Genomic DNA, 144,179 nt, shown 5'->3' with positions numbered 1-144,179 from the left:
GATGGGGACATAATATATTGTATATAATAATATAAAGATATCTCCTGTATGATGGGGACATAATATATTGTATATAATATAATAATATAAAGATATCTCCTGTATGATGGGGACATAATATATTGTATATAATATAATAATATAAAGATATCTCCTGTATGATGGGGACATAATATATTGTATATAATATAATAATATAAAGATATCTCCTGTATGATGGGGACATAATATATTGTATATAATAATATAAAGATATCTCCTGTATGATGGGGACATAATATATTGTATATAATATAATAATATAAAGATATCTCCTGTATGATGGTGACATAATATATTGTATATAATAATATAAAGATATCTCCTGTATGATGGGGACATAATATATTGTATATAATAATATAAAGATATCTTCTGTATGATGGTGACATAATATATTGTACATAATATAATAATATAAAGATATCTCCTGTATGATGGTGACATAATATATTGTATATAATAATATAAAGATATCTCCTGTATGATGGGGACATAATATATTGTATATAATAATATAAAGATATCTCCTGTATGATGGGGACATAATATATTGTATATAATAATATAAAGATATCTCCTGTATGATGGGGACATAATATATCGTATATAATATAAAGATATCTCCTGTATGATGGTGACATAATATATTGTATATAATAATATAAAGATATCTCCTGTATGATGGGGACATAATATATTGTATATAATAATATAAAGATATCTCCTGTATGATGGGGACATAATATATCGTATATAATATAATAATATAAAGATATCTCCTGTATGATGGGGACATAATATATTGTATATAATATAATAATATAAAGATATTTCCTGTATGATGGGGACATAATATATTGTATATAATATAATAATATAAAGATATCTCCTGTATGATGGTGACATAATATATTGTATATAATAATATAATGATATCTCCTGTATGATGGTGACATAATATATTGTATATAATAATATAAAGATATCTCCTGTATGATGGGGACATAATATATTGTATATAATAATATAAAGATATCTCCTGTATGATGGGGACATAATATATCGTATATAATATAATAATATAAAGATATCTCCTGTATGATGGGGACATAATATATTGTATATAATATAATAATATAAAGATATTTCCTGTATGATGGGGACATAATATATTGTATATAATAATATAAAGATATCTCCTGTATGATGGGGACATAATATATTGTATATAATAATATAACGATATCTCCTGTATGATGGTGACATAATATATTGTATATAATAATATAAAGATATCTCCTGTATGATGGGGACATAATATATCGTATATAATATAATAATATAAAGATATCTCCTGTATGATGGGGACATAATATATTGTATATAATAATAATATAGAGATATCTCCTGTATGATGGGGACATAATATATTGTATATAATAATATAAAGATGTCTCCTGTATGATGGTGACATAATATATTGTATATAATAATATAAAGATATCTCCTGTATGATGGTGACATAATATATTGTATATAATAATATAAAGATATCTCCTGTATGATGGTGACATAATATATTGTATATAATAATATAAAGATATCTCCTGTATGATGGGGACATAATATATTGTATATAATATAGAGATATCTCCTGTATGATGGGGACATAATATATTGTATATAATAATATAAAGATATCTCCTGTATGATGGGGACATAATATATTGTATATAATAATATAAAGATATCTCCTGTATGATGGGGACATAATATATTGTATATAATATAATAATATAAAGATATCTCCTGTATGATGGGGACATAATATATTGTATATAATATAGAGATATCTCCTGTATGATGGGGACATAATATATTGTATATAATAATATAAAGATATCTCCTGTATGATGGGGACATAATATATTGTATATAATAACATAAAGATATCTCCTGTATGATGGTGACATAATATATTGTATATAATATAATAATATAAAGATATCTCCTGTATGATGGTGACATAATATATTGTATATAATAATATAGAGATATCTCCTGTATGATGGGGACATAATATATTGTATATAATAATATAAAGATATCTCCTGTATGATGGGGACATAATATATTGTATATAATAATATAAAGATATCTCCTGTATGATGGGGACATAATATATTGTATATAATATAATAATATAAAGATATATCCTGTATGATGGTGACATAATATATTGTATATAATAATATATAGATATCTCCTGTATGATGATGGTGACATAATATATTGTATATAATAATATATAGATATCTCCTGTATGATGATGGTGACATAATATATTGTATATAATATAATATAACGATATCTCCTGTATGATGGGGACATAATATATTGTATATAATAATATATAGATATCTCCTGTATGATGGTGACATAATATATTGTATATAATAATATAAAGATATCTCCTGTATGATGGGGACATAATATATTGTATATAATAATATATAGATATCTCCTGTATGATGGTGACATAATATATTGTATATAATAATATAAAGATATCTCCTGTATGATGGGGACATAATATATTGTATATAATAATATAAAGATATCTCCTGTATGATGGGGACATAATATATTGTATATAATAATATAAAGATATCTCCTGTATGATGGGGACATAATATATTGTATATAATAATATATAGATATCTCCTGTATGATGGGGACATAATATATTGTATATAATATAAAGATATCTCCTGTATGATGGTGACATAATATATTGTATATAATAATATAAAGATATCTCCTGTATGATGGTGACATAATATATTGTATATAATAATATAAAGATATCTCCTGTATGATGGGGACATAATATATTGTATATAATAATATAAAGATATCTCCTGTATGATGGGGACATAATATATTGTATATAATAATATATAGATATCTCCTGTATGATGGGGACATAATATATTGTATATAATATAAAGATATCTCCTGTATGATGGTGACATAATATATTGTATATAATAATATATAGATATCTCCTGTATGATGGTGACATAATATATTGTATATAATAATATAAAGATATCTCCTGTATGATGGGGACATAATATATTGTATATAATAATATAAAGATATCTCCTGTATGATGGTGACATAATATATTGTATATAATAATATAAAGATATCTCCTGTATGATGGTTACATAATATATTGTATATAATAATATAAAGATATCTCCTGTATGATGGGGACATAATATATTGTATATAATAATATAAAGATGTCTCCTGTATGATGGTGACATAATATATTGTATATAATAATATAAAGATATCTCCTGTATGATGGTTACATAATATATTGTATATAATAATATAAAGATATCTCCTGTATGATGGGGACATAATATATTGTATATAATAATATAAAGATGTCTCCTGTATGATGGTGACATAATATATTGTATATAATAATATAAAGATGTCTCCTGTATGATGGGGACATAATATATTGTATATAATAATATAAAGATATCTCCTGTATGATGGGGACATAATATATTGTATATAATAATATAAAGATGTCTCCTGTATGATGGTGACATAATATATTGTATATAATAATATAAAGATATCTCCTGTATGATGGTGACATAATATATTGTATATAATAATATAAAGATATCTCCTGTATGATGGTGACATAATATATTGTATATAATAATATAAAGATATCTCCTGTATGATGGGGACATAATATATTGTATATAATAATATAAAGATATCTCCTGTATGATGGTGACATAATATATTGCATATAATATAATAATATAAAGATATCTCCTGTATGATGGTTACATAATATATTGTATATAATAATATAAAGATATCTCCTGTATGATGGTGACATAATATATTGTATATAATAATATATAGATATCTCCTGTATGATGGTGACATAATATATTGCATATAATATAATAATATAAAGATATCTCCTGTATGATGGTTACATAATATATTGTATATAATAATATAAAGATATCTCCTGTATGATGGTGACATAATATAATGTATATAATAATATAAAGATATCTCCTGTATGATGGGGACATAATATATTGAATATAATAATATATAGATATCTCCTGTATGATGGTGACATAATATATTGTATATAATAATATAAAGATATCTCCTGTATGATGGTGACATAATATAATGTATATAATAATATAAAGATATCTCCTGTATGATGGGGACATAATATATTGAATATAATAATATATAGATATCTCCTGTATGATGGTGACATAATATATTGTATATAATAATATAAAGATATCTCCTGTATGATGGGGACATAATATATTGTATATAATAATATAAAGATATCTCCTGTATGATGGGGACATAATATATTGTATATAATAATATAAAGATATCTCCTGTATGATGGGGACATAATATATTGTATATAATATAATAATATAAAGATATCTCCTGTATGATGGTGACATAATATATTGTATATAATAATATAAAGATATCTCCTGTATGATGGGGACATAATATATTGTATATAATATAATAATATAAAGATATCTCCTGTATGATGGGGACATAATATATTGTATATAATATAAAGATATCTCCTGTATGATGGGGACATAATATATTGTATATAATAATATAAAGATATCTCCTGTATGATGGTGACATAATATATTGTATATAATAATATAAAGATATCTCCTGTATGATGGTGACATAATATATTGTATATAATAATATAATGATATCTCCTGTATGATGGTGACATAATATATTGTATATAATAATATAACGATATCTCCTGTATGATGGTGACATAATATATTGTATATAATAATATAGAGATATCTCCTGTATGATGGGGACATAATATATTGTATATAATAATATAAAGATATCTCCTGTATGATGGGGACATAATATATCGTATATAATATAATAATATAAAGATATCTCCTGTATGATGGGGACATAATATATTGTATATAATATAATAATATAAAGATATCTCCTGTATGATGGTGACATAATATATTGTATATAATAATATAAAGATATCTCCTGTATGATGGTGACATAATATATTGTATATAATAATATAAAGATATCTCCTGTATGATGGTGACATAATATATTGTATATAATATAATAATATAAAGATGTCTCCTGTATGATGGTGACATAATATATTGTATATAATAATATAAAGATATCTCCTGTATGATGGTGACATAATATATTATATATAATAATATAAAGATATCTCCTGTATGATGGTGACATAATATATTGTATATAATATAAAGATATCTCCTGTATGATGGGGACATAATATATTGTATATAATAATATTAAGATATCTCCTGTATGATGGGGACATAATATATTGTATATAATAATATAAAGATATCTCCTGTATGATGGTGACATAATATATTGTATATAATATAATAATATAAAGATATCTCCTGTATGATGGGGACATAATATATTGTATATAATAATATAAAGATATCTCCTGTATGATGGGGACATAATATATTGTATATAATAATATAAAGATATCTCCTCTATGATGGGGACATAATATATTGTATATAATAATATAAAGATATCTCCTGTATGATGGGGACATAATATATTGTATATAATAATATAAAGATATCTCCTGTATGATGGGGACATAATATATTGTATATAATATAGAGATATCTCCTGTATGATGGTGACATAATATATTGTATATAATAATATAAAGATATCTCCTGTATGATGGTGACATAATATATTGTATATAATAATATAAAGATATCTCCTGTATGATGGTGACATAATATATTGTATATAATAATATAAAGATATCTCCTGTATGATGGTGACATAATATATTGTATATAATAATATAAAGATATCTCCTGTATGATGGGGACATAATATATTGTATATAATATAATAATATAAAGATATCTCCTGTATGATGGTGACATAATATATTGTATATAATAATATAGAGATATCTCCTGTATGATGGTGACATAATATATTGTATATAATAATATAAAGATATCTCCTGTATGATGGTGACATAATATATTGTATATAATAATATAATGATATCTCCTGTATGATGGTGACATAATATATTGTATATAATAATATAAAGATATCTCCTGTATGATGGGGACATAATATATTGTATATAATAATATAAAGATATCTCCTGTATGATGGGGACATAATATATTGTATATAATAATATAAAGATATCTCCTGTATGATGGGGATATAAAGTAGATATATTGTATATGTGAATCAATATGGAATTAATTTGACATGACCCTTTTCCTTATAAGCAGAGAGCTTCAAAATGATAAAATTTTCAAATTTTTCCTGGAATATCGCCGAAAATTTACCACTAACATAAAGTAGAATATGTCACTAAAATACAATCTCGGAATCCAAGAAAAAGCATCAGAGTTATTAACGCTTAAAGTGACAGAGGTCAGATGTGAAAATAATGCGCCCGTCCTTAGGGTCATAATGGGCTCCGTCACAAGGGGTTAATAAGTTCTAATGGCATCAGAAGTGAGACCCGGTGCGGTCAATCCCTCAGCCCCTGTACTACAACCCCCATCATGGAGCAGAGTCTTTTCCATGATGGGGGTTGTAGTACAAACACTTATGTAGCCTCCTCAGCCACCGGCAGACTCCTGCAGCCGGGTAATATGATAGAAGTCTGTTCCATGATGGGAGTAGTAGTTCCCGGGAGTCTGTAGGCCGAGGTGTTAAAACGGCCATAAAATAACGGTACATGAAAGATGTTATAACGGGTCTTAACGGATGAATATGCTCCTTATTTTGACGACGTAATTTCATCCGTTATTTTGACGACGTTATTTCATCCGTTATTTTGACGACATTATTTCATCCGTTATTTTGACGACGTTATTTCATCCGTTATTTTGACGACGTTATTTCATCCGTTATTTTGATGACGTTATTTCATCCGTTATTTTTACGACGTTATTTCATCCGTTGTTTCATCCGTTATTTTGACGACGTTATTTCATCCGTTATTTTGACGACGTTATTTCATCCGTTATTTTGACGACGTTATTTCATCCGTTATTTTGACGACGTTATTTCATCCGTTATTTTGACGACGTTATTTCGTCCGTTATTTTGGACGACGTTATTTCGTCCGTTATTTTGACGAAGTTATTTCGTCCGTTATTTTGACGACGTTATTTCGTCCGTTATTTTGACGACGTTATTTTATCCGTTATTTTGACGATGTTATTTCATCCGTTATTTTGACGACGTTATTTCATCCGTTGTTTCATCCGTAATTTTGACGACGTTATTTCATCCGTTATTTTGACGACGTTACTTCATCCGTTATTTCATCCGTAATTTTGACGACGTTATTTCATCCGTTATTTTGACGACGTTACTTCATCCGTTATTTCATCCGTTATTTTGACGACGTTATTTCATCCGTTGTTTCATCCGTTATTTTGACGACGTTATTTCATCCGTTATTTTGACGACGTTATTTCATCCGTTCTTATACATAGGTTTTTACACAGAAAACGGATGAATAATCATAGTGTGAAAGGAGCCTTAAACTGTGTCCCTCCAGATGTTGCCAAACTCCCAGCATGCCCAGACAGCCAATGACTGTCCAGACATACTAGGAGTTATAGTTCTGCAATATACTCTATACTTTACAGTAGTGTTCTTCAAACTGTAGACATCCAGCTGTTACAACACTACAACTCCCAGCATGCCTGCACAGCCAAATACCTGTCTGCCTCTTCCAGAAGATCCACACTGACCCTGAAAGGTACATCAAGGCTTCACTTTTGCAAAACTACAACTCCCAGCATGCCCGGACAACCTTAGGCCAGTGTTTCCCAACCAGTGTGCCTCCAGGAGTTGCAAAACTACAACTCCCAGCATGCCCGGGCAGTCATTGGCTGTCCAGGCATGTTGGGAGTTGAAGTTTTGCAGCATCTGGAGGGGCACAGTTTAAAAACACTGATACAAACCCTCAGCTGTGTGAGCAGGACTAGATTAGGGCAGGTTTCCATTCACTGTCAGTAAGCAGAGATCTTGACAATGTTCAGCGCTGTCCATACGAGGATTGGACGCGGCCTGTTATGGCGCCTTCATCCAGAGCACCCCTATGTATGACTGATCAGGAGTCAGGGAAAGCTGGGTGAGGAACCCTGAGAGGCTGTAGATGTGTGGCCCCTGACGGTTCTCTCTGTTTTGTCCCTCGCAGGCTCCCGTACGCTGGATATTTCGGAGGAGTCTCGGGTCTGACTAAGGGGCAGTTCCTGAAGATCAATGGTTTCCCCAACGAGTACTGGGGGTGGGGAGGAGAGGACGACGACATCTACAACAGGTGACGCGCCCGCCTTACCGCCATCCGTGTCCTGGTGTCACATGACCCCGCACTCACCGCCTCTGTCCTATCCGTGTCCTGGTGTCATGTGACCCTGCACTCACCGCCTCCTTCCCATCCGTGTTCTGGTGTCACATGACCCCGCACTCACCGCCTCCTTCCCATCCGTGTTCTGGTGTCACATGACCCCGCACTCACCGCCTCTGTCCTATCCGTGTTCTGGTGTCACGTGACCCCGCACTCACCGCCTCTGTCCTATCCGTGTTCTGGTGTCACGTGACCCCGCACTCACCGCCTCTGTCCCATCCGTGTCCTGGTGTCACATGACCCTGCACTAACAGCCTCTGTCCCATCCGTGTCCTGGTGTCACATGACCCCGCACTCACCGCCTCTGTCCTATCCGTGTCCTGGTGTCACATGACCCCGCACTAACAGCCTCTGTCCCATCCGTGTCCTGGTGTCACATGACCCCGCACTCACCGCCTCCTTCCCATCCGTGTCCTGGTGTCACATGACCCCGCACTAACAGCCTCTGTCCCATCCGTGTCCTGGTGTCACATGACCCCGCACTCACCGCCTCCTTCCCATCCGTGTCCTGGTTTCACATGACCCCGCACTCACCACCTCTGCCCCATCCGTGTTCTGGTGTCACATGACCCCGCACTCACCACCTCTGCCCCATCCGTGTCCTGGTGTCACATGACCCCGCACTCACCGCCTCTGTCCCATCTGTGTTCTGGTGTCACATGACCCCGCACTAACAGCCTCTGCCCCATCCGTGTTCTGGTGTCACATGACCCCGCACTCACCACCTCCTTCCCATCCGTGTCCTGGTGTCACATGACCCCGCACTCACCGCCTCTGTCCCATCCGTGTCCTGGTGTCACATGACCCCGCACTCACCGCCTCTGTCCCATCCGTGTCCTGGTGTCACATGACCCCGCACTCACCGCCTCTGTCCCATCCGTGTCCTGGTGTCATGTGACCCTGCACTCACCGCCTCTGTCCCATCCGTGTTCTGGTGTCACATGACCCTGCACTCACCGCCTCTGTCCCATCCGTGTCCTGGCGTCATGTGACCCTGCACTCACCGCCTCTGTCCCATCCGTGTCCTGGTGTCACATGACCCCGCACTCACCGCCTCTGTCCCATCCGTGTCCTGGTGTCATGTGACCCTGCACTCACCGCCTCTGTCCCATCCGTGTTCTGGTGTCACATGACCCCGCACTCACCGCCTCTGTCCCATCCATGTCCTGGTGTCACATGACCCCGCACTCACCGCCTCCTTCCCATTCGTGTCCTGGTGTCACATGACCCCGCACTCACCGCCTCCTTCCCATCCGTGTCCTGGTGTCACATGACCCCGCACTCACCGCCTCTGTCCCATCCGTGTTCTGGTGTCACATGACCCTGCACTCACCGCCTCTGTCCCATCCGTGTCCTGGTGTCACATGACCCTGCACTCACCGCCTCTGTCCCATCCGTGTCCTGGTGTCACATGACCCCGCACTCACCACCTCTGCCCCATCAGTGTCCTGGTGTCACATGACCCCGCACTCACCGCCTCTGTCCCATTCGTGTTATGGTGTCATGTGACCTCGCACTCACCGCCTCCTTCCCATCCGTGTCTATGTGTCATGTGACCCCGCACTCACCGCCTCTGCCCCATCTGTGTCCTGGTGTCACATGACCCCGCACTCACCGCCTCCTTCCCATCCGTGTTCTGGTGTCACGTGACCCCGCACTCACCGCCTCTGCCCCATCCGTGTTCTGGTGTCACATGACCCCGCACTCACCGCCTCTGTCCCATCCGTGTCCTGGTGTCATGTGACCCCGCACTCACCGCCTCCTTCCCATCCGTGTTCTGGTGTCACATGACCCCGCACTCACCGCCTCTGTCCCATCCGTGTTATGGTGTCACATGACCCCGCACTCACCGCCTCCTTCCCATCCGTGTTCTGGTGTCACATGACCCCGCACTCACCACCTCTGCCCCATCCGTGTCCTGGTGTCACATGACCCCGCACTCACCGCCTCTGCCCCATCCGTGTTCTGGTGTCACATGACCCCGCACTCACCGCCTCCTTCCCATCCGTGTTCTGGTGTCACATGACCCCGCACTCACCGCCTCCTTCCCATCCGTGTTCTGGTGTCACATGACCCTGCACTCACCGCCTCTGTCCCATCCGTGTTCTGGTGTCACATGACCCCGCACTCACCGCCTCTGTCCCATCCGTGTTCTGGTGTCATGTGACCCCGCACTCACCGCCTCCTTCCCATCCGTGTTCTGGTGTCACATGACCCCGCACTCACCGCCTCTGTCCTATCCGTGTCCTGGTGTCATGTGACCCTGCACTCACCGCCTCTGTCCCATCCGTGTCCTGGTGTCACATGACCCCGCACTCACCGCCTCCTTCCCATCCGTGTCCTGGTGTCACATGACCCCGCACTCACCGCCTCCTTCCCATCCGTGTCCTGGTGTCACATGACCCCGCACTCACCGCCTCCTTCCCATCCGTGTTCTGGTGTCACATGACCCCGCCTCTATCCCATCCGTGTCCTGGTGTCACATGACCCCGCACTCACCGCCTCTGCTCTCATTCGCAGGATCACACTGAACGGGATGAAGGTTTCCAGACCCGACATTCGCATCGGACGCTACCGGATGATCAAACACGAGCGCGACAAGCACAACGAGCCCAACCCCCAGCGGTGAGACCAGGGTCCAGGGGGCGGATACAGGGGTCTGAGCCCCGCCTCCCCTAGATGTGGCGGATAATAAGTGCAAAAAATACCCGAGACCCAAAAGTTATGATGAGATCTCACATTAGATCAGATTAAATGCCCATCATATGTAACAGCAGAATAGTGAGTGCAGCTCTGGAGGATAAGACATGATGTAACAGCAGAATAGTGAGTGCAGCTCTGGAGGATAAGACATGGTGTAACTGCAGAATAGTGAGTGCAGCTCTGGAGGATAAGACATGGTGTAACTGCAGAATAGTGAGTGCAGCTCTGGAGGATAAGACATGATGTAACTGCAGAATAGTGAGTGCAGCTCTGGAGGATAAGACATGATGTAACAGCAGAATAGTGAGTGCAGCTCTGGGGAATAAGACATGATGTAACGGCAGAATAGTGAGCGCAGCTCTGGAGGATAAGACATGATGTAACAGCAGAATAGTGAGCACAGCTCTGGGGGATAAGACATGATGTAACAGCAGAATAGTGAGCGCAGCTCTGGAGGATAAGACATGATGTAACGGCAGAATAGTGAGTGCAGCTCTGGAGGATAAGACATGATGTAACAGCAGAATAGTGAGTGCAGCTCTGGGGGATAAGACATGATGTAACGGCAGAATAGTGAGCGCAGCTCTGAGGGATAAGACATGATGTAACGGCAGAATAGTGAGCGCATCTCTGGAGGATAAGATGTGATGTATCAGCAGAATAGTGAGTGCAGCTCTGGGGAATAAGACATGATGTAACGGCAGAATAGTGAAGGCAGCTCTGGGGGATAAGACATGATGTAACGGCAGAATAGTGAGCGCAGCTCTGGGGATAAGACATGATGTAACAGCAGAATAGTGAGCGCAGCTCTGGGGGATAAGACATGATGTAACGGCAGAATAGTGAGCGCAGCTCTGGGGGATAAGACATGATGTAACAGCAGAATAGTGAGTGCAGCTCTGCAGGATAAGACATGATGTAACGGCAGAATAGTGAGTGCAGCTCTGGGGGATAAGACATGATGTAACGGCAGAATAGTGAGTGCAGCTCTGGAGGATAAGACATGATGTAACAGCAGAATAGTGAGCGCAGCTCTGGAGGATAAGACATGATGTAACAGCAGAATAGTGAGTACAGCTCTGGAGGATAAGACATGATGTAACAGCAGAATAGTGAGTGCAGCTCTGGGGGATAAGACATGATGTAACAGCAGAATAGAGAGTGCAGCTCTGGAGGATAAGACCTGATGTAACAGCAGAATAGTGAGTGCAGCTCTGGAGGATAAGACCTGATGTAACAGCAGAATAGTGAGTGCAGCTCTGGAGGATAAGACCTGATGTAACAGCAGAATAGTGAGTGCAGCTCTGGAGGATATTAGTCATCAGATTGCGGCATTTTTTGCCTCTTCTGGCGCATTTCGCGCTCTTCGCACGTTGATTTCGCTCTAATATTTTTTTTTTTGTTGCAGTTTCACGAAGATCCAGAACACGAAGGTGACGATGAAGAAGGACGGGATCCACTCGCTGCGCTATCAGGTGATCCACTTCGCCAAATACCCCATGTACACGAACATCACCGTGGATATAGGGAAACCGCCTCCGCGGCCGGCCCGGGGATAGCGCCAAACTCGAGCGCCGACGGTTCTGAGGTCAGGACGAGATCCAGGCAGCCGAGAGGGATGATGGGATCTGCTGGGATCTGCGGCTCCTCACTGCTGACTTTCCTGCACAATGTGTCAGATTTCCTTCTTCTTTTCTCGGACCCTTACATGGGATTCTGGAATCATTTTTACTTTGTGGATCCTGTCAGAGGGGGCGTGGTCCATAACTGCAGTCACACCCGGAGCTGCACTCACAATTCTGCTGGTTTACTATGTCAGAGGGGACGTGGTCCATAACTGCAGTCACACCCGGAGCTGCACTCACAATTCTGCTGGTTTACTATGTCAGAGGGGACGTGGTCCATAACTGCAGTCACACCCGGAGCTGCACTCACAATTCTGCTGGTTTACTATGTCAGAGGGGACGTGGTCCATAACTGCAGTCACACCCGGAGCTGCACTCACAATTCTGCTGGTTTACTATGTCAGAGGGGACGTGGTCCATAACTGCAGTCACATCCGGAGCTGCACTCACAATTCTGCTGGTTTACTATGTCAGAGGGGACGTGGTCCATAACTGCAGTCACATCCGGAGCTGCACTCACAATTCTGCTGGTTTACTATGTCAGAGGGGACGTGGTCCATAACTGCAGTCACATCCGGAGCTGCACTCACAATTCTGCTGGTTTACTATGTCAGAGGGGACGTGGTCCATAACTGCAGTCACACCCGGAGCTGCACTCACAATTCTGCTGGTTTACTATGTCAGAGGGGACGTGGTCCATAACTGCAGTCACATCCGGAGCTGCACTCACAATTCTGCTGGTTTAGTATGCTGGAGCCCAGTGATCCCACAGTGGGGTCTTCTGAGTGTGAGATGTGTGCAGCGCCCCCCGGAGGGTTGTCTGGCACCAATGAAGTAACTGAGGCTCCTCCCACCAATATGGCTGTCAGCGCTGTGTGAGTGGATCCGATGCTGGAATGTAATGTTATCACCGCGGTGCCGGGGGAGGGGAACGTCCTGGGGCCACAATGTGCGCAGCGTCCATCGTCTTCCGGTCAGTAGTGGGACCCCCGTTAGATCTGATCAATGGGGAGCACAACATGGAGGGGGCGGGCACAGGATGGATGCTGACTCCGCCTCCTGCACTTTCTTCTGTATGCTTTGCTCCTCCCCCGATCTTCACTATTTTTCACGATTTTTTTACGATCTGCGTTTGGTTTTCTGTATTTGGACGTTATATGTGAGAAGTGCATGAGATTCGTCAGAGACCGCGCCGTCCGTGCATGTGATTCCCCGCGTATACACCGGCGCCTTATCTCACAACACGGACTGTGCCCGGGACCGCAGGGGCAGGGCCGGGGGCTCCAGGTCGCTGTAGTTCAGGGGACACGGTCGCTTTTGTACTTTTTTTGAAGAACCAATTCTAGGACTGTAATGTATCCGGCTCCTGGGAAAACACTTCTGATTGGTTGCATGAAGTCAGGTGACCTCTGTGCGTGGCTACTAGAAAGTTATGGTGAAGAAGTTCAGATAAGGGACAATTAAGGTTCAACTCCGCCCCCGAGCAGTGACATCATATACTGATCCTGAGTTGTATCAGGTTTAATACCTGTCACCTACAGAGCTGCGCTCACTATTCTGCTGTTACATCATGTCTTATCCTCCAGAGCTGCACTCACTATTCTGCTGTTACATCATGTCTTATCCTCCAGAGCTGCACTCACTATTCTGCTGTTACATCATGTCTTATCCTCCAGAGCTGCACTCACTATTCTGCTGTTACATCATGTCTTATCCTCCAGAGCTGCACTCACTATTCTGCTGTTACATCATGTCTTATCCTCCAGAGCTGCACTCACTATTCTGCTGTTACATCATGTCTTATCCTCCAGAGCTGCACTCACTATTCTGCTGTATATCATGTCTTATCCTCCAGAGCTGCACTCACTATTCTGCTGTTACATCATGTCTTATCCTCCAGAGCTGCGCTCACTATTCTGCTGTTACATCATGTCTTATCCTCCAGAGCTGCGCTCACTATTCTGCTGTTACATCATGTCTTATCCTCCAGAGCTGCACTCACTATTCTGCTGTTACATCATGTCTTATCCTGCAGGGCTGCACTCACTATTCTGCTGTTACATCATGTCTTATCCTACAGAGCTGCACTTACTATTCTGCTGTTTCATCATGTCTTATCCTCCAGAGCTGCGCTCACTATTCTGCTGTTACACCATGTCTTATTCTCCAGAGCTGCACTCACTATTCTGCTGGTACACCATGTCTTATCCTCCAGAGCTGCACTTACTATTCTGCTCTTATATCCTGTAAAACATGATATAACAGCAGAATAGTGAGTGCAGCTGTAATGTGGGATCATTATAGATGATTACAGGGTTTCCAGGGCTCCTCATCTTTACTTGGAGATTTAACCTGTTGCATGCTGCACTGTAACAACTCGCATCCATTATAATGGACATGATAAGCAGCACGTAACCTTCCTGAGCCCCTATACCTGGGATGTGAGCAGAGCTAGAACCTCATGGGCGGAGTTATAGAGCACAGGGGAGGTGCACATTTATACCTTGTGTATCTTATACAGGATATTTTGTAACAATTGTCTGTGAAGAAGATTTGATAGAAAGTTCATTAATGTGCAGCCTGTGGCCAAGTGTATGCTGGGAGTTGTAGTGTGTAAACAGTCCGAGGGCCCCAGGTTGCAGACTGCAGAACCCCTGAACGTGAATCAGCACTGTGAGGGGCCAGGCCTATAAAGGAGGCCTCCGTCTGAAGTGCCCTCAGCCGAGTCCTAGAATTGGTGCCTGCAGTCAGTGATATGGAACTGTTATGTGGGGACTCTGCCCCCGTCAGTGATATGGAGCTGTTATGGGGGGACTCTGCCCCCGTCAGTGATATGGAGCTGTTATGTGGGGACTCTGCCCCCGTCAGTGATATGGAGCTGTTATGGGGGGACTCTGCCCCCGTCAGTGATATGGAGCTGTTATGTGGGGACTCTGCCCCCGTCAGTGATATGGAGCTGTTATGTGGGGACTCTGCCCCCGTCAGTGATATGGAGCTGTTATGGGGGGACTCTGCCCCCGTCAGTGATATGGAGCTGTTATGGGGGGACTCTGCCCCCGTCAGTGATATGGAGCTGTTATGTGGGGACTCTGCCCCCGTCAGTGATATGGAGCTGTTATGGGGGGACTCTGCCCCCGTCAGTGATATGGAGCTGTTATGTGGGGACTCTGCCCCCGTCAGTGATATGGAGCTGTTATGGGGGGACTCTGCCCCCGTCAGTGATATGGAGCTGTTATGTGGGGACTCTGCCCCCGTCAGTGATATGGAGCTGTTATGGGGGGACTCTGCCCCCGTCAGTGATATGGAGCTGTTATGGGGGGGGGGCTCTGCCCCCGTCAGTGATATGGAGCTGTTATGGGGGGGGGGACTCTGCCCCCGTCAGTGATATGGAGCTGTTATGGGGGGACTCTGCCCCCATCAGTGATATGGAGCTGTTATGGGGGGGGGGGGGGGCTCTGCCCCCGTCAGTGATATGGAGCTGTTATGGGGGGACTCTGCCCCCGTCAGTGATATGGAGCTGTTATGTGGGGACTCTGCCCCCGTCAGTGATATGGAGCTGTTATGGGGGGACTCTGCCCCCGTCAGTGATATGGAGCTGTTATGGGGGGACTCTGCCCCCGTCAGTGATATGGAGCTGTTATGGGGGGACTCTGCCCCCGTCAGTGATATGGAGCTGTTATGTGGGGACTCTGCCCCCGTCAGTGATATGGAGCTGTTATGGGGGGACTCTGCCCCCATCAGTGATATGGAGCTGTTATGGGGGGGGGGGGGGCTCTGCCCCCGTCAGTGATATGGAGCTGTTATGGGGGGGGGGGGACTCTGCCCCCGTCAGTGATATGGAGCTGTTATGGGGGGACTCTGCCCCCGTCAGTGATATGGAGCTGTTATGGGGGGGGGACTCTGCCCCCGTCAGTGATATGGAGCTGTTATGGGGGGACTCTGCCCCCGTCAGTGATATAGAGCTGTTATGGAGGGACTCTGCCCCCGTCTATGATTGTGTGGTGGGGGGGTCTGTCCACTTTGGATGCTTCTTGTAATTCTTTTTCTATGACCTGTGTCGGGTTTGGAGACAATAATATTGTATCCTCCGTCTTTACAGTTTTCATAAAATAATTGGTAAAATTCAGTGGTCTGGTCTTTATTCCCAGCGCGTGACGTCAGTGTGAACGGCGCCAAATGAGAAGACAGAGGCAACGGAAGAAACGTTTAATGTCATCCTGACGTGTTCTGCTTCCAGCGCCATCGCCTGCGCTGTCAGAACACGAGGTCAATGTTAGTCTAATCATAACACAAGGCGTCATGTCCTCCATTAGTAAAGGGGGCTTCCACCAAGACCTGGGGGAGGTATCTACAGTCTGCTCTCAGAATCCCAATATATACCAAACAGGGGAGCCGATATATATATATCCAGGGCCGAGATCCTACGGAACCAATCACAGATGTCCTGGCATCGTCAGTCAGGCCTATCCTACATTATAACATTGTATTTAATGGTAACATAGTTTCTACTGTTCCCCACCCCTGAACAGGCCACCACCCATTAAAAGCCCATAGCCCTGCCCCTGATCTAAAGAGGTCACCACCCATAAGAAGTCTATAGCTCTGTCCTTGCTCTGAGCAGGTTATCACCCAAAAAGCATTAGTCCCACCCCTGCCCTATACAGGTCACCACCCATAAGGAGTCTATAACTGCCCTATACAGGTCACCACCCATAAGGAGTCTATAACTGCCCTATACAGGTCACCACCCATAAGGAGTCTATAACTGCCCTATACAGGTCACCACCCATAAGGAGTCTATAACTGCCCTATACAGGTCACCACCCAAAAAGTGTCAGCCCCACCCCCCACAGATTATAGCTGCTGACACCTTGACTCCACATTTGGGGGGGGGGGGGGGGTATAAAGTGTTTGGCCGCAGTTCTACACATCACCAAATCTGTAAAGTAAGTACAAACCACCATGTTTATACAGTGCTACACTCAAATGTTAGTATAACTAATCAGGGGAGGGGCAGTCTGGGCAGGGTCTGTACTGAGTGCTCCACCCTCTAGGAGTTCTGCCCCACCCTCTAAGAGTTCTGCCCCTCCTCTGTGCTGCAGTTTTGCATCTTCTCACAATTGGCCAGCCGGTTTCCTTCCCAGTAGCCGACATCCTGCCCATCATGACAGCGACACTTGGTACAAGAGTCCACCCACACGTACTGACCAGCGGGAATTACGCGGCTCCGGGAGGCGTCAGCATAGCAGTTGGGACCTGGAGTGGGTGACAATTATAACTGTTATTATAGACAGCGTACACATTATGGTATACAGCACAATGTCTCACCGCTCCACCTGCTCCAGAAAGGGGCGCTCTGGAGTTAGAGGCAGTAAACCAGCCCATACCCAGCTCGGGTTTATTGGATCAGTCTAGATAATCCTCTGGATTTGCCGGTATTACTAAGCTAGAAATGGCCAGATTTGCGCAATGGGGGTGAGACCCAGCATCCATCCAGTCTGCTCCTATATGCCCGCCCACCTCATGAATATTCATGGACCCTCACCCATGTGACCACGAAGTGGAGAGGCATAAAGGAGCAGAGGGGATGCTGGGTCTCACCCCCATTGCGCAAATCCGGCCATTAGATTAGCAGGACCGGACGGTGGATCCAGGATATTCTCCATCACCCCCTGTACTTGAGTCCTCTGTCAGTTTCCCTTTAAGCCGAATTTATTCAACCACATGACATCCCCCTCTACACTGGACCACACAATGTAGGTCTATGGAGGTCAAGAATCTACTGATCTCCACTTACAGAGAACCCGAGGGGTAGGTGCTCTGTGATTCAGCAGTGATCTGTAGGGGACGCTATAACCTCAAATCTGGGGGCCCCGGCTGAGAAAGAAACAGGGAAGGAGACCCACAAAATAAGGAGGTGGAATGAGGCGGAAGAGGAGGTGGAAGGAGGCAGAAGAGGAGGCGGTGGAAGGAGGCAGAAGAGGAGGCGGTGGAAGGAGGCAGAAGAGGAGGTGGAATGAGGCGGCAGAGGAGGAGGTGGAAGGAGGCAGAAGAGGAGGTGGAAGGAGGAAGAGGCAGAGGTGGAAGGAGGCAGAGGTGGAAGGAGGCAGAAGAGGAGGTGGAAGGAGGCAGAAGAGGAGGTGGAAGGAGGCAGAAGAGGAGGTGGAAGGAGGCAGAGGAGGGGGTGGAAGGAGGCAGAGGAGGGGGTGGAAGGAGGCAGAGGAGGGGGTGGAAGGAGGCAGAGGAGGGGGTGGAAGGAGGCAGAGGAGGGGGTGGAAGGAGGCAGAAGAGGAGGTGGAAGGAGGAAGAGGCAGAAGGAGGAAGAGGCAGAGGTGGAAGGAGGAAGAGGCAGAGGTGGAAGGAGGAAGAAGCAGAGGTGGAAGGAGGAAGAGGCAGAGGTGGAAGGAGGAAGAAGCAGAGGTGGAAGGAGGAAGAGGCAGAGGTGGAAGGAGGCAGAAGAGGTGGAAGGAGGTGGAAGGAGGCAGAGGTGGAAGGAGGCAGAGGAGGGGGTGGAAGGAGGCAGAGGAGGGGGTGGAAGGAGGCAGAGGAGGGGGAAGGAGGCAGAGGGGGGTGGAAGGAGGCAGAGGGGGTGGAAGGTGGCAGATGAGGAGGGGGTGGAAGGAGGCAGAGGAGGGGGTGGAAGGAGGCAGAGGAGGGGGTGGAAGGAGGCAGAGGAGGGGGTGGAAGGAGGCAGAGGAGGGGGTGGAAGGAGGCAGAGGAGGGGGTGGAAGGAGGCAGAGGAGGGGGTGGAAGGAGGCAGAGGAGGGGGTGGAAGGAGGCAGAGGAGGGGGTGGAAGGAGGCAGAGGAAGGGGTGGAAGGAGGCAGAGGAAGGGGTGGAAGGAGGCAGAAGAGGAGGTGGAAGGAGGCAGATGAGGAGGTGGAAGGAGGCAGATGAGGAGGTGGAAGGAGGCAGATGAGGAGGTGGAAGGAGGCAGATGAGGAGGTGGAAGGAGGCAGAGAAGGATGTGGAAGGAGGCAGAGGGTGTGGAAGAAGGCAGAGGAGGGGGTGGAAGGAGGAAGAGGCAGAGGTGGAAGGAGGCAAAGAAAGAGATGGAAGGAGGAAGAAGGTGAAAAGAGGCAGAAGAGGAGGTGGAAGGAGGCAGAGGAGGTGCAAGGAGGTAGAATGAGGCGGCAGAGGAGGAGGTGGAAGGAGGCAGAAGAGGAGGTGGAAGGAGGCAGAAGAGGAGGTGGAAGGAGTCAGAGGAGGAGGTGGAAGGAGGAAGAGGCAGAGGAGGAAGAGGCAGAGGTGGAAGGAGGCAGAAGAGGAGGTGGAAGGAGGCAGAAGAGGAGGTGGAAGGAGGCAGAAGAGGAGGTGGAAGGAGGCAGAAGAGGAGGTGGAAGGAGGCAGAAGAGGGGGTGGAAGGAGGCAGAGGAGGGGGTGGAAGGAGGCAGATAAGGAGGTGGAAGGAGGCAGATGAGGAGGAGGAAGGAGGCAGATGAGGAGGTGGAAGGAGGCAGATGAGGAGGTGGAAGGAGGCAGATGAGGGGGTGGAAGGAGGCAGAGGAGGGGGTGGAAGGAGGCAGAGGAGGAGGTGGAAGGAGGCAGAGGAGGGGGTGGAAGGAGGCAGAGGAGGGGGTGGAAGGAGGCAGAGGAGGGGGTGGAAGGAGGCAGAGGAGGGGGTGGAAGGAGGCAGAGGAGGAGGTGGAAGGAGGCAGAGGAGGGGGTGGAAGGAGGCAGAGGAGGGGGTGGAAGGAGGCAGAGGAGGAGGTGGATGAGGTGGAAGGAGGCGGAGGAGGTGCAAGGAGGTGGAAGGAGACAGAGAAGGTGCAAGGAGGTAGAGGACGTGTAAGGAGGCAGATGAGGAGGTGTAAGGACGCAGATGAGGAGGTGGACGGAGGCTGAGGAGGCAGAAGAGGAGGTGGAAGGAGGAAGAGGCAGAGGTGGAAGGAGGAAGAGACAGAGGTGGAAGGAGGCAGATGAGGAGGTAGAGGTGGAAGGAGGCAGAAGAGGAGGTGGAAGGAGGCAGAGGAGGAGGTGCAAGGAGGCAGAGGAGGAGGTGCAAGGAGGCAGAGGAGGAGGTGCAAGGAGGCAGAGGCGGTGGAAGGAGGCAGAGAAGGATGAAGGTGGCAGAGGGGGTTGAGGGAGGCAGAGGAGGGGGCGGAAGGAGTCAGAGGAGGGGGCGGAAGGAGGCAGAGGAGGGGGTGGAAGGAGGCAGAGGAGGGGGTGGAAGGAGGCAGAGGAGGGGGTGGAAGGAGGCAGAGGAGGAGGTGGAAGGAGGCAGAGGAGGAGGTGGAAGGAGGCAGAGGAGGTGCAAGGAGGCAGATGAGGAGGAGGTGGAAGGAGGCAGAGGAGGAGGTGGAAGGAAGCAGAGGAGGTGGAAGGAAGCAGAGGAGGTGGAAGGAAGCAGAGGAGGAAGGAGGCTGAGGAAGTGGAAGGAGGCAGAGGAGGTGGAAGGAGGGAAATGGAAGGAGGTAGAGGGAGTGGAAGGAGGCAGAGGAAGTGGACTGAGGCAGAGGAGGTTGAAGGAGGCAGAAGAGGAGCAAGGAGGGAAGTGGAAGGAGGCAGAGGAAGGAGGCAGAGGAAGTGGAAGTAACTGGAGGATGGAGGCCGAGGAGGTGGAAGGAGGGAAGTGGAAGGAGGCAGAGGAAGTGGAAGGAACCGGAGGATGGAGGCAGAGGAGGTGGAAGGAGGGAAGTGGAAGGAGGCCGATGAAGTGGAAGGAGACAGAGGAAGTCGAAGGAACCAGAGGATGGAGGCAGAGGAGGTGGAAGGAGGCAGAGGAGGTGGAAGGAGGCAGAGGAAGTGGAAGGAAGCAGAGGAAGTGGAAGGAGGCAGAAGAGGAGGAAGGAGGCAGAGGAGGTGGAAGGAAGCAGAGGAGGTGGAAGGCATAGGAGGAAGAGGAGGAGGAAGAGAAGGTGGAAGGAGGCAGAGGAAGTGGAAGGAGACAGAGGAAGTGGAAGGAAGCAGAGGAAATGGAAGGAAGCAGAGGAAGTGGAAGGAGACAGAGGAGGTGGAAGGAAGCAGAGTATGGAGGCAGAGGAGGTGGAAGGAGGTGGAAGGAGGCAGAGGAAGTGGAAGGAAGCAGAGGAGGTGGAAGGAGACAGAAGAGGTGGAAGGAGACAGAGGAGGTGGAAGGAGGCAGAGGGTGCAAAGAAGCTGAGATCATGCTCATTGCACTGTTTTCTGGCCACGTACATGAACCCCATGAGTCACATGATACCAATAGCCCCCACATCATCTCATACTGACCATCTTTACATTGGGGGCAGCACTGTCCCTTCTCATACACTGGGTTCACACAAGATGGGGGAGCACAGTCAGCGACCAGGCAGCGGGCGATGCCATCTGTTTCACAAGTGCATTGTTCACAAGCTGAAGGCTAAAAGACATAAAATATCAACTATAGAGGAAGATATCAGGATGTATACAGAAGACTATAGAGGAGATATCAGGATGTATACAGGAGACTATAGAGGAGAGATATCAGGATGTATACAGGAGACTATAGAGGAGATATCAGGATGTATACAGGAGACTATAGAGGAGATATCAGGATGTATACAGGAGACTATAGAGGAGATATCAGGATGTATACAGGAGACTATAGAGGAGATATCAGGATGTATACAGGAGACTATAGAGGAGATATCAGGATGTATACAGGAGACTATAGAGGAAGATATCAGGATGTATACAGGAGGCTATAGAGGAGATATCAGGATGTATACAGGAGACTATAGAGGAGATATCAGGATGTATACAGGAGACTATAGAGGAGATATCAGGATGTATACAGGAGACTATAGAGGAGATATCAGGATGTATACAGGAGACTATAGAGGAGATATCAGGATGTATACAGGAGACTATAGAGGAGATATCAGGATGTATACAGGAGACTATAGAGGAGATATCAGGATGTATACAGGAGACTATAGAGGAAGATATCAGGATGTATACAGGAGGCTATAGAGGAGATATCAGGATGTATACAGGAGACTATAGAGGAGATATCAGGATGTATACAGGAGACTATAGAGGAGAGATATCAGGATGTATACAGGAGGCTATAGAGGAGATATCAGGATGTATACAGGAGACTATAGAGGAGATATCAGGATGTATACAGGAGACTATAGAGGAGATATCAGGATGTATACAGGAGACTATAGAGGAGATATCAGGATGTATACAGGAGACTATAGAGGAGATATCAGGATGTATACAGGAGACTATAGAGGAAGATATCAGGATGTATACAGGAGGCTATAGAGGAGATATCAGGATGTATACAGGAGACTATAGAGGAGATATCAGGATGTATACAGGAGACTATAGAGGAGATATCAGGATGTATACAGGAGACTATAGAGGAGATATCAGGATGTATACAGGAGACTATAGAGGAAGATATCAGGATGTATACAGAAGACTATAGAGGAGATATCAGGATGTATACAGGAGACTATAGAGGAAGATATCAGGATGTATACAGGAGGCTATAGAGGAGATATCAGGATGTATACAGGAGACTATAGAGGAGATATCAGGATGTATACAGGAGACTATAGAGGAGATATCAGGATGTATACAGGAGACTATAGAGGAGATATCAGGATGTATACAGGAGACTATAGAGGAGATATCAGGATGTATACAGGAGACTATAGAGGAGATATCAGGATGTATACAGGAGACTATAGAGGAGATATCAGCATGTATACAGGAGACTATAGAGGAGATATCAGGATGTATACAGGAGACTATAGAGGAGATATATCAGGATGTATACAGGAGACTATAGAGGAGATATCAGGATGTATACAGGAGACTATAGAGGAAGATATCAGGATGTATACAGGAGACTATAGAGGAGATATCAGGATGTATACAGGAGACTATAGAGGAAGATATCAGGATGTATACAGGAGACTATAGAGGAGATATCAGGATGTATACAGGAGACTATAGAGGAGATATCAGGATGTATACAGGAGACTATAGAGGAGATATCAGGATGTATACAGGAGACTATAGAGGAGATATCAGGATGTATACAGGAGACTATAGAGGAGATATCAGGATGTATACAGGAGACTATAGAGGAAGATATCAGGATGTATACAGGAGACTATAGAGGAAGATATCAGGATGTATACAGGAGACTATAGAGGAGATATCAGGATGTATACAGGAGACTATAGAGGAGATATCAGGATGTATACAGGAGACTATAGAGGAGATATCAGGATGTATACAGGAGACTATAGAGGAGATATCAGGATGTATACAGGAGACTATAGAGGAGATATCAGGATGTATAGAGGAGACTATAGAGGAGATATCAGGATGTATACAGGAGACTATAGAGGAAGATATCAGGATGTATACAGGAGACTATAGAGGAGATATCAGGATGTATACAGGAGACTATAGAGGAGATATCAGGATGTATACAGGAGACTATAGAGGAGATATCAGGATGTATACAGGAGACTATAGAGGAGATATCAGGATGTATACAGGAGACTATAGAGGAGATATCAGGATGTATACAGGAGGCTATAGAGGAGATATCAGGATGTATACAGGAGGCTATAGAGGAGATATCAGGATGTATACAGGAGACTATAGAGGAGATATCAGGATGTATACAGGAGACTATAGAGGAAGATATCAGGATGTATACAGGAGACTATAGAGGAGATATCAGGATGTATACAGGAGACTATAGAGGAGATATCAGGATGTATACAGGAGACTATAGAGGAGATATCAGGATGTATACAGGAGACTATAGAGGAGATATCAGGATGTATACAGGAGACTATAGAGGAGATATCAGGATGTATACAGGAGACTATAGAGGAGATATCAGGATGTATACAGGAGACTATAGAGGAAGATATCAGGATGTATACAGGAGACTATAGAGGAGATATCAGGATGTATACAGGAGACTATAGAGGAAGATATCAGGATGTATACAGGAGACTATAGAGGAAGATATCAGGATGTATACAGGAGACTATAGAGGAGATATCAGGATGTATACAGGAGACTATAGAGGAGATATCAGGATGTATACAGGAGACTATAGAGGAGATATCAGGATGTATACAGGAGACTATAGAGGAGATATCAGGATGTATACAGGAGACTATAGAGGAGATATCAGGATGTATACAGGAGACTATAGAGGAGATATCAGGATGTATACAGGAGACTATAGAGGAGATATCAGGATGTATACAGGAGACTATAGAGGAGATATCAGGATGTATACAGGAGACTATAGAGGAGATATCAGGATGTATACAGGAGACTATAGAGGAGATATCAGGATGTATACAGGAGACTATAGAGGAGATATCAGGATGTATACAGGAGACTATAGAGGAGATATCAGGATGTATACAGGAGACTATAGAGGAGATATCAGGATGTATACAGGAGACTATAGAGGAGATATCAGGATGTATACAGGAGACTATAGAGGAGATATCAGGATGTATACAGGAGACTATAGAGGAGATATCAGGATGTATACAGGAGACTATAGAGGAGATATCAGGATGTATACAGGAGACTATAGAGGAGATATCAGGATGTATACAGGAGACTATAGAGGAGATATCAGGATGTATACAGGAGACTATAGAGGAGATATCAGGATGTATACAGGAGACTATAGAGGAGATATCAGGATGTATACAGGAGACTATAGAGGAGATATCAGGATGTATACAGGAGACTATAGAGGAGATATCAGGATGTATACAGGAGACTATAGAGGAGATATCAGGATGTATACAGGAGACTATAGAGGAGATATCAGGATGTATACAGGAGACTATAGAGGAGATATCAGGATGTATACAGGAGACTATAGAGGAGATATCAGGATGTATACAGGAGACTATAGAGGAGATATCAGGATGTATACAGGAGACTATAGAGGAGATATCAGGATGTATACAGGAGACTATAGAGGAGATATCAGGATGTATACAGGAGACTATAGAGGAGATATCAGGATGTATACAGGAGACTATAGAGGAGATATCAGGATGTATACAGGAGACTATAGAGGAGATATCAGGATGTATACAGGAGACTATAGAGGAGATATATCAGGATGTATACAGGAGACTATAGAGGAGATATCAGGATGTATACAGGAGACTATAGAGGAGATATATCAGGATGTATACAGGAGACTATAGAGGAGATATATCAGGATGTATACAGGAGACTATAGAGGAGATATCAGGATGTATACAGGAGACTATAGAGGAGATATCAGGATGTATACAGGAGACTATAGAGGAGATATCAGGATGTATACAGGAGACTATAGAGGAAGATATCAGGATGTATACAGGAGACTATAGAGGAAGATATCAGGATGTATACAGGAGACTATAGAGGAGATATCAGGATGTATACAGGAGACTATAGAGGAGATATCAGGATGTATAGAGGAGACTATAGAGGAGATATCAGGATGTATACAGGAGACTATAGAGGAGATATCAGGATGTATACAGGAGACTATAGAGGAGATATCAGGATGTATACAGGAGACTATAGAGGAGATATCAGGATGTATACAGGAGACTAGAGGAGATATCAGGATGTATACAGGAGACTATAGAGGAGATATCAGGATGTATACAGGAGACTATAGAGGAGATATCAGGATGTATACAGGAGACTATAGAGGAAGATATCAGGATGTATACAGGAGACTATAGAGGAAGATATCAGGATGTATACAGGAGACTATAGAGGAGATATCAGGATGTATACAGGAGACTATAGAGGAAGATATCAGGATGTATACAGGAGACTATAGAGGAGATATCAGGATGTATACAGGAGACTATAGAGGAGATATCAGGATGTATACAGGAGACTATAGAGGAGATATATCAGGATGTATACAGGAGACTATAGAGGAGATATCAGGATGTATACAGGAGACTATAGAGGAAGATATATCAGGATGTATACAGGAGACTATAGAGGAGATATCAGGATGTATACAGGAGACTATAGAGGAGATATCAGGATGTATACAGGAGACTATAGAGGAGATATATCAGGATGTATACAGGAGACTATAGAGGAGATATCAGGATGTATACAGGAGACTATAGAGGAGATATCAGGATGTATACAGGAGACTATAGAGGAAGATATCAGGATGTATACAGGAGACTATAGAGGAGATATCAGGATGTATACAGGAGACTATAGAGGAGATATCAGGATGTATACAGGAGACTATAGAGGAAGATATCAGGATGTATACAGGAGACTATAGAGGAGATATATCAGGATGTATACAGGAGACTATAGAGGAGATATCAGGATGTATACAGGAGACTATAGAGGAAGATATCAGGATGTATACAGGAGGACTATAGAGGAGATATCAGGATGTATACAGGAGACTATAGAGGAGATATCAGGATGTATACAGGAGACTATAGAGGAGATATCAGGATGTATACAGGAGACTATAGAGGAGATATATCAGGATGTATACAGGAGACTATAGAGGAAGATATCAGGATGTATACAGGAGACTATAGAGGAGATATATCAGGATGTATACAGGAGACTATAGAGGAGATATCAGGATGTATACAGGAGACTATAGAGGAGATATCAGGATGTATACAGGAGACTATAGAGGAGATATATCAGGATGTATACAGGAGACTATAGAGGAAGATATCAGGATGTATACAGGAGACTATAGAGGAGATATCAGGATGTATACAGGAGACTATAGAGGAGATATCAGGATGTATAGAGGAGACTATAGAGGAGATATCAGGATGTATACAGGAGACTATAGAGGAGATATCAGGATGTATACAGGAGACTATAGAGGAAGATATCAGGATGTATACAGGAGACTATAGAGGAGATTTCAGGATGTATACAGGAGACTATAGAGGAAGATATCAGGATGTATACAGGAGACTATAGAGGAAGATATCAGGATGTATACAGGAGACTATAGAGGAGATATCAGGATGTATACAGGAGACTATAGAGGAAGATATCAGGATGTATACAGGAGACTATAGAGGAGATATCAGGATGTATACAGGAGACTATAGAGGAGATATCAGGATGTATACAGGAGACTATAGAGGAGATATCAGGATGTATACAGGAGACTATAGAGGAGATATCAGGATGTATACAGGAGACTATAGAGGAGATATCAGGATGTATACAGGAGACTATAGAGGAGATATCAGGATGTATACAGGAGACTATAGAGGAGATATCAGGATGTATACAGGAGACTATAGAGGAGATATCAGGATGTATACAGGAGACTATAGAGGAGATATCAGGATGTATACAGGAGACTATAGAGGAGATATCAGGATGTATACAGGAGACTATAGAGGAGAGATATCAGGATGTATACAGGAGACTATAGAGGAGATATCAGGATGTATACAGGAGACTATAGAGGAGATATCAGGATGTATACAGGAGACTATAGAGGAAGATATCAGGATGTATACAGGAGACTATAGAGGAAGATATCAGGATGTATACAGGAGACTATAGAGGAAGATATCAGGATGTATACAGGAGACTATAGAGGAGATATCAGGATGTATAGAGGAGACTATAGAGGAGATATCAGGATGTATACAGGAGACTATAGAGGAGATATCAGGATGTATACAGGAGACTATAGAGGAAGATATCAGGATGTATACAGGAGACTATAGAGGAGATATCAGGATGTATACAGGAGGCTATAGAGGAGAGATATCAGGATGTATACAGGAGACTATAGAGGAGAGATATCAGGATGTATACAGGAGGCTATAGAGGAGATATCAGGATGTATACAGGAGACTATAGAGGAGAGATATCAGGATGTATACAGGAGGCTATAGAGGAGATATCAGGATGTATACAGGAGACTATAGAGGAGATATCAGGATGTATACAGGAGACTATAGAGGAAGATATCAGGATGTATACAGGAGACTATAGAGGAGATATCAGGATGTATACAGGAGACTATAGAGGAGATATCAGGATGTATACAGGAGACTATAGAGGGAGATATCAGGATGTATACAGGAGACTATAGAGGAGATATATCAGGATGTATACAGGAGACTATAGAGGAGATATCAGGATGTATACAGGAGACTATAGAGGAGATATCAGGATGTATACAGGAGACTATAGAGGGAGATATCAGGATGTATACAGGAGACTATAGAGGAGATATATCAGGATGTATACAGGAGACTATAGAGGAGATATCAGGATGTATACAGGAGACTATAGAGGAGATATCAGGATGTATACAGGAGACTATAGAGGAGATATCAGGATGTATACAGGAGACTATAGAGGAGATATATCAGGATGTATACAGGAGACTATAGAGGAGATATCAGGATGTATACAGGAGACTATAGAGGAGATATCAGGATGTATACAGGAGACTATAGAGGAGAGATATCAGGATGTATACAGGAGACTATAGAGGAAGATATCAGGATGTATACAGGAGACTATAGAGGAAGATATCAGGATGTATACAGGAGACTATAGAGGAGATATCAGGATGTATACAGGAGACTATAGAGGAAGATATATCAGGATGTATACAGGAGACTATAGAGGAGATATCAGGATGTATACAGGAGACTATAGAGGAGATATCAGGATGTATACAGGAGACTATAGAGGAGATATCAGGATGTATACAGGAGACTATAGAGGAGAGATATCAGGATGTATACAGGAGACTATAGAGGAGATATCAGGATGTATACAGGAGACTATAGAGGAGAGATAGTGTCAGTGTATGATGTAGAGGAGGATAGTCCTCAGTGTATGATGTAGAGGAGGATAGTCCTCAGTGTATGATGTAGAGGAGGATAGTCCTCAGTGTATGATGTAGAGGAGGATAGTGTCAGTGTGTGATGTAGAGGAGGATAGTCCTCAGTGTATGATGTAGAGGAGGATAGTCCTCAGTGTATGATGTAGAGGAGGATAGTCCTCAGTGTATGATGTAGAGGAGGATAGTGCTCAGTGTATGATGTAGAGGAGGATAGTCCTCAGTGTATGATGTAGAGGAGGATAGTCCTCAGTGTATGATGTAGAGGAGGATAGTCCTCAGTGTATGATGTAGAGGAGGATAGTCCTCAGTGTATGATGTAGAGGAGGATAGTCCTCAGTGTATGATGTAGAGGAGGATAGTCCTCAGTGTATGATGTAGAGGAGGATAGTCCTCAGTGTATGAAATAGAGGAGGATAGTCCTCAGTGTATGATGTAGAGGAGGATAGTGCTCAGTGTATGATGTAGAGGAGGATAGTCCTCAGTGTATGATGTAGAGGAGGATAGTCCTCAGTGTATGATGTAGAGGAGGACAGTGCTCAGTGTATGATGTAGAGGAGGATAGTCGTCAGTGTAGGATGTAGAGGAGGATAGTCCTCAGTGTATGATGTAGAGGAGGATAGTCCTCAGTGTATGATGTAGAGGAGGATAGTCCTCAGTGTATGATGTAGAGAAGGATAGTCCTCAGTGTATGATGTAGAGGAGGATAGTGCTCAGTGTATGATGTAGAGGAGGATAGTGCTCAGTGTATGATGTAGAGGAGGATAGTCCTCAGTGTATGATGTAGAGGAGGATAGTCCTCAGTGTATGATGTAGAGGAGGATAGTCCTCAGTGTATGATGTAGAGGAGGATAGTGCTCAGTGTATGATGTAGAGGAGGATAGTGCTCAGTGTATGATGTAGAGGAGGATAGTCCTCAGTGTATGATGTAGAGGAGGATAGTGCTCAGTGTATGATGTAGAGGAGGATAGTGCTCAGTGTATGATGTAGAGGAGGATAGTCCTCAGTGTATGATGTAGAGGAGGATAGTCCTCAGTGTATGATGTAGAGGAGGATAGTCCTCAGTGTATGATGTAGAGGAGGATAGTCCTCAGTGTATGATGTAGAGAAGGATAGTCCTCAGTGTATGATGTAGAGGAGGATAGTGCTCAGTGTATGATGTAGAGGAGGATAGTGCTCAGTGTATGATGTAGAGGAGGATAGTCCTCAGTGTATGATGTAGAGGAGGATAGTCCTCAGTGTATTATGTAGAGGAGGATAGTGCTCAGTGTATGATGTAGAGGAGGATAGTGCTCAGTGTATGATGTAGAGGAGGATAGTGCTCAGTGTATGATGTAGAGGAGGATAGTGCTCAGTGTATGATGTAGAGGAGGATAGTCCTCAGTGTATGATGTAGAGGAGGATAGTCCTCAGTGTATGATGTAGAGGAGGATAGTCCTCAGTGTATGATGTAGAGGAGGATAGTCCTCAGTGTATGATGTAGAGGAGGATAGTCCTCAGTGTATGATGTAGAGGAGGATAGTCCTCAGTGTATGATGTAGAGGAGGATAGTCCTCAGTGTATGATGTAGAGGAGGATAGTCCTCAGTGTATGATGTAGAGGAGGATAGTGCTCAGTGTATGATGTAGAGGAGGATAGTCCTCAGTGTATGATGTAGAGGATAGTCCTCAGTGTGTAATGTAGAGGAGGATAGTCCTCAGTGTATGATGTAGAGGAGGATAGTCCTCAGTGTATGATGTAGAGGAGGACAGTGCTCAGTGTATGATGTAGAGGAGGATATTGCTCAGTGTATGATGTAGAGGAGGATAGTGCTCAGTGTATGATGTAGAGGAGGATAGTCCTCAGTGTATGATGTAGAGGAGGATAGTGCTCAGTGTATGATGTAGAGGAGGATAGTCCTCAGTGTATGATGTAGAGGAGGATAGTCCTCAGTGTATGATGTAGAGGAGGATAGTCCTCAGTGTATGATGTAGAGAAGGATAGTCCTCAGTGTATGATGTAGAGGAGGATAGTCAGTGTGTGATGTAGAGGAGGATAGTCCTCAGTGTATGATGTAGAGGAGGACAGTGCTCAGTGTATGATGTAGAGGAGGACAGTGCTCAGTGTATGATGTAGAGGAGGATAGTCCTCAGTGTAGGATGTAGAGGAGGATAGTCCTCAGTGTATGATGTAGAGGAGGATAGTCCTCAGTGTATGATGTAGAGGAGGATAGTCCTCAGTGTATGATGTAGAGAAGGATAGTCCTCAGTGTATGATGTAGAGGAGGATAGTCCTCAGTGTATGATGTAGAGAAGGATAGTGCTCAGTGTATGATGTAGAGGAGGATAGTGCTCAGTGTATGATGTAGAGGATAGTCCTCAGTGTATGATGTAGAGGAGGATAGTGCTCAGTGTATGATGTAGAGGATAGTCCTCAGTGTGTGATGTAGAGGAGGATAGTCCTCAGTGTATGATGTAGAGAAGGATAGTGCTCAGTGTATGATGTAGAGGAGGATAGTGCTCAGTGTATGATGTAGAGTAGGATAGTGCTCAGTGTATGATGTAGAGGAGGATAGTGCTCAGTGTATGATGTAGAGGAGGATAGTCCTCAGTGTATGATGTAGAGGAGGATAGTCCTCAGTGTATGATGTAGAGGAGGATAGTCCTCAGTGTGCGATGTATAGACCCCTTACTATAATCTTATACCCTCATATACCCAATCAGGGGGCAGTAAACATACCCAGGGGGCACATATAACCACTTACCTTGAAGTTCTCCCCCAGTTCATACGTCTCTCCTCTGTATTCGCAGCCGATCTTCTCACAGCGGGGGCAGCAGTCGGTGGGGTAGTTGCTGATGTGGATGCAGGCGGGTGGCAGAGCAGTGCACTCGGTCTTGGCACAGGCCGGGCCCTCGGGGGTGCACTCACACTGGGTGCAGTGATCCGAGTCCAGGAAGTACCATTCTCCAACATAGTAGACGCTGCCATTGGCCTCACAGGTGCTGACCGGGGAAGTCAGGGATCGGCCCATGAGGGTAAGGAGCAGCAGGGACAGTGCCCAGGTGCCCAGCATGGTGCCCACAGTGGAAGCTGCCACTAGACAAGTGCACAAAAATCTGATGATCAGGTGGTTGTATTTCCTGGGGTGTATGCCCAGTCAGGCAGTGGTATCTGCCAGGTGGGGGTATCCCAGGTGCGGTGTTTGCCCAGTCAGGCAGTGGTATCTGTAAGGTGGGGGTATTCCAGGTGCGGTGTATGCCCAGTCAGGCAGTGGTATCTGTAAGGTGGGGGTATCCCAGGTGCGGTGTTTGCCCAGTCAGGCAGTGGTTTCTGTCAGGTGGGGGTATTCCAGGTGCGGTGTTTGCCCAGTCAGGCAGTGGTATCTGTCAGGTGGGGGTATCCCAGGTGCGGTGTTTGCCCAGTCAGGCAGTGGTTTCTGTCAGGTGGGGGTATTCCAGGTGCGGTGTTTGCCCAGTCAGGCGGTGGTATCCCGGGTGCGGTGTTTGCCCAGTCAGGTGGTGGTATCCCAGGTGCGGTGTATGCCCAGTTAGGCGGTGGTATCTGTCAGACGGTGGTATCCCAGGTGCGGTGTATGCCCAGTCAGGCGGTGGTATCACAGGTGCGGTGTATGCCCAGTCAGACGGTGGTATCCCAGGTGCGGTGTATGCCCAGTCAGGCGGTGGTATCCCAGGTGTGGTGTATGCCCAGTTAGGCGGTGGTATCTGTCCGACGGTGGTATCCCAGGTGTGGTGTATGCCCAGTTAGGCGGTGGTATCTGTCCGACGGTGGTATCCCAGGTGCGGTGTATGCCCAGTCAGGCGGTGGTATCAGTCAGGCGGTGGTATCAGTCAGGCGGTGGTATCCCAGGTGCGGTGTTTGCCCAGTCAGGCGGTGGTATCCCAGGTGCGGTGTATGCCCAGTCAGGCGGTGGTATCAGTCAGGCGGTGGTATCAGAATCGTCTGCTCGCCGCTCTGTAGAAGATCCCACAGATGACCATGCGTTTCCCCCTCTGCCCACCGCACCCCCCGGTCTGGACACGACTATTCCTGGTGTTCAGACTGTGCAGGGAGCGGAGGAGTTTGCAGTGTGGTGAGGCTGGGGGTCTGGCTGTGCCCCCCGCCCGCAGCCCTTTATGAGGAGGGAGGGCTCGGCTCCCATTACAGCTTATTCTTCTGCTGTCTCCTGGGCCGGCCTCCAGCATGTGATCCGATACCCCCTACCCCTCCCCCCAGAGGAGGGGGGCAAATCAACCACAGGACAGAGCACCTGGGCGTCATGGAGTTAACTTAAAGGCCAGGTGCCCTCTTGGCGGAGCCGCAGGTCATCTGATGTCTGTCGTGGAGCCTCCAGAAGTTTTAACTTTTGTGCGGTTGAGTTTGAATCATGTGGCCCTGATGTGAAATGTGTAACACATGATCAGTGGTCACATGACATCTGGCGGTCAGGATGATCGGGCTCAATATCAGCAATAATCGCATGAACATCAGATCGCCAGTGACATCATCAATATGGCGGAGGCGTGGGGGCAACCATGTATGAGGAGACATGACTGATCACAGGCGTACACGTGTATGAGGAGACATGACTGATCACAGGCGTACACATGTATGAGGAGACATGACTGATCACAGCCGTACACATGTATGAGGAGACATGACTGATCACAGCCGACTACACGTATGAGGAGACATGACTGATCACAGCCGACTACACGTATGAGGAGACATGACTGATCACAGCCGTACACACGTATGAGGAGACATGACTGATCACAGCCGTACACATGTATGAGGAGACATGACTGATCACAGCCGTACACATGTATGAGGAGACATGACTGATCAGAGCCGTACACATGACTGATCACAGCCGTACACATGTATGAGGAGACATGACTGATCACAGCCGTACACATGACTGATCACAGCCGTACACATGTATGAGGAGACATGACTGATCACAGCCGTACACATGTATGAGGAGACATGACTGATCACAGCCGTACACATGACTGATCACAGCCGTACACATGTATGAGGAGACATGACTGATCACAGCCGTACACATGTATGAGGAGACATGACTGATCACAGCCGACTACACGTATGAGGAGACATGACTGATCACAGCCGTACACACGTGTGAGGAGACATGACTGATCACAGCCGTACACACGTATGAGGAGACATGACTGATCACAGCCGTACACATGTATGAGGAGACATGACTGATCACAGCCGTACACATGTATGAGGAGACATGACTGATCACAGCCGACTACACGTATGAGGAGACATGACTGATCACAGCCGTACACACGTATGAGGAGACATGACTGATCACAGCCGTACACACGTATGAGGAGACATGACTGATCACAGCCGTACACATGTATGAGGAGACATGACTGATCACAGCCGTACACATGTATGAGGAGACATGACTGATCACAGCCGTACACATGACTGATCACAGCCGACCACACGTATGAGGAGACATGACTGATCACAGCCGTACACACGTATGAGGAGACATGACTGATCACAGCCGTACACATGTATGAGGAGACATGACTGATCACAGCCGTACACATGTATGAGGAGACATGACTGATCACAGCCGTACACATGACTGATCACAGCCGACCACACGTATGAGGAGACATGACTGATCACAGCCGTACACGTATGAGGAGACATGACTGATCACAGGCGTACACACGTATGAGGAGACATGACTGATCACAGCTGTACACATGACTGATCACAGCCGTACACATGACTGATCACAGCCGACCACACGTATGAGGAGACATGACTGATCACAGCCGACCACACGTATGAGGAGACATGACTGATCACAGCCGTACACGTATGAGGAGACATGACTGATCACAGCCGACTACACGTATGAGGAGACATGACTGATCACAGCCGTACACATGTATGAGGAGACATGACTGATCACAGCCGTACACATGTATGAGGAGACATGACTGATCACAGCCGTACACATGTATGAGGAGACATGACTGATCACAGCCGTACACATGACTGATCACAGCCGACCACACGTATGAGGAGACATGACTGATCACAGCCGTACACATGTATGAGGAGACATGACTGATCACAGCCGACTACACGTATGAGGAGACATGACTGATCACAGCCGTACACATGTATGAGGAGACATGACTGATCACAGCCGTACACACGTATGAGGAGACATGACTGATCACAGCCGTACACATGTATGAGGAGACATGACTGATCACAGCCGTACACACGTATGAGGAGACATGACTGATCACAGCCGTACACATGTATGAGGAGACATGACTGATCACAGCCGTACACACGTATGAGGAGACATGACTGATCACAGCCGTACATGTGTATGAGGAGACATGACTGATCACAGCCGTACACATGACTGATCACAGCCGTACACACGTATGAGGAGACATGACTGATCACAGCCGTACACATGTATGAGGAGACATGACTGATCACAGCCGTACACATGACTGATCACAGCCGTACACATGTATGAGGAGACATGACTGATCACAGCCGACCACACGTATGAGGAGACATGACTGATCACAGCCGTACACATGACTGATCACAGCCGTACACATGTATGAGGAGACATGACTGATCACAGCCGACTACACGTATGAGGAGACATGACTGATCACAGCCGTACACATGTATGAGGAGACATGACTGATCACAGCCGTACATGTGTATGAGGAGACATGACTGATCACAGCCGTACACATGACTGATCACAGCCGTACACATGTATGAGGAGACATGACTGATCACAGCCGTACACATGACTGATCACAGCCGTACACATGTATGAGGAGACATGACTGATCACAGCCGTACACATGTATGAGGAGACATGACTGATCACAGCCGTACACATGACTGATCACAGCCGACTACACGTATGAGGAGACATGACTGATCACAGCCGTACACATGTATGAGGAGACATGACTGATCACAGCCGTACACATGACTGATCACAGCCGACCACACGTATGAGGAGACATGACTGATCACAGCCGTACACATGTATGAGGAGACATGACTGATCACAGCCGACTACACGTATGAGGAGACATGACTGATCACAGCCGTACACATGACTGATCACAGCCGTAAACACGTATGAGGAGACATGACTGATCACAGCCGTACACATGTATGAGGAGACATGACTGATCACAGCCGTACACACGTATGAGGAGACATGACTGATCACAGCCGTACACATGACTGATCACAGCCGTAAACACGTATGAGGAGACATGACTGATCACAGCCGTACACATGACTGATCACAGCCGTAAACACGTATGAGGAGACATGACTGATCACAGCCGTACACACGTATGAGGAGACATGACTGATCACAGCCGTACACATGACTGATCACAGCCGTACACATGTATGAGGAGACATGACTGATCACAGCCGACTACACGTATGAGGAGACATGACTGATCACAGCCGTACAAATGTATGAGGAGACATGACTGATCACAGCCGTACACATGACTGATCACAGCCGTACACATGTATGAGGAGATATGACTGATCACAGCCGTACAGATGACTGATCACAGCCGTACACATGTATGAAGATGAGGGCTCAGCACTTCCGGCTGTCATGGCTTTTGTGGCGGTCACTTCCGGGCCCTGGAGTTTTCGGGGCCCTTCTGCACAAGTATTATGAATAGCACGACAGGTGAGGGGCCCAGAAGAGATTGGGGCCCATGAGCTTCATGTTACTCCTCCCTACAGAGACCTGTACAGAGAAATCAGCCACCATTTCTGTAGCGCCCCCATGTGGTGAGGTGAGCCCTGGACAGTCTCTCTATGGCCCCATTCACATTACTGTTATGGTTCTGCAAAAACTCCCGTCTGAAAGTCCATCCGACATATCACCCGTTACCTGTTTTCACCCGTTATCTGTTATCACCCGTTACCTGTCATCACCCGTTACCTGTCATCACCCGTTACCTGTCATCACCCGTTACCTGTCATCACCCGTTACCTGTCATCACCCGTTATCTGTCATCACCCGTTACCTGTCATCACCCGTTACCTGTCATCACCCGTTACCTGTCATCACCCGTTACCTGTCATCACCCGTTACCTGTCATCACCCGTTACCTGTCATCACCCGTTACCTGTCATCACCCGTTACCTGTCATCACCCGTTACCTGTCATCACCCGTTACCTGTCATCCCCCGTTACCTGTTATCACCCGTTATCTGTTATCCCCCGTTATCCGTTATCCCCCGTTATCCGTCATCACCCGTTACCCGTCATCACCCGTTACCTGTCATCACCCGTTACCTGTCATCACCCGTTATCTGTTATCACCCGTTACCTGTCATCACCCGTTACCTGTCATCCCCCGTTACCTGTTATCCCCCGTTATCTGTTATCCCCCGTTATCTGTCATCACCCGTTACCTGTCATCACCCGTTACCTGTCATCACCCGTTACCTGTCATCACCCGTTACCTGTCATCACCCGTTACCTGTCATCACCCGTTACCTGTCATCACCCGTTACCTGTCATCACCCGTTACCTGTCATCCCCCGTTACCTGTCATCACCTGTTATCTGTTATCCCCCGTTATCTGTTATCCCCCGTTATCTGTTATCACCCGTTACCTGTTATCACCCGTTATCTGTCATCACCCGTTATCCCCCGTTATCTGTTATCACCCGTTATCTGTTATCCCCCGTTATCTGTTATCCCCCGTTATCTGTTATCACCCGTTACCTGTTATCACCCGTTATCTGTTATCACCCGTTACCTGTTATCACCCGTTATCTGTTATCACCCGTTATCCCCCGTTATCTGTTATCCCCCGTTATCTGTTATCCCCCGTTACCTGTTATCACCCGTTACCTGTTATCACCCGTTACCTGTTATCACCCGTTATCTGTTATCCCCCGTTATCTGTTATCCCCCGTTATCTGTTATCACCCGTTACCTGTCATCCCCCGTTATCTGTTATCCCCCGTTATCTGTTATCCCCCGTTATCTGTTATCACCCGTTACCTGTTATCACCCGTTATCCCCCGTTATCTGTTATCACCCGTTACCTGTCATCCCCCGTTATCTGTTATCCCCCGTTATCTGTTATCCCCCGTTATCTGTTATCACCCGTTACCTGTTATCCCCCGTTATCTGTTATCACCCGTTATCTGTTATCCCCCGTTATCTGTTATCCCCAGTTATCTGTTATCACCCGTTACCTGTTATCACCCGTTATCTGTTATCCCCCGTTATCTGTTATCACCCGTTACCTGTTATCACCCGTTATCTGTTATCCCCCGTTATCTGTTATCCCCCGTTACCTGTTATCACCCGTTATCTGTTATCACCCGTTACCTGTTATCACCCGTTATCTGTTATCACCCGTTATCTGTTATCCCCAGTTATCTGTTATCACCCGTTACCTGTTATCACCCGTTATCTGTTATCCCCCGTTATCTGTTATCCCCCGTTACCTGTTATCACCCGTTATCTGTTATCACCCGTTACCTGTTATCACCCGTTACCTGTTATCACCCGTTACCTGTTATCACCCGTTACCTGTTATCACCCGTTACCTGTTATCACCCGTTATCTGTTATCACCCGTTATCTGTTATCACCCGTTACCTGTTATCACCCGTTATCTGTTATCACCCGTTACCTGTTATCCCCCGTTACCTGTTATCACCCGTTATCTGTTATCCCCCGTTATCTGTTATCCCCCGTTATCTGTTATCACCCGTTATCTGTTATCACCCGTTACCTGTTATCACCCGTTACCTGTTATCACCCGTTATCTGTTATCACCCGTTATCCCCCGTTATCTGTTATCCCCCGTTATCTGTTATCCCCCGTTATCTGTTATCCCCCGTTACCTGTTATCACCCGTTACCTGTTATCACCCGTTATCTGTTATCACCCGTTATCCCCCGTTATCTGTTATCCCCCGTTATCTGTTATCCCCCGTTATCTGTTATCCCCCGTTACCTGTTATCACCCGTTACCTGTTATCACCCGTTATCTGTTATCACCCGTTATCCCCCGTTATCTGTTATCACCCGTTATCTGTTATCCCCCGTTATCTGTTATCCCCCGTTATCTGTTATCCCCCGTTACCTGTTATCACCCGTTATCTGTCATCACCCGTTATCCCCCGTTATCTGTTATCACCCGTTATCTGTTATCACCCGTTACCTGTTATCACCCGTTATCTGTTATCACCCGTTATCCCCCGTTATCTGTTATCCCCCGTTATCTGTTATCCCCCGTTACCTGTTATCACCCGTTATCTGTTATCCTCCGTTACCTGTTATCACCCGTTATCTGTTATCCCCCGTTATCTGTTATCCCCCGTTATCTGTTATCCCCCGTTATCTGTTATCCCCCGTTACCTGTCATCCCCCGTTATCTGTTATCCCCCGTTACCTGTTATCCCCCGTTATCTGTTATCCCCCGTTATCTGTTATCCCCCGTTATCTGTTATCACCCGTTATCTGTTATCCCCCGTTATCTGTTATCACCCGTTACCTGTTATCCCCCGTTATCTGTTATCCCCCGTTATCTGTTATCCCCCGTTATCTGTTATCACCCGTTATCTGTTATCCCCCGTTATCTGTTATCACCCGTTACCTGTTATCCCCCGTTATCTGTTATCCCCCGTTACCTGTTATCCCCCGTTATCTGTTATCCCCCGTTATCTGTTATCCCCCGTTATCTGTTATCACCCGTTATCTGTTATCACCCGTTACCTGTTATCACCCGTTATCCCCCGTTATCTGTTATCCCCCGTTACCTGTTATCACCCGTTATCTGTTATCCCCCGTTATCTGTTATCACCCGTTATCTGTTATCACCCGTTACCTGTTATCCCCCGTTATCTGTTATCACCCGTTATCTGTTATCACCCGTTACCTGTTATCACCCGTTATCTGTTATCCCCCGTTATCTGTTATCACCCGTTACCTGTTATCCCCCGTTATCTGTTATCACCCGTTATCTGTTATCACCCGTTATCTGTTATCCCCCGTTATCTGTTATCCCCCGTTATCTGTTATCACCCGTTATCTGTTATCACCCGTTACCTGTTATCACCCGTTACCTGTTATCCCCCGTTATCTGTTATCCCCCGTTATCTGTTATCACCCGTTACCTGTTATCACCCGTTATCTGTTATCCCCCGTTATCTGTTATCCCCCGTTATCTGTTATCACCCGTTACCTGTTATCACCCGTTATCTGTTATCACCCGTTACCTGTTATCACCCGTTATCCCCCGTTATCTGTTATCACCCGTTATCTGTTATCCCCCGTTATCTGTTATCACCCATTATCTGTTATCCCCGTTATCTGTTATCCCCCGTTACCTGTTATCCCCCGTTATCTGTTATCCCCCGTTATCTGTTATCACCCGTTATCTGTTATCACCCGTTATCTGTTATCACCCGTTATCTGTTATCACCCATTATCTGTTATCCCCGTTATCTGTTATCCCCCGTTACCTGTTATCCCCCGTTATCTGTTATCCCCCGTTATCTGTTATCACCCGTTATCTGTTATCACCCGTTATCTGTTATCCCCCGTTATCTGTTATCACCCGTTATCTGTTATCACCCGTTATCTGTCATCACCCGTTATCTGTTATCCCCCGTTATCTGTTATCACCCGTTATCTGTTATCCCCCGTTATCTGTTATCCCCCGTTATCTGTTATCACCCGTTATCTGTTATCCCCCGTTATCTGTTATCCCCCGTTACCTGTTATCACCCGTTATCTGTTATCACCCGTTATCCCCCGTTATCTGTTATCACCCGTTACCTGTTATCACCCGTTATCTGTTATCACCCGTTATCTGTTATCACCCGTTACCTGTTATCACCCGTTATCTGTTATCCCCCGTTATCTGTTATCCCCCGTTACCTGTTATCACCCGTTACCTGTTATCACCCGTTATCTGTTATCACCCGTTATCTGTTATCCCCCGTTACCTGTTATCACCCGTTATCTGTTATCCCCCGTTACCTGTCATCCCCCGTTATCTGTTATCACCCGTTATCTGTTATCACCCGTTACCTGTCATCACCCGTTATCTGTCATCCCCCGTTACCTGTTATCACCCGTTATCTGTTATCACCCGTTACCTGTTATCACCCGTTACCTGTTATCACCCGTTACCTGTTATCACCCGTTATCTGTTATCACCCGTTATCCCCCGTTATCTGTTATCACCCGTTATCTGTTATCACCCGTTACCTGTCATCACCCGTTATCTGTTATCACCCGTTATCTGTTATCCCCCGTTATCTGTTATCACCCGTTATCTGTTATCCCCCGTTATCTGTTATCCCCCGTTATCTGTTATCACCCGTTATCTGTTATCACCCGTTATCTGTTATCACCCGTTATCTGTTATCACCCGTTACCTGTTATCACCCGTTACCTGTTATCACCCGTTATCTGTTATCACCCGTTACCTGTTATCACCCGTTATCTGTTATCACCCGTTACCTGTCATCACCCGTTATCTGTTATCACCCGTTATCTGTTATCCCCCGTTATCTGTTATCCCCCGTTATCTGTTATCCCCCGTTATCTGTTATCCCCCGTTATCTGTTATCACCCGTTATCTGTTATCCCCCGTTACCTGTTATCCCCCGTTATCTGTTATCCCCCGTTATCTGTTATCCCCCGTTATCTGTTATCACCCGTTATCTGTTATCCCCCGTTATCTGTTATCACCCGTTATCTGTTATCACCCGTTATCTGTTATCACCCGTTATCTGTTATCACCCGTTACCTGTTATCACCCGTTACCTGTTATCACCCGTTATCTGTTATCCCCCGTTACCTGTTATCACCCGTTATCTGTTATCACCCGTTATCCCCCGTTATCTGTTATCACCCGTTATCCCCCGTTATCTGTTATCCCCCGTTATCTGTTATCACCCGTTATCTGTTATCACCCGTTATCTGTTATCCCCCGTTATCTGTTATCACCCGTTATCTGTTATCACCCGTTATCTGTTATCACCCGTTATCTGTTATCACCCGTTATCTGTTATCCCCCGTTATCTGTTATCACCCGTTATCCCCCGTTATCTGTTATCACCCGTTATCCCCCGTTATCTGTTATCCCCCGTTATCTGTTATCACCCGTTATCTGTTATCACCCGTTATCTGTTATCCCCCGTTATCTGTTATCACCCGTTATCTGTTATCACCCGTTATCCCCCGTTACCTGTTATCCCCCGTTACCTGTTATCCCCCGTTATCTGTTATCCCCCGTTATCTGTTATCCCCCGTTACCTGTTATCCCCCGTTATCTGTTATCCCCCGTTACCTGTTATCCCCCGTTACCTGTTATCCCCCGTTACCTGTTATCCCCCGTTATCTGTTATCACCCGTTATCTGTTATCCCCCGTTATCTGTTATCCCCCGTTACCTGTTATCACCCGTTATCTGTTATCCCCCGTTACCTGTTATCCCCCGTTACCTGTTATCCCCCGTTATCTGTTATCACCCGTTATCTGTTATCCCCCGTTACCTGTTATCACCCGTTATCTGTTATCCCCCGTTACCTGTTATCCCCCGTTACCTGTTATCCCCCGTTATCTGTTATCCCCCGTTACCTGTTATCCCCCGTTACCTGTTATCCCCCGTTACCTGTTATCCCCCGTTATCTGTTATCACCCGTTATCTGTTATCCCCCGTTATCTGTTATCCCCCGTTACCTGTTATCACCCGTTATCTGTTATCCCCCGTTACCTGTTATCCCCCGTTACCTGTTATCCCCCGTTACCTGTTATCCCCCGTTATCTGTTATCACCCGTTATCTGTTATCCCCCGTTATCTGTTATCCCCCGTTATCTGTTATCCCCCGTTATCTGTTATCCCCCGTTACCTGTTATCCCCCGTTACCTGTTATCCCCCGTTATCTGTTATCACCCGTTATCTGTTATCCCCCGTTATCTGTTATCCCCCGTTATCTGTTATCCCCCGTTATCTGTTATCACCCGTTATCTGTTATCCCCCGTTATCTGTTATCCCCCGTTATCTGTTATCCCCCGTTATCTGTTATCCCCCGTTACCTGTTATCCCCCGTTACCTGTTATCCCCCGTTATCTGTTATCCCCCGTTATCTGTTATCCCCCGTTACCTGTTATCCCCCGTTACCTGTTATCCCCCGTTACCTGTTATCCCCCGTTATCTGTTATCCCCCGTTATCTGTTATCACCCGTTATCTGTTATCACCCGTTATCCCCCGTTATCTGTTATCACCCGTTATCCCCCGTTATCTGTTATCCCCCGTTATCTGTTATCACCCGTTATCTGTTATCACCCGTTATCTGTTATCCCCCGTTATCTGTTATCACCCGTTATCTGTTATCACCCGTTATCCCCCGTTATCTGTTATCACCCGTTATCCCCCGTTATCTGTTATCCCCCGTTATCTGTTATCACCCGTTATCTGTTATCACCCGTTATCTGTTATCCCCCGTTATCTGTTATCACCCGTTATCTGTTATCACCCGTTATCCCCCGTTACCTGTTATCCCCCGTTACCTGTTATCCCCCGTTATCTGTTATCCCCCGTTATCTGTTATCACCCGTTACCTGTTATCCCCCGTTATCTGTTATCCCCCGTTACCTGTTATCCCCCGTTATCTGTTATCACCCGTTACCTGTCATCACCCGTTATCTGTCATCCCCCGTTATCTGTTATCACCCGTTATCTGTTATCACCCGTTATCTGTTATCACCCGTTATCTGTTATCCCCCGTTATCTGTCATCACCCGTTATCTGTCATCCCCCGTTATCTGTTATCACCCGTTATCTGTTATCACCCGTTATCTGTTATCACCCGTTACCTGTTATCACCCGTTACCTGTTATCACCCGTTATCTGTTATCCCCCGTTATCTGTTATCACCCGTTATCTGTTATCACCCGTTATCTGTTATCACCCGTTATCACCCATTATCACCCGTCGTCACCCGTTGTCACCCATTATCACCCATTGTCACCCGTCGTCACCCATTATCACCCGTCGTCACCCGTTGTCACCCATTATCACCCGTTGTCACCCATTATCACCCGTCGTCACCCATTATCACCCGTCGTCACCCATTATCACCCGTCGTCACCCATTATCACCCATTATCACCCGTCGTCACCCGTTGTCACCCATTATCACCCATTGTCACCCATTGTCACCCGTCGTCACCCGTCGTCACCCGTTGTCACCCATTATCACCCGTTGTCACCCATTATCACCCGTTGTCACCCATTATCACCTGTTGTCACCCATTATCACCCGTCGTCACCCATTATCACCCGTCGTCACCCGTCGTCACCCATTATCACCCGTCATCACCCATTATCACCCGTTATCACTCGTCGTCACCCATTATCACCCGTTATCACCCATTATCACCCGTTGTCACCCATTATCACCCATTATCACCCGTTGTCACCCATTATCACCCGTCGTCACCCATTATCACCCGTCGTCACCCATTATCACCCGTCGTCACCCATTATCACCCGTCGTCACCCATTATCACCCGTCGTCACCCATTATCACCCGTCGTCACCCGTTGTCACCCATTATCACCCGTCGTCACCCATTATCACCCGTCGTCACCCATTATCACCCGTCGTCACCCGTCGTCACCCATTATCACCCGTCGTCACCCGTTGTCACCCATTATCACCCGTTGTCACCTGTTGTCACCCATTGTCACCCATTGTCACCCATTATCACCCGTCGTCACCCATTATCACCCGTCGTCACCCATTATCACCCGTCGTCACCCATTATCACCCGTCGTCACCCATTATCACCCGTCGTCACCCGTTGTCACCCATTATCACCCGTCGTCACCCATTATCACCCGTCGTCACCCGTTGTCACCCATTATCACCCGTCGTCACCCATTATCACCCGTCGTCACCCGTTGTCACCCATTATCACCCGTCGTCACCCATTATCACCCGTCGTCACCCATTATCACCCGTTGTCACCCATTGTCACCCATTGTCACCCGTCGTCAGGCCCCTTTCACACTACAAAATGACTCAGTTTTAAAGATCCGTACGAAATTTTGTCTGAAAATCTGCTGAAAACGGCGATAACAAAATCCTATTACAATCTATGGGATTTTTCTAATAGCTGTTTTAACCCGTTATCGCCCGTTATTAATTAACGTCCGTTATTTTGTGACGGACGATAACGGGAGAAATAGTTCATGCGCCATTTATTTATCTTGCGTCACAAAATAACGGCCGTATAGGATTTTGTTTTCAGCTGATTTTCTGACTGAACTTCGTTCGGATCATTTTGTAGAGTGACTAAATCCATACATTGTGACAGACCCTCAGCTGTGCAGGGCCACATCAAGAAGTCAGGAGAATGTTTCCATTCACTGACAGCTAGCAGAGAAAATGTAGCATAAAGCTGCAGCACTGTGAAGGAGGAATAATTCACATACACCGGCCCTTTAAGTCCCAGCAGAGAAGGGGCGGCAGATGGCGCAGCGCGGGGCCTATAGGGCGCACATTCCACGCCGCGCCCGCCGGATCCGTCTGCACATTCCGGAAACACTGCACCCCCCAGACATAACGTGATTATCTGAGACAGGGCGGGAAGTGGTACTGTGCAATGTATATACATAGAGAAGTGGTACTGTGCAATGTATATACATAGAGAAGTGGTACTGTGCAATGTATATACATAGAGAAGTGGTACTGTGCAATGCCCATACATAGAGAAGTGGTACTGTGCAATGTATATACATAGAGAAGTGGTACTGTGCAATGCCCATACATAGAGAAGTGGTACTGTGCAATGCCCATACATAGAGAAGTGGTACTGTGCAACGTCCATACATACAGAAGTGGTACTGTGCAATGTATATACATACAGAAGTGGTACTGTGCAATGTATATACATACAGAAGTGGTACTGTGCAATGTATATACATAGAGAAGTGGTACTGTGCAATGTATATACATAGAGAAGTGGTACTGTGCAATGCCCATACATAGAGAAGTGGTACTGTGCAATGCCCATACATAGAGAAGTGGTACTGTGCAATGCCCATACATAGAGAAGTGGTACTGTGCAATGCCCATACATAGAGAAGTGGTACTGTGCAATGCCCATACATAGAGAAGTGGTACTGTGCAATGTATATACATAGAGAAGTGGTACTGTGCAATGTATATACATAGAGAAGTGGTACTGTGCAATGTATATACATAGAGAAGTGGTACTGTGCAATGTATATACATAGAGAAGTGGTACTGTGCAATGTATATACATAGAGAAGTGGTACTGTGCAATGTATATACATAGAGAAGTGGTACTGTGCAATGCCCATACATAGAGAAGTGGTACTGTGCAATGCCCATACATAGAGAAGTGGTACTGTGCAATGTATATACATAGAGAAGTGGTACTGTGCAATGTATATACATACAGAAGTGGTACTGTGCAATGCCCATACATAGAGAAGTGGTACTGTGCAATGTATATACATAGAGAAGTGGTACTGTGCAATGTCCATAGAGAAGTGGTACTGTGCAATGTATATACATAGAGAAGTGGTACTGTGCAATGCCCATACATAGAGAAGTGGTACTGTGCAATGTATATACATAGAGAAGTGGTACTGTGCAATGCCCATACATAGAGAAGTGGTACTGTGCAATGTATATACATAGAGAAGTGGTACTGTGCAATGTCCATACATAGAGAAGTGGTACTGTGCAATGTCCATACATAGAGAAGTGGTACTGTGCAATGTATATACATAGAGAAGTGGTACTGTGCAATGTATATACATAGAGAAGTGGTACTGTGCAATGTCCATACATAGAGAAGTGGTACTGTGCAATGTCCATACATAGAGAAGTGGTACTGTGCAATGTATATACATAGAGAAGTGGTACTGTTCAACGTATATACATAGAGAAGTGGTACTGTGCAACGTCCATACATAGAGAAGTGGTACTGTGCAATGTCCATACATAGAGAAGTGGTACTGTGCAATGTCATACATACAGAAGTGGTACTGTGCAATGTCCATAGAGAAGTGGTACTGTGCAGTGTCTATACATATAGGAGAGAAGTGGTACTGTGCAATGTCCATACATAGAGAAGTGGTACTGTGCAATGTCGATACATAGAAAAGTGGTACTGTGCAATGTCGATACATAGAAAAGTGGTACTGTGCAATGTCCATACATAGAGAAGTGGTACTGTGCAATGTATATACATAGAGAAGTGGTACTGTGCAATGTATATACATAGAGAAGTGGTACTGTGCAACGTATATACATAGAGAAGTGGTACTGTGCAACGTATATACATAGAGAAGTGGTACTGTGCAACGTATATACATAGAGAAGTGGTATTATGCAATGTCCATACATAGAGAAGTGGTACTGTGCAATGTCTATAGAGAAGTGGTACTGTGCAGTGTCTATACATATAGGAGAGAAGTGGTACTGTGCAATGTCCACACATAGAGAAGTGGTACTGTGCAATGTCCATACATAGAAAAGTGGTACTGTGCAATGTCCATACATAGAAAAGTGGTACTGTGCAATGTCCATACATAGAAAAGTGGTACTGTGCAATGTCCATACATAGAAAAGTGGTACTGTGCAATGTCCATACATAGAGAAGTAGTACTGTGCAATGTCCATAGAGAAGTGGTACTGTGCAATGTCTATACATATAGGAGAGAAGTGGTACTGTGCAATGTCCATACATAGAGAAGTGGTACTGTGCACTCCTCATACGTACATTACAGAAGTAGTACTGTGCAGTCCTTATACAGACATTATAGAAGTAGTACTGTGCACTCCCCATACATACATACATACATACATACCAGGAGAAGTAGTACTGTGCACTCCCCATACATACATACCAGGAGAAGTAGTACTGTGCGCTCCCCATACATACATTACAGGAGAAATAGTACTGTGCACTCCCCATACATACATACCAGGAGAAGTAGTACTGTGCGCTCCCCATACATTCATACATACATACCAGGAGAAGTAGTACTGTGCGCTCCCCATACATTCATACATACATACCAGGATAAGTAGTACTGTGCGCTCCCCATACATACATACATTACAGGAGAAGTAGTACTGTGCGCTCCCCATACATACATACATTACAGGAGAAATAGTACTGTGCACTCCCCATACATACATACCAGGAGAAGTAGTACTGTGCGCTCCCCATACATTCATACATACATACCAGGATAAGTAGTACTGTGCGCTCCCCATACATATATACCAGGATAAGTAGTACTGTGCGCTCCCCATACATACATACATTACAGGAGAAGTAGTACTGTGCGCTCCCCATACATACATACATTACAGGAGAAATAGTACTGTGCACTCCCCATACATACATACCAGGAGAAGTAGTACTGTGCGCTCCCCATACATTCATACATACATACCAGGATAAGTAGTACTGTGCGCTCCCCATACATACATACCAGGATAAGTAGTACTGTGCGCTCCCCATACATACATACATTACAGGAGAAGTAGTACTGTGCGCTCCCCATACATACATACCAGGAGAAGTAGTACTGTGCGCTCCCCATACATACATACATACCAGGAGAAGTAGTACTGTGCGCTCCCCATACATACATACCAGGAGAAGTAGTACTGTGCGCTCCCCATACATACATACATTACAGGAGAAGTAGTACTGTGCGCTCCCCATACATACATACATTACAGGAGAAGTAGTACTGTGCGCTCCCCATACATACATTACAGGAGAAGTAGTACTGTGCGCTCCCCATACATACATTACAGGAGAAGTAGTACTGTGCGCTCCCCATACATACATACCAGGAGAAGTAGTACTGTGCGCTCCCCATACATACATACCAGGAGAAGTAGTACTGTGCGCTCCCCATACATACATTACAGGAGAAGTAGTACTGTGCGCTCCCCATACATACATTACAGGAGAAGTAGTACTGTGCGCTCCCCATACATGCATACATACCAGGAGAAGTAGTACTGTGCGCTCCCCATACATACATTACAGGAGAAGTAGTACTGTGCGCTCCCCATACATACATACCAGGAGAAGTAGTACTGTGCGCTCCCCATACATACATTACAGGAGAAATAGTACTGTGCGCTCCCCATACATACATACCAGGAGAAGTAGTACTGTGCGCTCCCCATACATACATTACAGGAGAAGTAGTACTGTGCGCTCCCCATACATATATACCAGGAGAAGTAGTACTGTGCGCTCCCCATACATACATTACAGGAGAAGTAGTACTGTGCGCTCCCCATACATACATTACAGGAGAAGTAGTACTGTGCGCTCCCCATACATACATTACAGGAGAAGTAGTACTGTGCGCTCCCCATACATACATTACAGGAGAAGTAGTACTGTGCGCTCCCCATACATACATTACAGGAGAAGTAGTACTGTGCACGAGGATCAGTTTCTTCCCTGCTCTTTGTCCTGTCGTTGCCGCTTTAATTAAGGGGCGTGGATTTAGCGGTGTCTAGGGGCGTGTCTGAATCTCCATAGTAACTGCTGTGTTTACCTGGATTCGGGACCCGGAAGCAGCAGAAAGGTAATGGGCCCCTGTTATAGGGGATGTGGTCCTGAGGGGCCCCTGTTATAGGGGATGTGATCCTGAGGGGCCCCTGTTGTAGGGGATGTGATCCTGAGGGGCCCCTGTTGTAGGGGATGTGATCCTGAGGGGCCCCTGTTGTAGGGGATGTGATCCTGAGGGGCCCCTGTTATAGGGGATGTGATCCTGAGGGGCCCCTGTTATAGGAAATGTGATCCTGAGGGGCCCCTGTTATAAGGGATGTGATCCTGAGGGGCCCCTGTTATAGGGGATGTGATCCTGAGGGGCCCCTGTTATAGGGGATGTGATCCAGAGGGGCCCCAGTTGTAGGGGATGTGATCCTGAGGGGCCCCTGTTATAGGGGATGTGATCCTGAGGGGCCCCAGTTATAGGGGATGTGATCCTGAGGGGCCCCTGTTGTAGGGGATGCGATCCTGAGGGGCCCCTGTTGTAGGGGATGCGATCCTGAGGGGCCCCTGTTGTAGGGGATGCGATCCTGAGGGGCCCCTGTTGTAGGGGATGCGATCCTGAGGGGCCCCTGTTGTAGGGGATGCGATCCTGAGGGGCCCCTGTTGTAGGGGATGCGATCCTGAGGGGCCCCTGTTGTAGGGGATGCGATCCTGAGGGGCCCCTGTTGTAGGGGATGTGATTCTGAGGGGCCCCTGTTGTAGGGGATGTGATCCTGAGGGGGCCCCTGTTGTAGGGGATGTGATCCTGAGGGGCCCCTGTTGTAGGGGATGTGATCCTGAGGGGCCCCTGTTATAGGGGATGTGATCCTGAGGGGCCCCTGTTATAGGGGATGTGATCCTGAGGGGCCCCGGTTATAGGGGATGTGATCCTGAGGGGCCCCTGTTATTGGGGATGTGATCCTGAGGGGCCCCGGTTATAGGGGATGTGATCCTGAGGGGCCCCTGTTATAGGGGATGTGATCCTGAGGGGCCCCGGTTATAGGGGATGTGATCCTGAGGGGCCCCTGTTATTGGGGATGTGATCCTGAGGGGCCCCTGTTATAGGGGATGTGATCCTGAGGGGCCCCGGTTATAGGGGATGTGATCCTGAGGGGCCCCGGTTATAGGGGATGTGATCCTGAGGGGCCCTGTTGTAGGGGATGTCATCCTGAGGAGGGGCTGTGGTCACCTCCATCCTCTGTACAGCACAGTCTCCTCCATACCCTCCTCCGTACAGCACAGTCTCCTCCATTCCCTCCTCTGTACAGTACAGTCTCCTCCATTCCCTCCTCTGTACAGTACAGTCTCCTCTATACCCTCCTCTGTACAGCAGTCTCCTCTATACCCTCCTCTGTACAGCACAGTCTCTTCCATACGCTCCTCTGTACAGTACAGTCTCTTCCATACGCTCCTCTGTACAGTACAGTCTCCTCTATACCCTCCTCTGTACAGCACAGTCTCTTCCATACGCTCCTCTGTACAGCACAGTCTCCTCCATACCCTCCTCCATACAGCACAGTCTCCTCCATACCCTCCTCCGTACAGCACAGTCTCTTCCATACACTCCTCTGTACAGTACAGTTTCCTCTATACCCTCCTCTGTACATTACAGTATCCTCTATACCCTCCTCTGTACAGCACAGTCTCCTCCATACCCTCCTCTGTACAGCACAGTCTCCTCCATACCCTTCTCTGGACAGTTCGGTCTCCTCCATACCCTCCTCTGTACAGTATAGTCTCCTCTATACCCTCCTCTCTACAGTACAGTCTCCTCCATACCCTCCTCTGTACAGTACAGTCTCCTATATACCCTCCTCTGTACAGTACAGTCTCCTCTATACCCTCCTCTGTACAGTACAGTCTCCTCTATACCCTCCTCTGTACAGTACAGTCTCCTCTATACCCTCCTCTGTACAGTACAGTCTCCTCTATACCCTCCTCTGTACAGTACAGTCTCCTCTATACCCTCCTCTGTACAGTACAGTCTCCTCCATACCCTCCTCTGTACAGCACAGTCTCCTCTATACCCTCCTCTCTACAGTACAGTCTCCTCTATACCCTCCTCTCTACAGTACAGTCTCCTCCATACACTCCTCCGTACAGTACAGTCTCCTCTATACCCTCCTCTCTACAGTACAGTCTCCTCCATACACTCCTCCGTACAGCACAGTCTCCTCTATACCCTCTCTACAGTACAGTCTCCTCTATACCCTCCTCTGTACAGCACAGTCTCCTCCATACCCTTCACTGTACAGTCCAGTCTCCTCCATACCCTTCTCTGTACAGTTCAGTCTCCTCCATACACTCCCCTGTACAGTACAGTCTCCTCCATACCCTCCTCTGTACAGCACAGTCTCCTCCATACCCTCCCTGTACAGCAGTCTCCTCTATACCCTCCTCCGTACAGCACAGTCTCCTCTATACCCTCCTCTGTACAGCACAGTCTCCTCTATACCCTCCTCTGTACAGCACAGTCTCCTCTATACCCTCCTCTGTACAGTACAGTCTCCTCTATACCCTCCTCTGTACAGCACAGTCTCCTCCATACCCTCCTCTGTACAGCACAGTCTCCTCCATACCCTCCTCTGTACAGCACGGTCTCCTCCATACCCTTCTCTGGACAGTGCGGTCTCCTCCATACCCTCCTCTGTACAGTACAGTCTCCTCTATACCCTCCTCTCTACAGTACAGTCTCCTCTATACCCTCCTCTCTACAGTACAGTCTCCTCTATACCCTCCTCTGTACAGTACAGTCTCCTCTATACCCTCCTCTGTACAGTACAGTCTCCTCTATACCCTCATCTGTACAGCACAGTATCCTCCATACCCTCTGTACAGCACAGTCTCCTCCATATACTCCTCTGTACTGCACAGTCTCCTCCATACACTCCTCTGTACAGTACAGTCTCCTCCATATACTCCTCTGTACAGCACAGTCTCCTCCATACACTCCTCTGTACAGCACAGTCACCTCCATCCTCTGTACAGTTCAGTCTCCTCCATACACTCCTCTGTACAGTACAGTCTCCTCCATACCCTCCTCTGTACAGTGCAGTCTCCTCCATACCCTCCTCTGTACAGTACAGTCTCCTCTGTACAGTACAGTCTCCTCCATACCCTCCTCTATACACCACAATCTCCTCCATACCCTCCTCTGTACAGTACAGTCTCCTCCATACCCTCCTCTGTACAGCACAGTCTCCTCCATACCCTCCTCTGTACAGCACAGTCTCCTACATACCCTCCTCTGTACAGTACAGTCTCCTCCATTCCCTCCTCTGTACAGTCTCATCTATACCCTCCTCTGTACAGTACAATCTCCTCCATACCCTCCTCTGTACAGTACAGGCTCCTCTATACCCTCCTCTGTACAGTACAGGCTCCTCTATACCCTCCTCTGTACAGTACAGGCTCCTCTATACCCCCCTCTGTACAGTACAGTCTCCTCCATACCCTCCTCTCTACAGCACAGTGTCCTCCATACCCTCCTCTGTACAGTACAGTCTCCTCCATACCCTCCTCTGTACAGCACAGTTTTCTCCATACCCTCCTCTGTACAGTACAGTCTCCTCTATACCCTCCTCTGTACAGTACAGTCTCCTCCATACCCTCCTCTGTACAGTACAGTCTCCTTCATACCCTCCTCTGTACAGAACAGTCTCCTCCATACCCTCCTCTGTACAGCACAGTCTCCTCCATACCCTCCTCTGTACAGCACAGTCTCCATACACTCCTCTGTACAGCACAGTCTCCTCCATACCCTCCTCGGTACAGTACAGTCTCCTCCATACCCTCCTCTGTACAGTACAGTCTCCTCTGTACAGTACAGTCTCCTCCATACCCTCCTCTGTACAACACAGTCTCCTCCATACACTCCTCTGTAAAGCACAGTCTCCTCCATACCCTCCTCTATACAGCACCGTCTCCTCCATACACTCCTCTGAACAGCACGGTCTCCTCCATACACTCCTCTGTACAGCAGTCTCCTCCATACACTCCTCTGTACAGCACAGTCTCCTCTATACCCTCCTCTGTACAGCACAGTCTCCATACACTCCTCTGTACAGCACAGTCTCCTCCATACCCTCCTCTGTACAGTACAGTCTCCTCCATACCCTCCTCTGTAAAGCACAGTCTCCTCCATACCCTCCTCTATACAGCACCGTCTCCTCCATACCCTCCTCTGTACAGCACAGTCTCCTCCATACACTCCTCTGTACAGTCTCCTCCATACCCTCCTCTGTACAGCACAGTCTCCTCCATACACACCTCTGTACAGTACAGTCTCCTCCATTCCCTCCTCTGTACAGTCTCCTCTATACCCTCCTCTGTACAGCACAGTCTCCTCTATACCCTCCTCTGTACAGTACAGGCTCCTCTATACCCTTCTCTGTACAGTACAGTCTCCTCTATACCCTCCTCTGTACAGTACAGTCTCCTCCATACCCTCCTCTCTACAGCACAGTGTCCTCCATACCCTCCTCTGTACAGTACAGTCTCCTCCATACCCTCCTCTGTACAGCACAGTTTTCTCCATACCCTCCTCTGTACAGTACAGTCTCCTCTATACCCTCCTCTGTACAGTACAGTCTCCTTCATACCCTCCTCTGTACAGAACAGTCTCCTCCATACACTTCTCTGTAAAGCACAGTCTCCTCCATACACTCCTCTGTACAGTACAGTCTCCTCCATACCCTCCTCTGTACAGTACAGTCTCCTCTGTACAGTACAGTCTCCTCCATACCCTCCTCTGTACAACACAGTCTCCTCCATACACTCCTCTGTAAAGCACAGTCTCCTCCATACCCTCCTCTATACAGCACCGTCTCCTCCATACACTCCTCTGTACAGCACAGTCTCCTCCATACCCTCCTCTGTACAGCACAGTCTCCATACACTCCTCTGTACAGCACAGTCTCCTCCATACCCTCCTCTGTACAGTACAGTCTCCTCCATACCCTCCTCTGTACAGTACAGTCTCCTCCATACCCTCCTCTGTACAGTACAGTCTCCTCTGTACAGTACAGTCTCCTCCATACCCTCCTCTGTACAACACAGTCTCCTCCATACACTCCTCTGTAACGCACAGTCTCCCCCATACCCTCCTCTATACAGCACCGTCTCCTCCATACCCTCCTCTGTACAGCACAGTCTCCTCCATACACTCCTCTGTACAGCAGTCTCCTCCATACACTCCTCTGTACAGTCTCCTCCATTCCCTCCTCTGTACAACACAGTCTCCTCCATAACCTCCTCTGTACAGCACAGTCTCCTCCATACACACCTCTGTACAGTACAGTCTCCTCTATACCCTCCTCTGTACAGTCTCCTCTATACCCTCCTCTGTACAGCACAGTCTCCTCCATACACACCTCTGTACAGTACAGTCTCCTCCATTCCCTCCTCTGTACAGTCTCCTCTATACCCTCCTCTGTACAGCACAGTCTCCTCTATACCCTCCTCTGTACAGTACAGGCTCCTCTATACCCTTCTCTGTACAGTACAGTCTCCTCTATACCCTCCTCTGTACAGTACAGTCTCCTCCATACCCTCCTCTCTACAGCACAGTGTCCTCCATACCCTCCTCTGTACAGTACAGTCTCCTCCATACCCTCCTCTGTACAGCACAGTTTTCTCCATACCCTCCTCTGTACAGTACAGTCTCCTCTATACCCTCCTCTGTACAGTACAGTCTCCTCCATACCCTCCTCTGTACAGTACAGTCTCCTTCATACCCTCCTCTGTACAGAACAGTCTCCTCCATACACTCCTCTGTACAGCACAGTCTCCTCCATACCCTCCTCTGTACAGCACAGTCTCCATACACTCCTCTGTACAGCACAGTCTCCTCCATACACTCCTCTGTACAGCACAGTCTCCTCCATACCCTCCTCTGTACAGTACAGTCTCCTCCATGCCATCCTCTGTACAGCACAGTCTCTATACACTCCTCTGTACAGCACAGTCTCCTCCATACCATCCTCTGTACACCACAGTCTCTTCCATAAACTCCTCTGTACAGCACAGTCTCCTCCATACACTCCTCTGTATAGCACAGTCTCCCTTATACACTCCTCTGTACAGCACAGTCTCCTCCATACCCTCCTCTGTACAGCACAGTCTCCTCCATACCCTCCTTTGTACAGTACAGTCTCCTCCATACCCTCCTCTGTACAGTACAGTCTCCTTCATACCCCCCTCTGTACAGTACAGTCTCCTCCATACACTCCTCTGTACAGCACAGTCTCCTCCATACCCTCCTCTGTACAGTACAGTCTCCTCCATACCCTCCTCTGTACAGCACAGTCTCCTCTATACCCTCCTCTGTACAGCACAGTTTCCTCCATACCCTCCTCTGTACAGTACAGTCTCCTCCATACCCTCCTCTGTACAGCACAGTCTCCTCTATACCCTCCTCTGTACAGCACAGTCTCCTCCATACCCTCCTCTGTACAGCACAGTCTCCTCCATACCCTCTTCTGTACAGCACAGTCTCCTCTATACCCTCTTCTGTACAGCACAGTCTCCTCCATACCCTCCTCTGTACAGTACAGTCTCCTTCATACACTCATCGGTACAGTACAGTCTCCTCCATACCCTCCTCTGTACAGTACAGTCTCCTTCATACACTCCTCTGTACAGTACAGTCTCCTTCATACACTCCTCTGTACAGTACAGTCTCCTTCATACACTCCTCTGTACAGTACAGTCTCCTTCATACACTCCTCTGTACAGCACAGTCTCCTCCATACCCTCCTCTGTACAGTACAGTCTCCTCCATACACTCCTCTGTACAGCACAGTCTCCTCCATACCCTCCTCTGTACAGTACAGTCTCCTTCATACACTCCTCTGTACAGCACAGTCTCCTCCATACCCTCCTCTGTACAGTACAGTCTCCTTCATACACTCCTCTGTACAGCACAGTCTCCTCCATACCCTCCTCTGTACAGTACAGTCTCCTTCATACACTCCTCTGTACAGCACAGTCTCCTCCATACCCTCCTCTGTACAGTACAGTCTCCTTCATACACTCCTCTGTACAGCACAGTCTCCTCCATACCCTCCTCTGTACAGTACAGTCTCCTTCATACACTCCTCTGTACAGTACAGTCTCCTTCATACACTCCTCTGTACAGTACAGTCTCCTTCATACACTCCTCTGTACAGTACAGTCTCCTCCATACCCTCCTCTGTACAGTACAGTCTCCTTCATACACTCCTCTGTACAGCACAGTCTCCTCCATACCCTCCTCCTTACAGAAAATACATTAAGCTGTGTGTCACTAGAGGGGAGATAATGTTTTGCTATGTTGCTGTTTTCCGCAGAGCGCCCCCTCCTGGAGTCTGCCATGCTGCAGCCAACCAGTGATCAGGATAGCGGTTATGGGGAACTTCTGGAGCCTCCTCCATCGCTGTGGAAATTGGTGGAGGATCAGGTGCCCTGTAGTGAGCGAGATGAGATCAAGAGGATTCTGGGAGAAGGAGCTGTCGACCTCAGCCTGGATTTACATGCAGAGGTGAGTGTGCACAGAGGGAGGTCATCCAAAGCTCCGCCTACTGAGCGCTCTACAGTGTTATATAGGATACCGCCATACACTCTATACCGCACACAACCTCATACACTCCACCATACAAACCATATAAGCGTACACTTCCCGTATCGCACTCACCCCACCGCACTCACCGTTATACATTCCCTGTACCGTACTCCCCCCCCCCACTGCACTCACCGTTAAATACTCCCCGCACCACACTGACCCCCACTGCACTCACCGTTATACACTCCCCGTACCACACTGACCCCCACTCCACTCACCGTTAAATACTCCCCATACCACACTGACCCCCACTGCACTCACCGTTAAATACTCCCCATACCACACTCACCCCCACTGCACTCAACCGCACTCACCCTCATACACTCCTTGTACCACACTCAACCCCACTGCACTCAAACCCACCGCACTCGCCATCATACATTCCCCGTACCGCACTGACCCCCACCGCACTCATCGTCATAAACTCGTCATACCACACTCACCCCCTTTTGCACTCAACCGCACTCACCATCATACACTCCTCTTTCCGCACTCACCCCCACTGCACTCACGCTCATACACTCGTCATACCACACTCAACCCCACTGCACTGAACCCCACTACACTCGCCATCATACATTCCCCATACCGCACTGACACTCACCGTCATAAACTCGTCATAGCACACTCACCCCCACTGCACTCAACCCCATCGCGCTCACCGTCATAAACTCCTCGTACCACACTAAACCCCACCATACTCACCGTCATACACTCCACATACCACACTCAACCCCACCGCGCTCACCGTCATACACTTCTCGTACCACACTCAACCCTACCGTACTCACCGTCATACACTCCTCATACCACACTCAGCCCCACCGTACTCACCGTCATACACTCCTCATACCACACTCAGCCCCACCGCACTCACCGTCATACACTCCTCATACCACACTCAGCCCCACCGTACTCACCGTCATACACTCCTCGTACCACACTCAACCCCACCGCACTCACCGTTATACACGCCCCATACCACACTCACCCAAACTGCACCCAACCCCACCACACTCGCCATTATACATTCCCCGTACCGCACTGACCCCCACCGCATTCACTGTCATACACTCTCCCTACCACACTTACCCTCACCGCAGGGGTTCTCAACCTTTTTTGGCGACTGTACCCCCAAAGGCTGAAAGCATGTCCGCTGGTACCCCCTCGCAGGAGTGGTATCCGCGGACAAAAGGCGTGTTCTTACCTTTATACTATTGCGATACTTAATCCCTTTGTGCCATTATCCCCCCTCCAGATTAATCCCCTTGTGCCATTATCCCCCTCCTTCTGATTCCCTTGTGCCATAATCCCCCCCTTCCTCTGATTCCCTTGTGCCATAATCCCCCCCTTCCTCTGATTCCCTTGTGTCATTATCCCCCCCTTCCTCTGATTCCCTTGTGCCATTATCCCCCTCCATATTAATCCCCTTGTGCCATTATCCCCCCCAACTCCCTCTGATCCCCTTGTGCCATTATCCCCCCCTTCCTCTGATCCCCTTGTGCCATTATCCCCCCCCCTTCCTCTGATTCCCCTGTGCCATTACCCCCCCCCTCCCTCTGATTCCCTTGTGCCATTATCCCCCCCCTCCCTCTGATTCCCTTGTGCCATTACCCCCCCCCCTCCCTCTGATTCCCTTGTGCCATTATCCCCCCTCCCTCTGATTCCCTTGTGCCATTATCCCCCCTTCCTCTGATCCCCTTGTGCCATTATCCCTCTTCCTCTGATCCCCTTGTGCCATTATCCCCCCTTCCTTTGATTCCCTTGTGCCATTATCCCCCCTCCCTCTGATTCCCTTGTGCCATTATCCCCCCTCCATATTAATCCCCTTGTGCCATTATCCCCCCTCCATATTAATCCCCTTGTGCCATTATCCCCCCCTCCCTCTGATCCCCTTGTGCCATTACCCCCCCTTCCTCTGATTCTCTTGTGCCATTATCCCCCCTCCTTCTGATCCCCTTGTGCCATTATCCCCCCCTTCCTCTGATTCCCTTGTGCCATTATCTCCCCTTCCTCTGATCCCCTTGTGCCATTATCCCCCCCCTTCCTCTGATTCCCTTGTGCCATTATCCCCCCCCTTCCTCTGATTCCCTTTTGCCATTATCCCCCCTCCCTCTGATCCCCTTGTGCCATTATCCCCCCTTCCTCTTATCCCCTTGTGCCATTATCCCCCCTTCCTCTGATTCCCTTGTGCCATTATCCCACCCTCCCTCTGATCCCCTTGTGCCATTATCCCCCCTTCCTTTGATTCCCTTGTGCCATTATCCCCCCTTCCTCTGATTCCCTTGTGCCAATATCCCCCCTCCATAATAATCCCCTTGTGCCATTATCCCCCCTCCCTCTGATCCCCTTGTGCCATTACCCCCATTAAGGCTATCCTCCATATAAGATAGGGATAGGTATAAGGCTATCCTTCATATAAGATAGGGATAGGTATAAGGCTATCCTTCATATAAGATAGGGATAGGTATAAGGCTATCCTTCATAGAAGATAGAGATAGGTATAAGGCTATCCTTCACATAAGATAGGGATAGGTATAAGGCTATCCTTCACATAAGATAGGTATAAGGCTATCCTTCATATAAGATAGAGATAGGTATAAGGCTATCCTTCATATAAGATAGGGATAGGTATAAGGCTATCCTTCACACAAGATAGGTATAAGGCTATCCTTCATATAAGATAGAGATAGGTATAAGGCTATCCTTCATATAAGATAGAGATAGGTATAAGGCTATCCTTCATATAAGATAGAGATAGGTATAAGGCTATCCTTCATATAAGATAGGGATAGGTATAAGGCTATCCTTCACATAAGATAGGGATAGGTATAAGGCTATCCTTCATATAAGATAGGGATAGGTATAAGGCTATCCTTCACATAAGATAGGGATAGGTATAAGGCTATCCTTCATATAAGATAAAGATAGGTATAAGGCTATCCTCCATATAAGATAGAGATAGGTATAAGGCTATCCTTCATATAAGATAGAGATAGGTATAAGGCTATCCTTCATATAAGATAGAGATAGGTATAAGGCTATCCTTCATATAAGATAGAGATAGGTATAAGGCTATCCTTCATATAAGATAGAGATAGGTATAAGGCTCCTTCATATAAGATAGAGATAGGTATAAGGCTATCCTCCATATAAGATAGGGATAGGTATAAGGCTATCCTTCATATAAGATAGAGATAGGTATAAGGCTATCCTTCATATAAGATAGAGATAGGTATAAGGCTATCCTTCATATAAGATAGAGATAGGTATAAGGCTATCCTCCATATAAGATAGGGATAGGTATAAGGCTATCCTTCATATAAGATAGGGATAGGTATAAGGCTATCCTTCACATAAGATAGGGCCTGAGATTATGCATAGTATTCAGAATATTGCACCCCCTACCATTGCCCCTCTGGGTTTTCCTTGTTACCCCCCCCCCCCCACTGCTTCTCTTCGCTGTAGATGTGAATATTCTTCATTCTGGGTGTAGGAGACCCCGGTGCAGCCACTGAGGGGTTAATCTGCCAGTCACCAGGATTTACTCATCTTATTTTTTGGAAGAATAATTTGAGTCTTTGTAGAAATTAGATAAAATCTGAGGCCGGGAACCAGAGGAGCCGCACATTGTGTATATAGGGTCTGCTCCTATACAGGGAATGATGGTATATAGGGTCTGCTCCTATACAGGGACTGATGGTATATAGGGTCTGCTCCTATACAGGGACTGATGGTATATAGGGTCTGCTCCTATACAGGAGCTGATGGTATATAGGGTCTGCTCCTATACAGGGAATGATGGTATATGGGGTCTGCTCCTATACAGGGACTGATGGTATATAGGGTCTGCTCCTATACAGGAGCTGATGGTATATAGGGTCTGCTCCTATACAGGGACTGATGGTATATAGGGTCTGCTCCTATACAGGGAATGATGGTATATAGGGTCTGCTCCTATACAGGGAATGATGGTATATAGGGTCTGCTCCTATACAGGAACTGATGGTATATAGGGTCTGCTCCTATACAGGAACTGATGGTATATAGGGTCTGCTCCTATACAGGGAATGATGGTATATAGGGTCTGCTCCTATACAGGAACTGATGGTATATAGGGTCTGCTCCTATACAGGGACTGATGGTATATAGGGTCTGCTCCTATACAGGGGCTGATGGTATATAGGGTCTGCTCCTATACAGGGGCTGATGGTATATAGGGTCTGCTCCTATACAGGGACTGATGGTATATAGGGTCTGCTCCTATACAGGGACTGATGGTATATAGGGTCTGCTCCTATACAGGGACTGATGGTATATAGGGTTTGCTCCTATACAGGGACTGATGGTATATGGGGTCTGCTCCTATACAGGGAATGATGGTATATAGGGTCTGCTCCTATACAGGGACTGATGGTATATAGGGTCTGCTCCTATACAGGGAATGATGGTATATGGGGTCTGCTCCTATACAGGGACTGATGGTATATAGGGTCTGCTCCTATACAGGGAATGATGGTATATGGGGTCTGCTCCTATACAGGGACTGATGGTATATGGAGTCTGCTCCTATACAGGGAATGATGGTATATAGGGTCTGCTCCTATACAGGGACTGATGGTATATAGGGTCTGCTCCTATACAGGGAATGATGGTATATGGGGTCTGCTCCTATACAGGGAATGATGGTATATAGGGTCTGCTCCTATACAGGGAATGATGGTATATAGGGTCTGCTCCTATACAGGGAATGATGGTATATAGGGTCTGCTCCTATACAGGGACTGATGGTATATAGGGTCTGCTCCTATACAGGGACTGATGGTATATAGGGTCTGCTCCTATACAGGGACTGATGGTATATAGGGTTTGCTCCTATACAGGGACTGATGGTATATAGGGTCTGCTCCTATACAGGGAATGATGGTATATGGGGTCTGCTCCTATACAGGGAATGATGGTATATAGGGTCTGCTCCTATACAGGGACTGATGGTATATAGGGTCTGCTCCTATACAGGGACTGATGGTATATAGGGTCTGCTCCTATACAGGGACTGATGGTATATAGGGTCTGCTCCTATACAGGGACTGATGGTATATAGGGTTTGCTCCTATACAGGGACTGATGGTATATAGGGTCTGCTCCTATACAGGGACTGATGGTATATAGGGTCTGCTCCTATACAGGGACTGATGGTATATAGGGTCTGCTCCTATACAGGGACTGATGGTATATAGGGTCTGCTCCTATACAGGGACTGATGGTATATAGGGTCTGCTCCTATACAGGGACTGATGGTATATAGGGTCTGCTTCTATACAGGGACTGATGGTATATAGGGTCTGCTCCTATACAGGAACTGATGGTATATAGGGTCTGCTCCTATACAGGAACTGATGGTATATAGGGTCTGCTCCTATACAGGGACTGATGGTATATAGGGTCTGCTCCTATACAGGAATTGATGGTATATAGGGTCTGCTCCTATACAGGGACTGATGGTATATAGGGTCTGCTCCTATACAGAGACTTATGGTATATAGGGTCTGCTCCTATACAGGGACTGATGGTATATGGGGTCTGCTCCTATACAGAGACTGATGGTATATAGGGTCTGCTTCTATACAGGGAATGATGGTATATGGGGTCTGCTCCTATACAGGGACTGATGGTATATAGGGTCTGCTCCTATACAGGGACTGATGGTATATAGGGTCTGCTCCTATACAGAGACTGATGGTATATAGGGTCTGCTCCTATACAGGGACTGATGGTATATAGGGTCTGCTCCTATACAGGGACTGATGGTATATAGGGTTTGCTCCTATACAGGGACTGATGGTATATAGGGTCTGCTCCTATACTGGGACTGATGGTATATAGGGTCTGCTCCTATACAGGGACTGATGGTATATAGGGTCTGCTCCTATACAGGGACTGATGGTATATAGGGTCTGCTCCTATGCTGGGACTGATGGTATATAGGGTCTGCTCCTATACTGGGACTAATGGTATATAGGGTCTGCTCCTATACAGGGACTGATGGTATATAGGGTCTGCTCCTATACAGGGGCTGATGGTATATAGGGTCTGCTCCTATACAGGGGCTGATGGTATATAGGGTCTGCTCCTATACAGGGGCTGATGGTATATAGGGTCTGCTCCTATACAGAGACTTATGGTATATAGGGTCTGCTCCTATACAGGGACTGATGGTATATGGGGTCTGCTCCTATACAGAGACTGATGGTATATAGGGTCTGCTTCTATACAGGGAATGATGGTATATGGGGTCTGCTCCTATACAGGGACTGATGGTATATAGGGTCTGCTCCTATACAGGGACTGATGGTATATAGGGTCTGCTCCTATACAGGAACTGATGGTATATAGGGTCTGCTCCTATACAGGGACTGATGGTATATAGAGTCTGCTCCTATACAGAGACTGATGGTATATAGGGTCTGCTCCTATACAGGGACTGATGGTATATAGGGTCTGCTCCTATACAGAGACTGATGGTATATAGGGTCTGCTCCTATACAGGGGCTGATGGTATATAGGGTCTGCTCCTATACAGGGACTGATGGTATATAGGGTCTGCTCCTATACAGGGACTGATGGTATATAGGGTATGCTCCTATACAGGGACTGATGGTATATAGGGTCTGCTCCTATACAGGGACTGATGGTATATAGGGTCTGCTCCTATACTGGGACTGATGGTATATAGGGTCTGCTCCTATACAGGGACTGATGGTATATAGGGTCTGCTCCTATACAGGGACTGATGGTATATAGGGTCTGCTCCTATACAGGGACTGATGGTATATAGGGTCTGCTCCTATACAGGGACTGATGGTATATAGGGTCTGCTCCTATACAGGGACTGATGGTATATAGGGTCTGCTCCTATACAGGGACTGATGGTATATAGGGTCTGCTCCTATACAGGGACTGATGGTATATAGGGTCTGCTCCTATACAGGGACTGATGGTATATGGGGTCTGCTCCTATACAGGGACTGATGGTATATAGGGTCTGCTCCTATACTGGGACTGATGGTATATAGGGTCTGCTCCTATACAGGGACTGATGGTATATAGGGTCTGCTCCTATACAGGGACTGATGGTATATAGGGTCTGCTCCTATGCTGGGACTGATGGTATATAGGGTCTGCTCCTATACTGGGACTAATGGTATATAGGGTCTGCTCCTATACAGGGACTAATGGTATGTAGGGTCTGCTCCTATACAGGGACTGATGGTATATAGGGTCTGCTCCTATACAGGGACTGATGGTATATAGGGTCTGCTCCTATACAGGGACTGAAGGTATATAGGGTCTGCTCCTATTCAGGGACTGAAGGTATATAGGGTCTGCTCCTATACAGGGACTGAAGGTATGGAGGGTCTGCTCCTATACAGGGACTGATGGTATGTAGGGTCTGCTCCTATACAGGGACTGATGGTATGTAGGGTCGGCTCCTATACAGGGACTGATGGTATATAGGGTCTGCGCCTATACAGGGACTGATGTTATATAGGGTCTGCTCCTATACAGGGACTGATGGTATATAGGGTCTGCTCCTATACAAGGACTGATGGTATATAGGGTCTGCTCCTATACAGGGACTGATGGTATATAGGGTCTGCTCCTATACAGGGACTGAAGGTAAGTAGGGTCTGCTCCTATACAGGGACTGAATGTATGTAGGGTCTGCTCCTATACAGGGACTGATGGTATATAGGATCGGCTCCTGTACAGGGACTGATGGTATATAGGGTCGGCTCCTATACAGGGACTGATGGTATATAGGGCCGGCTCCTATACAGGGACTGATGGTATATAGGGTCTGCTCCTCTGCTCCTCTACAGGGACTGATGGTATATAGGGTCTGCTCCTCTGCTCCTCTACAGGGACTGATGGTATATAGGGTCTGCTCCTATACAGGGACTGATGGTATATAGGGTCTGCTCCTATACAGGGAATGATGGTATATAGGGTCTGCTCCTATACAGGGAATGATGGTGTCTGGCCCAAGGCCTGATTATTAAAATCCTATATGTGTATTATAAATTATAACTCTGTGTGATGGATCATCCAAGACATGGGTGAGAGGTCATTCAGATTGTGTTTTGTGTATTGCATTTTATTGGGGGTCTGGCTGTCTTGGTATCTCCTTTGAAGTCGTTCACCCTGGTCCCATCATATAATCAAACAGATAAGGGGCCAGGGAGAGAAGACCCCCTGGTGGGATCAGAGGGGAGGGGGGAATGGAGTCTCCCTCCCAAGAAAGCAGATATGATATTTAAACAATGCTAGACTAAAATGGTTGTTCATTGCTGTGCAACAAGCTGACAAGACCATCCTAAGAACAGCTGGAACTCACTCATGGACTGATATCATCATGCTGTAAGAACTTCATCTTTTGTTTTCTGAACTTGCTAAACTCTTTTATATATTGTTATACCTGTATGTCATTTGTTCCTGTATTTTTATATATTTAGCACTGTGATACCTTTTATCAGATTAAATGTTTAATTAATCAGCTCTGGTCTTTGATCTCTAAATATATGAGCTCACCTTTCTGAAGGCAGCTCTGGAAACACGTTTATCTGAGGGTTAATTTGGTGACTTGCTGGGACTTGTAGTGGATACCCAGAAGTCTGGCGGCTTTAACCTTTGCACCATTACACTCTCTCTAGCGTCTTGGCTGGACCGATAGGGTGTGATCGTGACAACTGGTGGCAGCGTCCGGATATATTTAGAGATTTTTGGTGCTTGCTGGATTTTACCTGTAAGGAAATCTTAGCACAAAAAAGAAATTGCATACATCTTCTTGTGTGTAAATTCCAAAGACAGAGCTCAGTGCTGGTTTAAAAGACATACAAAAAGAGTGCAAGACAGTTCTGTCCTCCCCATCTCTTGTTTTACCTCCTCTGTCTCATCTCGGAAATATGGAGGCATATCGCAGGCAGTCCAAGCCTGCACTGGAGCTAATGTGCCAAGAAAAGGACATCCCTACTGCAGGAAAGAACAAGGAACAACTTATTGCTGATCTTGTGGAGTATGATGCCCGTGCAGAAGAGCTGAGTGACACGAGACAAAGTCCTACCGCTGGAACTGCCATCCAAGGACTGATATCTCCTGGGGAATATAACATTACTCCCCATTAGGACAGTACTCCACATGAGGCCTTGGACTCTTATATGCGGACTGCTTTACAACACCTTGGGAATGTGGATGCCAATATGAAACTCCAACTGCTTCTCCAGTACCAAACTGCTGAGAGAGAGGCACGAGCCGTAGAAAGAGAGGCCCAGGCACGAGCCGCAGAAAGAGAGGCCCAGGCACGAGCCGCAGAGAGAGAGGCCCAGGCACGAGCCGCAGAGAGAGAGGCCCAGGCACGAGCCGCAGAGAGAGAGGCCCAGGCACGAGCCGCAGAGAGAGAGGCACGAGCTGCTGAGAGAGAGGCCCAGGCACGAGCCGCAGAGAGAGAGGCCCAGGCACGAGCCGCAGAGAGAGAGGCCCAGGCACGAGCCGCAGAGAGAGAGGCCCAGGCACGAGCCGCAGATAGAGAGGCCCAGGCACGAGCCGCAGAGAGAGAGGCCCAGGCACGAGCCGCAGAGAGAGAGGCCCAGGCGCGAGCCGCAGAGAGAGAGGCACAGGCACGAGCCGCAGAGAGAGAGTCCCAGGCACGAGCCGCAGAAAGAGAGGCCCAGCGAAGGCATGAACTGGAGGTTCTGAGGCTGAGAGGGGATACTTCATCCACACGGAGTGATGTGCAGGATCAAGGAGACCACAAACCCCGCTTGGAACATTTCCCCATGTTGGAAAAAGATGGTGATCTGGATGTGTTCCTGAGGGGATTTGAAAAGGTTTGCCGGCAGTTCCATCTACCTAAGGAACAGTGGGGACGATATCTAACCCCACGGCTGCGAGGGAAAGCTCTGGATGTGTTTGCTTCACTTCCCTCTGAGGGTGACCAGGACTATGAGGCAATAAAATCTGCCCTGCTTAAAAGTTTTAATCTGACTCCAGAGACTTATCGGAAAAAGTTTCGGACTTTGCAACGAAGTGCCACAGAAAGCTGCACTGAACATGCAGGTCAGCTAAGGACTGCATTCAGGCAATGGACTGGGGGCCTAAAAGTCACTACCTATGAGGCCCTGGAGGACTTGATGGTCCTGGATCAGCTTCTCCAAACACGGAGCTTTGAAGCCAGAGAGTGGATTTTGGACCGCAAGCCCAAGACAGCAACGGAAGCAGCAGAACTTGGAGATGACTTCGCCAACAACCGGGCACCGACCACAAAGCGTGGATCTGCACAAGCTGGAGCAAGTACCTGGAGGGGAGCCACACAACCACAAAGCACCACCAGGTCAGCCGGGAAATTCTTGCCATCATTCCCAAAAGCAAAAGGAGCCACATTGGGTCCGGGGGACACCCGCCGATGTTACAGATGCAAAAATATTGGGCACCTGAGTGCCACTTGCCCCAACAAAAAGAATTCTCCAACAGTAGCTGGAGGACACACAGCCGTTCTTCTGGTGTCCGGAGCGGTGGAGAAAAGAGTGGATAACCTGCAGAGTGTAACTGTGGGTGAGCGGGTCACAGTGGGTTTGCGAGATTCTGCAGCCTCCTTTACCTTGGTGCGGCTTGAAGTGGTGGATACAGAGGACATCATCCCTGGAAGAACCATGGCTTTAAAAGGAATTGGAGGTGTGCGGCCTGCTGTGCCCATGGCCCGTGTGTACCTGGATTGGGGTACAGGCAAGGTTTGCGGGAGATGGGGGTTCTCTGAGGACATCCCTGTTAATGTTCTGCTGGGGAATGATTTGGGTCGGATGCTCTGTCATTACGCTCCAGAGGACACTACCTGCACACCAGATGGGCTAGGAGAGCACCCTGTTCATTCTGAGGTACTGTGCGAGACTTTGGGAGACACTGCGAGATGTGGAAACTGGGAGGGGGTGCTGGGGATTGATAATTGTTTACCTGTGACTGAACCAGTAATGTTCTCCAAAAGTGAAATGGGGTGTATTGTAAAATGTGGTGACAATGCATTGCCAATGCCAAAACCTAGTGGAGATGGGCTAGGGGGAGGGGTTGGTGTGCCCCTGGTGACATGTAAGGATGAGGGACCAGCAGTGAGTGATATGTCCCAATCCTGTGAGCCTAAGGAGGAGGAGGGAAGGAGTGATAGCCCTGTGTATGATGCCTGTATTGTTATGTCTGGAACTGAGGGGGAGGAAGGTGGAGATGCTAGTTCACCTGGGGGAAATGTGCTCCCTGATACCACAAGATGGGGGCTGGGAAATGAGCATTTCCGGGAAGCTCTGTGCAGTGACCCTTCCCTTGAAGGGCTGAGACAACGTGCTGAGCATACAGGTGTTGACACAGAGGGGCATCGGGTATATTGGGAAAATGATATCTTGTACTGGGAGTCCCTTTCCGAAGGCATGCTAGGGGCCCAGGAGGGAGAAAGGCAGTTAGTGGTTCCTAGGCAGTACAGGGAAGAGCTGCTGAGGTTGGCCCATGAGACCTCCCTGGCAGGACATTTGGGAGTGGCCTATGCGGTCATAGAGAAGGAATGTCTAGCTGTGGTCTGGGCTTTGCAAACATTACAGCCATACCTGTACGGCAGGGATTTTACTGTCATAACTGATCACAACCCTCTACATTGGTTGGACAGAGTGTCCGGTAACAATGGCACCTTGAAACAAATGCTAAAAACATTTGTAGAATCAGAGGGCAGAGACTGGGAAAGTATTTACCCCATCTGTTATTTGCTTACAGGGAGGTACCCCAAGAGTCTACAGGTTTCTCACCCTTTGAGTTATTATATGGCCACAAAGTGCGGGGACCCCGAGATTTAGTTAGGGGAGAATGGGAAGGGGGGCTACCTGCCCCTGAGACTTCTGTGGTGGAGTATGTTCTGAGATTCAGGGACAGGATGCCAGAACTGACTGGGCTGGTACAGGACAACCTCACAGCAGCACAGTCCAGGCAGAAGTCCTGCTACGATCGCGTCAGGGAGAAATAGAGGAGTAATGGAGACAGATCGATTAGCCTGGAAAGGCAAGATCTCTCTGTCCCCATCTAAAGGGGGAGGTGTCTTGCCCAAGGCCTGATTATTAAAATCCTATATGTGTATTATAAATTATAACTGTGTGATGGATCATCCCAGACAGGGGTGAGAGGTCATTCAGACTGTGTTTTGTGTATTGCATTTTATTGGGGGTCTGGCTGTCTTGGTATCTCCTTTGAAGTCATGCACTTTGGTCCCATCATATAATCAAACAGATAAGGGGCCAGGGAGAGAAGACCCCCTGGTGGGATCAGAGGGGAGGGGGGAATGGAGTCTCCCTCCCAAGAAAGCAGATATGATATTTAAACAATGCTAGACTAAAAGAAAAAAAAAAAGTTCAATGCTGTGCAACAAGCTGACAAGACCATCCTAAGAACAGCTGGAACTCACTCATGGACTGATATCATCATGCTGTAAGAACTTCATCTTTTGTTTTCTGAACTTGTCTTGCTAAACTCTTTTATATATTGTTATACCTGTATGTCATTTGTTTCTGTATTTTTATATATTTAGCACTGTGATACCTTTTATCAGATTAAATGTTTAATTAATCATCTCTGGTCTTTGATCTCTAAATATATGAGCTCACCTTTCTGAAGGCAGCTCTGGTGAAACACGTTTATCTAAGGGTTAATTTGGTGACTTGCTGGGACTCTTTCTAGCGTCTTAGCTGGACCGATAGCGTGTGATCATGACAGATGGTATATAGGGTCTGCTCCTATACAGGGACTGATGGTATATAGGGTCTGCTCCTATACAGGGACTGATGGTATATATGGTCTGCTCCTATACAGGGACTGATGGTATAGGGTATATATGGTCTGCTACTATACTGGGACTGATGGTATATAGGGTCTGCTACTATACTGGGACTGATGGTATAGACCCCGAACCTTCTCCCTCAGGACCCCCATAGACCCCAACCCTTCTCCCTCAGGACCCCCATAGACCCCGACCCTTCTCCCTCAGGACCCCCATAGACCCCCAACCCTTCTCCCTCAGGAGCCCCATAGACCCCGACCCTTCTCCCTCAGGATCCCCATAGACCCCCAACCCTTCTCCCTCAGGAGCCCCATAGACCCCGACCCTTCTCCCTCAGGAGCCCCATAGACCCCCAACCCTTCTCCCTCAGGAGCCCCATAGACCCCGACCCTTCTCCCTCAGGACCCCCATAGACCCCGACCCTTCTCCCTCAGTACCCCCATAGACCCCCAACCCTTCTCCCTCAGGAGCCCCATAGATCCCGACCCTTCTCCCTCAGGAGCCCCATAGACCCCGACCCTTCTCCCTCAGGACCCCCATAGACCCCGGCCCCTTCTCCCTCAGGAGCCCCATAGACCCTGACCCTTCTCCCTCAGGACCCCCATAGACCTCGGCCCCTTCTCCCTCAGGACCCCCATAGACCCCGGCCCCTTCTCCCTCAGGACCCCCATAGACCCCGACCCCTTCTCCCTCAGGACCCCCATAGACCCCGACCTCTTCTCCCTCAGGACCCCTATTGACCCCGGCCCCTTCTCCCTCAGGACCCCCATAGACCCCGACCTCTTCTCCCTCAGGACCCCTATTGACCCCGGCCCTTCTCCCTCAGGACCCCCATAGACCCCGGCCCCTTCACCCTCAGGAGCCCCATAGACCCCGGCCTCTTCACCTTCAGGAGCCCCATAGACCCCGACCCCTTCTCCCTCAGGACCCCCATAGACCCCGTCCCTTCTCCCTCAGGACCCCCATAGACCCCCACATTGTATCCTGGCTGGTCAGGGGCCTAGTGTGGCCCCTCAGTGTATCCTATGTGATCACATTGTATCAGGTTTTCTGGTCTTTTCTGATGTGTTGCTGCTTTGTGTCTGCGCAGATTTCGGTTCTCCTGGATCTATGGAGAGACGTCCGCTCCACCTCTCTGTCCGCCGTCCAGATCCCCCAGTCCGGCTGCTCCATCCTGGCCGACCCCCCGGTGATAAAGGACATGGTGACCCAGGAGATCCGCATGCTGCTCCTCAGTGTGAGGATGAAGGCTCGGCACCAGGGACTGTGAGTATTGGGGTCACTCCACCTCCCCCATAGTCCGGACCCCCATACCAAATAATGTACAAAGCTGAAAAAGGGGCTGCAGAGGAAGTGGTCACTCCTGGGCCCCCGGAGGATGAGGGGCCCCAATATAATAAATCAGACATAAGAGGGGCCCCAATATTATAAATCAGACATGAGACGAGGGGCCCCAATATTATAAATCAGACATAAGAGGGGCCCCAATATTATAAATCAGACATGAGACGAGGGGCCCCAATATTATAAATCAGACATGATAAGAGGGGCCCCAATATTATAAATCAGACATGATAAGAGGGGCCCCAATATTATAAATCAGACATGATAAGAGGGGCCCCAATATTATAAATCAGACATGATAAGAGGGGCCCCAATATTATAAATCAGACATGGTAAGAGGGGCCCCAATATTATAAATCAGACATGATAAGAGGGGCCCCAATATTATAAATCAGACATGATGATAAGAGGGGCCCCAATATTATAAATCAGACATAAGAGGGGCCCCAATATTATAAATCAGACATGGTAAGAGGGGCCCCAATATTATAAATCAGACATTATAAGAGGGGCCCCAATATTATAAATCAGACATGATAAGAGGGGCCCCAATATTATAAATCGGACATATTAAGAGGGGCCCAAATATTATAAATCAGACATGATAAGAGGGGCCCCAATATTATAAATCAGACATTATAAGAGGGGCCCCAATATTATAAATCAGACATAATAAGAGGGGCCCCAATATTATAAATCGAACATAATAAGAGGGGCCCCAATATTATAAATCGGACATGGTAAGAGGGGCCCCAATATTATAAATCGGACATGGTAAGAGGGGCCCCAATATTATAAATCGGACATGGTAAGAGGGGCCCCAATATTATAAATCAGACATGGTAAGAGGGGCCCCAATATTATAAATCAGACATGGTAAGAGGGGCCCCAATATTATAAATCAGACATGATAAGAGGGGCCCCAATGTGTACGTCTCACAGTGGTGGGAACTATGGGGAACATGACAGCGTCGCAGGATGTCCGTGTATACAGCGCACACAACTATTAGTGAGTATTGTGCGCGGATCATCGGGTTTATACATCGATTCCATATAAAGTTCAGTTCTTATTGGATGTCGGCAGATCATGTGATGTGTAATGAGGGAGGTGTGGCTTAAGGAGATGAGCGCCCCCATATTATTCGGCCACATTCACACCGTAGAATTTTTTTTGCGGGTTTCTGTTTGTAAATTCCGCTGTGTGAATGGGGCCCTAAGATGGGCCAAAAGGATTTACCGGAGAAGTCACAAAGTGTATTTAGTTAGAGGGGGCGGCACTAAGATATTGGGGGTAAAAGATCAAACGTGACGCTGCCAGGAACCAATCATCCTCCAGTCACATTCCGACCACATACCGGCGGCGGGGGCTCCTCTCCTAGTAACGAGTCTCCAGAACAACCCGTCCGTTCAGGAGAGAATCCCCCGCTCTAAGCCCCGCCCACTTCCAGTACAATAGTCTGCTAACTGGTTATTTCATGGCAACTGGGCCAAGGCGTGAGGCATGTGACCCCCCATACAGGTGCGGATTCTGCAGGGGTCATGACCTCTCTGTCCCCGACTTTACTGCAGGCTGATGCGTCATTCCTCGCCTTATATAAGGACAATCAGCCATGATAAGTGTCCCTGCACCCCCTTACATAGGATAGAAATGTCGCACAAGAATGCGGATCCATTTTTAATTGCTGGGAAAGTCCTAAAATCTGATTCTGAGAAGCAGACAACCCCCATTACGATGGACGCGGCCGCACAGCGCCCTACACCCTTTGTGTCTGTGAGAAAAAAAAGACGTAAATCAATAAAGTCCATTGTGAGGTGATTGATGCGGCAAACACAATAGAGGCCCCAGAGAGAATGAGGGCCCCAGAGAGAATGAGGGCCACAGAAAGAATGAGGGCCACAGAAAGAATGAGGGCCCCAGAGAGAATGAGGGCCCCAGAGAGAATGAGGGCCACAGAAAGAATGAGGGCCCCAGAGAGAATGAGGGCCCCAGAGAGAATGAGGGCCCCAGAGAGAATGAGGGCCCCAGAGAGAATGAGGGCCCCAGAGAGAATGAGGGCCCCAGAGAGAATGAGGGCCCCAGAGAGAATAAGGGCCCCAGAGAGAATGAGGGCCCCAGAGAGAATGAGGGCCCCAGAGAGAATGAGGGCCCCAGAGAGAATAAGGGCCCCAGAGAGAATGAGGGCCCCAGAGAGAATGAGGGCCCCAGAGAGATGAGGGCCCCAGAGAGATGAGGGCCCCAGAGAGATGAGGGCCCCAGAGAGATGAGGGCCCCAGAGAGATGAGGGCCCCAGAGAGAATGAGGGCCCCAGAGAGAATGAGGGCCCCAGAGAGATGACTCACATACACATTGCAGGTGGACTACACGTCACATACACATTACAGGCGGACTACACCTCACATATACATTACAGGCGGACTACACCTCACATATACATTACATGTGGACTACACCTCACATATACATTACAGGTGGACTACACCTCACACATATATTACAAGCGGGCTACACCTCACATATACATTACAGGCGGACTACACATCACATATACATTACAGGTGGACTACACGTCACATATACATTACAGGTGGACTACACGTCACATATACATTACAGGTGGACTACACCTAACGCATATATTACAAGCGGCTACACATCACATATACATTACAGGCGGACTACACCTCACATATACATTACTGGCGGACTACACCTCACATATACATTACAGGCGGACTACACCTCACATATACATTACAGGCGGACTACACCTCACATACACGTGACATATAAATTACAGGTGGACTACACGTCACATATATATTAGAGGCGGACTACACGTCACATATACATTACAGGCGGACTACACCTCACATATACATTACAGGCGGACTACACCTCACATATACATTACAGGCGGACTACACGTCACATATACATTACAGACAGACTACACGTCACATACACGTCACATATATATTACAGGCGGGCTACATGTCACACATACATTACAGGTGGACTACACGTCACATATACATTACAGGCGAACTACACCTCACATATACGTCACATATATATTACAGGTGGACTACACGTCACATATATATTAGAGGCGGACTACACGTCACATATACATTACAGGCGGACTACACCTCACATATACATTACAGGCGGACTACACCTCACATATACATTACAGGCGGACTACACGTCACATATACATTACAGACAGACTGCACGTCACATACTCGTCACATATATATTACAGGCGGGCTACATGTCACACATACATTACAGGTGGACTACACGTCACATATACATTACTGGCGGACTACACCTCACACATATATTACAAGCGGGCTACACGTCACATATACATTACAGGCGGGCTACATGTCACACATACATTACAGGTGGACTACAGGTCACATATACATTACTGGCGGACTACACCTCACACATATATTACAAGCGGGCTACACGTCACATATACATTACAGACGGACTGCACCTCACATATACATTACAGGCGGACTACACGTCACATATACATTACAGGCGGACTACACGTCACATATACATTACAGACGGACTACAGTTCACATACACGTCACATACATATTACAGGCGGGCTACATGTCACACATACATTACAGGTGGACTACATGTCACATATACATTACAGGCGGACTACACGTCACATATACATTACAGGCGGACTACACGTCACATATACATTACAGACGGACTACAGTTCACATACACGTCACATACATATTACAGGCGGGCTACATGTCACACATACATTACAGGTGGACTACACGTCACATATACACTACTGGCGGACTACACCTCACACATATATTACAAGCGGGCTACACGTCACATATACATTACAGGCGGACTACACCTCACATATTCATTACAGGCGGACTACACGTCACATATACATTACAGGCGGACTACACGTCACATATACATTACAGGCGGACTACACCTCACATATACATTACAGGCGGACTACACCTCACATATACATTACAGGCGGACTACACCTCACATATACATTACAGGCGGACTACACCTCACATATACATTACAGGCAGACTACACCTCACATATACATTACAGGCGGACTACACCTCACATACACATCACATATATATTACAGGTGGACTACACGTCACATATATATTAGAGGCGGACTACACGTCACATATACATTACAGGTGGACTACACCTCACATACACGTCACATATATATTACAGGTGGACTACACGTCACATACACGTCACATATATATTACAGGCGGGCTACATGTCACACATACATTACAGGTGGACTACACGTCACATATACATTACTGGCGGACTACACCTCACACATATATTACAAGCGGGCTACAGGTCACATATACATTACAGGCGGACTGCACCTCACATATACATTACAGGCGGACTACACCTCACATATACATTACAGGAGGACTACACGTCACATATACATTACAGGCGGACTACACGTCACATATACATTACAGACGGACTACAGGTCACATACACGTCACATACATATTACAGGCGGGCTACATGTCACACATACATTACAAGCGGGCTACACGTCACATATACATTACAGGCGGACTACACCTCACATATTCATTACAGGCGGACTACACGTCACATATACATTACAGGCGGACTACACGTCACATATACATTACAGGCGGACTACACCTCACATATACATTACAGGCGGACTACACCTCACATATACATTACAGGCGGACTACACCTCACATATACATTACAGGCAGACTACACCTCACATATACATTACAGGCGGACTACACCTCACATCACATATATATTACAGGTGGACTACACGTCACATATATATTAGAGGCGGACTACACGTCACATATACATTACAGGTGGACTACACCTCACACATATATTACAAGCGGGCTACACGTCACATATACATTACAGGCGGACTACACCTCACATATACATTACAAGCGGACTACACCTCACATATACATTACAGGCGGACTACACGTCACATATACATTACAGACGGACTACACGTCACATACACGTCACATATATATTACAGGCGGGCTACATGTCACACATACATTACAGGTGGACTACACGTCACATATACATTACTGGCGGACTACACCTCACACATATATTACAAGCGGACTACACCTCACATATACATTACAGGCGGACTGCACCTCACATATACATTACAGGCGGACTACACCTCACATATACATTACAGGCGGACTACACGTCACATATACATAACAGGCGGACTACACCTCACATATACATTACAGGCGGACTACACCTCACATATACATTACAGGCGGACTACACGTCACATATACATTACAGGCGGACTACACGTCACATATACATTACATGCGGACTACACCTCACATATACATTACAGGTGGACTACACGTCACATATATATTATAGGCGGACTACACGTCACATATACATTACAGGCGGACTACACCTCACATATATATATATATTACAGGCGGACTACACCTCACATATACATTACAGGCGGACTGCACCTCACATATACATTACAGGCGGACTACACCTCACATATACATTACAGGCGGACTACACGTCACATATACATTACAGGCGGACTACACCTCACATATACATTACAGGCGGACTACACGTCACATATACATTACAGGCGGACTACACGTCACATATACATTACAGACAGACTACACGTCACATACACGTCACATATATATTACAGGCGGGCTACATGTCACACATACATTACAGGTGGACTACACGTCACATATACATTACTGGCGGACTACACGTCACATATACATTACAGGCGGACTACACCTCACATATACATTACAAGCGGACTACACCTCACATATACATTACAGGCGGACTACACGTCACATATACATTACAGACGGACTACACGTCACATACACGTCACATATATATTACAGGCGGGCTACATGTCACACATACATTACAGGTGGACTACACGTCACATATACATTACTGGCGGACTACACCTCACACATATATTACAAGCGGACTACACCTCACATATACATTACAGGCGGACTGCACCTCACATATACATTACAGGCGGACTACACCTCACATATACATTACAGGCGGACTACACGTCACATATACATTACAGGCGGACTACACCTCACATATACATTACAGGCGGACTACACCTCACATATACATTACAGGCGGACTACACGTCACATATACATTACAGGCGGACTACACGTCACATATACATTACATGCGGACTACACCTCACATATACATTACAGGCGGACTACACGTCACATATATATTACAGGTGGACTACACGTCACATATATATTATAGGCAGACTACACTTCACATATACATTACAGGCGGACTACACCTCACATATATATTACAGGCGGACTACACCTCACATATACATTACAGGCGGACTGCACCTCACATATACATTACAGGCGGACTACACCTCACATATACATTACAGGCGGACTACACGTCACATATACATTACAGGCGGACTACACGTCACATATACATTACATGCGGACTACACCTCACATATACATTACAGGCGGACTACACGTCACATATATATTACAGGTGGACTACACGTCACATATATATTATAGGCGGACTACACGTCACATATACATTACAGGCGGACTACACCTCACATATATATTACAGGCGGACTACACCTCACATATACATTACAGGCGGACTACACCTCACATATATATTAAAGGCGGGCTACACGTCACACATACATTACAGGTGGGCTACACGTCACACATACATTACAGGCGGACTACACGTCACATATACATTACAGGCGGGCTACACGTCACACATACATTACAGGCGGACTACACGTCACACATACATTACAGGCGGACTACACGTCACATATACATTACTGGTGGACTTCACGTCACATATACATTACTGGCGGACTACACGTCACATATATATTACAGGCGGACTACACGTCACATATACATTACAGGCGGACTACACGTCACATATATATTACTGGCGAACTTCACGTCACATATACATTACAGGCGGACTACACCTCACATACACGTCACATATATATTACAGGCGGGCTACATGTCACATATATATTACAGACGGACTACACCTCACATATATATTACAGGCGGACTACACCTCACATATACATTACAGGCGGACTACACCTCACATAAATATTAAAGGCGGGCTACACGTCACACATACATTACAGGTGGGCTAGACGTCACACATACATTACTGGCGGACTACACGTCACATACACGTCACATATATATTACAGGCGGGCTACATGTCACACATACATTACAGGCGGACTACACGTCACATATACATTACAGGCGGACTACACGTCACATATACATTACAGGCGAACTACACCTCACATATATTTTACAGGCGGACAACTCCTCACATATACATTACAGGCGGACTACACGTCACATATACATTACTGGCGGACTACACGTCACATATACATTACAGGCGGACTACACGTCACATATACATTACAGGCGGACTACACGTCACATATATATTACTGGCGGACTTCACGTCACATATACATTACAGGCGGACTACACGTCACATACACGTCGCATATATATTACAGGCGGACTACATGTCACACATACATTACAGGTGGACTACACGTCACATATATATTACAGGCGGACTACACCTCACATATACATTACAGGCGGACTACACGTCACATATATTAAAGGCGGGCTACACGTCACACATACATTACAGGTGGGCTAGACGTTGCACATACATTACAGGCGGACTACACGTCACACATAAATTACTGGCGGACTACACGTCACCTACACGGCGCATATATATTACAGGCGGGCTACATGTCACACATACATTACAGGCGGACTACACGTCACATATATATATGAGAGGCGGACTACACGTCACATATACATTACAGGCGGACTACACGTCACATATACATTACAGGCGAACTACACCTCACATATATTTTACAGGCGGACAACTCCTCACATATACATTACAGGCGGACTACACGTCACATATACATTACTGGCGGACTACACGTCACATATACATTACTGGCGGACTACACGTCACATATACATTACAGGCGGACTACACGTCACATATACATTACAGGCGGACTACACGTCACCTATATATTACTGGTGGACTTCACGTCACATATACATTACAGGCGGACTACACGTCACATACACGTCACATATATATTACAGGCGGACTACATTTCACACATACATTACAGGTGGACTACACGTCACATATATATTACAGGCGGACTACACCTCACATATACATTACAGGCGGACTACACGTCACATATATATTAAAGGCAGGCTACACGTCACACATACATTACAGGTGGGCTAGACGTTGCACATACATTACAGGCGGACTACACGTCACCTACACGTCGCATATATATTACAGGCGGGCTACATGTCACACATACATTACAGGTGGACTACACGTCACATATACATTACAGGCGGACTACACGTCACATATATATTAGAGGCGGACTACACGTCACATATACATTACAGGTGGACTAGACCTCACATATATATATTGCAGGCGGACTACACATCACATATATATTACAGGCGGACTACACCTCACATATACATTACAGGCGGACTACACGTCACATATATATTAAAGGCGGGCTACACGTCACACATACATTACAGGTGGGCTACACGTCGCACATACATTACAGGCGGACTACACGTCACACATACATTACAGGTGGGCTACACGTCACACATACATTACAGGTGGGCTACACGTCGCACATACATTACAGGCGGACTACACGTCACACATACATTACAGGTGGGCTACACGTCACATATACATTACAGGTGGGCTACACGTCACATATACATTACTGGCGGACTACACGTCACACATACATTAAAGGCGGACTACACGTCACATATACATTACTGGCGGACTACACGTCACATATAAATTACTGGCGGACTACACGTCACATATATATTACAGGCGGACTACACGTCACACATATATTACTGGCGGACTACACGTCACACATACATTACAGGCGGACTACACGTCACATATACATTACTGGCGGACTACACGTCACATATACATTACTGGCGGACTACACGTCACATATACATTACAGGCGGACTACACGTCACATATATATTACAGGCGGACTATACGTCACATATATATTGCTGGCGGACTACACGTCACATATATATTACTGGCGGACTACACGTCACATATATATTGCAGGCGGACTACACGTCACATATACATTACAGGCGGACTACACATCACATATACATTACAGGCGGACTACACGTCACATATACATTACAGGCGGACTACACGTCACATATACATTACACCCTGACTACACGTCACATATACATTACAGGCGGACTACACATCACATATACATTACTGCCGGACTACACGTCACATATACATTACAGGCGGACTACACGTCACATATACATTACACCCTGACTAGACGTCACATATACATTACAGGCAGTCTACACGTCACATATACATTACAGGCGGACTACACGTCACATATACATTACAGGTGGACTACACGTCACATATACATTACTGCCGGACTACACGTCACATATACATTACTGCCGGACTACACGTCACATATACATTACTGCCGGACTACACGTCACATATACATTACAGGTGGACTACACGTCACATATACATTACAGGCGGACTACACGTCACATATACATTACAGGCGGACTACACGTCACATATACATTACAGGCGGACTACACGTCACATATACATTACAGGTGGACTACACGGCACATATACATTACAGGCGGACTACACTTCACATATACATTACAGGCGGACTACACGTCACATATACATTACAGGCGGACTACACGTCACATATATATTTCAGGCGGACTACACGTCACATATACATTACAGGCGGACTACACTTCACATATACATTACAGGCGGACTACACGTCACATATATATTGCAGGCGGACTACACGTCACATATACATTACAGGCGGACTACACGTCACATACATTACAGGCGGACTACACTTCACATATATATTGCAGGCGGACTACACGTCACATATACATTACAGGCGGACTACACGTCACATATACATTACAGGCGGACTACACTTCACATATATATTACAGGTGGACTACACGTCACATATACATTACAGGTGGACTACACGTCACATATACATTACAGGTGGACTACACGTCACATATACATTACAGGCGGACTACACTTCACATATACATTACAGGCGGACTACACGTCACATATATATTGCAGGCGGACTACACGTCACATATACATTACAGGCGGACTACACGTCACATATACATTACAGGCGGACTACACTTCACATATATATTACAGGTGGACTACACTTCACATATATATTACAGGTGGACTACACGTCACATATACATTACAGGTGGACTACACATCACATATACATTACAGGCGGACTACACGTCACATATACATTACAGGCGGACTACACGTCACATATATATTGCAGGCGGACTACACGTCACATATACATTACAGGCGGACTACACGTCATATATACATTACAGGTGGACTACACTTCACATATATATTACATACAGATTGGACTCCATGCTGAGACCTCTTTGTTTTCGGATATTCAGCTTGACATGTGACCTGAACAGCCAAGTGTTGCAAGGGAAGTGGTGAGGTAATAATATTGTAACAAAGGGATAATCTGTAAGTAAAGCATCTTATGTGTAAGTGATCAGCGGAGGCGTCTGATCCTCTTAATGGTAATTATACAGAGGGATTTATATACTGTGTGCAAATAACTGGCATCTCATGTATCAGAACATATCACTGATCTGTATACATATATAATAACACATATAACATATCACTGATCTGTATACATATATAATAACACATATAACATATCACTGATCTGTATACACATATAACATATCACTTATCTGTATACATATATAATATATGACATATCACTGATCTCTGTACATATATAATATATAACACATAGAACATATCACTGATCACTATACATGTATAATATATAACATATCACTGATCTGTATACATATAAAATAACACATATAACATATCAATGATCACTATACATGTATAATATATAACACATAACATATCACTGATCTCCATACATGTATAATATATAACACATATAACATATCACTGATCACTATACATGTATAATATATAACATATCACTGATCTGTATAGTTACATAGTTACATAGTTAGTACGGTTGAAAAAAGACAGACGTCCATCAAGTTCAACCAGGGAATTAAGGGGTAGGGGCGCGATATTGGGGGAGAGATTTTATATTTCTTCATAAGCATTAATGTTATTTTGTTCCAGGAATGTATCTAACCCTGTTTTAAAGCTGTTAATTGTTCCTGCTGTGACCAGTTCCTGAGGTAGACCGTTCCATAAATTCACAGTCCTCACGGTAAAGAAGGCGTGTCGCCCCTTGAGACTAAACCTTTTCTTCTCCAGACGGAGGGAGTGCCCCCTCGTCCTTTGGGGGGGTTTAACCTGGAACAGTTTTTCTCCATATTTTTTGTATGGGCCATTTATATACTTATATACGTTTATCATATCCCCCCTTATACGTCTCTTCTCAAGACTAAACAATTGTAACTCCTTTAATCGCTCCTCATAGCTAAGATGTTCCGGCCCCATATTAGTTTAGTCGCGCGTCTCTGCCCCCTTTCCAACTCCGCAGTGTCCCTTTTATGGACAGGTGCCCAAAACTGAGCAGCATATTCCAGGTGAGGCCGTACCAATGCTTTATAAAGGGGGAGTATTATACACTATAGACTGTACCAATGCTTTATAAAGGGGGAGTATTATACACTATAGACTGTACCAATGCTTTATAAAGGGGGAGTATTATACACTATAGACTGTACCAATGCTTTATAAAGGGGGAGTATTATACACTATAGACTGTACCAATGCTTTATAAAGGGGGAGTATTATACACTATAGACTGTACCAATGCTTTATAAAGGGGGAGTATTATACACTATAGACTGTACCAATGCTTTATAAAGGGGGAGTATTATACACTATAGACTGTACCAATGCTTTATAAAGGGGGAGTATTATACACTATAGACTGTACCAATGCTTTATAAAGGGGGAGTATTATACACTATAGACTGTACCAATGCTTTATAAAGGGGGAGTATTATACACTATAGACTGTACCAATGCTTTATAAAGGGGGAGTATTATACACTATAGACTGTACCAATGCTTTATAAAGGGGGAGTATTATACACTATAGACTGTACCAATGCTTTATAAAGGGGGAGTATTATACACTATAGACTGTACCAATGCTTTATAAAGGGGGAGTATTATACACTATAGACTGTACCAATGCTTTATAAAGGGGGAGTATTATACACTATAGACTGTACCAATGCTTTATAAAGGGGGAGTATTATACACTATAGACTGTACCAATGCTTTATAAAGGGGGAGTATTATACACTATAGACTGTACCAATGCTTTATAAAGGGGGAGTATTATACACTATAGACTGTACCAATGCTTTATAAAGGGGGAGTATTATACACTATAGACTGTACCAATGCTTTATAAAGGGGGAGTATTATACACTATAGACTGTACCAATGCTTTATAAAGGGGGAGTATTATACACTATAGACTGTACCAATGCTTTATAAAGGGGGAGTATTATGTCCCTGTCCCTTGAGTCCAGGCCTCTTTTTATACATGACAATATCCTGCCGGCCTTGGAAGCAGCAGCCTGACATTGTGCTATTCTGTAGTCTGTGATCTACAAGTCCCCCAGATCCTTCTCTACCAGTGACTCTGACAGTTTAATCCCCCCTAAGACATACGACGCTGCAGGTTATTAGTATACACAGCCCCCCTCTATATACACAGCCCCCCCTCTATATACACAGCCCCCCCTCTATATACACAGCCCCCCTCTATATACACAGCCCCCCTCTATATACACAGCCCCCCTCTATATACACAGCCCCCCTCTATATACACAGCCCCCCCTCTATATACACAGCCCCCCTCTATATACACAGCCCCCCTCTATATACACAGCCCCCCCTCTATATACACAGCCCCCCCTCTATATACACAGCCCCCCCTCTATATACACAGCCCCCCTCTATATACACAGCCCCCCCTCTATATACACAGCCCCCCTCTATATACACAGCCCCCCTCTATATACACAGCCCCCCTCTATATACACAGCCCCCCTCTATATACAGAGCTGTTAATACCATCCTCTATATATACACAGCCCCCCTCTATATACACAGCCCCCCTCTATATACACAGCCCCCCCCTCTATATACAGAGCTGTTAATACCATCCTCTATATCACTGATAAATAAATTAAACAGCAGCGGGCCCAGTACAGAACCTTGGGGTCACCACTAATAACCGGGGACCAATCAGAGTACGAATCATTGACCCCCACTCTCTGGGTACGATCCATGATCAGTGTTCAATCCAGTTACAAACTAAAGTTTCCAAACCCAAAGACCTTAACTTACCTGTCAGACGTCTATGAGGGACAGTATCAAATGCTTTAGGGAAATCCAGAAACACTATATCCACAGCCCCCCCTCTATATACACAGCCCCCCTCTATATACAGAGCCCCCCCTCTATATACACAGCCCCCCCCTCTATATACACAGCCCCCCCTCTATATACACAGCCCCCCCTCTATATACACAGCCCCCCTCTATATACACAGCCCCCCTCTATATACACAGCCCCCCCTCTATATACAGAGCCCCCTCTATATACAGAGCCCCCTCTATATACACAGCCCCCCTCTATATACACAGCCCCCCTCTATATACACAGCCCCCCCTCTATATACACAGCCCCCCCCCCCTCTGTATACACAGCCCCCCTCTATATACACAGCCATTCCTCTGTCAAGGCTTCTACTCACCTCTTCATAAAAGCAGATTAGATTGGTGACACCTTCTATCCTTAGTAAACCCATGCTGGTTATCACTTATAATACTATTATCCCCTATGTATTCCTGTATGTAATCCCTTATAAGTCCTTCAAACAATTTACCCACAATGCACGTTAAACTTACCGGTCTATAGTTCCCTGGGGAAGACCTAGAGCCCTTTTTGAAGATTGGCACCACATTCGCCTTGCGCCAGTCCCTTGGCACAATACCAGACACCAGAGAATCTCTAAATATCATGAACAGGGGTACAGATATTACTGAACTTACCTCTCTAAGAACTCTTGGGTGTAGTCCATCCGGCCCTGGAGATTTACTTACATTTATATCACTTAACTTACCTTGTACCATCTCTACATTAAGCCAGTTCAGTACATTACATGATGTGTTACCAACACTGACCTGTACATGATGTGTTACCAGCACTGACCTGTACATGATGTGTTACCAGCACTGACCTGTACATGATGTGTTACCAGCACTGACCTGTACATGATGTGTTACCAGCACTGACCTGTACATGATGTGATACCAGCACTGACCTGTACATGATGTGTTACCAGCACTGACCTGTACATGATGTGTTACCAGCACTGACCTGTACATGATGTGTTACCAGCACTGACCTGTACATGATGTGTTACCAGCACTGACCTGTACATGATGTGTTACCAGCACTGACCTGTACATGATGTGTTACCAGCACTGACCTGTACATGATGTGTTACCAGCACTGACCTGGCCAATGTCAGCTCCTTTTTCCATAGTATATACAGAACTAAAGAACCCATTCAGTAGCTCCGCCTTCTCTTGATCGCCTGTGACAACCTCCCCATTATCATTATTACGGGGTCCTACATGCTCTGTCCTTGGTTTTTTTGTATTTATATATCTAAAAAAATATTTAGGATTAGTTTTGCTTTCTTTGGCCACCTGTCTCTCGTTTTGAATTTTTGCTGTTTTTATTACATTTTTACAGATTTTATTAAGCTCCTTGTACTGTATAAATGTTATCGCTGACCCATCAGATTTGTATTTTTTGAAGGCTATTTTTTTGTTGTTTATTGCTCTTTTAACCTCATTTGTCAGCCATGTAGGATTTCGTTTTAATGGTTTATATTTGTTCCCCTTTGGTATATATTTAGCTGTATAGTTATTTAGAGTTGATATAAAGATGTCCCATTTCCCTTCTGTATCAGTATTTGAGAACCCCTCCCCCAGTCTATATCCTGTAGTGCAGCCCTCAGCCCAGGGAAATTTGCCTTTTTAAAGTTATATGTTTTTGCCTTCCCCGCCTGTCTTTGTTTTCTACATTTTAAGTGAAAAGTAACTATATTGTGGTCGCTATTCCCAAGGTTTTCCCGCACAGTTACATTCCCAACCAGCTCTGCGTTGTTGGAAATGATCAGATCCCACAAGGCATCACTTCTTGTTGGGTCCTCCACAAACTGGCCCATAAAATTATCCTGCAATAAATTTAGGAATTGTCGCCCCTTTGTAGTTTTAGCCAACCCCCGACCCCAATCTATATCTGGATAGTTATAATCTCCCATTATTACCACTGTACCTGCCCGGGCGGCCTCTCTATTTGCTTATACAGCCGACCTTCTATCTCTTCAGTGATATTAGGGGGTCTGTAGATTACACCAAATATTATTTTTCAGTATTTCCCTCCTTTTGTAATTCTACCCACAGTGATTCCACCTCCTCAGAATCATCACACACTATGGCATCGTTCACACTGACTTTCATACCACTTCTTACATACAGACAGACTCCACCACCTTTTCTGTTCATTCTATCCTTGCGAAACAATGTAAACCCCTGCAGATTAACAGCCCAGTCATGTGAGGAGTCCAGCCATGTCTCAGTGACCCCAACTATATCACCAGCCATGTCTCAGTGACCCCAACTATATCACCAGCCATGTCTCAGTGACCCCAACTATATCACCAGCCATGTCTCAGTGACCCCAACTATATCACCAGCCATGTCTCAGTGACCCCAACTATATCACCAGCCATGTCTCAGTGACCCCAACTATATCACCAGCCATGTCTCAGTGACCCCAACTATATCACCAGCCATGTCTCAGTGACCCCAACTATATCACCAGCCATGTCTCAGTGACCCCAACTATATCACCAGCCATGTCTCAGTGACCCCAACTATATCAATATGTTCCTCCAGTATCAAGGCCTCAAGCTCCCCCATTTTATTTGCTCGGCTTCTGGCATTTGTGAACATTCACTTTACATTTCCATCCTTTATGTTATTGGGGTTAATGGGATTCAAGGGTGTAAGTTTTATTTTCCTATGAAGCCTATTCCTATTAACTATTCTAACCCCTCCCCAGCTCCTATTCCTATTAACTATTCTAACCCCTCCCCAGCTCCTATTCCTATTAACTATTCTAACCCCTCCCTCCACTCCACCCCCAGGTACATTTATAAGTCCCTCCTCTCTATCTACACTATCTTCCCCCTCTTTGCTGTAGGTTCCCTCCCCCCCCAAGTCCCTAGTTTAAACACTCCTCCACCCTTCTAGCCATCTTCTCCCCAAGCAAAGCTGCACCTTCCCCATTGAGGTGCAGCCCGTCCCTACGGTAGAGCCGATAACCGACAGCGAAGTCAGCCCAGTTCTCCATGAACCCAAACCCTTCCTTCCTACACCAGCTTCTGAGCCACTTGTTTACCTCCCTGATCTCCCGCTGCCTCTCTGGTGCGGCTCGTGGTACAGGTCCCTGATCTCCCGCTGCCTCTCTGGTGCGGCTCGTGGTACAGGTCCCTGATCTCCCGCTGCCTCTCTGGTGTGGCTTGTGGTACTGGTAGTATTTCAGAAAAGACTACCTTGGAGGTCCTTGCCTTAAGCTTGCGGCCTAAGTCCCTGAAATCATTTTTAAGGACACTCCACCTACCTCTTACTTTGTCATTGGTGCCAATATGTACCATGACTGCTGGGTCCTCTCCAGCCCCGCCCAACAACCTGTCAACCCGATCCGCGATGTGCCGAACTCGTGCGCCAGGAAGACAACACACTGTTCGGCGATCCCGGTCTTTGTGACAGATCGCCCTGTCTGTCCCCCTAATAATTGAGTCCCCCACCACTAGTACCTGTCTGGCCTGCCCTGTACTCCTCCCTCCCTCCTTACTGGAGCAGACACCCCCCTGGCGGTCAGAGGCGGTATCCTGCTGCAGTTCTGCTAGCTCTGTAATGGCATCCCCCTCATCTGCCAAGCGGGCAAACTTGTTGGGGTGTCCAGATCAGGACTAGCCTCCCTGACACTTTTCCCTCTACCCCTCCAGTTCAGGACTAGCCTCCCTGAACTTTTCCCCCTACCCCTCTTTCTAACTGTAACCCAGCTAACTGCCTGACTGTCCTGCAACTCCGTCCCACTGTCCTCCCCCACCTCTACTCCCGAGAGTGCCTGCTCAGTGAGCAGGAGACTCCTCTCCATGTTGTTAATGCTTCTCATTGTTGCCAGTCGCCCCTCTAGATGCAGGATCGGGGCTTCCAAACGGACAACTAGCGCACATCTCGCACAACAATCTGCACCTCACACTGCTGGTCAAGGATTGTATACATTGTGCAGGGTATATACCGGACTGCACTTTCCAACATGGAGGCCATCTAGTTATGGGGATTTCACAAATGTATAGGAAAAAAACAGACAGTCAAAATTACACTTAAAATTTTTTGTAGACCTTGTGGGATCAGAAATTAACACTCACAGCGATCTCAACCTCCTGCTTCCAAACTCCAGTTTTTGAAACTCCTCTTTCACGCCCCCTCTTACACAGCAACACTCAGAAGAGCAAGCTGTATACATATATAATAACACATATAACATATCACTGATCTATACATATATAATATATAACATATCACTGATCTGTATACATATATAATATATAACACATATAACAGCACTGATCTGTATACATATATAATAACACATATAACATATCACTGATCTCTATACATATATAATATATAGCACATATAACATATCACTGATCTCTATACATATATAATATATAACATATCACTGATCTCTATACATATATAACACATATAACATAACTGATCTCTATACATATATAATATATAACATATCACTGATCTCTATACATATATAATATATAACACATATAACATCACTGATCTCTATACATATATAATATATAACATATCACTGATCTCTATACATATATAATATAAAACACATATAACATATCACTGATCTCTATACATATATAATATATAACATATCACTGATCTCTATACATATATAACACATATAACATAACTGATCTCTATACATATATAATATATAACATATCACTGATCTCTATACATATATAATATATAACATATCACTGATCTCTATACATATATAATATATAACACATATAACATCACTGATCTCTATACATATATAATATATAACATATCATATCAGATCTCTATACATATATAATATGCATGAAGGCTTATTCATTAGCCTGTATTTGTGGGAGGGGCGGGGACTCCCTATAAGAACCCGCGGCAGTACCTGTCTCTGTCTCAGTCAGCCCCGGTTTTCAGCACGGCGTCCCACGTGCTTCATGGCCTCTGCATGCGCTCCCATTGGTAGTCTGGCAGCGCACGTGGGCCGGCTCCGGCTGCGGGAGTTGTCACGGGCGCCGGCACTTATGTACTAGAAGGGGATGTCTAATGGTAGGACCTCGCTCCACCCACGAGCCCAGATGTCTGGGTTGAGACAAGCATTGGCGTGGGGGGGGGGTTACGTCAGGGGTCATCGCATAATTAAGTGGCCGGGGAGGTGGTGTTCCGTGTATTCCCCCCTCCGGGGGTAAATCAGAGTTTTTTTGGGGGGGTTGCCCTCGGCCAGGCCCGGCCCTGATTTTTCATTGTAAGGGGTCCTTACATATGGTTTGTTTTCTTTCTGTCATGCGCAGCGGAGCGCTGCGAGTCACCTCCGATAGGGGGACTTGCAACCAGGAATCGCCACTGTCATATGGGCATGTCCGCCATGTGACCTCGCTCCCCCACGAGCCTCGAGTGTTGGGGGGGGGGGAGATTTTATATCACCACCGGTGCCAAGTTAGCGGTGGGCTCCGTGGTGGCTTCTGCCTGCCCTGCTGGCCATTGTTGAGCTCACCCTGCACACAATTGGGGGGGGGGATTTGCTGGCCGCGATCAGTGTGGCGGGGGGAGTCCACCAGGGACCATATAAAAAAAAAACCTAGTTCACGCACCAACAAGATGATGTCACATCTTATTAAAAAAAAAAAAAGTTTGGTGGTACGGTCTTCGCTTTTGTCATTTAGTTATGCAGGAAGGTTAGGTTAATCTTAGGTCGCAGTAGGTGTCACTGTACACACGCTCGTAGGATTTGTACTGTACACACGCTCGTAGCATTTATACTGTACACACGCTAGTAGCATTTATACTATACACACGCTCGTAGGATTTATACTGTACACATGCTCGTAGGATTTATACTGTACACATGCTCGTAGAATTTATACTGTACACATGCTCGTAGGATTTATACTGTACACATGCTCATAGGATTCATACTGTACACGCTCGTAGGATTTATACTGTACTCACGCTCACAGGATTTATACTGTACACGTGTTTGTAGGATTTATACTGTTCACACGCTTGTAGGATTTATCCTGTACACATGTTCATAGGATTTATACTGTACATACGCTCAGAGGGTTTATACTGTACACTCGCTGGTAGCATTCATACTGTACACACGCTTGTAGGATTTATATCGTACATACGCTCGTAGGAGTTATACTGTACATGCACTTGTGGGAGTTGTGCGGTGCATGCGCTTGTGGCGTTAGTGCTGCACATATGGTCATACAGCGCATGGAGTTTTGTTCTGTGCGTGAGCACGTGGTCATATAATTACTACATGCATGCATATTGTTTGTTCTATGCATACGTTTATCAGATTTGTTCTGTGCAGACGTTCATATAGTTTGTTGTTGGCCATACGCCCGTGCACTTTGTTGTGCATACGTTCGTAGTTGTCCTGAGCATAGGTTCATCAAGTTATTGGTACAGTTGCTCATAGTTTGTTATACGGCATAGTTGCTATACATATGCACATAGTTTGCTCTGTTATTATGTGCATGTATTTGTCCCGAGCTTACGCACATATAGTTTGTTCTCATTTCATCCTGGTTAACTCAGTTGTAGTCTTATAGGGCATATGGACTCGTAACTTCACATTACATTATATAGGTGAGGTAGTACGTTATTGTTCATACACTTATAGCACACTCACATACGCTCATAGATTCTTATTGTACTTATGTTTGTAATTTACATATGCTGGTATTAATTATACTGTTCTTACGCTTGTGCTGTTATACGTTACATCTGCTTGTTACTTGATACTGTGGATAAGTGTTTATTGCCATGGTGGCATTTACAGTGGGCATTCCTTTATGTAGTCCGTTTGTGTATATGCACCAGGGGGGTGGAAATTTTATAAAAAACTACTTGTCCACGGGACTAAAATGGAGCAAAATCTACTTGTCCCTCATGACGATCCACTTGTCCGGGCCAATTTTCGCTTTTACGCTCTCGTTTTTTTCCTCCCCGCCCTATAATAGCCATAACTACCTACTATAATGACACCTTTTAATTTTTCAATAACATATTCTCTGAACCAAAAATATATATATATTTGGGGAAGTGAAATTGAAATAGTAAAAGATAATTTTGCAGATTTGGTGGTTTTTCTTTTCTGCGCCATTTACCTTGTGGTTGAGGTAACAGGTTAGTTTTATACTTTAGGCGCCTGATTACAGCGATACCAGATTTGTATCGTTTACATCATGTTTTACTAATTCTGGACTTTTTCACATTTTTTTAATTGCCATTTTTTAACCCCTGTAGCTTTATTTTTTTTCCGCATACCAGGCTGTATGAGGGCTAATTTTTTGCGCCATAATCTGTTTTTTGTATCGGTACCATTTTGGTATTGATCTGACTTTTTAATCGCTTTTTAACTTTTTTTTCTGGGATATTATAAAAATTGCAAATCTGTGGTTTGGTATTTTTTTACATTTACCGTACGGGATACATAATGTTATATTTTCATAGGTTGTACAATTACGCACGAAGCGATACCAAATATGTTTATTTTTATTATGCTTGCATGTTTTTATATAGGAAAAGGGGGTGATTTGAACTTTTAACATGGAAGGGGTTAATGCAGCGGTCTTCAAACTGTGGCCCTCCAGATGTTGCAAAACTACAACTCCCAGCATGCCAGGACAGCCAACGGCTGTCCTGGCATGCTGGGAATTGTAGTTTTGTAACATCTGGAGGGGCACAGTTTGAAGACCACTAGGTTAATGTGTCTCTCAAACTTTTATTAAAACTTTTTTATTTTATTTATTTATTTTTACACTTTATTACACTTATATGAGGAATCATTCGATTCCTCAGACAGATGAATAGATTCTATTGAACTCTATTAATCTGTGTGCTCTGTGATCCATTGATAGAGTCTGGTCCAGCCAGGATCTATCAATGACAGAGCCGGGACAGGAGGAAGCAGAGGTAAGTCCTCCGGCTACCTCCATAGTGGATCGCCCCCCTGCGATCGCGCTGCGGGGGGGGTGATCCACCCCCACTAGCCCACCAGGGAGCATTCACATGTCCCTTAAGACGCCGCTGTCAGCTTTGACAGCGGCGATCTAAAGGGTTAATAGCCAGCCGCGGCGATCGCCGCATGCTGGCTATTAGCGGCGGCCCCCGGCTACTGAGAACAGCTGGGGGCTGCAGTGTATGGAGCGGGCAGGAATCCCGAGCTCGCTCCATACATACTGCAGAGCGCCGCATGCATCTCCCCGCGCAGACGCGCCTCCTCCCCTCAGCTCTCCGAAGCTACAGCTGGGGGGAGTGAAGGCAGAGGACGCAGGTCTGCACGGGGAGCAAGAAGCCACGCCCCCTCATCTCCCCCCGCACGTCTGCAGAGCAGGGGAGAGAAGACATACACAGCTTCTCATCTCCCCTGCTCTGCTTCCGAGGACACAGGCTGCAGAGTATGGAGCGGGCAGGAGTCGGGAGCCCGCTCCATACAGACTGCAGATCCGCCGCACTTGTCAGGTCCGGCCCTGCTTGCCCAAAGCCGGGCTAAGGGCCGGACAAATTCACCTGCCCGGCGCCCAAAACTGCTAGTCCCGGGCGTCGGGCGATAGAAATTCCACATCCCTGTGCACACATAGTAAATTCAGTCTATACTCTCAGGGTTTCATGCTAATGTTAGTTCATGTAGTTTTCACACGTTACAGTGTTTACAGTGCACTTTTGTAGATTCATTGTAGTGTCTGCAGTGCATATAGTTGCATAGCATTGGGGCACATGCGTTCCTCACTTTAGAATTTATACAGCTGTTGCAGTCGGGGCGTCATATCTACCATGTGAGCAGGGGGTGGCACTCATTAGTTATTACTGACATGCTTTCAGAGCAACAGCCTCATGACCCATAGGTGGTTTATACCCTTCATACCTGCCACGTCTGCAGGGAGATACATGGCGTAGTGGTTGTTACTGACACGTCTTCAGAACAACAATAACACGACACATAGGCAGTGTATACCCATTATGCCTGCCATGTCTGTAGGGGGGGTACCTTGCATAATTGTTGTTACTGAAACGTCTTCAGAACAACAATAACATGACACATAGGTGGTGTATACCCATTATACCTGCCACGTCTGCAGGGGGATACATTGCATAATTGTTGTTACTGACACGCCTTCAGAGCGACAATATTACGACACATAGGCTGTGATATACCCAATATACCTGCCACATGGGGGGGGGGGGGAATCGCTTCACATCCGTTCTTTCTAGTTATTGTACAGTGGGATGGGCATCTTATGTATAAATTCATGTGTTGTATCATACATCAGTGCTTCATGCAATTATATAGTTGTACTGGGCATATGTGTGGATAAGTTGCTCTGTGCATCTGCTCAGGTAGTTTGTTCAGTGCATATGCTCGCTCATGCAGTTCATTCTAGCCATACGTTCATAGTTTGTTCGGTGCACATGCTCAAAGTTTTGTACATACGCCCATATAGTTTTGACTGTGTATACGGTCGTGGGTTGTTTGAGCATGTGGTCATGGTGTTAGTGAGGTGCATATGGCCTTGATGATGATGCCTGGCCCACGTTTATATTGTCATGGTCTGCATATGGGTCTAGGAGTCATACTAGGCATACATTTATGGTGTTCATGTTCAGTATAGATTCATAGGTTCAATAGGTACATATGTTTTTGCTATGTTATGGTGTTTAGACCATACACTCATGTCTTTGACACGGCACAGGTTTCATGTTATTGGGCGAATCTGTGCACGGATTATTCGGTGGGTCACCATTTTATTAACATTGAGTCGTGCATACGAAAATATAGCTGGGGTTCGGTTTATTACTTGCCAAGTCGACAGGTCAAGCATGGTTACGACCTGTCTCAGCTTCAGGTTGACGTCGATGCTAATAGTCATATACATTGGTTGAGGCTTTTTAAATTTGGCTAGACCAGTCACATCTACAGGTCAGTCTGGATACAACCTGACACGACTTCAGGTTAGTGACAATGTCATCATATACATTGTGTTATTCAGTTGTTAGGTTAAGCACAAGGATATAGCTTTATTTTTCCATTGTGAATTGTCACGTCTATAGGTCAATCATGGTTACAACCTGTCTCGGCTTCAGGTTGACGTCGATACTAGTAGTCATACATGTTGGTTGAAGCTTTTAATTCGGCTAGACCAGTCATGTCTACAGGTCAGTCCGGATACAATCTGACACGACTTCACGTTGGCGACAGTGTCTTTGTATACGTTGTGTTAATTCAGCATTTGGGTCATGCTACAGGGATAGCTTTATATTTCCATTGCTAATTGCCACGTCTATAGGTATATCATGGTTACGACCTGCTTTGGTTCAGGCTGACGGTCATACTATTGGTTACAGATTTGGTTGAGTCTTTCATTTATTTTTCGGCCTGTCACATCTACAGGTCATTTCAGTTGCAACCTGACACGACTTCAGGTTGGCGGCAACGTCATTATGTGTCCATATGTTTACTTAGCATTTGGGTTGTGAGTTCAGGGACATAGCTTGGTTCTGTGTGGTTGGTTTTGTTTATCTTGGCTTAGGTTGACAATGATAGTAATCACACGTTGGTTGAGTCTCATGGTCATGTTTGCTGCATAAGTGGTTTTCATTGCTGGTCACATCCACAGGTTGGTTACAGTGGTAACCTGACAAAGGTTTAGGTTGGCGACTACGTAGTTATTTGTGTATACACGTTGTTAGCACTTGGAAAATAATTACATGATATTTAACATTAGATACCCAGAGGATGTCTCATGTGCCATTTTATTCCTACTTGCATTCATCGGGTTTTGCCACTCTTCTTTGCATCCAGCATAATACATTTAAAGTATATCTGTCAGGTATCCAGCATAATATCACGTGGTCTTGCTCTGACAGAGCATCATTGTTTGCGTCCCATGCCATCAAATCTGCCCTGAAGAGTGCGCAAAGAGGGAGGTTCGTAAGCCCTCCAGCCGTCAGCTGGCTTAGTTGGTTGGTTAGCGGATGCTTAGGTAATTCCCCATTGGGACATCAGGACAGCTTAACGTTAGAGGCCGCGCTGTTCTCGAGTTGTCTTGGTTTCCTAAGGTTTAGGAGAGTTACACACAGGTGCATGGCCGTAGTTACATTAACTTTGTAGGGATGCAGATAATTACGCATTGAATTGTATAGCAGATGAATGTCATTGTCCGGGCAGGTTATCATCATACGGCATTTTCCCAAGTCCCACGAGTGATGCTCAGCTCGAGTATCGCAAGCTTTGCTTCCACATGTCAAGGATCCAACGGGATCAGCCACTGCCATTGTTTAGGGGGCGGCAGTCACTACTACGTTGTTGTCAAACACATACGTATTCTTGTTAAATACTTTATAGTGATCCGTCCATTATATCCAGTCATTCTCTAAGCATTGTGGGTGCCGTACAGATGTCACATCATGGTGTGCCCTCACACGTGGTTAGGAATTCGGGGGCTGGGAATTCAGTGCTATGTGCACTGTACCCCCATTCCATAGTCAGTAAGGCACGATTCATTTCAGTCATTGGTGACGGGGTTATTGCGCGTGTTAATAGCGCTTTGTTCTCATTCTGAGTTTTGCCCTCTATTTTTCAGGTGTACTCCTACGCGGCAGTATATGGCATAACTCTGACTACCTAGATGGGTTACAGGATGTAGTAGGGAACAGGGGTTTAGTAAGAGGTTCAGTTAGGTAGGCTCGCTATACGATTGAGCACTGACCACAAATAACACATATAACATAGCACTGATCTGTATACATGTATAATATATAACCCATATAACATCACTGATCTCTATACATGTATAATATATAACACATATAACATCACTGATCTCTATACATGTATAATATATAACACATATAACATATATCACTGATCTCTATACATATATAATATATAACACATATAACATATCACTGATCTCTATACATATATAATAACACATATAACATATCACTGATCTCTGTACATATATAATATATAACACATATAACATCACTGATCTCTATACATATATAATATATAACACATATAACATATCACTGATCTCTATACATGTATAATATATAACATATCACTGATCTCTATACATATATAATATATAACACATATAACATATCACTGATCTCTATACATATATAATATATAACACATATAACATATCACTGATCTCTATACATATATAATATATAACACATATAACATATCACTGATCTCTATACATATATAATATATAACATATCACTGATCTCTATACATATATAATATATAACACATATAACATATCACTGATCTCTATACATATATAATATATAACACATATAACATATCACTGATCTCTATACATATATAATATATAACACATATAACATCACTGATCTCTATACATGTATAATATATAACACATATAACATCACTGATCTGTATACATATATAATATATAACCCATATAACATCACTGATCTCTATACATGTATAATATATAACACATATAACATATCACTGATCTCTATACATATATAATATATAACACATAACATCACTGATCTGTATACATATATAATATATAACACATATAACATCACTGATCTGTATACATATATAATATATAACCCATATAACATCACTGATCTGTATACATATATAATATATAACACATATAACATCACTGATCTCTATACATATATAATATATAACACATATAACATCACTGATCTCTATACATGTATAATATATAACACATATAACATCACTGATCTGTATACATATATAATATACAACACATATAACATCACTGATCTCTATACATGTATAATATATAACACATATTACATCACTGATCTCTATACATATATAATATATAACACATAACATCACTGATCTCTATACATATATAATATATAACACATATAACATATCACTGATCTGTATACATATATAATATATAACACATATAACATCACTGATCTGTATACATATATAATATATAACACATATAACATCACTGATCTCTATACATGTATAATATATAACACATATAACATCACTGATCTCTATACATGTATAATATATAACACATATAACATCACTGATCTCTAAACATATATAATATATAACCCATGTAACATCACTGATCTCTATACATATATAATATATAACACATATAACATATCACTGATCTCTATACATATATAATATATAACACATATAACATCACTGATCTGTATACATATATAATATATAACATCACTGATCTCTATACATATATAATCTATAACATCACTGATCTGTATACATATATAATATATAACACATATAACATCACTGATCTGTATACATATATAATATATAACCCATATAACATCACTGATCTCTATACATATATAATATATAACACATATAACATCACTGATCTCTATACATATATAATATATAACATATCACTGATCTCTATACATATATAATATATAACACATAACATCACTGATCTCTATACATATGTAATATATAACATATCACTGATCTCTATACATATATATAATATATAACATAGCACTGATCTCTATACATATATAATATATAACACATATAACATCACTGATCTTTATACATGTATAATATATAACACATATAACATCACTGATCTGTATACATATGTAATATATAACATATCACTGATCTCTATACATATATAATATATAACCCATATAACATCACTGATCTTTATACATGTATAATATATAACACATATAACATCACTGATCTCTATACATATATAATATATAACATATAACATCACTGATCTCTATACATATATAATATATAACCCATATAACATCACTGATCTCTATACATATGTAATATATAACATATCACTGATCTCTATACATATATAATATATAACACATATAACATCACTGATCTCTATACATATATAATATATAACATATCACTGATCTCTATACATATATAATATATAACACATATAACATCACTGATCTCTATACATATATAATATATAACACTTATAACATCACTGATCTCTATACATGTATAATATATAACACATATAACATATCACTGATCTCTGTACATATATAATATATAACACATATAACATCACTGATCTCTATACATATATAATATATAACACATATAACATCACTGATCTCTATACATATATAATATATAACACATATAACATCACTGATCTCTATACATATATAACACATATAACATATCACTGATCTCTATACATGTATAATATATAACACATATAACATCACTGATCTCTATACATATATAACACATATAACATATCACTGATCTCTATACATGTATAATATATAACACATATAACATCACTGATCTCTATACATATATAACACATATAGCATATCACTGATCTCTATACATATATAATATATAACATATCACTGATCTCTATACATATATAATATATAACATATCACTGATCTCTATACATATATAATATATAACACATAGAACATATCACTGATCTCTATACATATATAATATATAACACATATAACATATCAATGATCTCTATACATATATAATATATAACACATAACATCACTGATCTGTATACATATATAATATATAACATACCACTGATCTCTATACATATATAATATATAACACATAACATCACTGATCTCTATACATATATAATATATAACACATATAACATATCACTGATCTCTATACATGTATAATATATAACACATATAACATCACTGATCTCTGTACATATATAATATATAACACATATAACATCACTGATCTCTATACATATATAATATATAACACATATAACATATCACTGATCTCTGTACATATATAATAACACATATAACATCACTGATCTCTATACATGTATAATATATAACACATATAACATCACTGATCTCTATACATGTATAATATATAACACATATAACATCACTGATCTCTATACATGTATAATATATAACACATATAACATATCACTGATCTCTATACATATATAATATATAACACATATAACATATCACTGATCTCTATACATATATACTATATAACATATCACTGATCTCTATACATATATACTATATAACACATATAACATCACTGATCTCTATACATGTATAATATATAACACATATAACATCACTGATCTCTATACATGTATAATATATAACACATATAACATCACTGATCTCTATACATATATAATAACACATATAAAATATCACTGATCTCTATACATATATAATATATAACACATAACATCACTGATCTCTATACATATATAATATATAACACATATAACATATCACGGATCTCTATACATATATAATATATAACACATATAACATCACTGATCTCTATACATATATAATATATAACACATATAACATCACTGATCTCTATACATATATAATATATAACACATATAAAATATCACTGATCTCTATACATATATAATATATAACACATATAAAATATCACTGATCTCTATACATATATAATATATAACACATATAACATATCACTGATCTCTATACATATATAATATATAACACATAACATCACTGATCTCTATACATATATAATATATAACACATATAACATATCACTGATCTCTATACATATATAATATATAACACACATATAAAATATCACTGATCTCTATACATATATAATATATAACACATATAACATATCACTGATCTCTATACATGTATAATATATAACACATAACATCACTGATCTCTATACATATATAATATATAACACATATAACATAGCACTGATCTCTATACATATATAATATATAACCCATATAACATCACTGATCTCTATACATGTATAATATATAACACATATAACATCACTGATCTGTATACATATATAATATATAACACATATAACATCACTGATCTCTATACATGTATAATATATAACACATATTACATCACTGATCTCTATACATATATAATATATAACACATAACATCACTGATCTGTATACATATATAATATATAACACATATAACATAGCACTGATCTGTATACATATATAATATATAACCCATATAACATCACTGATCTCTATACATGTATAATATATAACACATATAACATCACTGATCTGTATACATATATAATATATAACCCATATAACATCACTGATCTCTATACATGTATAATATATAACACATATAACATATCACTGATCTCTATACATATATAATATATAACACATATAACATCACTGATCTCTATACATGTATAATATATAACACATATAACATCACTGATCTGTATACATATATAATATATAACCCATATAACATCACTGATCTCTATACATGTATAATATATAACACATATAACATATCACTGATCTCTATACATATATAATATATAACACATAACATCACTGATCTGTATACATATATAATATATAACACATATAACATATCACTGATCTGTATACATATATAATATATAACACATATAACATCACTGATCTGTATACATATATAATATATAACACATATAACATCACTGATCTCTATACATGTATAATATATAACACATATAACATCACTGATCTGTATACATATATAATATACAACACATATAACATCACTGATCTCTATACATGTATAATATATAACACATATTACATCACTGATCTCTATACATATATAATATATAACACATAACATCACTGATCTCTATACATATATAATATATAACACATATAACATATCACTGATCTGTATACATATATAATATATAACACATATAACATCACTGATCTGTATACATATATAATATATAACACATATAACATCACTGATCTCTATACATGTATAATATATAACACATATAACATCACTGATCTCTATACATGTATAATATATAACACATATAACATCACTGATCTCTAAACATATATAATATATAACCCATGTAACATCACTGATCTCTATACATATATAATATATAACACATATAACATATCACTGATCTCTATACATATATAATATATAACACATATAACATCACTGATCTGTATACATATATAATATATAACATCACTGATCTCTATACATATATAATCTATAACATCACTGATCTGTATACATATATAATATATAACACATATAACATCACTGATCTGTATACATATATAATATATAACCCATATAACATCACTGATCTCTATACATATATAATATATAACACATATAACATCACTGATCTCTATACATATATAATATATAACATATCACTGATCTCTATACATATATAATATATAACACATAACATCACTGATCTCTATACATATGTAATATATAACATATCACTGATCTCTATACATATATATAATATATAACATAGCACTGATCTCTATACATATATAATATATAACACATATAACATCACTGATCTTTATACATGTATAATATATAACACATATAACATCACTGATCTGTATACATATGTAATATATAACATATCACTGATCTCTATACATATATAATATATAACCCATATAACATCACTGATCTTTATACATGTATAATATATAACACATATAACATCACTGATCTCTATACATATATAATATATAACATATAACATCACTGATCTCTATACATATATAATATATAACCCATATAACATCACTGATCTCTATACATATGTAATATATAACATATCACTGATCTCTATACATATATAATATATAACACATATAACATCACTGATCTCTATACATATATAATATATAACATATCACTGATCTCTATACATATATAATATATAACACATATAACATCACTGATCTCTATACATATATAATATATAACACTTATAACATCACTGATCTCTATACATGTATAATATATAACACATATAACATATCACTGATCTCTGTACATATATAATATATAACACATATAACATCACTGATCTCTATACATATATAATATATAACACATATAACATCACTGATCTCTATACATATATAATATATAACACATATAACATCACTGATCTCTATACATATATAACACATATAACATATCACTGATCTCTATACATGTATAATATATAACACATATAACATCACTGATCTCTATACATATATAATATATAACATATCACTGATCTCTATACATATATAATATATAACACATAACATCACTGATCTCTATACATATGTAATATATAACATATCACTGATCTCTATACATATATATAATATATAACATAGCACTGATCTCTATACATATATAATATATAACACATATAACATCACTGATCTTTATACATGTATAATATATAACACATATAACATCACTGATCTGTATACATATGTAATATATAACATATCACTGATCTCTATACATATATAATATATAACCCATATAACATCACTGATCTTTATACATGTATAATATATAACACATATAACATCACTGATCTCTATACATATATAATATATAACATATAACATCACTGATCTCTATACATATATAATATATAACCCATATAACATCACTGATCTCTATACATATGTAATATATAACATATCACTGATCTCTATACATATATAATATATAACACATATAACATCACTGATCTCTATACATATATAATATATAACATATCACTGATCTCTATACATATATAATATATAACACATATAACATCACTGATCTCTATACATATATAATATATAACACTTATAACATCACTGATCTCTATACATGTATAATATATAACACATATAACATATCACTGATCTCTGTACATATATAATATATAACACATATAACATCACTGATCTCTATACATATATAATATATAACACATATAACATCACTGATCTCTATACATATATAATATATAACACATATAACATCACTGATCTCTATACATATATAACACATATAACATATCACTGATCTCTATACATGTATAATATATAACACATATAACATCACTGATCTCTATACATATATAACACATATAACATATCACTGATCTCTATACATGTATAATATATAACACATATAACATCACTGATCTCTATACATATATAACACATATAACATATCACTGATCTCTATACATATATAATATATAACATATCACTGATCTCTATACATATATAATATATAACATATCACTGATCTCTATACATATATAATATATAACACATAGAACATATCACTGATCTCTATACATATATAATATATAACACATATAACATATCAATGATCTCTATACATATATAATATATAACACATAACATCACTGATCTGTATACATATATAATATATAACATACCACTGATCTCTATACATATATAATATATAACACATAACATCACTGATCTCTATACATATATAATATATAACACATATAACATATCACTGATCTCTATACATGTATAATATATAACACATATAACATCACTGATCTCTGTACATATATAATATATAACACATATAACATCACTGATCTCTATACATATATAATATATAACACATATAACATATCACTGATCTCTGTACATATATAATAACACATATAACATCACTGATCTCTATACATGTATAATATATAACACATATAACATCACTGATCTCTATACATGTATAATATATAACACATATAACATCACTGATCTCTATACATATATAATAACACATATAAAATATCACTGATCTCTATACATATATAATATATAACACATAACATCACTGATCTCTATACATATATAATATATAACACATATAACATATCACGGATCTCTATACATATATAATATATAACACATATAACATCACTGATCTCTATACATATATAATATATAACACATATAACATCACTGATCTCTATACATATATAATATATAACACATATAAAATATCACTGATCTCTATACATATATAATATATAACACATATAAAATATCACTGATCTCTATACATATATAATATATAACACATATAACATATCACTGATCTCTATACATATATAATATATAACACATAACATCACTGATCTCTATACATATATAATATATAACACATATAACATATCACTGATCTCTATACATATATAATATATAACACACATATAAAATATCACTGATCTCTATACATATATAATATATAACACATATAACATATCACTGATCTCTATACATGTATAATATATAACACATAACATCACTGATCTCTATACATATATAATATATAACACATATAACATATCACTGATCTCTATACATATATAATATATAACACATATAACATCACTGATCTCTATACATGTATAATACATAACCCATATAACATCACTGATCTCTATACATATATAATATATAACACATATAACATCACTGATCTCTATACATATATAATATATAACATATCACTGATCTCTATACATATATAATATATAACACATATAACATATCACTGATCTCTATACATATATAATAACACATATAACATATCACTGATCTCTATACATATATAATATATAACACATATAACATATCACTGATCTCTATACATATATAATAACACATATAACATATCACTGATCTCTGTACATATATAATATATAACACATATAACATCACTGATCTCTATACATATATAATATATAACACATATAACATATCACTGATCTCTATACATGTATAATATATAACATATCACTGATCTCTATACATATATAATATATAACACATATAACATATCACTGATCTCTATACATATATAATATATAACACATATAACATATCACTGATCTCTATACATATATAATATATAACACATATAACATATCACTGATCTCTATACATATATAATATATAACATATCACTGATCTCTATACATATATAATATATAACACATATAACATATCACTGATCTCTATACATATATAATATATAACACATATAACATATCACTGATCTCTATACATATATAATATATAACACATATAACATATCACTGATCTCTATACATATATAATATATAACACATATAACATATCACTGATCTCTATACATATATAATATATAACATATCACTGATCTCTATACATGTATAATATATAACATATCACTGATCTCTATACATATATAACACATATAACATCACTGATCTCTATACATATATAATATATAACATATCACTGATCTCTATACATATATAATATATAACATATCACTGATCTCTATACATATATAATATATAACACATAGAACATATCACTGATCTCTATACATATATAATATATAACACATATAACATATCACTGATCTCTATACATATATAATATATAACACATAGAACATATCACTGATCTCTATACATATATAATATATAACATATCACTGATCTCTATACATGTATAATATATAACAGATGTATGTCTTGTCTCTGTATCTGGGATCACATTTGTGTTGCAGGGATGAGGATCTGGCCATGTCTAAATACAACCCCCGGGTCCTGAACTTTGTGATGGGGATGAGGCAGCCGGAGAGCAGAGCCAGATCCAGAGCAAGTGGATGGAGTCGCCCATCATCAGGGTACAGAGAAGCAGAGGAAAGGTGAGTATGACTGAGATCAGCTACAAGAGCGAGGGATCCTGGGAACGTGATTGATCCTGGGAACGTGATTGATCCTGGGAACGTGAGGGATCCTGGGAACGCGAGGGATCCTGGGAATGTGAGGGATCCTGGGAATGTGAGGGATCCTGGGAACGCGAGGGATCCTGGGAACGTGAGGGATCCTGGGAACGTGAGGGATCCTGGGAACGTGAGGAATCCTGGGAACATAAGCATGAGGGATGCTGGGAACGTGAGGGATCCTGGGAACGTGAGGGATCCTAGGAACGCGAGGGATCCTGGGAACGCGAGGGATCCTGGGAATGTGAGGGATCCTGGGAACATGAGGGATCCTGGGAACGTGAGGAATCCTGGGAACATAAGCATGAGGGATGCTGGGAACGTGAGGGATCCTGGGAATGTGAGGGATCCTGGGAACATGAGGGATCCTGGGAATGTGAGGAATCCTGGGAACATAAACATGAGGGATGCTGGGAACGTGAGGGATCCTGGGAATGTGAGGGATCCTGGGAATGTGAGGGATCCTGGGAACATGAGGGATCCTGGGAATGTGAGGAATCCTGGGAACATAAGCATGAGGGATGCTGGGAACGTGAGGGATCCTGGGAATGTGAGGGATCCTGGGAATGTGAGGGATCCTTGGAACGCGAGGGATCCTGGGAATGTGAGGGATCCTTGGAACGTGAGGGATCCTGGGAACGTGAGGGATCCTGGGAACATAAACATGAGGGATCCTAGGAACATAAACATGAAGGATCCTGGGAACATAAGCATGAGGGATGCTGGGAACGTGAGGGATCCTGGGAACATAAATTCACCGAAAAAACACTAAAATATAACTTTTAATACATAGTTCACTTAAAAAAGATCCTATTGTGATCCACTGACCAAACTCAAAAGGAAAATTATTATATATATTAATTAAGTAAGGCAAAGGAATATGGATACCGCTCTCACCAGCGTCGGACACCTCTTGCACCTGTGCTGCGGACTGCCGGCACCGCCTCCGGCAACTCCTTATGCTAGAAAGAACTCCGTCCGGCACCAAGGTATGAGGTAAAAAAGGCTCGTCTTTATTTATTCCACTGCAGGATACATACAGATAAGGATGTCTGACGCGTTTCGCCCTTTGCAGGGCTTAATCGTAGACATTAAGCCCTGCAAAGGGCGAAACGCGTCAGACATCCTTATCTGTATGTATCCTGCAGTGGAATAAATAAAGACGAGCCTTTTTTACCTCATACCTTGGTGCTGGACCGAGTTCTTTCTATATTAATTAAGTAGTTGCTGCAAAACAACCCTGATAAATGGTCTCAATGCAGTCTTACAGATGGTATATACAAAAGCACAAGGTGTATACCAGTCGGAGAAGAGTATATGTTTCCTACCTAAAGGTGGGGTTAAGGTAGGGGAGGAGGAGGGGAGGGACCTATAGGATGGATATAAGGCCAATTGGTGCGTGAGGCCACTACCTGCGGCTCACCCTATAATAGCCCTAGACTACTCCTGCCGCTAGGTGGAGTTTACGCCCTTATAAGGGCGGCCCCGCTCCGGAACCTAGGCCTAAGTTGTCCTTAATAAATACTGGCCTAGGACAAGTTAGGGAAGGGGCTCTCTGTCTCACTGGGGAACCCTAACTAACTATAGGATGGGGATGGACAGCTTAAGGTAGTATCACAGTGCGAGACACCTAGACAATGGACCAGGGATATAAGGTCACTGATGGCCAGTCCTCATATATCCTGCTCCTCATCGGCCATACAGGATTGTCTCCCACCTGACTGCCCGCAAACTGTCCCCTGATGAGCGGGGGGAGGGGCGTGAAACACGTTGGGACTATGCACTTGAGTGATTTGCCAGTCTGAATTTGATATATGGGTTCAATACCCCCTTTTTTCGTCTTTGACACATGACAGATATAATTGTAAGGTGATTGTGTGCCAGTTGACCCATACAGAGTATCTATTACATGTGAATATCTAATAGTGATTTTTTCTATAAATCAATTGAACATATTTTGATCCAGTATCATTACCTTGGAGTATTTGAAATAACATCTTGTGTAGGACATATATATGTCGATTTGCAGTTATATGCCATCTATGTTCTCTGTTTGAAAACGCATGTTGGGTAGAACATACCACTACTATCTGGGTTACCCGTCACTGGAACAACTCTGGTCACAACAACCTATCTAGATAAGTGACCTTATATCCCTGGCCCATTGTCTAGGTGTCTCGCACTGTGATACTACCTTAGGCTGTCCATCCCCATCCTATAGTTAGTTAGGGTTCCCCAGTGAGACAGAGAGCCCCTTCCCTAACTTGTCCTAGGCCAGTATTTATTAAGGACAACTTAGGCCTAGGTTCCGGAGCGGGGCCGCCCTTATAAGGGCGTAAACTCCACCTAGCGGCAGGAGTAGTCTAGGGCTATTATAGGGTGAGCCGCAGGTAGTGGCCTCACGCACCAATTGGCCTTATATCCATCCTATAGGTCCCTCCCCTCCTCCTCCCCTATCTTAACCCCACCTTTAGGTAGGAAACATATACTCTTCTCCGACTGGTATACACCTTGTGCTTTTGTATATACCATCTGTAAGACTGCATTGAGACCATTTATCAGGGTTGTTTTGCAGCAACTACTTAATTAATATATCTAATAATTTTCCTTTTGAGTTTGGTCAGTGGATCACAATAGGATCTTTTTTAAGTGAACTATGTATTAAAAGTTATATTTTAGTGTTTTTTAGGTGAATTTGGTTTAAGTACACTAAAAAGTCTATGATATACGGTGACGTCTTTATCCTGGGAACATAAGCATGTGGGATCCTGGGAATGTGAGGGATCCTGGGAACATAAGCATGAGGGATCCTGGGAATGTGAGGGATCCTGGGAACATAAACATGAGGGATCCTGGGAATGTGAGGGATCCTGGGAACATAAGCATGAGGGATCCTGGGAATGTGAGGGATCCTGGGAACATAAACATGAGGGATCCTGGGAATGTGAGGGATCCTGGGAACATAAACATGAGGGATCCTGGGAATGTGAGGGATCCTGGGAACATAAGCATGAGAGATCCTGGGAAGGTGAGGGATCCTGGGAACATAAATGTGAGGGATCCAGGGAATATGAGGGATCCTGGGAACATAAATGTGAGGGATCCTGGGAACATAAACATGAGGGATCCTGGGAATGTGAGGGATCCTGGGAACATAAGCATGAGGGATCCTGGGAATGTGAGGGATCCTGGGAACATAAACATGAGGGATCCTGGGAATGTGAGGGATCCTGGGAACATAAACATGAGGGATCCTGGGAATGTGAGGGATCCTGGGAACATAAGCATGAGAGATCCTGGGAACGTGAGGGATCCTGGGAACATACACATAAGGGATCCTGGGAACATAAATGTGAGGGATCCAGGGAATATGAGGGATCCTGGGAACATAAATGTGAGGGATCCTGGGAACATAAACATGAGGGATCCTGGGAATATAAATGTGAGGGATCCAGGGAATATGAGGGATCCTGGGAACATAAATGTGAGGGATCCTGGGAACATAAACATGAGGGATCCTGGGAACATAAATGTGAGGGATCCAGGGAATATGAGGGATCCTGGGAACATAAACATGAAGGATCCTAAGAACATAAACATGAGGGATCCTGGGAACATAAATGTGAGGGATCCAGGGAATATGAGGGATCCTGGGAACATAAATGTGAGGGATCCTGGGAACATAAACATGAGGGATCCTGGGAATATAAATGTGAGGGATCCAGGGAATATGAGGGATCCTGGGAACATAAATGTGAGGGATCCTGGGAACATAAACATGAGGGATCCTGGGAACATAAATGTGAGGGATCCAGGGAATATGAGGGATCCTGGGAACATAAACATGAAGGATCCTAAGAACATAAACATGAGGGATCCTGGGAACATAAATGTGAGGGATCCAGGGAATATGAGGGATCCTGGGCTTTGTAGTGCTGTTGTCTATTCCTGATCTCCTCCTCTCCTCGCAGACCCTTCTCCTCTCTCTCCACCGGCTCCAGTATAGAGGACGACCTGGAGAAGCTTAAGGACAAACTGCAAATCTGTCACATTAATGAAGTCATCCATCACCTCCGGTGAGTACTACAACCCCCAGCATCTCTTAATGAGAGGATGGACAATGAGGACACTGACTGTTTCCCATCCATGAACATTACTGGTAATATTGTTACTGCAGCTGGGTAATACCTCCGCTACCATCCTCTGTACCACTGCTGTGTAATACCTCCGCTACCATCCTCTGTACCACTGCTGTGTAATACCTCCGCTACCATCCTCTGTACCACTGCTGTGTAATACCTCCGCTACCATCCTCTGTACCACTGCTGTGTAATACCTCCGCTACCATCCTCTGTACCACTGCTGTGTAATACCTCCGCTACCATCCTCTGTACCACTGCTGTGTAATACCTCCGCTACCATCCTCTGTACCACTGCTGTGTAATACCTCCACTACCATCCTCTGTACCACTGCTGTGTAATACCTCCGCTACCATCCTCTGTACCACTGCTGTGTAATACCTCCGCTACCATCCTCTGTACCACTGCTGTGTAATACCTCCGCTACCATCCTCTGTACCACTGCTGTGTAATACCTCCGCTACCATCCTCTGTACCACTGCTGTGTAATACCTCTGCTACCATCCTCTGTACCACTGTTGTGTAATACCTCCGCTACCATCCTCTGTACCACTGCTGTGTAATACCTCTGCTACCATCCTCTGTACCACTGCTGTGTAATACCTCCGCTACCATCCTCTGTACCACTGCTGTGTAATACCTCTGCTACCATCCTCCGTACCACTGCTGTGTAATACCTCCGCTACCATCCTCTGTACCACTGCTGTGTAATACCTCCGCTACCATCCTCTGTACCACTGCTGTGTAATACCTCTGCTACCATCCTCTGTACCACTGTTGTGTAATACCTCCGCTACCATCCTCTGTACCACTGCTGGGTAATACCTCCGCTACCATCCTCTGTACCACTGCTGTGTAATACCTCTGCTACCATCCTTTGTACCACTGCTGTGTAATACCTCCGCTACATCCTCTGTACCACTGCTGTGTAATACCTCCGCTACCATCCTCTGTACCACTGCTGTGTAATACCTCCGCTACCATCCTCTGTACCACTGCTGTGTAATACCTCTGCTACCATCCTCTGTATCACTGCTGTGTAATACCTCCGCTACCATCCTCTGTACCACTGTTGTGTAATACCTCCGCTACCATCCTCTGTACCACTGCTGTGTAATACCTCTGCTACCATCCTCTGTACCACTGCTGTGTAATACCTCCGCTACCATCCTCTGTACCACTGCTGTGTAATACCTCTGCTACCATCCTCTGTACCACTGTTGTGTAATACCTCCGCTACCATCCTCTGTACCACTGCTGTGTAATACCTCTGCTACCATCCTCTGTACCACTGCTGTGTAATACCTCTGCTACCATCCTCTGTACCACTGTTGTGTAATACCTCCGCTACCATCCTCTGTACCACTGCTGTGTAATACCTCCGCTACCATCCTCTGTACCACTGCTGTGTAATACCTCTGCTACCATCCTCTGTACCACTGTTGTGTAATACCTCTGCTACCATCCTCTGTGCCACTGTACTGTAATGCAGCATTAGATTCCGCAGCATTAGATTCCGCAGCATTAGATTCCGCAGCATTAGATTCCGCAGCATTAGATCCTGCAGCATTAGATCCTGCAGCATTAGATCCTGCAGCATTAGATTCTTAATATTAGATCCTGCAGCATTAGACCCTCAGTATTAGATCCTCAGTATTAGACCCTCAATATTAGATCATCAGTGTTAGATTCTCAGCATTATATCCTCAGTATTAGATCCTCAGTATTAGATCCCTCAGTATTAGATCCCTCAGTATTAGATCCTCAGCATTAGATCCTCAGCATTAGATCTCTAAGCAATAGACCCTCAGCATTAGATCTCTAAGCAATAGACCCTCAGCATTAGATCCCGCAGGGTTAAAACCTCAGCATTAGATCCCACAGTGTTAGATCCTCAGCATTAGATCCCACAGGGTTAGATCCCGCAGGGTTAGATCCTCAGCATTAGATTCCGCAGGGTTAGATCCTCAGCATTAGATCCCACAGTGTTAGATCCTCAGCCTTAGATACTCAGCCTTAGATCCTCAGCCTTAGATCCTCAGCATTAGATCCTCAGCATTAGATCCTGCAGCATTAGATCCTGCAGCATTAGACCCTGCAGCATTAGATCCTCAGTATTAGATCCTCAGTATTAGATCCTCAGTATTAGATCCTGCAGCATTAGACCCTCAGCATTAGATCCTGCAGCATTAGATCCTCAGTATTAGATCCCATGGCATTAGATCCTCAGTATTAGATCCTGCAGCATTAGACCCTCAGTATTAGATCCCATGGCATTAGATCCCTCAGTATTAGATCCCGCAGCATTAGATCCCTCAGTATTGGATCCTGCAGCATTAGACCCTCAGTATTAGATCCTGCAGCATTAGACCCTCAGTATTAGATCCCACAGCATTAGACCCTCAGTATTAGATCCCGCAGCATTAGACCCTCAGTATTAGATCCCATAGCATTAGATCCCTCAGCATTAGATCCCGCAGCATTAGATCCCTCAGTATTAGATCCTGCAGCATTAGACCCTCAGTATTAGATCCTGCAGCATTAGACCCTCAGTATTAGATCCTGCAGTATTAGACTCCCAGTATTAGATCCCACAGCATTAGACCCTCAGTATTAGATCCGGCAGCATTAGATCCCTCAGTATTAGATTCTGCAGTATTAAAACCTCAGTATTAGATCCTGCAGCATTAGATCCCATGGCATTAGATCCCTCAGTATTAGATCCCGCAGCATTAGACCCTCAGTATTAGATCCTGCAGCATTAGACCCTCAGTATTAGATCCTGCAGCATTAGACCCTCAGTATTGGATCCCGCAGCATTAGACCCTCAGTATTGGATCCCGCAGCATTAGATTCTTAATATTAGATCCTGCAGCATTAGATTCTTAATATTAGATCCTCAGTATTAGATCCTCAGTATTAGATTCTCAGTATTAGACCCTCAATATTAGATCATCAGTGTTAGATTCTCAGCATTATATCCTCAGTATTAGATCCTCAGTATTAGATCCCTCAGTATTAGATCCCTCAGTATTAGATCCTCAGCATTAGATCCTCAGCATTAGATCTCTAAGCCTTAGACCCTCAGCATTAGATCCCGCAGGGTTAGAACCTCAGCATTAGATCCTCAGCATTAGATCATCAGCATTAGATCCTCAGCATTAGATCCCACAGGGTTAGATCCCGCAGGGTTAGATCCTCAGCATTAGATTCCGCAGGGTTAGATCCTCAGCATTAGATCCCACAGTGTTAGATCCTCAGCCTTAGATACTCAGCCTTAGATCCTCAGCATTAGATCCTCAGCATTAGATCCTGCAGCATTAGACCCTGCAGCATTAGATCCTCAGTATTAGATCCTCAGTATTAGATCCTCAGTATTAGATCCTGCAGCATTAGACCCTCAGCATTAGATCCTGCAGCATTAGATCCTCAGTATTAGATCCCATGGCATTAGATCCTCAGTATTAGATCCTGCAGCATTAGACCCTCATTATTAGATCCCATGGCATTAGATCCCTCAGTATTAGATCCCGCAGCATTAGATCCCTCAGTATTGGATCCTGCAGCATTAGACCCTCAGTATTAGATCCTGCAGCATTAGACCCTCAGTATTAGATCCCACAGCATTAGACCCTCAGTATTAGATCCCGCAGCATTAGACCCTCAGTATTAGATCCCATGGCATTAGATCCCTCAGTATTAGATCCCGCAGCATTAGATCCCTCAGTATTAGATCCTGAAGCATTAGACCCTCAGTATTAGATCCTTCAGCATTAGACCCTCAGTATTAGATCCTGCAGTATTAGACTCTCAGTATTAGATCCCACAGCATTAGATCCCTCAGTATTAGATTCTGCAGTATTAAAACCTCAGTATTAGATCCTGCAGCATTAGACCCTCAGTATTAGATCCCATGGCATTAGATCCCTCAGTATTAGATCCCGCAGCATTAGATCCCTCAGTATTAGATCCTGCAGCATTAGACCCTCAGTATTAGATCCTTCAGCATTAGACCCTCAGTATTAGATCCTGCAGCATTAGACCCTCAGTATTAGATCCTGCAGCATTAGACCCTCAGTATTGGATCCCGCAGCATTAGACCCTCAGTATTGGATCCCGCAGCATTAGATTCTTAATATTAGATCCTGCAGCATTAGATTCTTAATATTAGATCCTGCAGCATTAGATCCTCAGTATTAGATCCTCAGTATTAGATCCTCAGTATTAGACCCTCAATATTAGATCATCAGTGTTAGATTCTCAGCATTATATCCTCAGTATTAGATCCTCAGTATTAGATCCCTCAGTATTAGATCCCTCAGTATTAGATCCTCAGCATTAGATCCTCAGCATTAGATCTCTAAGCATTAGACCCTCAGCATTAGATCCCGCAGGGTTAGAACCTCAGCATTAGATCCCACAGTGTTAGATCCCACAGGGTTAGATCCCGCAGGGTTAGATCCTCAGCATTAGATTCCGCAGGGTTAGATCCTCAGCATTAGATCCCACAGTGTTAGATCCTCAACCTTAGATACTCAGCCTTAGATCCTCAGCATTAGATCCTCAGCATTAGATCCTGCAGCATTAGATCCTGCAGCATTAGACCCTGCAGCATTAGACCCTGCAGCATTAGACCCTGCAGCATTAGATCCTCAGCATTAGATCCTCAGTATTAGATCCTCAGTATTAGACCCTCAGCATTAGATCCTGCAGCATTAGATCCTCAGTATTAGATCCTGCAGCATTAGACCCTCAGCATTAGATCCTGCAGCATTAGATCCTCAGTATTAGATCCCATGGCATTAGATCCTCAGTATTAGATCCTGCAGCATTAGACCCTCAGTATTAGATCCCATGGCATTAGATCCCTCAGTATTAGATCCCGCAGCATTAGATCCCTCAGTATTGGATCCTGCAGCATTAGACCCTCAGTATTAGATCCCACAGCATTAGACCCTCAGTGTTAGATCCCGCAGCATTAGACCCTCAGTATTAGATCCCATGGCATTAGATCCCTCAGTATTAGATCCCGCAGCATTAGATCCCTCAGTATTAGATCCTGCAGCATTAGACCCTCAGTATTAGATCCTGTAGCATTAGACCCTCAGTATTAGATCCTGCAGTATTAGACTCTCAGTATTAGATCCCGCAGCATTAGACCCTCAGTATTAGATCCCGCAGCATTAGATCCCTCAGTATTAGATTCTGCAGTATTAAAACCTCAGTATTAGATCCTGCAGCATTAGACCCTCAGTATTAGATCCCATGGCATTAGATCCCTCAGTATTAGATCCCGCAGCATTAGATCCCTCAGTATTAGATCCTGCAGCATTAGACCCTCAGTATTAGATCCTTCAGCATTAGACCCTCAGTATTAGATCCTGCAGCATTAGACCCTCAGTATTGGATCCTGCAGCATTAGACCCTCAGTATTGGATCCCGCAGCATTAGACCCTCAGTATTGGATCCCGCAGCATTAGACCCTCAGTATTGGATCCCGCAGCATTAGACCCTCAGTATTGGATCCCGCAGCATTAGATCCTCAGTATTGGATCCTGCAGCATTAGACCCTCAGTATTGGATCCTGCAGCATTAGATCCTCAGTATTGGATCCTGCAGCATTAGACCCTCAGTATTGGATCCCGCAGCATTAGACCCTCAGTATTGGATCCCGCAGCATTAGACCCTCAGTATTGGATCCCGCAGCATTAGACCCTCAGTATTGGATCCTGCAGCATTAGACCCTCAGTATTGGATCCTGCAGCATTAGACCCTCAGTATTGGATCCTGCAGCATTAGACCCTCAGTATTGGATCCTGCAGCATTAGACCCTCAGTATTGGATCCTGCAGCATTAGATCCTCAGTATTAGATCCCATGGCATTAGATCCCTCAGTATTAGATCCTTCAGCATTAGACCCTCAGTATTAGATCCTGCAGCATTAGACCCTCAGTATTGGATCCTGCAGCATTAGACCCTCAGTATTGGATCCCGCAGCATTAGACCCTCAGTATTGGATCCCGCAGCATTAGACCCTCAGTATTGGATCCCGCAGCATTAGACCCTCAGTATTGGATCCTGCAGCATTAGATCCTCAGTATTGGATCCTGCAGCATTAGACCCTCAGTATTGGATCCCGCAGCATTAGACCCTCAGTATTGGATCCCGCAGCATTAGACCCTCAGTATTGGATCCCGCAGCATTAGACCCTCAGTATTGGATCCTGCAGCATTAGACCCTCAGTATTGGATCCTGCAGCATTAGACCCTCAGTATTGGATCCTGCAGCATTAGACCCTCAGTATTGGATCCTGCAGCATTAGACCCTCAGTATTGGATCCTGCAGCATTAGACCCTCAGTATTGGATCCCGCAGCATTAGACCCTCAGTATTGGATCCCGCAGCATTAGACCCTCAGTATTGGATCCCGCAGCATTAGACCCTCAGTATTGGATCCCGCAGCATTAGACCCTCAGTATTGGATCCCGCAGCATTAGACCCTCAGTATTGGATCCTGCAGCATTAGACCCTCAGTATTGGATCCTGCAGCATTAGACCCTCAGTATTGGATCCTGCAGCATTAGACCCTCAGTATTGGATCCTGCAGCATTAGACCCTCAGTATTGGATCCTGCAGCATTAGACCCTCAGTATTGGATCCCGCAGCATTAGACCCTCAGTATTGGATCCCGCAGCATTAGACCCTCAGTATTGGATCCCGCAGCATTAGACCCTCAGTATTGGATCCCGCAGCATTAGACCCTCAGTATTGGATCCTGCAGCATTAGACCCTCACTGCGGGGTGCAGATTTTTTCTGCAGGTTATACGCTGTGGGCGGGGCCTAGGTGTGCGCTGTCCCTCTGCACATATAACGTGTGGATTGTATCAGGATTAACAGCTGAAATCCACAGCGGAGAAAATAGGTCAAAACAAGGACCCCGGGCGCGGGATCATCTGGGCTCCCATCTAACTCGAGGGGTTAATACTGAGGTTTTGGTTACTATGGTTATCGCTTTACTAAATAGCTGACGTTAGCCATTCAGGAGTCTGGAAAAGCTGGGTCACTGGGGCTGATTTGTATAATCCTCAGAGTTCTGTGACATGTGGATCCGTTTAATAATTGCTGCAGACCCCCGGACCCTCAATTCTCCCCCCCCCCCCCGCTGATGACTTCTGCAGGACGCTCATTGTTTGCTGTTTGTTTGCGAAAATGCTGATGTAGGGAAACAGGGCCGAGGCCGCCCGCTGGGACTGACCGCCACCGCATCCTCTGCAGCCAAGTGATGAGAAGAGCCAAACGGCTGCAGCGTCGAGCAAACTATAGAGCGAGGAGGCGCCGGGGGCTAAGGGGGTATAATGTATATATACAGGAGGGGCTAAGGGGGTATAATGTATATACAGGGGGTGGCTGAGGGGGTATAATGTATATACAGGGGGTGGCTGAGGGGGTATAATGTATATACAGGGGGTGGCTGAGGGGGTATAATGTATATACAGGAGGGGCTAAGGGGGTATAATGTATATACAGGGGGGGGGGGTATAATGTATATACAGGAGGGGCTAAGGGGGTATAATGTATATACAGGGGGTGGCTGAGGGGGTATAATGTATATACAGGGGGTGGCTGAGGGGGTATAATGTATATACAGGAGGGGCTAAGGGGGTATAATGTATATTTACAGGAGGGGCTAAGGGGGTATAATGTATATACAGGAGGGGCTAAGGGGGTATAATGTATATACAGGAGGGGCTAAGGGGGTATAATTTATATACAGGAGGGGCTGAGGGGGTATAATGTATATACAGGAGGAGCTGAGGGGGTATAATGTATATACGGGGGGGCTGAGGGGGTATAATGTATATACAGGAGGGGCTAAGGGGGTATAATGTATATACAGGAGGGGCTGAGGGGGTATAATGTATATACAGGGGGGGCTGAGGGGGTATAATGTATATACAGGGGGGGCTGAGGGGGTATAATGTATATACAGGAGGGGCTGAGGGGGTATAATGTATATACAGGGGGGGGGGGGCTGAGGGGGTATAATGTATATACAGGAGGGGCTGAGGGGGTATAATGTATATACAGAAGGGGCTGAGGGGGTATAATGTATATACAGGGGGGGCTAAGGGGGTATAATGTATATACAGGAGGAGCTGAGGGGGTATAATGTATATACAGGGGGGGCTGAGGGGGTATAATGTATATACAGGGGGGGCTGAGGGGGTATAATGTATATACAGGGGGGGCTGAGGGGGTATAATGTATATACGGGGGGGCTGAGGGGGTATAATGTATATACAGGGGGGGCTGAGGGGGTATAATGTATATACAGGGGGTGGCTGAGGGGGTATAATGTATATACAGGGGGGGCTGAGGGGGTATAATGTATATACAGGAGGGGCTGAGGGGGTATAATGTATATACAGGGGGGGGGGCTGAGGGGGTATAATGTATATACAGGGGGGGGGCTGAGGGGGTATAATGTATATACAGGGGGGGCTGAGGGGGTATAATGTATATACAGGGTGTGGGGTGAGGGGGTATAATGTATATACAGGGGGGGCTGAGGGGGTATAATGTATATACAGGGGGGGCTGAGGGGGTATAATGTATATACAGGGGGGGCTGAGGGGGTATAATGTATATACAGGGGGGGGCTGAGGGGGTATAATGTATATACAGGGGGGGCTGAGGGGGTATAATGTATATACAGGGGGGGGGCTGAGGGGGTATAATGTATATACAGGGGGGCTGAGGGGGCTATAATGTATATACAGGGGGGGGTGAGGGGGTATAATGTATATACAGGGGGGGCTGAGGGGGTATAATGTATATACAGGGGGGGCTGACGGGGCTATAATGTATATACAGGAGGGGCTGAGGGGGCTATAATGTATATACAGGGGGGGGGGTGAGGGGGTATAATGTATATACAGGAGGGGCTGAGGGGGTATAATGTATATACAGGGGGGGGCTGAGGGGGCTATAATGTATATACAGGGGGGGGGTGAGGGTGTATAATGTATATACAGGAGGGGCTGAGGGGGTATAATGTATATACAGGGGGGGCTGAGGGGGCTATAATGTATATACAGGGGGGGGGGTGAGGGGGTATAATGTATATACAGGGGGGGCTGAGGGGGTATAATGTATATACAGGGGGGGCTGACGGGGCTATAATGTATATACAGGGGGGGGGGGTGAGGGGGTATAATGTATATACAGGAGGGGCTGAGGGTGTATAATGTATATACAGGAGGGGCTGAGGGGGCTATAATGTATATACAGGGGGGGCTGAGGGGGCTATAATGTATATACAGGGGGGGTGGGGTGAGGGGCTATGACCCCCAGGACGCCCCTTCTGTATATGTGATGTAGCAGTGTTCGCTCTGCGCAGGAGATTTCAGCTCTGGAGTCGGAGGTAAAGCTGTAGTTTAGTGTTATTGCCCCAAATATCATTTATATCATTTTTCTTGCAGATCTTTATTGGATGATGAATGTCGGACTCTAGAAAAAGACATAAAGATCCTGCAGGTAACAACCGACCCCGGGGGTCTCTATCCTTTACCCTTAGTGTCTGTGCCCCTTACCCCGGGGGTCTCTATCCTTTACCCTTAGTGTCTGTGCCCCTTACCCCGGGGGGTCTCTATCCTTTACCCTTAGTGTCTGTGCCCCTTACCCCGGGGGGTCTCTATCCTTTACCCTTAGTGTCTGTGCCCCTTACCCCGGGGGTCTCTACCCTTTACCCTTAGTGTCTGTGCCCCTTACCCCGGGGGGTCTCTATCCTTTACCCTTAGTGTCTGTGCCCCTTACCCCGGGGGGTCTCTATCCTTTACCCTTAGTGTCTGTGCCCCTTACCCCGGGGGGTCTCTATCCTTTACCCTTAGTGTCTGTGCCCCTTACCCCGGGGGGTCTCTATCCTTTACCCTTAGTGTCTGTGCCCCTTACCCCGGGGGGTCTCTATCCTTTACCCTTAGTGTCTGTGCCCCTTACCCCGGGGGGTCTCTATCCTTTACCCTTAGTGTCTGTGCCCCTTACCCCGGGGGTCTCTATCCTTTACCCTTAGTGTCTGTGCCCCTTACCCCGGGGGTCTCTATCCTTTACCCTTAGTGTCTGTGCCCCTTACCCCGGGGGTCTCTATCCTTTAGCCTTAGTGTCTGTGCCCCTTACCCCGGGGGTCTCTGTCCTTTACCCTTAGTGTCTGTGCCCCTTACCCCGGGGGTCTCTATCCTTTACCCTTAGTGTCTGTGCCCCTTACCCCGGGGGTCTCTATCCTTTACCCTTAGTGTCTGTGCCCCTTACCCCGGGGGTCTCTATCCTTTACCCTTAGTGTCTGTGCCCCTTACCCCGGGGGTCTCTATCCTTTACCCTTAGTGTCTGTGCCCCTTACCCCGGGGGTCTCTATCCTTTACCCTTAGTGTCTGTGCCCCTTACCCCGGGGGTCTCTATCCTTTACCCCTAGTGTCTGTGCCCCTTACCCCCGGGGGTCTCTACCCTTTACCCTTAGTGTCTGTGCCCCTTACCCCGGGGGTCTCTATCCTTTACCCTTAGTGTCCGTGCCCCTTACCCCGGGGGTCTCTATCCTTTACCCTTAGTGTCTGTGCCCCTTACCCCGGGGGTCTCTATCCTTTACCCTTAGTGTCTGTGCCCCTTACCCCGGGGGGTCTCTATCCTTTACCCTTAGTGTCTGTACCCCTTACCCCGGGGGTCTCTATCCTTTACCCTTAGTGTCTGTGCCCCTTACCCCGGGGGTCTCTATCCTTTACCCTTAGTGTCTGTGCCCCTTACCCCGGGGGTCTCTACCCTTTACCCTTAGTGTCTGTGCCCCTTACCCCGGGGGGTCTCTATCCTTTACCCTTAGTGTCTGTACCCCTTACCCCGGGGGTCTCTACCCTTTACCCTTAGTGTCTGTGCCCCTTACCCCGGGGGTCTCTATCCTTTACCCTTAGTGTCTGTGCCCCTTACCCCGGGGGTCTCTACCCTTTACCCTTAGTGTCTGTGCCCCTTACCCCGGGGGTCTCTATCCTTTACCCTTAGTGTCTGTGCCCCTTACCCCGGGGGTCTCTATCCTTTACCCTTAGTGTCTGTGCCCCTTACCCCCGGGGGTCTCTATCCTTTACCCTTAGTGTCTGTACCCCTTACCCCGGGGGTCTCTACCCTTTACCCTTAGTGTCTGTGCCCCTTACCCCGGGGGTCTCTATCCTTTACCCTTAGTGTCCGTGCCCCTTACCCCGGGGGTCTCTATCCTTTACCGTTAGTGTCTGTGCCCCTTACCCCGGGGGTCTCTATCCTTTACCCTTAGTGTCTGTGCCCCTTACCCCGGGGGTCTCTATCCTTTACCCTTAGTGTCTGTGCCCCTTACCCCGGGGGTCTCTATCCTTTACCCTTAGTGTCTGTGCCCCTTACCCCGGGGGTCTCTATCCTTTACCCTTAGTGTCTGTGCCCCTTACCCCCGGGGGTCTCTACCCTTTACCCTTAGTGTCTGTGCCCCTTACCCCGGGGGTCTCTATCCTTTACCCTTAGTGTCTGTGCCCCTTACCCCGGGGGTCTCTATCCTTTACCCTTAGTGTCTGTGCCCCTTACCCCGGGGGTCTCTATCCTTTACCCTTAGTGTCTGTGCCCCTTACCCCGGGGGGTCTCTACCCTTTACCCTTAGTGTCTGTGCCCCTTACCCCGGGGGTCTCTATCCTTTACCCTTAGTGTCTGTGCCCCTTACCCCGGGGGTCTCTGTCCTTTACCCTTAGTGTCTGTGCCCCTTACCCCGGGGGTCTCTATCCTTTACCCCTAGTGTCTGTGCCCCTTACCCCGGGGGTCTCTATCCTTTACCCTTAGTGTCTGTGCCCCTTACCCCGGGGGTCTCTATCCTTTACCCTTAGTGTCTGTGCCCCTTACCCCGGGGGTCTCTATCCTTTACCCTTAGTGTCTGTGCCCCTTACCCCGGGGGTCTCTATCCTTTACCCTTAGTGTCTGTGCCCCTTACCCCGGGGGTCTCTATCCTTTACCCTTAGTGTCTGTGCCCCTTACCCCGGGGGTCTCTATCCTTTACCCTTAGTGTCTGTGCCCCTTACCCCGGGGGTCTCTATCCTTTAGCCTTAGTGTCTGTGCCCCTTACCCCGGGGGTCTCTACCCTTTACCCTTAGTGTCTGTGCCCCTTACCCCCGGGGTCTCTATCCTTTACCCTTAGTGTCTGTGCCCCTTACCCCGGGGGTCTCTATCCTTTACCCTTAGTGTCTGTGCCCCTTACCCCGGGGGGTTTCTATCTTTTACCCTTAGTGTCTATGCCCCTTACCCCGGGGGTCTCTATCCTTTACCCTTAGTGTCTGTGCCCCTTACCCCGGGGGTCTCTATCCTTTACCCTTAGTGTCTGTGCCCCTTACCCCGGGGGTCTCTATCCTTTACCCTTAGTGTCTGTGCCCCTTACCCCGGGGTCTCTATCCTTTACCCTTAGTGTCTGTGCCCCTTACCCCGGGGGTCTCTATCCTTTACCCTTAGTGTCTGTGCCCCTTACCCCGGGGGGTTTCTATCTTTTACCCTTAGTGTCTGTGCCCCTTACCCCGGGGGTCTCTATCCTTTACCCTTAGTGTCTGTGCCCCTTACCCCGGGGGTCTCTATCCTTTAGCCTTAGTGTCTGTGCCCCTTACCCCGGGGGTCTCTACCCTTTACCCTTAGTGTCTGTGCCCCTTACCCCCGGGGTCTCTATCCTTTACCCTTAGTGTCTGTGCCCCTTACCCCGGGGATCTCTATCCTTTACCCTTAGTGTCTGTGCCCCTTACCCCGGGGGTCTCTATCCTTTACCCTTAGTGTCTGTGCCCCTTACCCCGGGGGTCTCTATCCTTTACCCTTAGTGTCTGTGCCCCTTACCCCGGGGGTCTCTATCCTTTACCCTTAGTGTCTGTGCCCCTTACCCCGGGGGGTTTCTATCTTTTACCCTTAGTGTCTGTGCCCCTTACCCCGGGGGGTTTCTATCTTTTACCCTTAGTGTCTGTGCCCCTTACCCCGGGGGTCTCTATCCTTTACCCTTAGTGTCTGTGCCCCTTACCCCGGGGGTCTCTATCCTTTACCCTTAGTGTCTGTGCCCCTTACCCCGGGGGTCTCTATCCTTTACCCTTAGTGTCTGTGCCCCTTACCCCGGGGGTCTCTATCCTTTACCCTTAGTGTCTGTGCCCCTTACCCCGGGGGGTTTCTATCTTTTACCCTTAGTGTCTGTGCCCCTTACCCCGGGGGTCTCTATCTTTTACCCTTAGTGTCTGTGCCCCTTACCCCGGGGGTCTCTGTCCTTTACCCTTAGTGTCTGTGCCCCTTACCCCGGGGGTCTCTATCCTTTACCCTTAGTGTCTGTGCCCCTTACCCCGGGGGTCTCTATCCTTTAGCCTTAGTGTCTGTGCCCCTTACCCCGGGGGTCTCTACCCTTTACCCTTAGTGTCTGTGCCCCTTACCCCGGGGGTCTCTATCCTTTACCCTTAGTGTCTGTGCCCCTTACCCCGGGGATCTCTATCCTTTACCCTTAGTGTCTGTGCCCCTTACCCCGGGGGTCTCTATCCTTTACCCTTAGTGTCTGTGCCCCTTACCCCGGGGGGTCTCTACCCTTTACCCTTAGTGTCTGTGCCCCTTACCCCGGGGGTCTCTATCCTTTACCCTTAGTGTCTGTGCCCCTTACCCCAGGGGTCTCTATCCTTTACCCTTAGTGTCTGTGCCCCTTACCCCGGGGGTCTCTATCCTTTACCCTTAGTGTCTGTGCCCCTTACCCCGGGGGGTTTCTATCTTTTACCCTTAGTGTCTGTGCCCCTTACCCCGGGGGTCTCTATCCTTTACCCTTAGTGTCTGTGCCCCTTACCCCGGGGGTCTCTATCCTTTACCCTTAGTGTTTGTGCCCCTTACCCCGGGGGTCTCTATCCTTTACCCTTAGTGTCTGTGCCCCTTTCCCCGGGGATCTCTATCCTTTACCCTTAGTGTCTGTGCCCCTTACCCCGGGGGTCTCTATCCTTTACCCTTAGTGTCTGTGCCCCTTACCCCGGGGGTCTCTATCCTTTACCCTTAGTGTCTGTGCCCCTTACCCCGGGGGTCTCTATCCTTTACCCTTAGTGTCTGTGCCCCTTACCCCGGGGGGTCTCTACCCTTTACCCTTAGTGTCTGTGCCCCTTACCCCGGGGGTCTCTATCCTTTACCCTTAGTGTCTGTGCCCCTTACCCCGGGGGTCTCTATCCTTTACCCTTAGTGTCTGTACCCCTTACCCCGGGGGTCTCTATCCTTTACCCTTAGTGTCTGTGCCCCTTACCCCGGGGGTCTCTACCCTTTACCCTTAGTGTCTGTGCCCCTTACCCCGGGGGTCTCTATCCTTTACCCTTAGTGTCTGTGCCCCTTACCCCGGGGGTCTCTATCCTTTACCCTTAGTGTCTGTGCCCCTTACCCCGGGGGTCTCTATCCTTTACCCTTAGTGTCTGTGCCCCTTACCCCGGGGGTCTCTATCCTTTACCCTTAGTGTCTGTGCCCCTTACCCCGGGGGTCTCTATCCTTTACCCTTAGTGTCTGTGCCCCTTACCCCGGGGGTCTCTATCCTTTACTCTTAGTGTCTGTGCCCCTTACCCCGGGGGGTCTCTACCCTTTACCCTTAGTGTCTGTGCCCCTTACCCCGGGGGTCTCTATCCTTTACCCTTAGTGTCTGTGCCCCTTACCCCGGGGGTCTCTATCCTTTACCCTTAGTGTCTGTGCCCCTTACCCCGGGGGGTCTCTACCCTTTACCCTTAGTGTCTGTGCCCCTTACCCCGGGGGATCTCTACCCTTTACCCTTAGTGTCTGTGCCCCTTACCCCGGGGGTCTCTGCCTTGTCCCTCAGGTGGAGGCCATATATATTTTTTTGTACATTAGGGTTAAGGGCATCTCACACTAACAGTTTGCAGGATAGGTGCAGACTGTGTGATTGGGGGAGGTCTGACCTCTGGGACCCCCCGGCTGATCACAGTGAATGGAGCGGTGGTCTGACTTGTGCGCTCCGCTCTCTTTCCTATGAGGTTGTCGCCCCCTGCAGGTCGTCCTGTTGTATTTCCTGCTAAGGACTAAAGATCCAGTGTGAATTAATATCGTGCGGCCGTACAGGGGCAGGGTGTATAGTCGGGGTTTCGGTTTATAGTTGGGGTTCCGGGATCAGTTTATAGTTGGAGGTCCCGGGATCAGTTTATAATCAGGGGTCCCGGGATCAGTTTTATTCGGGGGTCCCAGGATTGGTTTATATTCGGGGGTCCCAGGAATGGTTTATATTCGGGGGTCCCAGGATCACTTTATAGTCGGGGGTCCCGGGATCAGTTTATAGTCGGGTATCCGGGATCAGTTTATAGTCGGGGGTCCCGGAATCAGTTTATATTCGGGGGTCCCGGAATCAGTTTAAATTCGTGGGTCCCTAAATCAGTTTATATTCGGTGGTCCCGGGATCAGTTTATAGTTGGGGGTCCCGGGATCAGTTTATAATCAGGAATCCCAGGATCAGTTTTATTCGGGGGTCCCAGGATAGGTTTATATTCGGGAGTCCCGGGATCAGTTTATCGTCGGGTTTCCGGGATCAGTTTATAGTCGGGGGTCCCGGAATCAGTTTATATTCGGGGGTCCCAGGATCAGTTTATATTCGGTGGTCCCGGGATCAGTTTATAGTTGGGGGTCCCGGGATCAGTTTTATTCGGGGGTCCCAGGATAGGTTTATATTCGGGGTCCCGGGATCAGTTTATATTCGGGGGTCCCGGAATCAGTTTATATTCGGGGGTCCCGGAATCAGTTTATATTAGGGGGTCTCGGAATCAGTTTATATTCGGGGGTCCCGGGATCAGTTTATAGTTGGGGGTCCCGGGATCAGTTTATAATCAGGGATCCCGGGATCAGTTTTATTCGGGGGTCCCAGGATTGGTTTATATTCGGGGGTCCCGGGATCAGTTTATAGTCGGGTTTCTGGGATCAGTTTATAGTCGGGGGTCCCGGAATCAGTTTATATTCGGGGGTCCCGGAATCAGTTTATATTCGGGGGTCCAAGAATCAGTTTATATTCGGGGGTCCTGGGATCAGTTTATATTCAGGGGTCCCGGAATCAGTTTATATTCGGGGGTCCCGGAATCAGTTTATATTCGGGGGTCCCGGAATCAGTTTATAATCAGGGGTCCCGGGATCAGTTTATATTCGGGGGTCCCGGAATCAGTTTATATTCAAGGGTCCCGGGATCAGTTTATAGTTGGGGGTCCCGGGATCAGTTTATAATCAGGGGTCCCGGGATCAGTTTTATTTGGGGGTCCCAGGATTGGTTTATATTCGGGGGTCCCGGGATCAGTATATAGTCGGGTTTCCGGGATCAGTTTATAGTCGGGGGTCCCGGAATCAGTTTATATTCGGGGGTCCCAGAATCATTTTATATTCGGGGGTCCCAGAATCAGTTTATATTCAGGGGTCCCGGAATCAGTTTATATTCGGGGGTCCCAGAATCATTTTATATTCGGGGGTCCCAGAATCAGTTTATATTCGGGGGTCCCGGGATCAGTTTATATTCGGGGGTCCCAGAATAAGTTTATATTCGGGGGTCCCGGGATCAGTTTATATTCGGGGGTCCCAGGATCAGTTTATATTCGGGTCCCGAGATCAGTTTATATTTGGGGGTCCCGGAATCAGTTTATATTCGGGGGTCCCGGAATCAGTTTATATTCAGGGGTCCCGGAATCAGTTTATATTCGGGGGTCCCGGAATCAGTTTATAATCAGGGGTCCCGGGATCAGTTTATATTCGGGGGTCCCGGAATCAGTTTATATTCGAGGGTCCCGGGATCAGTTTATAGTTGGGGGTCCCGGGATCAGTTTATAATCAGGGGTCCCGGGATCAGTTTTATTCGGGGGTCCCAGGATTGGTTTATATTCGGGGGTCCCGGGATCAGTTTATAGTCGGGTTTCCGGGATCAGTTTATAGTCGGGGGTCCCGGAATCAGTTTATATTCGGGGGTCCCAGAATCATTTTATATTCGGGGGTCCCAGAATCAGTTTATATTCAGGGGTCCCGGAATCAGTTTATATTCGGGGGTCCCAGAATCATTTTATATTCGGGGGTCCCAGAATCAGTTTATATTCGGGGGTCCCGGGATCAGTTTATATTCGGGGGTCCCAGAATCCGTTTATATTTGGGGGTCCCGGGATCAGTTTATATTCGGGGGTCCCAGGATCAGTTTATATTCGGGTCCCGAGATCAGTTTATATTTGGGGGGGTCCCGGGATCAGGTAATTTTCAGGGGTCCTCCGATCACTTTACGCCCATCTGGAGACCTGGGATGTGATTTCTCTTTTGTCCTTACAGGATCGTCTGGAGGAGGAGCATCAGGACATGGAGGAGGAGCTTCAGGCGGAGCCTTCACTCACAGGTGACCCCATAAACCTGCAGTATTATAATATGTGGCTCCTCCCTACTCGCAGCAGAATTGCGCTTGCAGCTCTGGGTGCGGCTGGAGGGACCTTGTGCTCTGGTTCTGAGGTTTCATCTGTTTTAGAGCTGAAGGAGGAACGAAGAATCCTGGAGAGAGACCTGAAGCTCCACCAGTACCCAGCAGCCTCTCTACCCACATCCAAGATGGCGTCCAGAAGACCGAACCCCCCCAGGTAAAGGCGAGGACCTCGCTGCCGTCTCTGTAGATCTGGTCCTTTCTGTTCTTTAGTTTTCTTTCTTCTCCAGGTCGCTGGATCTTGGAAGGCGAGGAGGAGACGCTGAGCGTAGACATTTACCGGATGTACCGCAGCGTGCCCCCCACATGACTCCATGCCCCCCGGATCCAAAGATGAAGAGTCCTGAGGGAAGGAGAGTGGGAAAAGGCCTCACAGGGCCCAGGGCCCTATCCTGTGATGCTACATCTTCACTTAGGGGTTCTGAGGAGCCAGGACAGAGCGCCCCCCAGAGACTAGAGCGGGCATCTGTGTGTGACTGGATGAAGGGTCCAGAACGTGGTGTCCCATCTCATAGAACAGCGCTCCCCAATGATGAGGCGACTGCCCCTAGACCATTGGTGACCCCTGTATCTGCGCTGCTTGTACCATTACCCCCCAAAGTACAGAGACCACCCGGCAGCCCTGGCCCAGCTCCATCCTTCCGCAGAGTGAGGACTAAGGTGGCAAATCTGCCCCCCTGAGAGGGTATTGGGGGCAGAAAGGACCAGACTGTTTGGTAAACTCATCATGTTTGGGGGCGCACCTCACCTTATAATGTTTTGGGTCACCGGGCAGACTCCTTGGAAAGCTGCTTGAGCCGCGTGGTGAAATTAGAACGTGATGAAGATTTATGGGTCACATGAGGCGCGGATGGATCCAAGGGGTCACTATTCACCACGACTGACCCGGTGTAAACAAGAAGCAGAGACTTATATACATTTATAGGAAACAAACCGTCAGGGGTTAAAGGTCTAAAGGAAAGGAGGGGGGCTCCAGGCTGGGGGTCACCATGACCTCACTACTTCAATATTACGACCTTTGACTTTTTAGATCTATAAATGTTGGTTGATGGGACTGGAATAAGACAAGAAGAGGAATCTTTTGGCAGCGTTGGGGCCTCCTTCTTACCAATTCCTTGTTAGATCAGGGTCACATCCCTGTGTAATACACCCCCCAAACTACAGGTCCCTGAGAGCAGACGAATATGTCCTTCTTTATCAGGGTCTTAAAATATGGAGACAAATCACCTTGCAACCACCATCACTGCTGACAGTTTTCTTCCTCCTTCCCTTTACTATCATTTTCCTGTTGCCCTTCTTCCCTTTATCACTTTCCTTTTTGCCCTTCTTCCCTTTATCACTTTCCTTTTACCCTTCTTCCTTTTATCACTTTCCCGTTTGCCCTTCTTCTCTTTATCACTTTCCTTTTTGCCCTTCTTCCCTTTATCACTTTCCTTTTACCCTTCCTCCTTTTATCACTTTCCTGTTTGCCCTTCTTCCCTTTATCACTTTCCTTTTACCCTTCCTCCTTTTATCACTTTCCATTTTGCCCTTCCTCCTTTTATCACTTTCCATTTTACCCTTCTTCCCTTTATCACTTTCCATTTTGCCCTTCTTCCCTTTATCACTTTCTTTTCAACCTTCTTCTCTTTGCTGTTTCCTTTGACCTTTAACCCTGATGGTCTTTTTTCCTGCCTACACGTGTATCTAATCCTTTGCTCTTCTTTGTTTATACCTGGGGGAGGTGCTGGTTGACTCTGTATCCATCAAAGATCCCAAATAGATTTTTCCACTACCTGTTTTACAGAATATCTTGTTGCTGAGTGAGCGGGGGTTGTGACGCAGTGGGTCCGATACTAACCTATGGTGACTGCACTGTATCCAGGGGAGCAGATCATTGTACATGTACAATATGGAGCGCCGCGCCAAAGTGAAATATACAATTGTATCACTTCTCAGCTGAGGACAGGACGAGCTATGTACAATGTATCAGTCTGGAGTCCAGGATGTTTAGCTCACAGAGCATTGTCTAGACTGGATATAATTGTATCACTTCTCAGCTTAGGACAGGACTAGCTATGTACAATGTATCAGTCTGGGGTCCAGGATGTTTAGCTCACAGAGCATTGTCTAGACTGGATATAATTGTATCACTTCTCAGCTGAGAGCAGGACTAGCTATGTACAATGTATCAGTCTGGAGTCCAGGATGTTTAGCTCACAGAGCATTGTCTAGACTGGATACAATTGTATCACTTCTCAGCTGAGGACAGGACTAGCTATGTACAATGTATCAGTCTGGGGTCCAGGATGTTTAGCTCACAGAGCATTGTCTAGACTGGATACAATTGTATCACTTCTCAGCTGAGGACAGGACTAGCTATGTACAATGTATCAGTCAGGGGTCCAGGATGTTTAGCTCACAGAGCATTGTCTAGACTGGATACAATTGTATCACTTCTCAGCTGAGGGCAGAATAAGAATGTTCTCAGTCAGTGACAGGAAGCAGAGATCCTAAAAATAATCAGGAATTAGTTGTAGAACATTTGAGTTATAGTGATGAAGCTTTACATAGAGGCATGCCCCTGACCATTACAGAGCGGTGCGGATTATAGAATATTCCTGCTGATTTCTATCATAGTAAGGCAGAGTTCACACCCAGGATTCGGTCCTCGGGCGGCTCTGACACAGGAGAAGCTCCACATCTTTCCATTACGGTTTCTCTCTGGTTTGGTTTGTAATGAGGACTGGAATATTGAGGAAATATGAGGAGTGAACACGACCCAGAGATGAGACGTGGAGCTGAACTTTTCACATCTCGTCTTCTGTGTAATATATAGAAATGAGGAAATCATCTGACTCCAAAGGGGACTCTACAGCTCCTCATCAGGGTGAAGTTGTGGCTCTGCCCACTAGAGGGCGCTGTGAGGTCATGGAATACACAGACACCACTGGGCAGAATGTGTGAGCCAAATGCAGCGTGTGATGATGTGGCTGATACCAGAGAACAGTAGATTGTGTTCTGCAGTCAGCCTCCCCGCCGTCTGGATTGGCTGATACCAGAGGACAATAGATAGTGTTCTGCAGTCAGCCTCCCCGCCGTCTGGATTGGCTAATACCAGAGGACAATAGATTATGTTCTGCAGTCAGCCTCCCCGCCGTCTGGATTGGCTGATACCAGAGGACAATAGATAGTGTTCTGCAGTCAGCCTCCCCGCCGTCTGGATTGGCTGATACCAGAGGACAATAGATAGTGTTCTGCAGTCAGCCTCCCCGCCGTCTGGATTGGCTGATACCAGAGGACAATAGATAGTGTTCTGCAGTGAGCCTCCCCGCCGTCTGGATTGGCTAATACCAGAAGACAATAGATTATGTTCTGCAGTCAGCCTCCCCGCCGTCTGGATTGGCTGATACCAGAGGACAATAGATAGTGTTCTGCAGTCAGCCTCCCCGCCGTCTGGATTGGCTAATACCAGAGGACAATAGATTATGTTCTGCAGTCAGCCTCCCCGCGTCTGGATTGGCTGATACCAGAGGACAATAGATTGTGTTCTGCAGAGAGCCTCCCCGCCCTCTGGATTGGCTGATACCAGAGGACAATAGATAGTGTTCTCCAGTCAGCCTCCCCTCTGTCTGGATCGGCTGATACCAGAGGACAATAGATAGTGTTCTGCAGTCAGCCTCCTCTTCGTCTGGATTGGCTGATACCAGAGGACAATAGATTGTGTTCTGCAGTCAGCCTCCCCGCCGTCTGGATTGGCTGATACCAGAGGACAATAGATAGTGTTCTGCAGTCAGCCTCCCCTCCGTCTGGATTGGCTGATACCAGAGGACAATAGATTGTGTTCTTCAGTCAGCCTCCCCTCTGTCTGGATTGGCTGACACCAGAGGACAATAGATAGTGTTCTGCAGTCAGCCTCCTCTTCGTCTGGATTGGCTGATACCAGAGGACAATAGATTGTGTTCTGCAGTCAGCCTCCCCGCCGTCTGGATTGGCTGATACCAGAGGACAATAGATAGTGTTCTACATTCAGCCTCCCCTCCGTCTGGATTGGCTGATACCAGAGGACAATAGATTGTGTTCTTCAGTCAGCCTCCCCTCCGTCTGGATTGGCTGATACCAGAGGACAATAGATAGTGTTCTACATTCAGCCTCCCCTCGGTCTGGATTGGCTTATACCAGAGGACAATAGATTGTGTTCTCCAGTCAGCCTCCTCTCCGTCTGGATTGGCTGATACCAGAGGACAATAGATTGTGTTCTGCAGTCAGCCTCCCCGCGATCTGGATTGGCTGATACCAGAGGACAATAGATTGTGTTCTGCAGTCAGCCTCCTCTCCGTCTGGATTGGCTGATACCTGAGGACAATAGATTGTGTTCTGCAGTCAGCCTCCCCGCGGTCTGGATTGGCTGATACCAGAGGACAATAGACTCCCCCCCCCCCCCCCCTCGGGCCCCTGAATCATCAGACACACAGTGGAGTCAGACAAGGACTTTATTTCTGTCAGGACCAATAACTGGAGGTGACGCTTCTACGTTTCTTTAATCATAATAAGTCATATAAACTACAGGGACATTGAGATTTTGTTTCCGCCATCTACACAGTCTGCGCCTTGTATGGCGACGCCGGGTGACGATGGAACCTGTTGGGGCGTCGCGTTCTTCCCTACAGCGCAGGGTTTGGGGGGACGTCGCCCCAGGACGCAGATTATTTTTGTTCCAGGTTCGGCCCCAGGACGTGAGAAAATAAAATGTAACAAAATCTGAGATGAAGAATAAACGGGCGGATACGTCACCACCAAACACGCGGCGCGACGGCCTAGGGAAGGCGCTGAGAATAATACTTGTGGGTGAGGAGCAGCAGAGATGAGTGTCATGGAGTACAACTCCCATCAGGCGCTCCCCCTACAGACAAACATTCACATATATTATCAGCTATGGGGCAGCAGGGGGCGCTCACCAGGAATAATTTACAGCTCAGAGGGGAAAAGCGTAAAAGGAATGAAGACGCAGGACGCAGCGTCACCGCCACCACATAACCTGACACTGCGCCGCTACATGCAGCAGAGCTGAGCGCTAATATCACCGGACTATTCCAGCTCCACTACCAGAGAAAACAACTAAAACAGATTCAAATGTATCTAGTGCAATGATTGGCAGGTGACAGCCACGCCCATAGCGCCAGCCCCTCCCCTAAAAGGAGGAGGTGGCTCTTTGTATTGTAGTCATCTATTTTAAGGGCCGGCGCAGTCACCGTACGGCAGAAGTTCTGCTACTTTGTGTTTCAGTTTTTCACTATTTTTAAGTTCTTAAGATAATGGGAAATGTTTGTTCCCATTGAAAACCTTGTTTGATCTAATCCTGCTCACAGCTGAGGGTTTGTTACAATTGTATACAGTCCCCTGTCAGTTTTCCCTGCACTGATACATTGTAACGCCAGCAGAAAGACTTGTGCTGATGTGTCAGACCTTTCCAGTGTGAGCAGAACAAGGTCAGCACGAGTTCCTATTCACAGACAGCAAGCAGAGATCTTAAAGGCTTTGGACACGGAAATGGGATTTTTACAGGTTAGTGGTTACAATGAGGTAAAAAAGTTGCACTAAGTTTTGGCTTCATTGATGATAAAGAGTCTGTGCGTTCTCTCCTCCTGCTGTACACTCATACAGCCTGAGCTCTCCTCATCTACCCCATGTGATCTGCCCTCCCTGAAGACTTGGACACTTCACACTCTCACAACTGCCTTGTACACAACCAAGGGTCCGGTTCGGACCAGAAACGTGTAGCTTATGTATTCACAATAAAGCCTCTGAAAGGAATGCGGATGTGTTCCTGATTTTCTTAATATCCAGAGTTCCAGCGCCAAAATTTGTCCACATTTTCTTCCAATACCTACTATTATTGTACACAACCAGGACTAGCAAGCTGTCAGATCTGTGTCAAAAGCAGCAGCACAGTCTGCTAGGTGAAGGAGTAACAGACTCTACGGCAACAGTAATAGGACAGCCAACAAGGTGAAGGAGTTACTCAGATTTTAAAGCATCAGAATAGTCAGCTCTGTATAGGAGTAGCACAGACTCTACAGCAGCAGGTTAGCCAACAATATTTAGGAGATGTACAGACTTTACAGCAGCATAGCTAAATGAAGAACTAAGACCCACTCCACGTGATTTGCGCAGTCAGCTAGGTTAAGGTGTGACACAGAATCTACTGAAGCAAGATTGGCAGCTATGTACAAGATTTACACATGCTACAGCAGCAGGAGAGCCAGCTATGTAAAGGCCTAACACAACCTCAACAGCAGCAGGATAGATCACTATGTACAGGAGCTACACAACCTCTACAGCAGCAGGATAGATCACTATGAACAGGAGCTACACAACCTCTACAGCAGCAGGATAGATCGCTATGTACTGGAGTTACACAACCTCAACAGCAGCAGGATAGATCACTATGTACAGGAGCTACACAACCTCTACAGCAGCAGGATAGATCACTATGAACAGGAGCTACACAACCTCTACAGCAGCAGGATAGATCGCTATGTACAGGAGCTACACAACCTCTACAGCAGCAGGATAGATCGCTATGTACAGGAGCTACACAACCTCTACAGCAGCAGGATAGATCACTATGTACAGGAGCTACACAACCGCTACAGCAGCAGGAGAGCCAGCTATGTAAAGGCCTAACACAACCTCTACAGCAGCAGGATAGATCGCTATGTACAGTAGCTACACAACCTCTACAGCAGCAGGATAGATCGCTATGTACAGGAGCTACACAACCTCTACAGCAGCAGGATAGATCGCTATGTACAGGAGCTACACAACCTCAACAGCAGCAGAATAGATCGCTATGTACAGGAGCTACACAACCTCTACAGCAGCAGGATAGATCGTTATGTACAGGAGCTACACAACCTCTACAGCAGCAGGATAGATCACTATGTACAGGAGCTACACAACCGCTACAGCAGCAGGATAGATCGCTATGTAAAGGCCTAACACAACCTCTACAGCAGCAGGATAGATCGTTATGTACAGGAGCTACACAACCTCAACAGCAGCAGGATAGATCGCTATGTAAAGGCCTAACACAACCTCTACAGCAGCAGGATAGATCGCTATGTACAGGAGCTACACAACCTAAACAGCAGCAGGATAGATCACTATGTACAGGAGCTACACAACCTCTACAGCAGCAGGATAGATCGCTATGTACAGGAGCTACACAACCTCTACAGCAGCAGGATAGATCGCTATGTACTGGAGTTACACAACCTCAACAGCAGCAGGATAGATCGCTATGTACAGGAGCTACACAACCTCAACAGCAGCAGGATAGATCGCTATGTACAGGAGCTACACAACCTCTACAGCAGCAGGATAGATCGCTATGTACAGGAGCTACACAACCTCTACAGCAGCAGGATAGATCGCTATGTACAGGAGCTACACAACCTCTACAGCAGCAGGATAGATCGCTATGTACAGGAGCTACACAACCTCTACAGCAGCAGGATAGATCGCTATGTACAGGAGCTACACAACCTCTACAGCAGCAGGATAGATCGCTATGTACAGGAGCTACACAACCTCTACAGCAGCAGGATAGATCGCTATGTACAGGAGCTACACAACCTCTACAGCAGCAGGATAGATCGCTATGTACAGGAGCTACACAACCTCTACAGCAGCAGGATAGATCGCTATGTACAGGAGCTACACAACCTCAACAGCAGCAGGATAGATCGCTATGTACAGGAGCTACACAACCTCTACAGCAGCAGGATAGATCGCTATGTACAGGAGCTACACAACCTCTACAGCAGCAGGATAGATCGCTATGTACAGGAGCTACACAACCTCAACAGCAGCAGGATAGATCGCTATGTACAGGAGCTACACAACCTCTACAGCAGCAGGATAGATCGCTATGTACAGGAGCTACACAACCTCTACAGCAGCAGGATAGATCGCTATGTACAGGAGCTACACAACCTCTACAGCAGCAGGATAGATCGCTATGTACAGGAGCTACACAACCTCTACAGCAGCAGGATAGATCGCTATGTACAGGAGCTACACAACCTCTACAGCAGCAGGATAGATCGCTATGTACAGGAGTTACACAACCTCTACAGCAGCAGGATAGATCGCTATGTACAGGAGCTACACAACCTCTACAGCAGCAGGATAGATCGCTATGTACAGGAGCTACACAACCTCTACAGCAGCAGGATAGATCGCTATGTACAGGAGCTACACAACCTCAACAGCAGCAGGATAGATCTCTATGTACAGGAGCTACACAACCTCTACAGCAGCAGGATAGATCGCTATGTACAGGAGCTACACAACCTCTACAGCAGCAGGATAGATCACTATGTACAGGAGTTACACAACCTCTACAGCAGCAGGATAGATCGCTATGTACAGGAGCTACACAACCTCAACAGCAGCAGGATAGATCACTATGTACAGGAGCTACACAACCTCTACAGCAGCAGGATAGATCGCTATGTACAGGAGCTACACAACCTCTACAGCAGCAGGATAGATCGCTATGTACAGGAGCTACACAACCTCTACAGCAGCAGGATAGATCGCTATGTACAGGAGCTACACAACCTCTACAGCAGCAGGATAGATCGCTATGTACAGGAGCTACACAACCTCTACAGCAGCAGGATAGATCGCTATGTACAGGAGCTACACAACCTCTACAGCAGCAGGATAGATCGCTATGTACAGGAGCTACACAACCTCTACAGCAGCAGGATAGATCACTATGTACAGGAGCTACACAACCTCTACAGCAGCAGGATAGATCGCTATGTACAGGAGCTACACAACCTCTACAGCAGCAGGATAGATCGCTATGTACAGGAGCTACACAACCTCTACAGCAGCAGGATAGATCGCTATGTACAGGAGCTACACAACCTCTACAGCAGCAGGAAGTCAAACTAGGCGAAGGAGTTACACAGACTACAGGACAGCCAGCTATATACAGCAATTGCACAGACTCTACAGCAGGGCTTTTTAATATTTTGCTACCCAAAAGTAATGCCTGGGCCTCAGTGGACAGATCAAGCGGATTCCTGGGCCCCTCCATTTGTAGTAGAAATCAGAAATTAAAAAACTGACTTAGTCTATCTGTCAATTGTCTTCTAAAGTAAAAAAACAAGTTTATAATGTTACTTAACCAAAGATTTTTGCAGTCAGTCAAAGGACTGTGCAGCTTATAGCTAATTCTGTGAAAACGGCCTCAGCTGAGCCTAAAAAACAACTAGGAAATGTCTCTCTGTGTATTTTAAGAAGCACTGCTCTACAGAACCATGACAGCCAGCAGTGTACAGGAGTTGTATAGACCCTACATAACCACGACAGCCGGCAGTGTACAGGAGTTGTATAGACCCTACATAACCACGACAGCCAGCAGTGTACAGGAGTTGTACAGACCTTACAGAACCACGACAGCCAGCAGTGTACAGGAGTTGTACAGACCTTACAGAACCACGACAGCCAGCAGTGTACAGGAGTTGTATAGACCCTACATAACCACGACAGCCGGCAGTGTACAGGAGTTGTACAGACCTTACAGAACCACGACAGCCAGCAGTGTACAGGAGTTGTATAGACCCTACATAACCACAATAGCCGGCAGTGTACAGGAGTTGTATAGACCCTACATAACCACGACAGCCAGCAGTGTACAGGAGTTGTACAGACCCTACAGAACCACGACAGCCAGCAGTGTACAGGAGTTGTACAGACCCTACAGAACCACGACAGCCGGCAGTGTACAGGAGTTGTACAGACCTTACAGAACCATGACAGCCAGCAGTGTACAGGAGTTGTATAGACCCTACATAACCACGATAGCCGGCAGTGTACAGGAGTTGTATAGACCCTACATAACCACGACAGCCGGCAGTGTACAGGAGTTGTACAGACCCTACAGAACCACGACAGCCAGCAGTGTACAGGAGTTGTACAGACCCTACAGAACCACGACAGCCGGCAATGTACAGGAGTTGTACAGACCTTACAGAACCATGACAGCCGGCAGTGTACATGAGTTGTACTGAACCACGACAGCCGGCAGTGTACAGGAGTTGTACAGACCCTACAGAACCACGACAGCCAGCAGTGTACAGGAGTTGTACAGACCCTACAGAACCACGACAGCCAGCAGTGTACAGGAGTTGTACAGACCCTACAGAACCACGACAGCCGGCAGTGTACAGGAGTTGTACAGACCCTACAGAACCACGACAGCCAGCAGTGTACAGGAGTTGTACAGACCCTACAGAACCACGACAGCCAGCAATGTACAGGAGTTGTACAAACCCTACAGAACCACGACAGCCGGCAATGTACAGGAGTTGTACAGACCCTACAGAACCATGACAGCCGGCAGTGTACAGGAGTTGTACAGACCCTACAGAACCACGACAGCCAGCAGTGTACAGGAGTTGTACAGACCCTACAGAACCACGACAGCCGGCAGTGTACAGGAGTTGTACAGACCCTACAGAACCACGACAGCCAGCAGTGTACAGGAGTTGTACAGACCCTACAGAACCACGACAGCCAGCAATGTACAGGAGTTGTACAAACCCTACAGAACCACGACAGCCGGCAATGTACAGGAGTTGTACAAACCCTACAGAACCATGACAGCCGGCAGTGTACAGGAATTGTACAAACCCTACAGAACCACAACAGCCGGTGTGCACTCAGCACAGTGACTCAGCACTTTCATCAGCTGTTCGGGACACAGAACCCTTCAAGACACAGTTTTCTTCACTACAGGAGTTGTACAAACCCTACAGAACCACAACAGCCAGCAATGTACAGGAGTTGTACAGACCCTACAGAACCACAACAGCCGGCAGTGTACAGGAGTTGTACAGACCCTACAGAACCTCGACAGCCGGCAGTGTACAGGAGTTGTACAGACCCTACAGAACCACAACAGCCGGCAGTGTACAGGAGTTGTACAGACCCTACAGAACCACAACAGCCGGCAGTGTACAGGAGTTGTAGGCTCTATAGTACCAGGACAGCCAGTAGTGAACAGGAGTTGCACAGACTCTACAGCAGCTAAGGGATAAGTCATTTCTTAATGCACACTCTTTAGAAAGTTATAGAACTTTTCACTTGGAATAAAAATAAACAAAAATCAATCACCACAAGGGTCCATAGCCTTTGAAGATGTCAAGGAACTGATGCACAAAGTATTTCAGAAAGATTCAGAACTTGTATACTTTACATAAAATAGTTAAACTTCAGTGGGAACAGGGGCCCCATAGATGATTTTGGCAGCAGGTAATGTAGGACAGTGTATATCACAGTTAGGGCCCCGTATTCCAGTCACTCTCTTCTAATACAATATCTATCCAGTGCGTTCAGTGTACGATACGGGAATGTAGATTCTTCTTGGTCACTCCGGGGTCGTTCTCCGCGCCCCTTTATATCAGTGACCTGTAATATATTTATAATATACAGTACAGAGGACACAGAATCCCAAATATTCTATGTCATGTAACTGTGCTTATGTATGACTATGAGGTATATCTAACGCAAGGACTCAGTGGCTCCCAGATGAGGGGCCCCGGGCCTGCTCCTAGTGTCTAAGTGCTTGTGCTGCTGGTGTAATACTTGTGTGGAGATTGGGAGTTCTCCTTTATAATAGGACAGTTTGCGGCAGTGATTTCTCGTTTGTGCTTATGACATCACTGGCCCCGCCCACAGTGAGTCTTGCTGGTGATGTCACAGATAACTAGTGACATATTTAGGGTCAGTGACGGGGTCATGGTGTAGATACAATGCATCTCTGGCTCCATGGTAACAGCGCTCTCTGTCCTGTGATCCCTATTACGCGCCGCAGGCTGGAATCTCTGTAACGTTCTGTGATTGGCTTATGGTGGAGGCGCAGTGTCATGTGACGTGTCCTGGCCGGATGAGTGGAAACCGTGAAATGTCAACCGTCCCGTGTGCCAATGAATCCGGATGGTTCGCCTCTAGTCTCAGGAAGGTCAATGGAAAAAAATTATTGTTCCAAAGACGTAAATTACGTAAAATGCGACTCCAGCGGCGGAACTCTGCATCCGACTGTCACCCCTCCCCCATCAGTCCATACATCCGGCTTCCTGTATAGTAAGAATAGCACTGCTATGTATGTCACGCTTTACTGCAGTGCTGTGAGGTGGTACGTGTCACTCTTTACTGCACTGCTGTGAGGTGGTACGTGTCACTCTTTACTGCACTGCTGTAAGGAGGTACAAGGTCACTCTTTACTGCACTGCTGTGAGGTGGTACGTGTCACTCTTTACTGCACTGCTGTGAGGAGGTACGTGTCACTCTTTACTGCACTGCTGTGAGGTGGTACGTGTCACTCTTTACTGCACTGCTGTGAGGTGGTACGTGTCACTCTTTACTGCACTGCTGTGAGGTGGTACGTGTCACTCTTTACTGCACTGCTGTGAGGAGGTACAAGGTCACTCTTTACTGCACTGCTGTGAGGTGGTACGTGTCACTCTTTACTGCACTGCTGTGAGGAGGTACAAGGTCACTCTTTACTGCACTGCTGTGAGGAGGTACAAGGTCACTCTTTACTGCACTGCTGTAAGGAGGTATGTGTCACTCTTTACTGCACTGCTGTGAGGAGGTACATGTCACTCTTTACTACACTGCTGTGAGGTGGTACGTGTCACTCTTTACTGCACTGCTGTGAGGTGGTACGTGTCACTCTTTACTGCACTGCTGTAAGGAGGTACAAGGTCACTCTTTACTGCACTGCTGTGAGGTGGTACGTGTCACTCTTTACTGCACTGCTGTGAGGAGGTACAAGGTCACTCTTTACTGCACTGCTGTGAGGAGGTACAAGGTCACTCTTTACTGCACTGCTGTGAGGAGGTACAAGGTCACTCTTTACTGCACTGCTGTAAGGAGGTACGTGTCACTCTTTACTGCACTGCTGTGAGGAGGTACATGTCACTCTTTACTGCACTGCTGTGAGGTGGTACGTGTCACTCTTTACTGTACTGCTGTGAGGAGGTACAAGGTCACTCTTTACTCCACTGCTGTGAGGAGGTACATGTCACTCTTTACTGCACTGCTGTGAGGTGGTACGTGTCACTCTTTACTGCACTGCTGTGAGGAGGTACGTGTCACTCTTTACTCCACTGCTGTGAGGAGGTACATGTCACTCTTTACTGCACTGCTGTAAGGAGGTACAAGGTCACTCTTTACTGCACTGCTGTGAGGTGGTACGTGTCACTCTTTACTGCACTGCTGTGAGGTTGTACGTGTCACTCTTTACTGCACTGCTGTGAGGTGGTACAAGGTCACTCTTTACTGCACTGCTGTAAGGAGGTACAAGGTCACTCTTTACTGCACTGCTGTAAGGAGGTACAAGGTCACTCTTTACTGCACTGCTGTGAGGTGGTACGTGTCACTCTTTACCGCACTGCTGTGAGGTGGTACGTGTCACTCTTTACCGCACTGCTGTGAGGTGGTACGTGTCACTCTTTACTGCACTGCTGTGAGGTGGTACGTGTCACTCTTTACTGCACTGCTGTGAGGAGGTACAAGGTCACTCTTTACTGCACTGCTGTGAGGAGGTACAAGGTCACTTTACTGCACTGCTGTGAGGAGGTACGTGTCACTCTTTACTGCACTGCTGTGAGGAGGTACGTCACTCTGTACTGCACTGCTGTAAGGAGGTACAAGGTCACTCTTTACTGCACTGCTGTGAGGTTGTACGTGTCACTCTTTACTGCACTGCTGTGAGGTGGTACAAGGTCACTCTTTACTGCACTGCTGTAAGGAGGTACAAGGTCACTCTTTACTGCACTGCTGTAAGGAGGTACAAGGTCACTCTTTACTGCACTGCTGTGAGGTGGTACGTGTCACTCTTTACTGCACTGCTGTGAGGTGGTACGTGTCACTCTTTACTGCACTGCTGTGAGGAGGTACAAGGTCACTCTTTACTGCACTGCTGTAAGGAGGTACATGTCACTCTTTACTGCACTGCTGTGAGGAGGTACAAGGTCACTCTTTACTGCACTACTGTGAGGAGGTACAAGGTCACTTTACTGCACTGCTGTGAGGAGGTACGTGTCACTCTTTACTGCACTGCTGTGAGGAGGTACGTCACTCTGTACTGCACTGCTGTAAGGAGGTACAAGGTCACTCTTTACTGCACTGCTGTGAGGAGGTACGTGTCACTCTTTACTGCACTGCTGTGAGGTGGTACGTGTCATTCTTTACTGCACTGCTGTGAGGAGGTACGTGTCACTCTTTACTGCACTGTTGTGAGGTGGTACGTGTCACTCTTTACTGCACTGCTGTAAGGAGGTACAAGGTCACTCTTTACTGCACTGCTGTGAAGAGGTACATGTCACTCTTTACTGCACTGCTGTAAGGAGGTACAAGGTCACTCTTTACTGCACTGCTGTGAGGTGGTACATGTCACTCTTTACTGCACTGCTGTGAGAATGTACATGCCACTCTTTACTGCACTGCTGTGAGGTGGTACGTGTCACTCTTTACTCCACTGCTGTGAGGTGGTCCGTGTCACTCTTTACTGCACTGCTGTGAGGAGGTCCATGTCACTCTTTACTGCACTGCTGTGAGGAGGTACAAGGTCACTCTTTACTGCACTGCTGTAAGGAGGTACGTGTCACTCTTTACTGCACT

At 45.2% G+C, this 144,179-nt stretch overlaps 4 protein-coding genes and 1 long non-coding RNA gene across 7 annotated transcripts in view; 2 read left to right on the top strand and 3 right to left on the bottom strand.

Moving 5' to 3' along the window:
- Positions 1 to 8,418: 8,418 nt before the first annotated feature.
- Positions 8,419 to 14,281, top strand: B4GALT2 (beta-1,4-galactosyltransferase 2). The gene is made up of 3 exons (XM_056530417.1): positions 8,419 to 8,536; positions 11,144 to 11,248; positions 12,735 to 14,281. The coding sequence occupies exons 2-3, from the start codon at positions 11,160 to 11,162 to the stop codon at positions 12,883 to 12,885; spliced, it is 240 nt and encodes a 79-aa protein (XP_056386392.1). The 5' UTR covers positions 8,419 to 8,536; positions 11,144 to 11,159; the 3' UTR covers positions 12,886 to 14,281.
- A 2,862-nt stretch (positions 14,282 to 17,143) lies between these two features.
- LOC130283527 (von Willebrand factor C domain-containing protein 2-like) lies at positions 17,144 to 33,884 on the bottom strand. The gene is made up of 3 exons (XM_056533159.1): positions 32,540 to 33,884; positions 22,143 to 22,272; positions 17,144 to 18,207 (listed from the first exon to the last, which is right to left on the bottom strand). Exons 1-3 carry the CDS (start codon positions 32,846 to 32,848, stop codon positions 18,023 to 18,025), a joined length of 624 nt encoding a protein of 207 aa, XP_056389134.1. The 5' UTR covers positions 32,849 to 33,884; the 3' UTR covers positions 17,144 to 18,022.
- A 16,471-nt stretch (positions 33,885 to 50,355) lies between these two features.
- CCDC24 (coiled-coil domain containing 24) lies at positions 50,356 to 131,025 on the top strand. Of its 2 annotated transcripts, none has more exons than XM_056533158.1 (9): positions 50,356 to 50,503; positions 57,780 to 57,970; positions 72,004 to 72,179; positions 107,675 to 107,815; positions 111,895 to 111,969; positions 121,516 to 121,570; positions 129,350 to 129,413; positions 129,540 to 129,648; positions 129,722 to 131,025. In XM_056533158.1, the coding sequence occupies exons 2-9, from the start codon at positions 57,803 to 57,805 to the stop codon at positions 130,170 to 130,172; spliced, it is 1,239 nt and encodes a 412-aa protein (XP_056389133.1). In that variant the 5' UTR covers positions 50,356 to 50,503; positions 57,780 to 57,802; the 3' UTR covers positions 130,173 to 131,025. The 2 variants fall into 2 exon arrangements, with proteins under 2 accessions (XP_056389133.1, XP_056389132.1); XM_056533157.1 differs by having other exon boundaries at positions 50,360 to 50,503; positions 111,865 to 111,969.
- Positions 131,026 to 133,945: 2,920 nt separating this feature from the next.
- LOC130283528 (uncharacterized) lies at positions 133,946 to 136,298 on the bottom strand. Its single transcript, XR_008846727.1, has 2 exons — positions 136,119 to 136,298; positions 133,946 to 135,803 (listed from the first exon to the last, which is right to left on the bottom strand). It is a non-coding gene; the product is annotated as an uncharacterized LOC130283528 (long non-coding RNA).
- A 7,192-nt stretch (positions 136,299 to 143,490) lies between these two features.
- Positions 143,491 to 144,179, bottom strand: part of SLC6A9 (solute carrier family 6 member 9) — a 183,637-nt gene continuing 182,948 nt past the window's right edge. For both annotated transcript variants that reach the window (XM_056533155.1, XM_056533156.1), the window contains one exon: positions 143,491 to 144,179. This exon is cut by the window's right edge and continues 1,232 nt beyond it. The gene's annotated coding sequence lies outside the window, so the exon portion shown is untranslated.

The sequence above is a fragment of the Hyla sarda genome, chromosome 7, assembly GCF_029499605.1.
Source record: "Hyla sarda isolate aHylSar1 chromosome 7, aHylSar1.hap1, whole genome shotgun sequence".
In the NCBI taxonomy this organism is placed as follows: domain Eukaryota; kingdom Metazoa; phylum Chordata; class Amphibia; order Anura; family Hylidae; genus Hyla; species Hyla sarda.
The sequence above is the reverse complement of the archived record's forward strand: the minus strand, read 5'-3'. Positions and strand labels throughout refer to the sequence as shown.

What these genes read in the sequence shown, in the direction of transcription:
- B4GALT2 (XM_056530417.1), top strand. Translation starts at nt 11,160, where the DNA reads ATGAAGGTTTCCAGACCCGACATTCGCATCGGACGCTACCGGATGATC. An exon ending in AACGAGCCCAACCCCCAGCG is followed by an intron (nt 11,249 to 12,734) that starts GTGAGACCAGGG and finishes TTTTTGTTGCAG; the next exon opens with TTTCACGAAGATCCAGAACA.
- LOC130283527 (XM_056533159.1), bottom strand. Translation starts at nt 32,848, where the DNA reads ATGCTGGGCACCTGGGCACTGTCCCTGCTGCTCCTTACCCTCATGGGC. An exon ending in AACTGGGGGAGAACTTCAAG is followed by an intron (nt 22,273 to 32,539) that starts GTAAGTGGTTAT and finishes TATGTCTTTTAG; the next exon opens with CCTTCAGCTTGTGAACAATG. An exon ending in CTGCCCCCAATGTAAAGATG is followed by an intron (nt 18,208 to 22,142) that starts GTCAGTATGAGA and finishes CACCCACTCCAG; the next exon opens with GTCCCAACTGCTATGCTGAC.
- CCDC24 (XM_056533157.1), top strand. Translation starts at nt 57,803, where the DNA reads ATGCTGCAGCCAACCAGTGATCAGGATAGCGGTTATGGGGAACTTCTG. An exon ending in TACAGAGAAGCAGAGGAAAG is followed by an intron (nt 107,816 to 111,864) that starts GTGAGTATGACT and finishes CTCTCCTCGCAG; the next exon opens with ACCCTTCTCCTCTCTCTCCA. An exon ending in AGAAGACCGAACCCCCCCAG is followed by an intron (nt 129,649 to 129,721) that starts GTAAAGGCGAGG and finishes TTTCTTCTCCAG; the next exon opens with GTCGCTGGATCTTGGAAGGC.